Source organism: Tachysurus vachellii, chromosome 11, assembly GCF_030014155.1.
Source record: "Tachysurus vachellii isolate PV-2020 chromosome 11, HZAU_Pvac_v1, whole genome shotgun sequence".
Taxonomy (NCBI): domain Eukaryota; kingdom Metazoa; phylum Chordata; class Actinopteri; order Siluriformes; family Bagridae; genus Tachysurus; species Tachysurus vachellii.
The window spans coordinates 13,894,181-14,038,359 of NC_083470.1; the positions used below are offsets into that span (position 1 = coordinate 13,894,181).

The 144,179-nt window shown below is 36.5% G+C and overlaps 7 protein-coding genes across 15 annotated transcripts in view; 5 read left to right on the forward strand and 2 right to left on the reverse strand.

The window, feature by feature from the left end:
• The window catches only part of prr16 (proline rich 16), a 10,684-nt gene extending 9,529 nt beyond the window's left edge, over positions 1-1,155 (forward strand). For both annotated transcript variants that reach the window (XM_060881572.1, XM_060881573.1), the window contains exon 3: positions 552-1,155. The gene's annotated coding sequence lies outside the window, so the exon portion shown is untranslated. The remainder of the gene's footprint in view (positions 1-551) is intronic.
• An 11,749-nt stretch (positions 1,156-12,904) lies between these two features.
• LOC132853529 (protein-lysine 6-oxidase-like) lies at positions 12,905-20,044 on the forward strand. Its single transcript, XM_060881344.1, has 7 exons — positions 12,905-13,534; positions 13,636-13,744; positions 13,849-13,980; positions 14,589-14,745; positions 14,935-15,030; positions 15,115-15,230; positions 18,323-20,044. Exons 1-7 carry the CDS (start codon positions 13,063-13,065, stop codon positions 18,327-18,329), a joined length of 1,089 nt encoding a protein of 362 aa, XP_060737327.1. The 5' UTR covers positions 12,905-13,062; the 3' UTR covers positions 18,330-20,044.
• A 6,673-nt stretch (positions 20,045-26,717) lies between these two features.
• sncaip (synuclein, alpha interacting protein) lies at positions 26,718-34,887 on the forward strand. Its single transcript, XM_060881945.1, has 10 exons — positions 26,718-26,821; positions 28,517-28,602; positions 29,467-29,530; positions 30,827-31,650; positions 31,743-31,922; positions 32,104-32,217; positions 32,300-32,425; positions 32,816-32,985; positions 33,079-33,165; positions 33,262-34,887. Exons 2-10 carry the CDS (start codon positions 28,546-28,548, stop codon positions 34,202-34,204), a joined length of 2,565 nt encoding a protein of 854 aa, XP_060737928.1. The 5' UTR covers positions 26,718-26,821; positions 28,517-28,545; the 3' UTR covers positions 34,205-34,887.
• Positions 34,888-48,501: 13,614 nt separating this feature from the next.
• Positions 48,502-60,092, forward strand: snx2 (sorting nexin 2). The gene is made up of 15 exons (XM_060881452.1): positions 48,502-48,742; positions 50,861-50,975; positions 51,565-51,701; positions 52,188-52,257; positions 52,982-53,025; positions 53,963-54,104; positions 54,195-54,273; positions 54,919-54,994; positions 55,486-55,599; positions 56,457-56,550; positions 57,383-57,588; positions 57,952-58,095; positions 59,444-59,524; positions 59,709-59,780; positions 59,899-60,092. Exons 1-15 carry the CDS (start codon positions 48,632-48,634, stop codon positions 59,947-59,949), a joined length of 1,536 nt encoding a protein of 511 aa, XP_060737435.1. The 5' UTR covers positions 48,502-48,631; the 3' UTR covers positions 59,950-60,092.
• A 20,778-nt stretch (positions 60,093-80,870) lies between these two features.
• Positions 80,871-83,870, reverse strand: ppic (peptidylprolyl isomerase C). The gene is made up of 5 exons (XM_060881147.1): positions 83,692-83,870; positions 83,062-83,175; positions 81,841-81,934; positions 81,556-81,740; positions 80,871-81,353 (listed from the first exon to the last, which is right to left on the reverse strand). The coding sequence occupies exons 1-5, from the start codon at positions 83,791-83,793 to the stop codon at positions 81,225-81,227; spliced, it is 624 nt and encodes a 207-aa protein (XP_060737130.1). The 5' UTR covers positions 83,794-83,870; the 3' UTR covers positions 80,871-81,224.
• A 7,528-nt stretch (positions 83,871-91,398) lies between these two features.
• Positions 91,399-115,702, forward strand: prdm6 (PR domain containing 6). 7 transcript variants are annotated; one of them, XM_060882150.1, is made up of 10 exons: positions 91,399-91,555; positions 91,916-92,420; positions 94,323-94,630; positions 104,339-104,466; positions 106,195-106,319; positions 107,984-108,329; positions 112,401-112,577; positions 114,372-114,410; positions 114,739-114,819; positions 115,095-115,702. In XM_060882150.1, exons 2-10 carry the CDS (start codon positions 91,928-91,930, stop codon positions 115,207-115,209), a joined length of 1,812 nt encoding a protein of 603 aa, XP_060738133.1. In that variant the 5' UTR covers positions 91,399-91,555; positions 91,916-91,927; the 3' UTR covers positions 115,210-115,702. The 7 variants fall into 7 exon arrangements, with proteins under 7 accessions (XP_060738133.1, XP_060738134.1, XP_060738137.1 ...); XM_060882151.1 differs by lacking the exon at positions 114,739-114,819; XM_060882154.1 differs by lacking the exon at positions 114,739-114,819 and having other exon boundaries at positions 112,401-112,587; positions 115,095-115,192.
• A 5,904-nt stretch (positions 115,703-121,606) lies between these two features.
• On the reverse strand, positions 121,607-135,667 carry cep120 (centrosomal protein 120). Of its 2 annotated transcripts, none has more exons than XM_060881274.1 (20): positions 135,485-135,667; positions 134,628-134,784; positions 134,390-134,504; positions 134,110-134,245; positions 133,079-133,221; positions 131,436-131,633; positions 131,108-131,326; positions 130,253-130,478; positions 129,944-130,136; positions 129,698-129,847; positions 129,348-129,530; positions 128,311-128,407; positions 128,035-128,187; positions 127,735-127,824; positions 127,528-127,620; positions 127,244-127,405; positions 124,954-125,076; positions 124,532-124,630; positions 122,336-122,481; positions 121,607-122,229 (listed from the first exon to the last, which is right to left on the reverse strand). In XM_060881274.1, the coding sequence occupies exons 1-20, from the start codon at positions 135,531-135,533 to the stop codon at positions 122,028-122,030; spliced, it is 2,934 nt and encodes a 977-aa protein (XP_060737257.1). In that variant the 5' UTR covers positions 135,534-135,667; the 3' UTR covers positions 121,607-122,027. The 2 variants fall into 2 exon arrangements, with proteins under 2 accessions (XP_060737257.1, XP_060737258.1); XM_060881275.1 differs by having other exon boundaries at positions 122,119-122,257.
• Positions 135,668-144,179: the final 8,512 nt, after the last annotated feature.

Below are 144,179 nucleotides of genomic sequence, written 5' to 3' on the forward strand. Positions count from 1 at the left end.
AAATGAAACACACAATTTTTCAACCACTATTATGAGACTATTAATGTAGTTTTATCATGCTCAACATTCCCTTTCTCACACTCCATACCAGGGGCGTCACTAGGCCCTTTTTAGGGGGGCTTTAGCCCACCTAAACTTCTGCCCAGCCCCCCTAAAAAATTATTTGATTAATTATTTTTTGATCGCTTCAGTCCCCTTTAAAAACGCATTTGAAGCGGCGACAAGCTTACACATCATTATATTGTCTGAAAGCACTAAATGGCACAGAGAGAGAAACATCGTGTGGAGTTATTTTGTTTTGTATTATTAAACATAATTTTAATTATATATATGAATCATTAGTGTATCATGATACATATATTAGAGTAAGAGTAAAGGGATTGCAATAAACAATAGTGGATTGCAATAAGATTAGTAGTATACAACCCTACCCTGGGGGCTGAGCCCCCTAAAATGAAAATTCTAGAATCGCCCCTGCTCCATACATTCAGTTCAGAAATTTTGTTTCAGTTTTAATTCTTATGTTAATATATTTTATGTTTTCCTTACAGGTCCCTTTATGACTGAAGAAATGCCATACTGACCACCTGATCACCTCAATTTCGTGTGATGCTCAATGAAGGCTCATTTCAGAAAGCTCTTAGATCACTACCAAAGGCCCCACACAGACAAAGGAACTACTCAACTGTATCTTCAACAATCAGTTTAATCAGAATGGGCAAGGGATATAAAATGTTGTTTGGTGTAGAAACACATGTGATTCTATCAGACAGGGCTGCATAGTCTTAGAATTGCAAAAAAAAAATTTGAATTGAAGAGAAATTATATTATTATATAATATAATAATATTATATTTTTCATTCCATATATCATTGTTCTTTTTCTGTAGCAGAAATTCTACAGTGACCTGAAAGTTAATTGTAGCTTGAAATGACTGAAATGGAGAAAAGTTCCATATTGTTGCTGCTGAAAAATGTGAAAACATTTAATAGGATCCACTTTAACTTGATGGCTACAGTTCATTTCATCTTGTGCACTTTTTATCATATATAAATAAGGAGAGAAACGCCCGTACAAATATTGCCTTTGAATGAATGGAAATTTCTGGAAAATTTAGAGAAATGTAAGTTTAAGTGTATATTATATGTTTTATAAAAGAGGATTTTGAAATATATATATATATATATATATATATATATATATATATATATATATATATATATATATATATGAACATATTTTTGATATTTCTTAAATGATTTTAAAGATTGATTTCATTTTTTTCTGGACTGTAATCTCTGCAGGGCATTTATTTAAATAATTTATTTATGTATTATTCAAAGATATAGAAAATGCCCAAAACGTTTTTGTATATTTTGTGGGTGTGATTATTTGTGACTGTGTTTAAAAAAAAAAAAAACTTATTAATTTGTTTCATGTATACAATCTTACAAAAATATTGGATTTCTCTACAAAGTGTGTTGTATATTATGCTCCTCTAATGAGAACAATATTTTATAATACAGCCCATGTACACTCTAAGATACACATTTGCATCTGATGACTAATACCACTGTTCCATATCCAGAAATACTGCATTGTTTCTGATGTTGTGCAACAGCTGCAAGCCATTTACCCTAGAAATAAATATTTTTACACCTCTGAGGACGTTAACAATAGGAGACGTCCAGTTAGAATATTTTCTCTCCATTCTAGTTTCTTGGGTGTTTTCTGGAAACTGGAAATGAAAATTTTGGGAAAATTGGGAGTCATCTTCTTGGCCATTTGCATTTATTTTTACACAGTGTGACCATTTTTTGAACCAAATAACAGTAAGAAGGACATGAGGATAATGAAAAATGACACAATCATAAAAAAAGAAATGAAAAATTTCTGTGTGTTTTTAAGATGTCATTCTTAGCACTTTGCACTTAAATCAAAAACTTTATATAGTGTGGAGGATCTGCTTTAATATATGAAATACAGAGAGATTTGGAATATATTTTGCTTTCTCTTTGTCTGTGTTTATCTGTCTCCATGTGAGCATGTAAGCATTGTCTGATATTTAATCTTTTGCCACATTAAGCTCCTGCTGAAAGAAATGCAATCCAACAGACAGAGACTGTTCAATAAGTCACTCTGGAAAAGTGACAAATGCAAATGAAGAATGCATAGAATTCTCTTTATTAATTCAACACTGAGATAGTGCAGTACCACTGACTCTCATAAGACTGTATAGCTATTGTAAATAGAAAAACATGGTGAAGATAGCAATGATCATGTTATGCTGCTAGTGCTTCAAGCTTAGACACTGCACCATTACAGTGGGGCCTCAACACATTATAATAGAATTATTAGTCATATCCATCCCAAAGCAAAGTCATAAGACTTACTTACTAGTCAAGTTAATGCTAAACAAAACACTGGTAATCAGTTACATCAAAGACAGTGAAACACAAAGCATGATATATTTCCTATTACTGTTTTCTAATCTTTTCTAATATTTCGTCACATGGTACCTTGCCTGACTGAGCTATACTGAACAAAGGTGATGTTCGGTCACTGTGCCAGTTACTCTGCAAGAACACAAAATATATGAAGTTTAGTAAGATCATAGTGCTGTTAATGAGTCTTATATTGTGATCAAAGAAGAGTGCTTGCTATATTAACCACTGTAATGAGAGAACAAGGCACAAGATGGCAACCTACACATGCTCTTACTTCTTTAAGCAAAACTACATCAACTACATCAAGACTCATCTTTTAATCATTTGTTCCAATAAACAGCAGCTATCTATAGCTAATCTATCCGGACAGGTCAACATTCAAAATAAAAAAAATTCTAATTATGTACTTGTACAACATCATATTTATATTTTAGAATTAATACAAGCACTATATAGGTATAGACTTAACTCCCATTGGATGACATCAAGAACCTTGAGAAGAACTAGAAAAATGGTAAATGGTAAAAAATGTAACTTTCCTTTTCTTGGTGACACTGAGATTCTAATCAAAACAGCAGAAAGGGATTAGACCTTTTAGACACAGCCTTTTGAAAAGGTCCTTCTCTCTATACTAAATCAAAGCAAGGAAGCATATCTTTGGTTTTTAGTTACATATATTACTGACATAATAAAATGTCACAGTGGTCATAAAATAATGATCATAATCTTCATTTGTTATTTGAGGATTTGATCACATGTTCATTTAAAAAATATTTTTTATTGCCATTTTAAATTCAAATAAAATGAATGTATGCATATTAAATTAATTTGTATAGCACTTTTAACTGTAAATATTGTCACAGAGAAGCTTTATAGAAAGCTAAAAATACCTATAAAAGTTAGATGCCACAGATGTAAGGAGATGAGGGAGTTTCAAAAGGGACACTCTACCTGTGACACTGTATTGTGGAATTATATACCCCATTAGAATATAGAGCTGTAGAAAAGCAGCCATTCTTAGAAGGTACAAGTCTACAGTATCAAGGTGAGATCATCCACTGAAGCAAAAGTGAGTCTTTTGCTGTTTTTGGAAGATACAAATGTTTAAGGTACCCATTTGTTACCATCCATATCAGTACATGGTAAGTCACATTGACACTGAAACTGGCATCACATCAGGGACCATAAGTCAATAAGTCAATACACATAACTCAACAGAGTTATAGTATATATAAAAAGGAGACCCATAAGGTAACAGCCATGAGGACACTCTTGGATATCAGCATGGACATCAGCATCCTGCTGAGGAAAAAGCTCCTGCTCTGTGAAAGTTTTCAGTATTATTGGTGAATCTGTGGAAGATATTTGATATAAGGTAAATCATAGAAGACAAAACGTTATCATAGTAGACTATATGTAACTACAGATACTGTTGATTGAGACCATTCATTGCTTTATATCTCATTTAAAATATTTTATAATCAATGAGAAATTTTTACTGGGATTAATGTGGATAAAATAGAGATGTTTGTACTATTTGACTGTGTGGTGGATAGCTGTGGACAAATAACTAGGTTTAATTCTTGAATCTGATTAATTGAAAAAGTGTGGTTTAATTTTTCATACCACATCATGGTTCAATTCTGAAATCTAAAAAGAACATGGTTAGGTCAGTAGAATTGTCTGTGGCATAAATGACAGGATAAAAATAAGTTGACCATTCTAATACATTATTGATTTTATAGTAACATCTTATGCACATGGATATGGCAGACACGCCACATAATCTATTCCTAATTTGTAGCTTTTATGGTAGGAATCTTGGGCATCAGCACATTTTTAACAGTCATGGTGCTTTGTAAATTTACCCAGCCCAGTAAAAGTCTTTAGGACAGAGGAGTTTACGTGTTCCAGCTTCTCAGTAAAATGACAAGCTGCATTTTTTTTTTACCTCATTAACTTCAGGACAGAGAATATGGGATAGAGTGATGGGGGACCATTAGTTTATAATGTAAGTGATAACAAGAACTACATGTGGATGTTTCGAGACCATTAACTGTGAGGCAGTGAGCGCAATAAAGGCAAACAAATATAATTGGCTTATATTGGCCAAATAGTTACATTTTTAAAAAGCATTGGACAAACAAAACAGGTCAGTTGTATTTAAATGGAATTGAAAATGCATAGCATTGTGAATGATGATTTTATGAAGATTAACATTTAATGAATTGGCTGATATACATGTCTCTATGGACGATCTGCCACTTTTCATTACGAATCTAAATCTGTGTGTGTGGGTGTGTGTGTGTGTGGGTGTGTGCACGCTGCATACTGTAGTTATTTGCACTTTGTCTTTTTCATAGTTCTATTTCACCCCTTCTAACTACGGTGATAATCACCTGGATAGCTTATTGTGCACATGCACACACATGCCAAGACCAACAACAAATTAATTAAGTGAACATATGGCTTAGTATTTCATATAAAAATTGTTCCCTTTCCCTTTCTTGCCTAATATACATCTCACATCTGGGAGCTGCATCTGGAAGCTGCTTCCAGTCTGACAGTGAACCAACATTTAAATCCAGCCTCAAGTGCATCCATAAATGAATGATCCTTTACCCAACTGGATACACAGATGATCCAACAAGTTTCAATTGAAAAACGTGTTTGTTACATGCATATTCCTGAAGCACCTACTGCAGATAAACTGTAAATCATATGGTGCAAACAGCCAATTTATTTGTTGCTTGCACTGTAATGATTGCTGCATCTTAAAATATTAACCACTCTGTGATGGAAATGATCTTAACCTTGCTCCTGACAGTGGGACACCTGGTGTAGTATTATGGGTGGCTCTCTGCCAGTCTGGTTTATGGACAGCCACAAGTGTTCTTGGCATAATCCGCATTGCCTAAAAGCATAGGATTTTAAAACTAGACACCAGCACAGCCCAGTACCTGAGCCATATGGCACCCTCAGAATGCCACAGCCTGGTTTGTTGGCTATACACCCCAGCCAAGCACTGGACCATTAACAGTGCTGTTAAGCCCATTCGTAAAAAAGGACTGGTGCTGCTGGCAGGAAACTACAGCTGAAAATATTACTTGCTGGACAGCAGCTACATAATACAACTGGGTCCTGATGATACAATGGTACAAGCTTCATTTTTACTCAATGTACTTTCTAGTCCAGAAAGATGGTGAACTGGTTCATAAAAGCTATCAGATGCTATTATTGCTGTATATCCCTAAATTGGTTCTTGTCAGTGGATCTATGTGATGCATATTTTTATGTTCCCAGCTCTAGAGAGCATTGATAGAATATACTGTATAGCTGTAGTATGTATCAAACAACAAAACAATTGGCCTTGCTGTTTCAATAACCTTAAAGAAAGTACAACTTCCTTTAATCCTATGTTTTTATTTACCAGGACTAAATAATAATTGTATTGTTTTCATCCATTTCTATTTTAAAAATTTTATTAAAAAAATAGAACCATGTAGAACATTTAGAACCACCTTTAGCAAAAATACTTTACTTTAAGTAAAGATTTTCTATATAAATTTGTTAGACTTTCACCTCATTTAGGAGAATGCATCTTTAAGGGGTCAGGGGTCGGGACCATTCCAACACTTTGATTTTTTTTTCTTCTTTAGCCAATAATTTTTTTCATTTATGTTTTGTCAGTTCTGTAAAAGTATATTGTAAACTAGGATATCTATGACTTTTACATCTACACTTACTAATTTATTAGAAGTAAGGCACTATGAAGTCCAAGTTAAGGTTCAGTGTGTACAGGAGCTGAAAGTAATACAAATGTCACAAAACTTTTGAATCAGGTACATGAATAAACACAAGGCAAATGCAAATCAGTTATACTTAATTTATTTCATGTTAACAAGCTATGTCATACACCAGTCAGTGTATGTCGTATAGTGTATGTTGTATATGCTGAGTGCTTGTGATTTTCATGTACTCCACTCATTGTTTAGCTTTATTGTGACAACAGTAGTTCTATCTGAAGAGTTGGAAAGTAGGTCTGTACATGCTGAGTGCCACGTTGCGTTCCAATCTGTAAACAGAACCATCTGAAATGGGGCAAACTGTCAAAGAACATGAAATGTTTTCTACATATAAAAGGTTTCCATTAGACAAGTGAAAGTTCTCTCAAAAAGTTTATTTGCTGTTTCTGTAAATATGACATTCAAAAGAAGATTTAAATTCTGAGCAGTCCTCAGTAATATGGAACATATGGGAATGAACAATTCACAATTAATTGTGTATCCTAAAGTCTATTTCAGCAAAATTCAAATAACTAATAATACTATGATGTTGTGTCTACTTTAGAAACTACATTCAAAAATCTTGCATAAAAGCAGAAGGGTCAGGCACATTACCCTTGTGTTTTAAAGTTGATGCTATTAGGTAGAATGATCTTATGGAATCTTAGTTTCCATGTATTTTATATGTCCTACGGGGGTCCTAGAAGTCTGTATCCCTGCGGAGAGACATCTCATTATTACAAACATGAAAGTGCCAGGGTCAATCTTACACACCTGCAACTAATTGTAACACAATGTGAATGCCTGTATATTCAGTAGGAAATACATTCAGTGTGGTAAACTGCTTTAACTTTGATCTTTGAAGACCATATAAAATGTGCCTCATTCAGTAGAATTCCCTCCTTTTTTTTTACAGCATGGAAAGCTGTTAAGGCAGTTGAACATGCTGGGTCTACTGCACATGACCTAATAGCAAATCCCAAATGTTTCTTAAAGAGCAGTAGCACTACAGTAGCATAAAAAAGGAAATCATGATTTGTCACATGAATTTTCCACCCTAAATGTGAAATTTCAATATATGAATCCTAAGTGAAAAACAGATCTGAATCTAAAACGTTTTAGGGAAAAAGGTAAAATAAAAAAACAAACATACAATGAGATTCATAAGTAAATTAAAGTAATAATATGCACATTTTATTTTTCATTTGTTTGATTTTATTATAACACTATATATTTCTATATCGACTATATGTAAATGTACTTGTATATATACTTACATATCTACTATATATTTACATATATAACTATATATTATATTTAATATTTTGGAATCTATCAATGTGGCACATCTTGACTTTCCAATTCGTCCTTAGAGAAAACATTCTAGATCCATGCATACAGGTAGCACACCTCATGTCACCCTACAGATTTTTAGAGAGATTCAGGTATGGCTAGTTCATTCAAAAACAATGTTTATTTTAGATGCATGCTTTGGGTCATTGTCATTTTGAAAGGTAAAATACCTGAAGGTTTTGCACTGGTATGTGTATTTATTGGTGATTTCCTCTACATTTTCTTGACGATAAGTTGATTTATCAGATTATCATGAAATATGATTTTTTGATGATAGTCTTTACCATGTATCATGGTTTAGATTGTTTTATATAACCCTCTCCTGACTGACATCTTTCAACAAGTGAAATGCCAAGAGTAGTTTGTTAGCACTCTGTGGAACATGGCTTCAGCAAGTAGACGAATCCAAGATGATGGGAAGAAAATCTTATAGAAACAGTTGAATAATAACGTTCACTAAGTTGTCTGTGTACTACATGGCACAAATTGGAGAAAGTATACAAGTGTAAAAAGCAGAAAAGTGTTGCACTCTTTCTGAATATGGTACACTGAATAATTTCATGTACAGATGCTTAGGAAAAGTCTCATAAGGTATTTAATACTAACTAATTAAATAAACATGGTGAATTTATATGTGGTGACAGCTGTTAAAATTTCTGGCAGGTAATAAAACTAATTAGCATTTTCTTCTATTTCTTTCAGGTTTTCCCATTAGGGTCGCCACAGCGAATCATCTGTTTCCACCTAACTCGATTAACGAATTTCCTTCATGTCCTCATTTAGCACATCCATATATCTCCTCTTTGGCCTTCCTCTTGACCTCTTACCTGGCAGCTCCTTCTGCAACATCCTTCTACAAATATAACCACTCTCCTTAGCACACTCCTCCTCAGACTGGATTGTTGACCCAAAATACTTGAACTCCTGCACCTTCCTGACCTCAGCCCTCACTAACCTCACTGTTCTATTTCTTAGTCTTCGTAGTCTTACTACAAATGACTTTCATTCCTCTTCTTTCCAAAGCAGACCTCCACCTTTCCAGGTGTTCCTCCACCAGCTCCTTACTCTCACTACAAATAACAATGTCATCTGCAAACATCATTCTCCACAGCGATTCCTGTCTGACTTCATCTGTCAACCTGTCCATCACCATAGCAAACAAGAAGGGACTTCTTTCCTTCATGTAGCCCCACCTCCACCTTGAACTCTTCTGTCTGAACTACAGCAAATCTCACTGCTGTCATACCTCTCTCATAGATATCAATTCAATTCAATTCAATTCAATTCAAGTTTATTTGTATAGCGCTTTTTATAATAGACATTGTCTCAAAGCAGCATTACAGAACATAAACATAGAACAGAAGGTAAACATAAGGAATAATATAAAGCAATAATATAATAAAAAAATTCAAGATTATTATTAGATATATATATATAGTTCACAATGTGTATGTATTTATACCCGATGAGCAAGTCTCTGAAAAACTCCCTTAAATTGGTAAAGGAAGAAACCTTGAGAGGAACCAGACTCAAAGGGGAACCCATCCTCATATGGGTGACACTGGAGGGTGTGAATATAAATATACATTCAAACAAATGTTGTATTGGTGTAAGGATCACATGGAGTTCATAACTCCTCTTTAGTATCACAGAGTCAAACTGGAGCTGGTAGATCTGTAGATGTCTCAGGATTCTCACAGAGTCGGCCTCATCTCAGTGGAGGTCCAAAATCTTCATCGCACGGAAGACGATCGGAGCTGGTACAATGTCTGGATGCCTCGGGATGGGTAGAAAGAGAGAAGCAGTGTAGAGGGATTAACATATCTGCTGTTCATAAAAAATGTGCAAGTCTAATGTAATAGTTCACAATATTATGAGATGTATTATGTGTATGCCTGACTAAAGAGATGAGTTTTTAATCTGCATTTGAACTGGGAAAGTGTGTCTGAGCTCCGAACACTATCAGGAAGACTGTTCCAAAGTTTGGGAGCTAAATAAGAGAACGCTCTACCACCTTTAGTGGACTTAGATATTCTGGGAACTACCAGGAGTCCTGAGCTTTGTGATCTGAGATAGCGTGAAGGACTGTAACGTGTTAGAAGACTGGTTAGATACATGGGAGCTAAACCATTAAGATATCCTGAACTACTCTGACATACTTCTCTGACACTCCTCACATCCTCATACAGTACCATAGCTCCTCTCTAGGCTCCCTGTCATAAATCCACAAAGACACAGTGCAGCTCCATCTGACCATCTCTGTACTTCTCCATTTACATTTTCAATGCAAAAATCGCATAAGTAGAGCTCTTTCTGGGCATGAAGCCATACTGCTGCTCACAAATATCTCTTCCTTTCTTAGCCTAACTTCCACTACTCTTTCCCATAGCTTCATTGTGTGGCTCATCAAATGTATACCTCTGTTGTTGCTACAACTCTGTCACCCTTGTTTTTAAAGATCAGCACTAGAACACTTCTCCATTCCTCAGTCATCTTCTCACTCTAATAAAATCCTGTTGAACAATCTAGATAAAAACTCCGCTGCTGTCTCTCCTAGACACTTCCACACCTCTACAGGTACGTTATCTGGACGTCTTTCCTATCTTGATTCGCCTCATTTCCTTACCTCAGTCATTAGATTCCTTACCTCATCTTTTCTAATTTTTTCATATATCTTGCTCTACAATATTCATCTCCTCAGCTTTCTCTCCCTCTCATTTTCCTTATTCGTCACCTTCTCAAAATACCCCTTACAACTCATTGTCTGCTTTCTGTTTGGCCTTTGTCACATCCCTCTTCACACTGTGCTGTGATTCCTTTTAATCCTGTCTACTTTCTGGATGCTGTCCTGTACTTCCTTGCTTCACCACCATGTTTCCTTATCTTCTTTTCCTACCTGTCTCCCTATTCACTTCTGCTGTAATTTCCCAGTCACCTGGAAGCTCCTCCTGACCACCCAAAGCCTGTCTCAGCTTCTGTCTGAATTCCTCACGAAATTCATAGTTTTTAAACTTTCCCCACTTGGTCTTCTATTCTATCTTCCCTCTCCTCTTCTTCCTGACCCTCAGAGACCTCCTACACATCACAATCCAATGCTGTCTATATACACTCTCTCCTACAACCACTTTGCTGTCACTAATCTCACTCTGATTGCCTAGTCTATATAGAATGTAGTCTAGCTGCATACTGATAGCCCTCTACCTTTCCGTCATTTTAACAACATTGAGTAGCTATTCTCAAACCTACACTTCTGCCTTTCCTCTTCTCTTTCTGCCAACAAACAGTTCTCCCTCCTCTCCATCCTTGACCAGTAGCCCAATTTCTGTTCGGGACCCTGTAGGTCGACAGTGCCAGTGGCGGTCGTTGTTAACCTGGGCCTTGACCGATCTAGTATGGAATTCACACTGACGACTCGCATGTGTAAATTTAGCAGATTTTACGCTGGATGCCCTTCCTGATGCAACTTTCTCTATTTATCCGTGCTTGGGACTGGAACAGAAATCACTGGCTTACAACCCCTGTGGCTAGATTAAACCCAATTGGCATCATACATAATTAAAAATTTATGTGTAAGTAAATGTTATCTGTTGAAAACACTAATAATTTGTCAAATTTATGTATAATTACAGAACAGTAATTTTAACATTTAAATGGTTTCATGAGTTTACTTCCCTTCTTATGGCACAATGTCAATGGAAAAATGGCAATAGACCTTTACAGTATAGTCAGAAAGAAACATAAACCATTACTGACCACACCACAACAAACATATATGTAATTTTATAAAACACCTTCACAAATGATGTTGGACATTTTAATTACTGGCCACTTACTCCTCACCAAAGATTCCCCAATACCATCTGATCCTTATTTGATTCTTTATTTAACTTTAATAGGTGAGGGGCATACAGTGAGGGTCTACCTTTACATACGGTATACATAGTATGATACAACTTAAAACCTCTTCAAGTTTCTTAAATGTTATCTGTGTAACAAGACAGCTGAAGAGCAATGAGGGTTTAACAAAATATATGCTTGGTTTGCAGGGGCTGTTTCATGCAGTGTTTGCCACTGTTGGATAGGTAGCAAGTTAACGTTGCATAAAGTACCTAAGGTCCCAAAATAATTTGAAACCTGCTGAGTGCATAATGTTTTTTCTTTACAAAATGCAATTTCCTGCGGAGTGTTGATGAGGGGAAAATACCACAACAGGAAGAAAGGCTTATGAATTCATAATGTCCGCTCATAAATGCTTTCTTTAAAATCCTTATTGTGCTACAGTGTGTACAATGTGCAAAAGAAGTAGCTTGCAAAACAGATTAACTTGATCAAAAAGGATTATGATACATTCCTATACCAAGAAGTAATATTATTAAATTCAAATGACTGACTGTATTATATATGTTACATTCATATGTTACATGTTTTCACAATATACTCTGTAGAATTAAGTCAAATATTTCTCATATAATTTTTTCACTGTTTGTTAGTGACAGCTGGACCATATGAAGGAATTAGGTGTACACAAAATACCCACTTACTTGCATATTGTCATTGTTGTTAATCAGCCCAGACGGGATTGGTGTCCACATTTAGTCAAGGTTTGTCAAATATAAAGGGTTTCCTAGGAAAAAAACCAATACAATTTGCTCATGTGATGAAGTAAAGGTTTACTGATAAGTCAAAGCTCCAGTGGAGTCATTTTTAATATGGTTTATATACTGTTTAAAATTTTGATAAGGATTTATCGTGCTATTTAATAAATGTATTCATGAACAATGTTGTGTTATTTTCCATAGCCAAATATTTTCATGCAAAAGGATAAAAGTTTGTCGATCTAGGTGGTGGTCATATAGCTTCAGTCCAACGCAATCCTGCTCACCAAACTTTTACTGGCTACCAGACTGTTTTCACGTGTAAGTGGGAAATCTATGCATTTGCAATGAACAATTCCTTTAAAGCTATGCATATATTAAAGCATGGCAACTCAACATAGCATACACAGCAAAATACCCCCTGTTAAATACATATTTAGTGTTTGCTGCTTGTTTTAATGAACATTTCAGCGAAATTGCAAATAATGAAACAAACCTTTTACAGCATAAGATTCCTACATTCCTTCCTAGATTCATTCTGTAATTTGATGATAACGTAGGTAGATGGTAATGTAGGTGAAAGAAAAACAAGCAACTTGCGCCCTCACGTTGTCAGGTTGTTCCCATATTCTGCGCATGATCCATGTCACAAATGTGCTTTGGAACTTGTCCAGAAACTAAAACTCCAGCCCCTCCCTACAAACCTTAGCCCCCACAGGTTCTCCAAAAAAGGTACACTAGTTCTTATGAGAGGCTCCACGAGATGTAAGGTTTAAATCATCATTTCAATGTGCGGCCTAAAAAAATACGAGTTCTTTTTTCGCTTTGAGTTCATTTTTTTTATTTTAAGCACCCAGAAAGGGACACTTTTGAAAACACCCTATGATTAAAATGAGAAAGTTACTTTTTAGAGCGTTTGTACTTCTGTCATTTGGCTGCGTTTTTCAGGCTGTTCACGGTGAACCGCGCCCTAGGTCCAGGGAAATAGCACGCGCGCACCCGGCAAGTGCCTCGCGCCTGGCGATACGATGGACCGGTAACGGGCGCGTTTTTAACCTACTGAGTCACGGCTCTGAATATATACCGTCGCGCCGAAGAGGGAATGTGGACCTGAACAGACCGGCGCTGGTGATCCGGGAATCGAACGAGACCGTGCCGGGTGGCCTGGGAGTGGGCACAGAACCCACGCACACAGATAACGGAGACGTGATGATGGCAGATAACCCGTACGACCCTTACAAGTCCATTCGCAACGAGCTCTATAACCCCTATTACAACTATTACGACTCTTACTACCAGCCGCGCTACAGGCACAGAGTTAGGCATGGCTATGGGACGAGATTTTTCCAGAATGGTAAGAAAATATCCGAGTTCACGTTCACGTGCTCACGTGCTCACGTGCAATTGTTTGAAAACCGTAGCTTTATGATGCGCTTACGATGCAGCTATCAACAGGTCTTCCAGATCTGATTCCTGACGCGTATTATGTGCAAACCTCAACTTATATACAGAGGGTGCCAATGTACAACCTTAGATGCGCGGCTGAGGAACACTGTTTGACAAGGTTGGGAATATATTTATCCACTGTAATCTGTCTGTCTGTCTGTCTGTCTGTCTATCTGTCTATCTGTCTGTCTGTCTTTTAAAAACCTACTAATGTGTCGACAGCTCAGCTGCGAACGCGCGGGACTACGACACGCGCATCCTACTCAGGTTTCCCCAGCGCGTGAAGAACCAGGGTACTGCTGACTTTCTCCCCAACAAACCACGATACGCGTGGGAATGGCACAGCTGCCACCAGTGAGTAACAACCATGTTAAAGATTAGGTCAGAAACAAAACAAAAAAAAATACATCGTACTAAATATAGCACAATTATACATTAATTGGAATAATAATACCTTATTATTAAAGTATAAATTATTTGGCAATGCATTAAATTCTCATCACTAAATAGTTATGTGCAGTATATATATATATATATATATATATATATATATATATATATATATATATATATATATATATATATATATATAAGAGAGAGAGAGAGAGAGAGAGAAACAGTCTGTATACAGTACATAAAATAAGCAGTCTGTAATCTTTTCAGTTAGGTGGTGCTGGTTATATTTTTTCCAAAATTAAGCAGTTATGGTGCAGTGTCTTCTATCTAGTACTTCTAGGTCTCCTCTTCAGGTTGCACTATTCAATTAGTCATTTAAAGTCACTATTTCATATTATACATGATATTCATGTTTCTGTTTGAATAAAAATGGGTGAAAATGACTTTGATGGTGTTGGTAAAATAGACTATTATTTAAACATTCTTTGCATAGCAATACTTAAGGGAAACTTTGTTGTGCTTTTGCTTCCAACCCAAATTTTTCTTTTCTATCACTTCTACCCAAGACACTACCACAGCATGGATGAGTTTTGCCATTATGATCTACTTGATGCCTCTACCCAGAGTAAAGTAGCTGAAGGCCACAAAGCCAGTTTCTGTCTGGAGGATACCTCCTGTGACCCTGGCTACCATAGGCGTTATGCCTGCACTTCACATACTCAGGTGTATGATTTCCCCAATATTCCATTGCTAAACAATGCAGCGATTGCTTTGTGACAATACAGTGTGAAAATATAATGTGATAAATGCCTTTTTCCATAAACACACCTCTGTGATTGAGGTTTTCCCAACTCAAGAGAAACTATTATATGAAGTGTTGCTTTATTATACAATATATTTTTTGTTATATAGGGCTTGAGCCCAGGATGTTATGACACGTACAATGCAGACATTGACTGCCAGTGGATTGACATTACTGATGTCAAACCTGGAAAATACATTCTCAAGGTTAGATTTCACATGTATTAATTTTGGAGTAATGTGTATGCATTGTCTAAATATTCTGATGCATTTTATGTGGTTGTGTTGCAGATAACTGTGAATCCAAGCTACCAGGTTCCAGAGTCAGACTTTACTAATAACATAATGCGCTGTGACATTCAGTATACAGGCAATAATGTACATACATCTGGGTGCAGTATATCTCAGTAAGTCATCCATATATTCATAAAAACATGTTTCTTTTTAATCATCTTTGGTGTTTTATCAAACACTAATCATAAATGAGGCCAAACTTGCTTTAAGTTCCTGTTATTAATGTAAATTCTTATGTACTGAACAAATTACTAAAATGTTATTGATTATTGTTATTGCCAAATATGTGGCAGTCTGGAAGAATGGTGAAATTTGGTTCTACTAAACATACTATAGTATATACAGTAGAAATTATCCAGAAGCTAAGCTATAACATTTTAAAATCTGGCTACCCTAGCTAAGCGCAAATGGAAAATAATAAGATATTATAATAATTGTTATAATATCAGTATGGGTTGGCACTCCGTCCAGGGTGTATCCTGCCTTGATGCCCGATGACGCCTGAGATAGGCACAGGCTCCCTGTGACCCGAGGTAGTTCGGATAAGCGGTAGAAAATGAGTGAGTGAGTAATATCAGTAATGAGATACAAATTAATACGAATCAGCAAGGTTTGTTATCAAGTAAAGTAATTGCAAACTCAAATTTAACCCATTTTCTTTAGCCAAATCAACACTACCTTTGATACAGCTTTCATATACTACCTTATATATGTAGCATTCAGATATAATTAAGAAAATCCAAGAGAAAGTGGAAGGAATCACATCTCAACGCAGATCTCAAAATTTCTAAATCTCATATGAAGTGACTTTTGCTAAGACTGCCTATTACATGAAAAAGCTGGAAACATCTGCACAAGATCCTCGCAGGCTGCACAACATCTTTTTTTTCACTACTCTGACTGTTCAAGACTTTGCTAGCTTTTATGATGAGAAGATTTCTACACTAACTCTGATACTACACACACAGGGTCCAGATTGAAATAGAAGAGAAGCTTAGCTAGCTTAGTAGTTTTCACTACTGTCATCAATGGCTCCGTAACATCTGGCCATGTACCAACATTCAAGAGAGCAAGGTCTATTCCCATCATGCAGGTTGCACTCAACTTATCCTCTACTTCCCTTTGTAAGACACTTCTATTTCTGCTCAGATTGCATCATGTCTAGCATCATGGCTGGCAACTCGTGAGCTGAACTTAATCCCAGCAAAATCTAACTGCAGTTCATGCTAGGTGATTGAATTCCCATGCCAAGATCTTGTAATATCAATGATCTTACCTTTGCACTGCACACAACCTTGGCATAACCATGAACCTGACATGGTCATGTCGATTTCTCTTTTACAACATCAGAAAGCTTCATCGATTTCTATCCACACAGGCTACTTAGGTGCTTGTTCAATCCCTGCTCATACATTTCGTGCCCGACAGATCTGCCTCTCACACTAGTTCCATTGTTATGCTCCCTCTACTCCTGTAGCTGATTGCATGAAGACTCAGAAGTCATTGCAGATCTATAGACTGCCACTGGGTTTCTAATCTACAATAAACTACTGTTGCCTGCCTGCAAAGCCAAAAACTGTCCATTGCCTACTTACCTCAAAACACATCCCACCATGCTTTTTCTAATTCCCTTAGCACAGCTCCTGTCTTGTACCATCTCTCCTCCTCCTACCTTTCTCATGTGGAACTGTGAGAGGTGGTCTGTCTATGTGGCAGAGTGTACGTAATGTACATAAAGGCTCAGTGTGGTCATGGTATATTGTATACTGTACATTTAAAGTACCTGGCAGTAGCACTTTTTCAGAGCAACTCACATTTATACAAATAAGCTCTTAATGGCCTTACTTAAGGGCACAGCAGTGGCAGCTTGGAATTTGAACTTATAACCTTCAGACCCGTAGCTCAATGTCTTAAACATTTCTTGTGTTTATAGGCTGCTAAAAAGTTTGGCCACTATGTGAAGCCCAATGGGAGAACCTAGTATTGTCTGTGTCTTCTTGAGGTGGAAAATGACATTTTGAATTTGGCATTGCATGTCAGGTACAGTGTAGAGCATAAGTGAGCTATCATTCATCAACCCAAGGAAGGGGTTAGCTGTCAACGAGCTGATGGAGACTCAGAAGTCATTGCAGATCTATAGACTACCACTGGGTTTCTAAACTACAAGAATGGGAAAAGACCATGAGTAAAACCCTAAAGACCAAAGTAAACCCTAGCAAGCCTGTGTTATAGGCTTAATCCATTTGTTTGTAGATTGATATGGTATAATTGGGTGTCTTTTCACTTATCTGGTTGGCAGACAATGTGGCTCTGCAACTGTCACAAAAAATGGTGGAATGGAAATGTGAAGGTTTTTCTTCCCAAGCCTAAAGAGAAGTTATATGGGGAGAATACATTTTCTGAGTTTGTCCCACACATGCTGCTGGAAATTCTGAGGGATGCTGCAGTGATTGCTGCCATTGTTGAAATCTCACTGGAGATGTTTGAAATGTTCTACTGTACATTTGTTAGAACAAAGAACAATCTATTAAACAAGCGCACAATTGAAAGCCACATTGTAGATTTTTTTTTGGCTTTTTCTATTTTTCTGATTCTGGATAATTGTATACTGTTGTTAGTAAGAAATAGCCTACCTACTCACACCATTCATTTTTACCAACAAAAAACACTTAATACACACCCCGCCATAGACATGACCACCAAACTTGTATGCACAAACATCCGGGGAGTTCATGAAGGCATGTTAGTGAATTACTGTTAGTGATGGTAGAGGCTATATAGACCACTGTGACCAGGAGATTGTTTTTTTGTCAAAATTTCAATGTGTGTTTTATGTGAGATTATAGTATATTTTGTTTACTCCAGGATAAAATAATATACCAGACACACTTGCCATGGTATATTAGGTAAAGTGGCATCCTTGGCCTTATGTCCATTTCATTATGATTTCAGTATGATCAAAGCTTGAGGGAATCACACATAGAAACCTTTTTGACAGTTTTATACAAAGTAACCCAACAAAATCGTTGCAGAAAGTCTAGTCAAGTAAAGACGAACAATTATATGTTGTTGTGGTGAAATGTCAACTCACAATAAGATTTATTCAAATTCCGAAACAGTGATGTCTGACATGTTTTTCTATATGTCATATATTTTATGTAAAAAAATTTCACAACTTGCATATACTTTCTTATTTTAATTTTAGATACTGATACTGCAGAGCGTCGTCGTCAAACCCCAAAAGTCAGTTGTTAAGGAAGAAAAAAACATCACCTACTGCAAGAACAAGCGCAGATTACTGATACGGAAGTCCAAAGGTCATATGGCCATATGTTGCATATGAAGATTCATAGGATGATGCCATTTTTACAATCATATTATTTTTAAAACCTAGGGTCTTATAGGGGCAACCTATAAAGTTCTAAGTAAAACCTTACAACATTGTGTTTCCTATTAAAGAACAACTCATTTAAGTAGCAAAGATTAGACAAATAACCCTTGAGAAACCTTTTTTTAAGAGTGCAGTTTTATATTAATTTAGCAAATGTTTTAACACAATATAACATATACATAATATACATAAAATAACATAAAAGTGAATCAGAATTTGAGTGTGAGAATAGAAAATTATATTCTGGCCTTAGTTTATACATCTCATTGTTGTAGATAAGATGGAAAGATGGTGAAACATCTTATTTTTATTAGTAGTATTATGTTATTTATTACAGCAAATATCATGTTTAATTTGTTTTGTAATATAAAACTCATTTTTGCTAGATATCAATTAGTACTATACTGAATACTAAATGTCCTACATAAATACCTAAGTTGTAAATCTATTTTTTGTTTTTCTCTTTTAATATTTCACAACTATGCTATTTAATCAAGTATATTGCCAATATTCAAGAATATTGCCAGTAGTTAGGGCTAGTTTACCAGTAATATTCTGAGTAACTAAGATATTTATTTACATGTATTACATATATGCAGAGAAACTAAATAGGCTGAAAAACAGGGTGAATTTTTTTGAATTTGAATGAATTGAATTAAAATCTTAATATTAAATTTGAATTGTGTTATATTAATTTAAGCTAAAGCAGATCATAACATGTGTTGTTCTGGTTCTATGTTAAACTGTATTTAGAAATATACAATCACTATAGGTTTAAAATGCAAATGTCAACTTCATGAATGTTTATATTGTATAAATGATTCAAAAGTTGTTTTATACATAGTTCTCACATTTCAGAGAACCAAAAGTAATGAATTCAGGCAATAACTGCCTCAGAGGTGTGTAAAAATATATGCTTTATTAAGACATGTTTTAATATGGTTAAATATGTTTAGGTTGATATTGCTATATGCATCAGGACTGTTATTTTATTTTTGATTGAGTAATATAACCATAGAAACATATTTCCTTCACATACCTGTGAATTTCTGAGTCTATGGCACCTGTGGAATATAGCTATATTAATGCAATGCTTCTTACCTACTTAATACATTAAAAATGATCTGCCTTGAAGGAATCTATTAGGTAGTATCCTTTGAGGAATACACTTTTACTCTTTAGTTTTTATCTGCCAGAAAGCATTCAGTTGGACTATAATCTATCTTGTAGGAACTTAGAAGCATAAAACAGTAAGAGCATATCTTTCTTATAAACCTATTCTACTGCGTATCTGTCTTGCAGACACTGACAATAATCAGCCTCTGAGGTAAATTCTAATATTAACATAATCTTTTTTTTTTAATCTATTTGCATGCCTTCAGTGTCTGCTTTATATGCAGTGCTTGAAGTGGAAAAATATTTGACAAAAATTAGTTGACACAAGATTCTTTGGATGTGTAAAACATTATGTAAAATGTTGACATCTGTACTCAGTTTGAAACAGCATTTTTCTTTGGAGAGGTATGAAGTTTAAAACTTGACAAAAGTATTTTTAAATATGAACTTTGTATATTTGAATTATATATGCATCACATTAAACAAAATGCATTTCTTTCTTTGTGGTGTATTTTAATGTGCATTAAATATTATTTTTTTAAATCTATTTTCCCTCTGTATTGTGAATTAGATATTAATAAGATTTTAGATTTTAAACATTTTTTTTAAGAAAATTGCTTTCTACAGTGAGGGGAAATAAGTATTCAGATGTTTATATTCAGATACTTCGGTTTTTGTTATTTTTAACATTTTTTCACACTTTAAACTTTAAATATGTTCACTTTTTTATTCTTTGATTTCACAATTTGAAAAAATTAGCAAAAATCTATGACATAGAAAGTATGGAATAAGCATAAAAATGTATTTAACAAAACAATTGTTTTGGAAACAAGTTTTCAAAAGCTGAAAATGAGTATTTGAGCAACGAAAGATCAGTACACTGATCTCTGTTGCTAGGCTACGGTTAGCAGTTATAGCTTTGAGATTCCTATAGCAAGTAAATAGCAGTTGTACTATTGGGGTTAATTTTGGTCCATTCTTTTGCAAAATCACAAATAATATTCCCTAAGGTTTCAAGGGTACCTCAGACTGGTTTCCAATTTTAAAAAAATGGGATTCCTGTCAGAAGATCAGCTAGGCCATGCAAGGCGTTGCTGAGTTATTTTGGCTTTTGATTCTGTATTAAGATTATATTGTGATTCAATTCTTCTCGAATATGTCCCAGTATATTGCTCCATTCATGTTTCCATGTAATGTACTTTTTAGAGAGAAGCAGCTTTCAGCTTTCAGCTCCATACTCCATACTTCACTATGCTTAGTATAGTGAAGTATGGAGTATGGAGCTGAAAGCTGAAAGCTTTGTCTTTCTCCAAAAATGTTATGATTTGTGATTTTTTTTTCTAGCAGAAGACTATCATATGAAGTGTAGAAACACAGATGATTTTGCAATGCAGTTTATTAGTTATTGTTCTCTGTATCAATTTATATATTTTTATGCTTATTAATGCTTATGATTTATAACTGGATATAACCACTACCATTACATTACTCAACAAAAAGAGAAGTGTCAGAATTCTTCCATGTGCTGTTTATCTTACCAGTTTTAACAAATGTATCATAATATAATATTATATTAGTTTTAAGCATTTGACTAAGCATTTGTTTATTTTTAATTTTTGTCTTTTTTACTGCTGAGTTTCAAAATACATAATTTTGAGTTCCAAAATAATGTTACAATAGTAGAGCTGATTCCATCATGTTTTCTTATAGTTTAACAGTATATGTCTGTAAAAAAGCAAATGGTTGTAAAAGTGTAGATTTATTAGAATCCAAAAACAAATAAATTAAAATCAGCAAACACAATCAGAGTCCAATAGCAGTAGCACAGTTTAGGAAACCAAGTAAATCCAAAAAAAACGGCAAACATAGCAATGGCTCGATACACATTTGTAACGTGCGTTGAACGATGAGGCAGAGGATCCAAGTGCAGATAGAAAATATATTAAATAAAAAAACTCAAAAGTAATCCAGGGAAGGGCAATGTCATAAAACACAAGTCATAAAGGACAACAGCCATAAAGAACAACAACTGACAAAACACATGGGAAACACTCAAGGTTAAATACATACAGGGAACCAATGACAAATGAGAACAGGAACCAATGACTAACAATAACCAATCAGAACATGACACATACACTAGGCCAGAGAACATGAGGGCAAGGGAACCAAGACACAAACAATACAAGACAGGATAAAAATAAAAGATATGAAAACCATAATATGAATCAAAAGCCAAAACCAATGTGACAACAGTGAAACAGACAAACAATGCAGATTGACCTGCTCTCAGCCCTCCAGTGGACTATGAACACCCCCTGGTGTTCTTCTAGGGTGTCCTCTATGTCTGGGAGCAAGATGATCTGGGTGGTTTTGGTGAAATTCTGTACTGAGGGAAGGATCTACATGTAGGATGTCACGGGCAATGACCAAAGATCTTTCTTCTGCAGTGTACTCCTCCCAGTCCACTAGATATTGGAGTTGACCTTGCCTCTTTCTGGAGTCTAGGATTTCCCTGATAAAGCTCCTTTGACTTCAAGGGGAGAAGTTGGACCAGTAGTATCATTGTCTGAGGAGTGTATAACATGGCAGGTTTAAGAAGTGAGTCGTGGAATGTAGGGCACACATGATAATATGTAGGAAGCTGTAACTTGTAGGTGGCAGGGTTGATCTGTCTGATGATCTTGAATGATGATTCTGATGATTCTCCTACTGTATGTGTTGCAGATTTAGTTTTTTCAGATTTCACGTGGATAGTCATACCAGATCACCAGGGTGGAACTGAAGGTGCAGGAGTCTTTGAAGATCTGTGTGGAGGTGTTGTTTTCTGATTCCCCGTTGGAGGCAGATGTTGGCGCTTACTCATTCTTCTTGACTCCGACAGAAGCACTTGTCCACTGCTGGTACATCTGAAGGTTCCCCTGACCAGGGAAACAGGGGTGGCTGATATCACAGCATACACTGGAACGTGGAGAGACCGTTAGATGATGCCTACATGCCTGGATTTGGAGGATGCCTCCATGCTCATGAAGTGAGCTGCGCGCTGCGGTCAGACAGAATGTCGTCGAGGAGGGCATAATTAAAGACATGATCAAAGAGGGTTTGGGCTGTTTTCATGGCGGTAGGCAGGTTTTTCAGGGGTATTAGCCTGCAGGTTTTTTGGAACCCATCCACTGTGACTAGAATATTGCTGTGTCTCTGTGAACCGGGGAGGTTAATGATAAATCTACAGCCAGATGCGATCATGGGCACTAGGGAATGGGGCAGTTGATGGGGTGTTCTAGTCTGGGTCCATACTGTGCTGGCATTCACAAAACCTTTTTTGGCATTCAAAAAATCGTAAATCAGGGTGGGCCACCAGAAAGCATTTTTTATGAGTGTGATAGTGCGATGGATCCCTGGGTGTCCAGAGCTAGGACTGAGATTTACCCACTAAATAGTTCATTGGCACCGGGCTAGGAGAAACTATTGTTTTGTGGGAGGGCACTCTGGGGGTAGTGGTTCTGTCTGTTGAGCATGTGAGATTTCCTCCATGAGGTCCAGGGGCTATGATTACAGACGGGGTTGCAGTGCGGGTGGTTGGTGAGGAGGGTCATAGCAGCGAGAAAGGCTTCTGATAGAAGAATGTGTAGGGGAAGAGTTTACTAGGATTCCTTTGCGAAAGGACAGCCCCTATACCACAACTGTAAGCATCCACCTCTACAATGAATGGGAGATTGGGGTCAGGGTGTTTCAGAATGTGGAAGTTGTGAAGCTCCATTTTAAGGTGCTCGAGGGCAGTTTGTGTAAGCTTTAAGCATAGAGGTGTTGTAACAGACAAGTAAGTACATTGCATACATGGGTGCCAGAGTCAACTAGTGCTAAGACCGAATGGACGTGATCAGTGGAGTGAACATGCAGCAGCAATAACAGGCTATATCCCATACAGGCTGTATCAAAGGGAGAGGCGCTTGTGGGTTGGGCTTCTCATAGCAGGACAGATATCAGTGTCCAGCTTGACCACAGTAAAAACACAGTTGTCTGTAAAGCCAGAGTTGGCGCTCCTCTGGGGAGACTAGTTTTCAGCAGTTGCAGAGGCTCTGGTGCCCAAGAAGGCGTTTAAGGAACAGTTTCATTGTACATGTTAGTTACCTGCAATGTGGCAGTTTGCCCCAGTAGGCTGACAGAACTTCATATTGATGGGCGACCATCACCTGTAGATGGGATAAATCTGCTGGAATTGGGACAGGTGAAGTAATAAAGCAGACGGTTGTCCAATAGAATCAATGTGCAGATTTATTAGAAACAGTCCAAGGACAAACAAATCCTATTACTAGCACAGTTCAGAAATACAGGTAAGTACAAATAGCTAGGCAAACAAATCCAAAACACAAGATACAAGTGGGGTTTAAATGGCCATATTCTGGAAGAGGATTCCTTACAATGTCTTCGTTTGTCTTGCTCTCACCTTTCTCTCACACTACATCTTATTTTATGTTATCCATTCAGGAAAATTCATTGTCTGGTGTGTTTTTGCAAACTTTGTTCTCAGCTATATATATCTCAGCTTGTGCAGTTGAACAGTGCTTCAATCCACACCATTCCAGTTCTGCATCCTGCATCATAAAAGGGACCTTCAGTGTAGACCAGGGTTGTCCAATCTTATTTGCAATGTGTGGGTGCTGGTTTTCATTCCAATCAATTCACACCAGATTTCATTTGAATTTGGTTTAGTCTGTTATTTTACGAGGCATTTTGTCCTGATGTAGCTGACTGTTAAGTTCCACCAGGAAGTGTGTAATCTCACTAATCTCACCGAGATGAGGACTTTTCTTTGTCTGTGACCCACTTTAGAATCTCCCTGAATTCTAACAAAGTGACTACTGTTACAGCTGTGGTTAATATTCCTAGCATCCTCAGCAGAAGCTAGTAGTGCACACAGTTTGAGGAATAATATGTGCCACACATTGCAGTGACTGGCATTCAATGTGTGATGCTGGGAAGAGACCCATGAGTAGGACAGGAATATAAAAATAATAATAGACTGCCTGTGATGGTAAAAAATTGTACAGTGAAGGTCAGATGGGGTTATTTAAAAGACCAACAACGAAGATGGCTACAGTACGTAAGACTCTACGCCACTCTGATCCAAGTGGGGCTTAGCTAAGAAGACAAGATCTCTTTAGAAAGCAATGGGACAGTTTTTCCAAACCTGTGGAGGTATAAAACCAAAAACACTTTCCTAATGACATAAAATCAGATAATATATTAGGACATTCATAGGTTACTTGTTATGTACTTCATTATTGGTGTGATAATTGCATGTTTCATGGATGTAAAATCCTTGTCTTTCTTAAAGGCACAGGAAACCCAACAACTAGTAATGTTTGTTGTCATATTCAATATAAAATCATGTCTGGAAGTTAGGAGTAATTTCTGTGAATGCACATGACTACAGTTTCATGGTTTATTGTGAACTGGACATTAGAAAAGCATTCACCTGTATCTTTGATAATCAACTTCAGAGTCGTCTTTTGGAGTCCCTAATGGTGGAAGACTGAGGCATAAGAACTTTGGACGTTCAGGGCAATCTCCACTCCACTAAAGAATTTACCAGTGGCTGGACATTGATGAGTGATTCTTGCTCAAACCCTGATAGTGTGATAATACTTCATCTTTAATCCCTAGAGAAGAAGACTCTATGCCACAGACAGACATTCTGTAATCCACTAATGTATCAGCTTACTAGACTGAAGTCACTTCAGGGATCAGCACCAATCAAAGAGATACCTCTGGAACATATGCTATATATATTGCTACTCTTCATACCAACTTCATTGTTGGCATAGTAGTTAAGTACTCTTTTTCCCCACTTGTGATATGATCCAAACAGTTGCATACACTCACTATGTATACTGTATCTGCAATTAAACTTTATTCCACTATTATTTTGAAGCACAACATTATTCTTCTTATTATTTAACTTTGCATGTTCAATTGTGTTTCTATCTTTTCACAAAAATCCAAATTAAAAAGTGTATTCACCTAATTTGTTTTAAATCAAATATCCTTATTTACAATAGGCAAATTATTCCTATTTCTTACCTTGGTGATGCAACTATCATTAAATCATATCGTTCTGAGATTATTTTATCCACTGGGGCTGGTGTCCCATTTAAAATGAATTTAAAATCTTTTTTGTGTTTTTAATGTATGATCAATATAAAATAAAGTAAAAATAAATTGCCTGTATAATGTCTAGTTAATACTGAATTAAATTGTTATGGTAAATTAAGAATAAACCTCAATTATAAAAAATAATTTGAATACAAAATTACATTTCTTGCAGTTAATGTATTTCACTTTTTCTGGTGGTCGTTCTGTCTCGACAGATGAACCTTGAGGGTTACAAATACAATACAAAACAAGGTCACTACACAAGAAATCCACTAGAGGGCAGTATTGTAAAACAGTTTTTACAAACTGGAATTCACATTTAAAATTGATTACCAATTAACTTTGTAAATTTTACATTATACATTAACTTGTGAATTAGGTATTTACGCAAAAAATATATATAAGAATCTTTTATATATATAAAATCAATAAAATTAAACAGGCTGAGGCTGTGTATTTATTTTCATTGCTTCACTTTACATTTAGTAACACAGAGTAAGATGCAGAATAGAAGAAATGGCTGTTTTTGATGTAAATAAATAATATAAAATATAAATAATAGAATAATGGGCTTTATTACTATCTAATGACAATATAGATAATAAATATCAGTTTAGAAAGTCTTTCACAATGACATTTTTCATGTCGAAAGAAAATATACTTCCTTAAACAAATTTGTTTTTGTACGTAGAAAGTCTAACTTTGTCAGTAATTCTGCACACGGCTTAAAAAGCGGTGTGGTCCTGTGATGTGGCCCAGTAACGGTGCCCTTCGTGTAAATCCGGTTTCCTTGGAATAACCAGGAATAACGGTGCGCCGCCTGAATCCATGGCCGTATTCCAAATAACACCGCACATCCTGCCTCAGAACACTACTTAGTGCACTGAAAACTGGCCTATACACACTAGCTAATGCACTCAATATACAGAAGGCGATCATTTGGAACTCGACCCATGTCAAATTCTTGTGCGGCTTGAGAAGCGGTTCTGAAGGAACAGCTGTAAGACCACAGGAAAGCAAAGGGCAGCTTTGGTCTACAAGGTATTTCTGGACTTTGGGTTATTATTTATGGAGCAGAAGGCTAATGAAACGAGTGTCGGTGAACGGAATAAAAAGCTCAATCGCCTGTTTACGGTCGATTCCCGTGAAGCAGCCCTCCGCTAAGCTAACTAGCTAAAGCTAATCATTCCCACAAACAATAGGAAAAGCAGCTTCGCACGGGAAAGTCAGCTTGTTTTATTTACGTCGTGTTCACCTGATGAAACCTTTACTGGGACACGTTGCTCATAAACACGGCGCTTTTCTATGATCTATCGAATCCATGGAAGCGTTTGCGGCTCGTAACTTTCTTTGTATATGTTAAATAATGAAATCTACAGACCGAGACCGCTAGCTAGCGTGGCGTCGCTAGTTCACAAGGCAGCTGGTCACTGATACAACCGGGATCATCAGCATCCTGTCTCTGTATAACTCTGTTTATATGTAGCTTTGGTGTTCAGAGCATGTGTGCAGGTATGATCTGTATTTTGCCTTCATGGCCTATTAGTTGTATTGCACCAGATACGGTTCCAGCAATAAATAAGCACACGTGGTCAACTGAACAGTTCCTAGTTACTATATAAATATAAAACAAACGACCCAGATGTCAAGATAAATAACTTTCTTCTCTCCTTTCTTTCGATTTTGTGGTAGCCTAGTGTTTAAGGTGTTTTGCTACCAATCAGAAGGTTGTGAGTTCGAATCCCAGGTCTACCAAGCTGCCCCTGCTGGGCCCCTGAGCAAGGCCCTTAATGATCAACCAAAGATCAACTTGTACCAGGATGGCGAAAATAAAAAAGTGAAAGGAGCTGATCTGAAGCATATCACCTCATCTTCTGGCATGGGCATCTACCTGTGGAGCAGAATACTTCAGAATTCTGAAGTCAATATGGTTTTTATCATCTGCTCAGATTCACCCATTGGGCAGAACAGTGACCCCAAAGCATACTCTGAAAGCAGAAGATTTAAAACGAGGAATTTTCTTCAATGTCCAAGTCAATCTCATTGACCATGCAAGGCCAAACACTCCAAGAACAAGCAGGATCTGAAGTATTTAGCTACAGTAAAGTCCTGATTTTGCAACAGCAGGGAAGGGACACAGCCTCTGGTGATCTGTTTGGGTTTCAGAATTCAGACAGATTTGCAACCAAATATTAAAAAAATATCATTTAATTCATGGTTATGGTTGTTAATTTACTTTCGTTTTTTTAAGTACAGCAGAAAGTCTACATTTTAATATTAAATATATTGTGTTACACCGGTAAAGAAAACAACAACTTTGTAAATATCCCAAATATATACAAATACATGGATGTCATTGTATTTGAGCTATGTTTAGAAAACAGTACTAGAGGAGTCTGTGGAAGAGTTTAAGGGTTTATAGCTGCAAAAATGTTGAGGAACGCTGAACTAGAGGACTTTGACTCAGATCATCTCAGTTAATCATTCAGAAAGAAATATTTATGTGTATGTTACGCATTATGTGTAGCTTTAACATCTTACTTTTATATTAAAGTCCTTATTTTTGATCTATTAATATGCTGATTGTAAACCAAACATTTCCAATATAATATAAACCCTTATTATGAGTTCTGACAATTACATCTACATAATATCTGTCTGCTATTTTATGACCATCACTTACATTTTTAAAGAATCTTTTACACTATTTATGTTGTCTTTTACATCTTTTACCAGGGCTACCTGAGACATAATGCTGACAGAACATGGACGCTCCTGAGTATTTGGATCTAGATGAGATTGATTTCACTGATGATTTAGCTGTAAGTAAATAAATTAAGATTGTGTGATAAGTATATTTTGCTGACTATTATACTCATAGTAATTACTGTAATATCATTATAATAACTCATCTACAATATTTTAAAAGAGCTAGTTAAAAGCTGGCCCTTGTGGGTCTGGATTTCTCTCCAAGGGAATTTCATCAAATGTTTCTTAAGGGGATGTTGATCGTTAAAAAAAACGTGTTTTGCAGAAATAGTTGCATTACTTAGGATAATATAATGTTTGTGGAAAATTACATTGTTAAAATATAGCTATGCAGTGTGCCCATATACTTAAGCTCATATTGCATATGCTATGGTTTTTATTTCTACAAATTTTCAAGATGTATTATAATAATATAATTTTTATATTATATTATTAGGTTATTTACAGAAAATTATACGACAGTGTGTTTTGCTCCACTAATTTAATTGGTCTGTATCGTTCTTGTCTGTGTTTGCAAGTTCCACTTCTAGCTGTGGTTGTCACATTGAAGCTGTTACTACACTTACTATGGGCTGTCATTCAGTCTGTGCATTATATGACAACATGCAGAGTTCAATCTAGCTATGGCTTATTGGGAACTACATTCACAGACGGAGGAAAAAATAAACTTTATATTTGACAATATTGTGTCTGAATTGTCAGTACTCAATATTAATTTCTTGTTAATAGAACTGTTGTATAAAAGCAGTATTACATTTGCAGTTGTGAAGTACTGTGTTGTAGAACTGAATATCAACATAGTTGTGAGTATCTATGGGTGAATCTTCAGTTGAACAGTGCTCTTGCTTATTTGATATTACTTTAATGTATTTACAATTTTTTGCACAAGTTGCTAATTACTTTGATTTCTGTTACAGTACACATCGAAGACCATTCCAGAACTTTGCCGGAGAAATGATGGACCAGCAGAGGAGAGGCAAGGTACGCCTATAGCAGGTTTCTAAATACATTATGAAACCAAATCATATGTATATATACCATTCCCATTCTCAAGGGGATGTTGAGCATATATATATGTGTGTGTGTGTATATATATATATATATATATATATATATATATATATATATATATATATATATATATATATATATATGTGTATATACAATCACTGTGTAAAATCTTTTCCTATGCAATGGCATCGTCATTAATAATGACTACAGGCACAATCTGCCAGACAATATTTTTGGTACATTATTTATATATATATATATATATATATATATATATATATATATATATATATATATATATATATATATAAATAATGTACCAAAAATATTGTCTGGCAGATTGTATATATATATATATATATGTGTGTGTGTATATATATATATATATATATATATATATATATATATATATTTATATATATATATATATATATAAATAATGTACCAAAAATATTGTCTGGCAGATTGTGCCTGTAGTCATTATTAATGACGATGCCATTGCATAGGAAAAGATTTTACACAGTGATTGTGAAGGTGAAGTCAACTGGAAAGAGCCAATTATTGAGCCATAGCAAAGACCTTAAACATTCCATGAAATGGTGCTGTTTATCAGCAAACAGTACTGGGGTGTTTCATGTCCTCAAAGGACACATGAACTGAGCAATTCTGAGACTGTTAGGGAAGAATGTATTCCTGTCAGAAACTGAATCTGGGGAGATAATGAACATTTCAACAACACAACAGCCCCAAACAGCCAATATAACTCAAAAAGCTTTGCATGGCCTCCCTGGAATCCCACTGAAAATGTTTGGAAGAATTTGAAATTGTGAGCCCATCAGGAGGACCCTTGCAATCTTGAGTAATTTAAGACAGTTTGTCAAAAGGAATTTGCCTAAATTGCAAAAATCGAACTAAATTCTGTAGGCATCTGAAAGCTATAACTGCTAATAACAGCTTTGCAGCCAAGCACTAATATTGGTCATTTGTGGTGTCCAAATACCCCACATCAATTTTATATAATAAAAATATATTTTATTATGCTTGTGTATTTACAAGTACATAGCCAGTGTGTTATTTGTGTCAATTTTAAACTATATTCATAAGAAGTATAATTAATAAAAAAAGGAAGAGTCTGAATACTTATTTTTCTTCTGTGTAGATTTAGATATGACATCATAATAGTTCTACTAAAATGTAGTTTTTGCCTCTTGCATATGCAAACTCACACGAGTGACACTCACTAATACGTTTACTGTACTCTTTCAGCTCCCGGCATCAACTGGAGTCGAAGTGCCTCCTCACACAGTGGAAGTGGAAACAAACCTACTGGAATTGCTGATGTTTACAGCAAATTCAGACCAGTTAAAAGGGTCTCACCACTTAAGCATCAACCAGAGGTTTTGGACACTGAGGCTGACAGTAAAAGCCCTGGGCAAAATGAAGACGGAAACAATTTCCCTAAAGGGCCCCAAGCGAGTGTGAGTCCATGTAATGTTCAGGCACTCAAGTGCAAAAATATTGGTAATGGTGCACTTTTTGGGGAACTGGAGCATTATGACCTGGACATGGATGAAATACTAGATGTGCCTTACATTAAATCCAGCCAACAAATGTCCACCCTCCCCAGAGCAGCCTCAGAAAAGCGATCTTCAGGGAGTAGTGCCACTGATAGATGTGTAGGCCTCAAGGCACCATCTCTCACTCAAGCTGAGAACCTGAGCAGTGGTACGCAATTTTGTGTACTCCCACCCGTTAACTGGTCAGACATGAGAAAGTCAAAGTCTATGGATCCAGACTATCTCAGGGCACAGACAGTTGGATATGATCACTCACCAGGCTCGCTGCACCGATCTATATCTGAAGCAGACAAGCTGTTATCAGGCAGACCTTTTCCAGATACACCAACGCACAAGGTTGGCTCAGACACTTCTATCAGTCAGCCTTTGTTCCATGTTCAGGGAGGTTCAGTAGGAAGGGTAGACAACAGCAAGCCTTGGAGCAGTCCGAAAGCATTTGGAGAATGTGATGAAGAAACCAAAAAGTCTCACAGTATAATCAACGTTGTGCGGGAGGGTCAGATCTCTCTCTTGGTGAGTAATGAGTCCCCTGAAAGGTTGAAATGTTGATTTACTTATTTGTGATAAGAAATGATAAATCCGATGTAATCATTGTACGTTCTCAGCCTCATTTTGCAACTGAAAACCTCGAACTCGTTCGAGATGAAGATGGAAACAACCTTCTTCATATCTCTGCTGCACATGGACATGCAGACTGTCTTCAGCACCTGACATCCCTCATGGGAGAAGATTGTCTTAATGAACGCAACAACCAGCAGCTTACTCCAGCTGGTTTTGGAGTCAAGGTGAGCTCAGTAGTTTATGTTCTATTTCTGTATTCTTCATTGTAAAACCTTTACTTACTTATAGGCTAAATACATTTACTTATTTAGCCTATAAGTAAGTAAAGGTTTTACTAACTTATAGCGTTTTATTTGAATACAGATATGAGAATGTTTTTTATACTTTTTTCGTATTTCTGAATAGAACGGTCATCTTGAGTGTGTGCGCTGGATGGTGAGTGAGACGGAGGCCATCGCTGAGCTTAGCTGCACACGGGACCACCCAAGTCTTATCCACTATGCAGCGCAATATGGACAGGTAAAGATAAATATTCTAATAAGGCCGGTCAATTTTTCTTGTCTTCTAGATTGATCACTTTTCAGCTGACTCTTTTATTCAGGAAAGGATCTTGTTGTGGCTACTACAATTTATGCAAGAACAAGCTATTTCACTGGATGAAGTGGATCAGAGTGGGAATAGTGCAGTGCATGTTGCTGCTCAGTATGGCCATCTTGGCTGCCTTCAGGTAAATATTTATGTTTTTGTACAGTTATAACATTTTTAACAAAATCTTTGGAAAATTTTGTTTAGCACAGCATCTTTTCTTTGGGACAGTGAAATTGGAAACAGGACACAGACCTCCCTCGTGCTTTCCTGTTTGTGTGGACTGACCAAAAATTTCCTCTTCTTTTCACTAGTCAGCAGGGAGGGGAAGTGTGGAAAAACATAAGGCACAGTATCACAATGACCAGAAAACTTTTTTTAAGACTTGAGTTTCCAGTCAGTGACAGGGCAGTATTTAGATTCTGTAGTGTACAAAGGGGACTATACTTAACTTAGATGTGTATTTCTTAAAATTAACCGTGTTTGTTGTCACTTATTTGAATTTTGGCCTTTTTATACTGTGTTTCCAAAGACACTGGTGGAATATGGCTCAAATGTTACCGTTCAGAACCAGCAAGGTGAAAGGCCATCTCAGTGTGCTGAGCGACAAGGTCATACAACCTGTGCACGCTACCTGGTGGTTGTAGAGACCTGTATGTCATTGGCTTCACAGGTGGTCAAGCTTACCAAGCAACTCCATGAGTAAGCAGGCGGTAGAAGTATTTGTATAATGATATTCAAAGATTAATAGAAGGTCCTCAACACATTTACGGTTTACAACATATTCTTTTGCAGACAGACTACAGCAAGAATAGCACTCCAGAGTCAAATGCAGCTGTTATTGCAGTCCCAGGATTCCAATGGAAGACCACGATCACCCAGGTTCGCTCTCTTTTCCTCAAATTATCACAAGGTTTGTCTCATTGTAATGAACATGTGTATTTACATATAATTTCATCTTAATCACTTCTCTATTAGTTTGCTTATTCCTCCAGCTGAGACCTGGCCTGAGATGACACTTACTGCGGAGGTTACCCCTGGTGATGGACAGTGGGTTCTGCGGCAGAGGCAGGTGGATTCTGAGTCAGTCCTGCGCAAGATCTTGGGAAAAGACATCGCTGAAAGAATGAGCACCAGGGAGAAGCTGTTCCAAGAGGAGGCAGTAGAGGGCGCCAGTGGCACAGACTCTAGGATAGGCCAGGGCATAGGCCCACTACGGAGACCAGGTATGGTGGAAAGGAGGGAACTGAAATTAGCCCGCCTTAGGCAGATCATGCAGCGTTCCCTCAGTGAATCAGACACAGACTCATATCCCCCTGATGAGTCTAAGCAGCCCACAGGCACCCCCAGACAAGAAAGACCAAGCCAGCTTCCCTTAGCAGAGAGTGATAAGAAGCATACCTCAGCTGCTGAGCGCAAGTTTTCATTTGCACTCAGGACATCCAAGTCCATGGACGGATACAATCCCTCTCCAACTTCAGACAACAGTGATAATGATCATGAAACAAAAACTGACTTTTCAGGGGAAATAACTGAATTTAACAATGGGCAAAAAGTCACAAGTCCAAAGAGTGCTCTTAAATCACCATCCTCTCGTAGGAAAACCTCACAAAACCTTAAACTCAGAGTGACTTTTGAAGAGGCACCAGCTGTCCAAAAGCCTGGTCAAGCAGGGGATGTTAAAGTGGCTTCTGGTAAAGAAAAGACTTCAGAATCAGGGAAGCGACCCTTTGGAGCATTCCGCTCCATTATGGAAACATTAAGTGGAAATCAGAATGGCAACAACAATAATGCTCAAGGGACATCTGTTGGCAAGCAATCACCTTCAAGTTCAACACAGAGTCCTTCTGGGAAAAAATCAGATGCTAAGGCCAGTCCAGGGGGTCTGTCAAAATGCAAATCTAAGACCAGCGCTGTTTAAGTGCCTTTTTAAGGGTGCTGTGAGAGCATTGCAGAGCCCTGTTTATCTTGAATAATTTAGTAGCTTGAGTGTATTTAGATTAGTCACAAATGACTAACCAAAACACGTTAAAGCTTAAAATTAGAGGTCAGACACTTGTGAAAATGACAACTTTTTTGCAATATAACACAAACTGTTTTATCATCAGTCACTGTATATATGTATAACACATGACTTCACATGCATTCTGCATAGTAAATAGATAAGTGGAGTTGTTAAATGTATTATTTAACATCACTGTGATTTTGTACAATCGTTATCTCATTTTACAATCATATGTTACTCATAAAAAAAAAGCATTCCCTGCTCACAGCTGTGTTTTTAAACCCAAATGCAATGCAAACTGTAAAAATAATAGTTTAATGATTAGGCCTTAGTGTTAGAAAATGACAATGAATATTTATGACCGCTACATTTTGTCAAGAACAGCACTGCATCACATTACCGAAACGTTTTTTTAGAGTGGACAGTATTAGATACTGAACGTTACATACATGCTATGTTGTTGGAAAACGTTTTTTGATTTTGATCAATTACAGTTTAATTTTTTCGTAATTAACTATGTTTTTCTGTACTTTTTCCATTTTAAAACATATTTATGAATTATAATTTAAATACCATGTTTGAAAGAAAAAAAAAACATTATTGCATCTATTGTAATCCCAAGATGAAAAATAAAAGCATTTAACTGTTAACTGTGTGCCTTTGCAATTTTAAAATTTGATGTAAATTGTTGGCCTTTTTAAAAAAATCTTCTTTACACACATCTAGCATTTATATCATCTCATCTCTAATATTATGTAATAAATAGGAAGTCAAAGACTATGATGAAAATTCTATCATATAAAATTATTTTAGTATAAAATACTACAGGCATATCACGACTACCTTGTTTTCATTCACAAACAATACACTTCAAAACACCAGCTTTATGTTTCCCTCCAGTGAGAAAAGCATCTCATTTTTTATAAAAACCAATACCTGGGGAGGTTGTGTTTTTGTAAGTGAAGTTAAACTGATGAATTAGCCCTCATTCATTGGACAACAGTTTGAGGCAATATCCAAGGGAGTCATTCGACACCTTTGAGGAGGCAGGCAGTTTAATTGGTGATGGTGTGGGGCTGTGAGGGGAACGTTTAGGCACGGGGCCGACAGCCTGTTGTGTAGCATGAAAATGGAAGAGACAACTGCTTGATTTGACAGGAGGAGTCATATATAGATTTTTGTGTCCATTGTTTTGGCTTATTTGTGTGTGCTTTACTCAGTCAATCAAATATAATTGACACCACTGGGCTCTGTTGTTTCTGGGATGACAGCAGTTAATGCCAGTGGAAAAAAAGGCTGGGTGGAAAGTTCTCCTGGTGAAGGATGGGGAAAGGTTTCGGCCAGCCTTGTGACAAATTTTCACACTTCAACAGCATTAATTGATGTAATGACAGCAATGATGGATACTAATATATGCAACCTTTAAAATGAAACCTAATTATACCATGCCAAATTCATTTTTGCCTGCTGGTTTGAATAAGGATGTGAATTAAATAGCACCAGGGCTTTCTAACAGAATTTACAATCATTTGGAACCATTTTTTAATAGCTATTTATAAGTAATTGAATGACTAAATGCCTAAAGTTTGTCAAATATGATGATGACTGATGACTAAAGTAGAAAACTATTCTTAAAACACAGAACATCATACCAAACTTATCCTGATGCATGATGAATTGACACCTGTATTGAATATGTGTGTTTTTGTTTAATTGAGTTCTGTGTGTTGTGTCTAAGGGGCTCTTTACATTAACTATAATGCTGTTTTAGTCCAGAAGAGGGAAGCACTGCTGTGTAACATTGCTGCTATTAAACACACAGGAAGAATTTAATGAATATTCTAGACATAATTATGACTATAACCAATCAAAAAACTCTAAATACTCATTATGTGTTTGTACAATCAATGACAAATGAAGAAAAAAGGTGCCCTATAAGCAGAATTACAAAAATGTTGTAACAGTTTCAAAATCGATATTACATTTGTGTGTAGTCAGTAGATTTAATATAATATAGATTACTATGAAAAAAAAGGATTCCATTTAGCTAATAATTAGTATATATAAAATTGTATTTGTATTGAAACACGTAACCTCCACATACAGACTAAGAGTGAAAGATCTGAAGTAAAATTATAAGTGAATGATTTTATCATCAGGGTGGAAAATGAATCTAGCAGAGAAGAGATACTACAGAAACATGTCATTTCTGTAACATTCTGTCAGTCAGAGGACTGAGTGGACATGTTAAATGGAAAAGTGCCCTCTGACCTGCTCTTATACTTAAACTTGCACTGACAAATTACCTCAATCACTGTTGTTCTTACAGTCAGCTCCAGTTTTATTTTGGCACACCTCAGAAGAATGCTTAAAATTAGTGTATTAAACATAATTACTTAAATATTAGCATTTAATAAGTAATTAGTATTAAAATCTAAATTAAATCCAAATTCCCAGCATTTTTTGTTACAGTTTCCAGATGGAGTTGTACATAATGGATATGAAAAATACACAAAACTGTAAAATGAATGAGAAAAATGTAGCTTTTTCTTCAAAAGGCTTTTTTCAAAAGGCTTGAGCAGTATTTCTTTTCACATTTAATCCTTTCTTACAGTAAAACATTTCAGTATTTAACAAGTGGAGTGGAAATTGACTTATTGGACATTTTCAATGAGTATAAACAAATGTTGTTGCTGCAAGCCTGTTAGATTAATCAGGAAATTGTTGGGTTTGTGTGTAGAGTATCTGTGTGTAGATGCTGGTGAGCTGGTGATGAGAGTGGAAAGGGATGTGAGACATTGGTGCAGACATAAAACAGACAACACCGACAGTAAAACACTGTATAAGTAGTGCCACAATAAAGTTCTAACATTTTACAACATTTAAAAGAAATGCTTATGAAAAACATAGCAAAACTGTAAATTCTTAAAAAGTGTCTACTTTCATATGAGCTGTTATGAGGTGTGAAACATCACAAATTCAATGCTGGATGATTCAATGTGTAAATTACATTTTAAGGCCACAGGTAAAAAGCGTTAAGTAATTCTTGTTTTGTTTCAAAATATGGATTCCAACTCCATAACAAGCTGCCTGGAAATGTTGTTAAAATTAACAGGGATATTTTTTGTCTAAATCTAGTTGCCTCAGACAGGTAGTTAAAACCTAGTAAAAAATGGATCATTCAACTAGGTAATAACCCCAACCATAAAGTTAACACAATATAGAAACTGGTGCAAAAACTGGAAAATGTGTTGCATAGAAGTGTCATTTTATACGGTACAAGATAACAAAATATCAAGGATGGAAAGTATTATTCATATTTTATGCATATTTTGTAGAATCTATACATAATACATAATACACTCTCACTCACTCATTTTCTACCGCTTATCCGAACTACCTCGGGTCACGGGGAGCCTGTGCCTATCTCAGGCGTCATCGGGCATCAAGGCAGGATCAAGGCGGGAATCGAACCCCCAACCCTGGAGGTGTGAGGCGAACGTGCTAACCACTAAGCCACCGTGTCCCCCCTACATAATACATATTATTATTATTATTATTATTATTATTATTATTATTATTATTATTATTATTATTGTAAATATGAATATTTTTCTTTCATTACAAATATACTCTATGCTCCAGAGCCTATCATGTATCTGCATGCCTCTCTTTGTTTGAAGCTTTTGTCTGCTTAGACATAGGCACTGCTGTTGATGTCATTCATCCGTGGGAATGGCTCCTTTAACTTATTCCATTGATCTCTGTATTTCCCATTAAGCCAGACTGTTATGTTCAAATGAAAAGAAGTAAGGAGTCTCAGGCTGCCAGTGGAGGCCTCCTGCTTTGGCCTCTGGAGGATGGTAGGAACTGAAGCACATCATTTAGGCCAGTGTTCTTCCATCCACATTATTTGTTGTAAACAGCAGTTCATTACAGCAAGCCAGATATGCAGTCTGTTGTCATGGCTCAATGCTACGATTCAGCTTGTTTGCAATTGGTCGCAGAATGGCCGTTGCATAAGAAAAAATATGTCCCTCCGGATATGCCCTATGCGAACTCAAGTTGTTTTATCACTTGTAACTGTTTTTAATGTTTATGTTAGATTTTAACCAATACAGCTATAACATATTCTTTGTGAAGTATTCAGGTTTATATGTATTTAAACATTAATAGTATTTAGTGGGTTTTCATGAGGGGACTTTACATAATGTTAAGAATTCTAAGGAATTATTTGATTTAAGTAAAATGACATTGCAACTGCTTTTTCCTGGTTAGGATCACAGTGGATCCAGAGCTAATCACAGGGCACAAGACAGGAAAGAAACCAAGAATTGGACAACAGTCCATTGCAGGGCACGATGTACATACATTCGCACAATCATTCATGGCTAAAGGTACTTCCACAGAGACAGTAACCTGAGATCAGGATACAACCAGGTTCAGGCTGTGAATTGGCAACACTACCCAGTGCATCCCTGTGCTGCTGATAATTAGAAGTTTAATTGTTCTCAAAAATTCATGTTCGTGACATTGACATTCGCCGAAATGTCTAAGTATGGTCTGCAACAGGTAAACTTGAATTCTCACTGTAGTTTATATACCCACACAGGCTTCATCTGCTAGGTGTCGATATAAAGCATAAGGATTCATATCAAATTGACTAATATGCTGATAAAGACTTGTTAAGTCTCTGCTTTCTTAAAAGGACATGGAGGACCCTTAAGACTAGACTCAATGAGCTTTTGTGTAGCTCTGAACCAACATATGTAAATACCCTATGGGGTCTAAAATGCTAGGACAAAATAATTGAATATGATTCTTCTTTTAACAGATTGCCATTGAAGTGACCTGAGTATAAAGGTCACATTAGTGGACTTCAACATTGTGAATGCTCTGTAAAGAAGATAGAAAATACAAAAGGTAAAAACAATACTACAGCTTGAATGCAATTTTACTTCTGCATGGAATCTATATTCAGCAACGGTCTATTTTTTATGTTGTGAATAGGAAACTGTAGAAGCTTCTCATCTAGACTCACTTTAAGCTTCTTAGATTGTGTGGGGGTGTCAAGGCTCAGTTTTTTATCCAAGATGTCAGAAAGATGTCAGAAAGGCAAGATGAGAATCAAATAGGCGTTTTCTTTAGCACTGTGCAAAGACTCCATGGAGGACAGTTTCTATAAATGGCAAACCTGATATTCAGTCTTGGTAGCAAGATAACTTTCTGTGTTCCTGTGTTTTATATAAGAATTGAAGGTAAAAACAGGTGCATTTAACAACATTGGTTAGGTTATGAGGTTAGGATGATTTTAGCCTTGTACTGATATACTAGCTGGCATACTTTTAATTGTAAGTTCTAGCATGACACTTGGGATTATCCATATTGCGTGAAATCCAGTATGGAATGGAGTGGGTGTGTGCTATTGTCCATGATCCTCTCAAATTTCTCCACCATCTGCCTTTCTACCACCACCTTCAAGGTATCCAGTTTGCAGCCTATAACAGAGCTAGTGTTTCTGATTAGTTTAATTTGCTTCTTTGCATCTCCAGCTACAATGCTGCACCCCCAGCTGATTACAGAAAAGATTAATATTCTTACAACCACAGACTGGTATAAGGCTTCCAAAAATTTGGTACATATATTCAAGGTTCTGAGTTTCTTCAGGAGGTAGTCTGTTCATACCCTTCTCATAGACAATCTCATTGATTCTGCCATGTAGTCTGTTGCTGAGGTGGACACCAAGGTATTATAATCACTGATCACTATAATTTGATCTTCCAAGATAAAAATGGTTTGGTATAGTGTTTTCTATCATAGTCCACCACCAGCTCTTTTTTCTTGGTCAGCTTGAGTAGCAACACTCCTCAAATTTTCATAAATTTTCAGGAGATTGTGAACCTTAATAGTTATTTAAAATGTTTTCTATTGATGTAAATTGTCAAACAAGCCTAATCAGAGGAAGAGCCTAATTTATAGCTGTAACCCATGATTGCTTGATTCGCGTGATGGATTCGCACTAGACTATGAGGTCATATGTAGGTGTGGGGCAAAAGTCAAAAAACTGTTTTGAAAGAAATTTGGTTTATTGCATTTATGTGCTAATCTGTAAGTTTGATTCTTATGATGACCTACTTACTGAATAAGCTTGGTTACCACTTGCCAATCAGCTTTTAGCAGGCTTTTGACAAGGCTAATGCAGAGGTAGCATAACTAAACTTGAATGATGGGTTCAGGCAAGGAGCCAGTACTATCTGATGCACATCTCAAATTGGCCACTGAGTGGCACTGTTCGTGTTTGCCCATTGCACAAACAATCATGGAAAATAAGCTGTACACTGTACTCAGTACAGTGTGAATCTCAGTAATAATCAAAAACATTTGTATATTTGACATTTGTATACAATACAGCCCACCATATATCAATCAATTCTAAGGAGTCAGTTCTGGATAAATTAAAATGCCACAATTCAGTGACTGGTTATATGCATTTGAACCAAACTTGAAAGACATGTTCAAAGTTCTGAAGACGTCTGCAGAGACATCGGAAGGGGGTTGAGTAAGGTTCAAGTAACCGTTTCTCAGGAACAAAAAGTCTGCCTGAGTTGTTTGTTTTGCTAATCTGTAACTGGGTTTTTAATCATTACTTCCAAAAACATACTTTCACCCATCAGATTTCAGCAGGTATCTCACACAACTAGAACTGCATTGATCTATCATCACAAAACATGATAAGTATGTTCTCTATGTGTAATATCGTATCATTATTGGTCTTGTTGTTCTTTATTGATCTTGTTCATTATGTACAGTATCTTGGCAAGAATTTGCTATTGGGGCAGTTTATGAGATATCAGAACTTTTGAAAAACTCACTCAGCAAATAAGGAATGGAGTTCAGTGGACACTGTGGATACAGCTGGGTGACCTGGCACTGCTGTCTCACAACTGCCAACAGATGCAAGAAAAGACAGTGCTTCCAGACATCGCTTCACAAATAGGCGTAAACATCAATAAGGAGAAGAAAAAGATTATGACAGTGAGTGAAACCAGCGCTGAACCAGAAACACTCAAAATGCACTGGAAGAGGTGGAGTACTTTATCAGTTGTACAGATGCAAACATCAAAGCAAGGAACAGCAAGGCAAGAGCAGTCTTTCTATAGCACAAGAACATCTTGAGCTCAAGAGAAATATTACAGCACACAAAAATCCAACTCTTCAGCTCCATTGTGAACTTAGTAATGCTTTATGGTGCAGAGACATAGAGGATAAAAAAGTTAGCCAGCTAAAAGCTAGGCCACAGGATAGAGTATAGACTGCCCTAAACTCAGTAATTACTGCAGTAATTAGACTGCCCAGTGATTACTGCTAAATTAATATGGAACTCTTAGCTTTTGGTTAATATGGAACTAGTAGCTCTTTGTTGTCAACAGGAATGAGATACAGTTAAGAAAAGGTTAAAGATAGGCCTAAGATATTCAATCTCATTTGTCACAAGTTCATATATTTCATGTTATCATACCATTTCTTTTGGCAAGTTGATTGGGGCCTCTACTTTGTTAACATTCAGTTAGAGACAGATTTATATCAGCTGTAATTCATTTAAATTAATTTGAAAAAAAAAAGTTTGATAACTTTCTGGTTATTTTGATGACCATTTGCCATAATTAGCCTACCTTTAGAGACATACCTTTTTGGGAAAACTCAGGTAAGACTTCAGAAAAAAATTGTGGATCTCCAAACATTTGTTGTTTGGAACAATTTCCAAATGCCTGAAGGTACCATAAGCATATATACAAATAAAAATCTGGAAAACAATGATCCAAAGCATACCCAAGTTGTAATAAATTTGGCTTAATGACAACAAAGTGAAGAAACTGGGGTGGCCATCACACAGCCCTAACTTGAATATCATATAAATTTAATTTAAAAGTGTGTCTGATAGAGAAGCTTCATAAACCTGACTGGGATACACGAGTTCTATCAGACAAAAGAACAAAACATAAAAAAAGTATTGTAAAAATCTCGTGGAAGGCTATTCATTGACAGTGTCTTCAAAGTACTTTTGGAAATCACTCTGGATAAGTGTGTCTACCAAATGCCATAAATGTAAATGTAAGTTTAAATAAAAGGGAATACAACCAAATATTTACATAGTGTGTGTAAACAGAACCCACTGAAAATATGATGTAATAATTCTAAAGAGGATGAAAAAAAAAATCTAAAGAGGATGAAAAATCTGTCTCCCCAATATTATATTATTTTTAAAATGAACCTTTATGGAAAGATACCCCATTTAACTTTAACAAATCTAAGGTAAAAGGAACTGTGTGGAGATAGAATTCAAAAATTGAGTTTGAATGCCTTTTGACTTTCGACTTCAACTGTAAGTGTAATGAATAACTAATGTATTTGCTCATGAATAGTTCCTGCGTAGTTACCTATGAGTTGAACTGTAATGTAAAGTGTACTTATCTTTTCTGTTTGTTGATCCAGAAAACACACTGCGTTTCTTCAGTGCCACAGCTCTGTCTTTTAGATGAGTTTATACCCTGAGGGTAAGTTTAGCTGTTCTATGAAATACATGCTCAGATGATCCAGCTACCAATTACAATAAAAAAACAAACATTTGCATACATTCTATAGCAAGGTATCAAGGATTAAAGTTTTTAGTCCCAGAGGTCATTCAGGATGAGAAAGAGAGATAATTGTTTGTAAACAAGAAATAACACTAGTTGGTAGTTGCTACTGTCTGATGATATAAAGTCATTCAACATTTACTGTACCTGATGAAAGGCGGGAGTTCTTCAAAGATAGTCTGGAGCATTGTGAAAAGAAAAAGCTCCAGTGAGCAAGTGATAGCAATGCTAGACCAAAGAACTTAAATAGAGATATTACAAAAAAATTCTTAAAGTAATGGGAGGGAAAAGAGAATAACGGATTGCAGTAGTACAGGTATCGACGATTAGCACATGTTAATGTTTCCTTCAGCGAAGATCAGCATTTAGGGAGGTAGGAGGATGTTGAAAAGGAAAGAAAATATTATGGAGCTTGCATAGAATAGATGCAGGTTCTTCCAGCTTTTGCTTGTAGAAGGATGTCTCGGCAGCACATTTCCTCTACTGCTCATTTTGCTGACATTAGACAGAATTCAGCAATTAGACTCCTGCTGGTAGCCCTGAGGTGGTTCTCAAGGCTTTGGTTTGCACTGCTGCTCTCATTAGCAGACAATATGCCTTGTCAGCTTTCTCTTCAAGTAATTCTGATGTCACAATTGTAATGGGTACCTTTAGCCAGGTTACCTGCACCTGTGAATTTTGTGCCTTAAAGTGAATGTTGACTGTGACCTACCTAGAAGTCAAAGAGACACTGTTGAAGGCAAGAGCTTCTAATAAATAGTCCTTGTATTCTTTCAGCTGGTGAATAATGAGGACTCCAAAATCTAAATCCAGCACACTACCTGGTTCTAAAGCTCTCTGGACTAATAAACACTGGAGTTTTTATACACACAAGAGTTTCCTGTCTTTTGGCACTAGCACTAACCCAGCAACTGACCCAACTTGGGAGGAAGCTTCTAGGGAATACTGGCCATAGCCATAGGTTAAGCACATCTACACATATGTACAAGAAGGTATCCAGTTTGCTCTGAATTAAACTTCTGTTACTAACAGTCACAACAGATTAAAGAAATGTTGGTTATCTTTTGTTGCTTAAGTGTAAGAATATATATCTTTATATTGAGAACTTTGATACAAAATCTTGGTTCATGTGGCTCATCTTTGTATTTCTTTGATAATTCCAAGCTGGTCTTCCTTTTCTTAATTATATGAGTTGTTTACATATTGTGGTATGAACTGTATATGTTTTTGTTTTGTTTTTTTGAAATACATGATGGTGTGACTTGGACACATCACTGATGAACCCATGGTCATAGGGTGTTTTTGGATCTTAGATCATCAGACACCCTCAACCAAGTGACTAAAGCTGGACTCACACTGTGGCCACGATTTGGTCGTCTGAGACAAATTTTAAAAATCCTAAAAGATTTCTAGAATCCTAGGGTAAAATCCGTAGTCTTTGATTGCTCTTTTGACATGGTCACCGACAGCCAGTTCATGGTTGTTGTGTTCAGTTTTTTCCTCCGATGAAGTTCTGAAGTGGTAAAAGGTTTCAGACACTTATCTGCAGTGTGACATCTCCTACGACAAGCGTCAAACCAAGAAAAAACAGGAACGCCGGACCGGATGACACATTCACAGGCACATGCCTCCACACACGTTGTCGTTTTTTTTTTTTCTGTTTTTATCACCAAGGATTGTTTTTCTTTGCTGCCTCCTGCCATTTTAGCAAGAGAATATGGGTCTGAACATGTCACGGACTGTTGATGTAAAATCCCAGACAAGTCTTTTTGTGTGTCCGATTTTGATGCATCTTGATCTGACATGATAACCAAGATCCTACAGTGTGACATGGGGAACATGTTCGTACAGTCTGACAAGCAACAATCGCCAAGGATTATGAAAAATGTCCAAGTGGTGGACCACACCATGGATAATCCTTCTTGAACCACAGCCACCCCAACAGATTATGTTCTTGGTGGCTCTTCTTTCCTGCAAATGTCTAATTAATGCCAAGAAGACTGAATGTATGATGTAAAGACTGCCCTGCAAAGCCAAAGCAAAAGCAAATATTAGTGGGCTCATAGCAGGCCTTCCACCAGCATCTTCTACATTCCTCTACCAATTTGAGATATTTCAAGGCTACCACTTCCTTCCTGTTCTAATGGTGAGGCTTGCAGAGGAGTCTCTTGTGTTGGTTTGGTCACTATGGAATTGCACCTCTCTGGCTCTGGTGATATTATACTCAAGCTGGTAAAAGGAAAGGCAGCTTTTTGGTGTTCCCATAAAGGCCAATGCTGCTTAGGCTCCTTGGAAATAGCTGGCTTAAAAGTTATTCTTGCCCATGTAATGAGACTTTCCGGCCCTTGGAGGAGTCATCAACATCCTGGCACAGATGTCATCAACTGTGGTTGTTTTCCTTGAGCGTTCTGATCGAGTTCTGGTTGTTAGTACACCAGTGGTTTCTTTCTTTTTCTTTATTGTTGGCCATGCCCAATGTTTGTGCAATGGCTCTGATTTCCCCTCTGTTTTTAGCATTAAATTGGCTAGCTTTAAACCCACAGTCAAATTATTGGTATTCATGTACAACAAGTGCATTAAAATGCCTTGGGGTCAAACTAAATAGTCACATGGGTGGGTTTAAACAAGAAGTGCCATGTGCTAAGCAGTAAATATTTGATCTCCAACTAAAATGTCTCCAGTGTATAGCTGCAAAGAATTGGTCTTGCTGTTCCAGTACATTTCAGAGTTGACTGTATGTTAAATTTACTCCCAATCTTTCATCTGAACATAAAGCTATAGCTCTATTACAATCACTCTTGTTAATACGTGAAATTTTACATTGGAAATTTAATAACTCGCGATTGGAAAATAAAAGAACTTACTTTAATTGCGAACAATTAAATAGTCTCCACAATCTGTAATGCTAAATACATTTTGTCAGTCGTGCGTTCTTTCTTTCTTTGAGTTTATATATAGAAAATGAGTGAGTGAGAGTGAGTTTATATATTCTTATAGAAAAGTATATTTTCATCAAATGGAAATTTTACTGGCTGCTCTGTTCAGTAACAAATTCATCAACCACCCATAGGTTGTGCAGCTAAAAAAGAAAATTCTGAATTCAAAAGAAAATTTTTGCTGAAGAATATTTACTTTGAGTGAATTCGTAAATATTGGGAGATTTGAATATCATGATGAAATCTGGTGGAAAATTTAAAAAGAGAGAAAATAAAATAAGAAAAAAAAAGATAGTATGTCAACAATGATGTGCCCCTCTCCTTCATAGGGATAAGGATGGTGTAAGTATTTCAGAAACTGCTGATCTCCTGGAATTTGCATGGAAACCTAGAAATTATAGAGACTCTAGATTATACAAAAAGGCCTCAAAAAATAACAGCCAGTGACTGACAGGTCTTCAGGTGGAAACCAGAGAAGAGGTCAGAGGATAATGGCCAGACTGGTTTGAGCTGACAGGAAGGTTACAAGAACTCAAATAACCACTCTTTCCAACCATCGTGAACAGAAAACCTCTCAGAAGGCACCGCAGGATGATTGTTTTTTTTTTTTTAGTGAATAGGCTACAGCAGCAGGTTCTACTGCTGTCAGCCAATAATGAAACTAGGGTGTGAAACTGAAACTGGACAGCTGAAGATTTGAAAAAAAGAGGGATATTTTAAAGTTTAGGTTTAGGTGAACCAGAATCCATGATTTCCATGGATTTCTATTACATATAAATATAATTTAATACCTTATATCGTAGGTAAATACTAGAAGAAATCTACTTTTTCTATCTTTTTTAAACATTTGGAATGCACATACCGCTATCATACAGTTATTCATTTCACAATAGTCAATAAATAAAAATGACAAGTTTAATGTCATTGTAATGCAGTACTATCTGAATTATAATGTTTTCATTTGTTTTCATATTCTGTAGGACTTCTGGTTTGATGTAGTTTTACAGGATAGTGGCATCTAGTGTTTGAAGTAACTACTGCATAGAAAAAAAAAATGTAAATGATAAATTTTATTTCATTTCACTTATAAACTATTTGCTTAATACTGCCAGGTTGTTAGTTTGGACATTAAAGCCCATAAGCAATATTAATCCAATATTTTAATATAATATAATTGCAAAGTAAATTATATTTTGATGGCAATACTTGAACACTGCTTGATGCCTCATATTATGTTTTGGTTTATTTAAATGTATTGGCAAAAATATGTATAAATTAGTGTCCTCCAGTTACTTTTTGGTTTTGCAATTTATGCTTGTGATCCCAACCAGCATAGTATATGCAGTGCAACTAATGATTCCTATAGCAAACACTGCAAATAAAAAAAAAAGTCTGTAAATTTTAGATTTTGGACCATTTTTGTTCACAAAACTCTGTATAATTTCACAAGAAGTGAATGCTTAAATTTAAGTACAATTCCCTATTATTCAAATTCAAATTTATTTGTATAGCACTTTTAACAATTGACATTGTCTCAAGGCAGCTTTACAGAACATAAACATAAAACGCACAAAAGTTAATATAAAGAATAATATAATACAAAAATTCAAGATTAATATTAGATATATTTAAATGTAATATCCAGATATAGAAGCCAAAAAACAGACTAGTTAAAAACAAACACAACAAAAGGCTCAGGTGTTTGTGCACCATTACTGTTGATTATGAAGCAACAAAAAATTTCCAGTGTATTAAAACTTCCTTTCTGTCTTCTGTTTGAATGTTAAAGAATAACAGTTGGTTCAATTCATTATTTGTTAATCTGTGAATACATTATATTTATTGAGTGCAAACCAATTTCACTGTTATAGAATTTCAGATCTCGGCATGTTGCTGAAGTGGCTGAAGGCACAACAGAATAATATGAGCAATCTACCTAACACAGTCACCTATTAAGAGAAGCTTATCTGTTAAAAATACATTTAATTAACTATCATCTATTTAATTTGCACGTATTTCCCCCATATCCTTTTTTTTGTTGTCTGTAGTCCAAAAAGGTTCCTCTATGTCTATATTGTAATGTAATTGGAAATATTCAAAGCGATATAAACCACTGGAACTTAGTATTAGAACCAAAAACAATGGTTTCTACAAATATGCTGTTTAATTTAATTTCCTTTAAAAATACTGTTTCTATTAACTGTATGTATTGTATGGTTTCTATGTACTGCCTTATCCCTGGGCAAACACACTTCAGTCAGCTTCTTGGGGGTTAATTATTGTTCAATATCAGGTGAGTTAAAGCAATATAACACTAAAATATTACAGTGTACCCAAGAGAACTGTCTTGAAAATTACAAATAGCTGCAGGTATATAGGTGAGTTACTATTCTAGTATTATACTAGTAACTATTTATCAGTAGTTCTACAATTTTATAAAAACCGAATCCATATTTTGTGGCAGGTGAAGGATTCAGTTATAGGGCCACTATATTAGTTCCCTAATCATTGTCCTTTGGGTCCCCTAAATGCTTAGTATGATTGTACTGTTATAATACTGTTATTTTTTATCTTATGTTAGTGAAGTAAATTAGAGTCGCCGTTTAATAAAGATTTATTTTGGCTTATGTTGTTTAGGGCGGAGCGTGTTTTCAATGAAAGCGCCACAACTGTCATAAGACTGAATTGTTCCTGCGGATCACATGACAGCCTGGGAACCTCCTGTCTCTAATCACAGAGTTTGCTCTCACCGTTATTACTGTTAGGAGAAGATGGCGGAAGAGAGGGAACCCCCACCGTTGGCAGATGCAGGACAGACAGACTTTATAGAAGTGGAGGACGGAGAAGACCTTTTTGAAAGCGCCGTCACTACAATAGAACAGGTAGGAACATTAGCCAGGTGGCTAGGTGCTCAAACCAATAGCTAGCATAACGGTTTGCTCTAAGAAAGTCAACGGACACATTGTCAAACGTATGGAAACTATACTTGCTGCCATATACGGAAGTTTCGTATTTAATTTACTCGGCTGTTCTTGTTCAGCAAGTCATATTTCGTGCAATTATAACGAAGTCAACAACATTTCATTTATATGCATTAGCACAAGCATTACTAATGCGCATGCGCGGGCGTCAACCCTAAACGTCAACCCTGCGTGCTAGTAACGCAGGAGTATTACAATTACAAATGGTGTCACGTCGAACTAATACGTTTGACGTGAACAGTCTTAAAACATTAATAATACATCTGTTTAAAGGAACCACAATCGATTCTTGAATGTTCAGAGTGACTTAAAAATATGGTCAAGTAAAACTATTTAGTTTTGACCGTTAAATTTAACTATTTATGGGTGAAAGATATCTTTCAGAAGACATGACTGGAAAATGATGCCTCAGGACATTATTATGTAAACAATGTTCAGTTGGAATGACTGCAGGCCTTCATACATTTAAGTAAATACTCCGAACTATTTAATTACACCTATAATTTGACCTTCTTTAATGGTAGGACTAGACAGGTGACAGCAGCAGAGCATGTGACAGTCTTACAGTTTGCTTGGACAAGATATCATTTGGTGAAAGAATTCACCATCTCAGCAGTTTTGGAGCAGATGAATGAGGAAGGAAGGAAAAGGAGGAGGGGGAAAGTTCAGAGGTGTGAAGCCTGTCCTCTGATTGAGCTTATTGTCATTCATCCTGTAAAAAGTTTTACTTGTAAGCAGTGTGTTATAAAGACTGTTTACAGAAAGACTGCAGTACTGCTGGATGTTGGGTGTGAACATTAACTGTCCTCTCCCGTGTGTTATGTAATCAACTGCTAGAGTTTTTCAGACCAAGGACATAAAAGTCTGTAACCACATTTTTACTGGATATCATATCTTCATCGTAACTATAATATCTTCAAGATAAAATGATTAGTTAGTGTTTTTTTAGCTTAAATAGTAGATTTACCCCTAAGGGTACTATAAAAGGTTGAGCATGTCTTTTCAGATAAATAATACGGTAACATTTTAATATTTACATGTTTTAAAATGTACAGAAATGTATATAATATGATTAGAACCACTACTGGATTAAAATTCATTTTGTAAGTAAGTATATGAGAATTACAGAGCCTCAGAATCTGCATTGTAATTGATTGTAACAACAATCCTCTTGCAGTAATATAGTTTTTAATTACAAATTAGAAAATTAGTCGTGGCTTACTCAAGTAGATACTGTATAACGTAATGAGGCACTGTAGCTAAACGAGTTTGAGAACCACTTAATAATGGTTTGTATGTCTACCATAATAGCACAGATTGCATTTGAAAAAAGAAAATTACAAATAAAAAAATGGAAAAAACAAATCTACCTTTATTGAGTATTCAGCTTATGTTTTAATTTTTAACTTTTTAACACTAAATTTATGTTTGAAGAGTAAATTATTTCCATGTTCTTTGTTACTCTTTTGATTAGTTGGAATGAAATTCTTTGGCAATTAATCTTTACAAAGCTACATATATGAACTTGTAGTTCATTTCAGTCAAATTAGACTTTAGTCATAATACACCAGCATAGAAGTACTGAACTTCCAGTGAATTGTGCAACAATACTTCCAAATTTTAGAAAAAGACAGTGGCTGTGGCATAACTGGAACAAAGAATATACTGTATATGCTTTACAGAGCTGGCTCAGTCAGTATGTAAAGTCTGGTATACTCTGTACCAGGCAGTTCAATAACAGTATTTTAAAATCCATATCAGGCGCAACTGATATCTGAATAAAGTGTACTACTGTAGGTCGACTAATTAGTTCTGGTTCTCCTTGACATAACCTCAGACTAAATTCAGATATACTACTGAGATATTGAAAGCTGGTGAGCAGTCAGCCCATGGAAATCCCCTTATGAAAAGTACTTTCAATTATTACAGAGCTTCTTTGTTGTTTATAATGTGTAATGTTAGCCAGTTAACAGATGTGTTAATTATACAACTATACCCACATTTTTCTTTTGTTTTCAGTCCAGCTCCACATCTCCAGAGCCAGCTAGCTTGCCTGCAGAAGACATCAGCACAAACACCAATGGACCTAAACAAGAAATATTATTAGATGATGACCAAGAGGACCTCTTTCCTGGTATATAATTTGAGGTTGAATGATGTGGTGTCTGTAAAGTAATGAGAGATTGTTGAGGTCTGAGTAAAGTAGGTTCTTTATTAGGAATTGGCACACGCACACAGAACATAACCTAGAGTTGTTGATATATTTGCACACAGTTTGTAACATGTTATAATGCTTCTGTTGACTTGAGTTGCTGCCTAAGATATTTCGGCTATAGCTGATTGATTGTATTTATTAGTATGTTAAACAATATAATTTAGAGTTTATGTTTGATTTTCATTGCAGAATGTGATGAAAAATTCATAGTATGATGATCATACATAATGTTATAAAATTGTACTTACAGATATATCTATTTGTGGCCACTTAACCTTGTTTAAAAAGCTAATTGCAGTTTTTGAGGATTGTGCTGCGATTTATATTATTTTACTGTAGGTTATTATATTACGTTGTGCTGCACTGTAAGTGATTTGTCATAATTATGTATATTGATAAAGCATATGGTTGTTAATGTCTTGGTATATCTGTCTGGTCACATCTGTCTGCTCACATAACTGAATTGTGTGATGGATTTGATTAATTTTATCCTATTTTATCATTAAAGAAGTAACAGAGGAAGTGCCGTTGGACAGTCCAGAGAGGGAACCCATCCTATCTGATGGCCCATCTCCTGCCATCACACCAGTCACTCCCACAGGAATCATCACTCCTACAGTCGAAGACTTCGGGTCTCTAGATGAGGTAAAGCATCTTGTAATATAGTTCAATAGTAAATGTTTAAATTAAATGGTTATATAAACATAAGTAATGGTCCACGAACATACATATTGAATAGAATCAACAGCATGCCTTTCTGTATTAAGTTTTTGTAAAAAATACTGTACAAATGAATAACAAAATATTAAATGTTTTTATTTGAGTTTAAAGTGTGGCCTGTTCCACTGCAACTGTGGCTGTTTCAAAAAAACAAGGACTTGTCATAATTGACATTGTGTTGCATTGTTGCTTCTTATACAGTCTTTTTCTCTTTTTAGACTTGGTAGAAAATAAGCCTCACAGTGTCTTTGTGACTTTGTTCAGGTTTTCTTAACCTCTCAGCACAATTGTGTTGAGTTGGACGACCCATTTCCTATTTGTAATTCCTAGTAATCTGCAGACTCATTTCCTATCCCTGGTTCCCTTTGAGGAGGAGGCTGATTTCATAGTAACTTGCCTCTTATTTTACAGGATGAAGAAGCTGAGGAGAAGGGGGATACCTTTGATATGCAGATAAAAGTATCTGATCCAGAGAAAGTGGGTAAGTTTAGCAGAGTTATCTCTCTGTACACTGCTGTAGAATATATAAAGCCCTCTGGCATCTGTAGCAGCTTTCATCTCCTGAGGCCGTTCTGTAGGGCTAGCTAGTTTGCGGGGTGGTGGTGGTGGTGGGGTGCTATACATTGCAAAATCAATAGACCTTTTCAAATGCTATCAGGTATAGGATTTGGTCTCTAGCCCTCTCTGGAAATGCATCCGTTAGGGCACTGGCCCCAAATACATCTACCTTCATATTTTGTTGTTTTCTCCAGTCTAATACACATTTGATTCAACTAAACAGTTAATTAACAGACCCTCCTGAGTAGCTGTGGACTTGTTGGGGCAGGAATGTTTTGAAACAGGGCTGGGAACTACTCATTTAGGGATATGTACAATCGTTAAATAACCATATTTGACCCATTAACAAAGCCAGCCAGTAGCACAAAACACATTTTAATCATACATGCTGTCAGTTAAGATAATGTTGTTAGAAAACTGTCAGTTTTGTGTTTGTGTGCTAGCACAATGTACTAGAACACTATTAAAAAATACTTAGTCTGAAATCACTAGCAGGATGCCAGAGTAGTTTCTGATTATATCATAAAGTCGAACAATGCATGTTAATGAGATTTATTTTTATGTAATTTATGTTGTAAATCAGCTAAATCAACACCGTGAAATAATAATATCCTGAAGATTTCAATTTCACTGTTTTTCTCTCTAAGGTGATGGAATGAATGCTTATATGGCATATAAAGTGTCCACCAAGGTGAGCATTTTGTGTTTAATATTTATTGTGGAGTAGGGGTTTCTAGTCTAGTGGTTCCTTGATTTCCTTATGAAATAGGAGCAATAGGAACTCATTTCTTCCCTCATTTGTTTATTTATTTATTTTAAAAATTATATAGAAATTATTGGAAATTTGTATAGAACTATGAAAATAGATTTTGTATTTTGAAATGTTACTAGGAGTCGTATTCAGTCAAGACACATTTAAATGATTTAAATCTTTTCATCATCCTGCGATCCAAGGCTAACGTGAATATTCTGTGATTAAAATGAACTCTGCTATATAAACTAGCCCTGTGTCTCAAGCCACATACTCGGGTACTGTTCTAGTTTTTTAGTACTAACTGGTTTTAGTATTATGCTTAGTGTTTGTCTTTGCCTTTCATGTAGCCTTCAAACCTAGTGAAAGCCCTGGTTTGTTGACCAGTTTTCTGGATCTGCTAGATTATTAAATACTTTACTAACTGTAAATATTAGTAAATTATAATTATTCACTAAATGTAAATATTAGTAAATTATAATTATTTACTAACTGTAAATATTAGTAAATTAGTAAAAACTTTACTAATCTGTCTGTTTAATGTTGCCTTAAATGAAATGGAATCACTAAACATTGGCTTCCTCCAGATGTGCATAAGATACTAGGGCAATTATGTACACAAGACCACTCGTTCTGCTGCTTCTGCATGAAGCCCAAGCTACTTGCAAAAAGTTCAAGTATAAGTCAGGTGTATCACATTGTCCCAGCATGGATTATTTTCAACATGACCATTGCAATTTGTTGCCTATATGATACTGATATAATGAAAATGTAAATCTGGAAATTACAATTTAGAGGCTTTGAAACCCCTGTACATGAGAGATTTTGTGAAAATGAGCTTGTACATAGACATTCTGTTTTCTTTTTTTTTTTGTAGACATCCCTGAACCTTTTCAGCAGAAATGAGTTTTCTGTGAAAAGGAGATTCAGTGATTTCCTGGGTCTGCATAGCAAACTGGCTTCTAAGTACATGCACATTGGCTACATAGTCCCTCCGGCACCAGAGAAAAGCATCGTGGGTATGTTTAAAAAGAAGTGGAGATTATTTTGCTCTTGAAGGAGTCACGTGATCTTTCATGCACCTTTCATATGTGTTTAAACCTTTTCAGGAATGACAAAAGTCAAGGTCGGAAAAGAGGACTTGTCATCTGCAGAATTTGTAGAGAAAAGAAGAGCTGCTTTGGAAAGGTATTTTAAAATAAGAAAACACTCTTCTACTTCACACAGCAAGCTTTGGATGAATCTTTTTTTTATTTTTTTTAAAACATGAAAACAATTCAAACAGAAAGAGCATTCATGTTCTGGTCTTTTGTGGACGAAAGGTTAACCAACAAGTATTAGATAAATAATTATCACCAAGCTCAGGAGGGTTCTTGCTGTCAGTGTTCAATGCAGGCTTATGCTGGCAGTTTTCTCTTGAGTGAACACGTTCCCCGCTTTGTACTCCTGTACGATTTCCGCTGTGCTGCTGGTTTTGCGCTGTCTGATGAATCGAATAAAACTTAAAGCTAAGTGAGGCGCTGACATTTCTCTGCCCTTTTTATCAGCCCATTGATTGATGTGAAGGTCAGTAGCTTGGACAGGGCTCCTGGATGTCAGCTTATAGACTTCATTTGTTAAAGAACTGAATCTTGATTGCCGAGCCCCTTAATTTCTACGTAGTTCACAAGATTTTTCAAGACTCAAGAAATAGTTTTATATTTTGTACTGTCTAAAATCTGAGAAATTCAGTTGTAGGTTTATTCACCTGGTGATAACATATTGGACAAATTATTCTTTTAATATTGGGATTGAAATACAGATCTTAAATTATATTGTGTTACTCTTTTATAGATATCTGATGCGAACAGTAAATCATCCTGCTCTGCTAAAAGACCCTGATGTCATTCAGTTCTTGGAAAACACAGAGGTATGATCGTGATCACTGTAAATGTTTCATAAGGTGATAATTTTTGTTTCTTTCTAGTTTTTCCTCATTTTTTTCTCACATTTCATGTCTTGTAAATAAAATACTTATGCCTAACCTTTGCTTAGATCATTGAATGAGTCCTTTATACTTAAGGTCAACTCTTAGGTTATTTCTAGTGGATTACCACGTTTCTGAGGAAACTACATTAATGTAATTGTAAAAGAAAACCCTAGTGATTTTATGAGGCTAAATGGTCCGAGGGCAATTGAAAGCTATTTGTGCCCGTCGGCCCTCTGAGAATTTTCTAGGGACGAAATGCACTAAATTGAATTGAGCATTAAAATGTATGGGAGTAGAGAAAACCACAGGCTTTTCATGGTCTAAGCCTGCGGTGTAGGTGAGACAAGAGGGAGTGAAGCTCCCTGTGGGATTCAGTCCAGGCCCCGGCCTGTTAACTGGTTTGTTTGCCCTTATTTGTCATTTTATCTTAGCTGCCGCGAGCAGTTAGCACCCAGGCACTGAGTGGGGCCGGAATATTGAGGATGGTAAACAAAGCGGCCGATGCTGTCAACAAAATGACAATCAAGATGAATGAATCGGATGCGGTAAGGGGCTGATTTTTGGACTTGAATAATGAGACGAATTAATGAGCTGCTCTCTGGCTTGAATTCTAAGAGCGAGAGAGAGAGCGAGAGAGAGAGCGAGAGAGAGAGAGAGAGAGAGAGAGAGAGAGAGAGAGCGAGACGAGAGCGAGACGAGAGAGAGAGAGAGAGAGAGAGAGACGAGAGAGAGACGAGAGAGAGAGACGAGAGAGAGAGACGAGAGAGGGAGAGACACGAGAGAGGGAGAGACACGAGAGAGAGGGAGAGACACGAGAGAGAGGGAGAGAGACGAGGGAGAGACGAGAGAGAGACGAGGGAGAGACGAGGGAGAGATGAGAGACACGAGAGACACGAGAGAGACACGAGAGAGACACGAGAGAGACGAGAGAGACACGAGAGAGACGAGAGAGACACGAGAGAGACGAGAGAGACACGAGAGAGACGAGAGAGACACGAGAGAGACGAGAGACAGACATGCAGAGAGAGACTCAGACAGACAGGCATGCAGAGAGACACACACAGGCAGAGAGAGAGACACACACAGTCAGAGAGAGAGAGAGAGACACAGACAGAGAGAGCCATAATGTGAAGGCATTTGTTTCCTACCCTTAGATTTAACTGTAGACACGCAAACAATTACACCTACTACTTCTGAATATTCTGGACAATACTGCAACTTTTATAGTTTTTGACCTTTAAATCATTTTGACAATCACATTTCTAATTATCTGGTGCCTCACTGACCTTTTTGCAGTTTGTGGTATTTCTGTTTTAGCAGTGTATTGCTGGTAGATCAGTTTTTACCATAATTTATATAGTTCCTTTTTTCTGACTTTACTTCCTTTTTTCTTTATATAAAGTGGTTTGAAGAGAAACAACAGCAGTTTGAGAATCTCGACATCCAGCTCAGAAAACTACATGCCAGTGTGGAATCATTAGTTTGTCATAGGAAAGGTAAGATTATTATTATTATTGTATTATCAAATTTATTTTGTTATACTGAGACCTTTGGAAGTAAGTAAATTATTAAAAAGTGTAGATGAAATTTAAACAAATTTAGAATTGTTCATTTTAATATAATTCTGAAGATATGTAAATATTTTGTTTTATTTCTGTAGTCTATATTTCTCATAGAAATATAGACTACAGAGTCATTTAAAAAATCAGTAGAATAGCATATCATTTTAATATGCTTAAAGTTGATGTTGCAATGCAGAAAAAAGAAATAATTTACTGACTCACATAAAAACAGTCCATTAGAATGTTTGCAGAGTTTGAACACTGTAATGTTTGCGTATAAAACAGCACTTTTTACTGTCTTGAAGAATTAATACAAAAAAATATTTGCATGTAATACATTTTCTGATGGGAAACTTGTACTTATTTATAGTTATGAACTGAATTAACGTCAAGCGAATTTGGTGATCTTTGCACATTTAGTTATAGTTAGTCATGGCCATTTACCCCATTTTCAGATGGACTTCAGCAGTGCTGAAGCACTAATAAAATGACTAAAAAATTACTACTACTGGATATTCAAAATAGCAAGGCTGACTGAAAACCTTCTTAGGCATATAGATTTTCAGCAGATTTTCTTGCAATGTATTACACTGCATTTCTGTATAATCATTATTTTGATCAGTTAAATCCCAATGAGCTGTGGTTACTCTGATAGACAAATCGGAGAGTACTTGCCCTTGATTAACATGGCCATGGCCTTATTCTCATTACTTAACCATTTTGTCTGTAAACACAGTCTATGTCACTTTATTTGTCTCATCCCCAGAGCTATCGGTGAACACTGCATCGTTTGCAAAGAGTGCGGCCATGCTGGGAAATTCGGAGGACCACACAGCTTTGTCACGGGCCCTCTCGCAGCTTGCTGAGGTGGAGGAGAAGATTGATCAGCTGCACCAAGAACAGGCCTATGCCGACTTCTGCGTGTTCTCTGAGCTACTTGGCGACTACGTACGGCTTATCACAGCTGTGAAGGTGACAGGAAATAATATTTCTGGTCCTGCTGAATTAGGCAGAAACTGAAGCATACTGATAATTATGGTGATGTGTTTCACAGAACATTGCTGATTAGCAGGTCATAAACGTATTAACTAGTTTGATGAGACCTATTTAAAATCCACTAATCCTTCACTATTAATGAACATATACAAAAGTACAATTTTCTAATGCCAATGACATTCATGTCTAAGCAAGGCAATAAGTGCTCTCTAGGAAAAGGCAGGCTTTATGGATTTGTCCATGCAGTAAAGAGCGCTCTGATCCAAATATCACAACTTGTCCATTTAAAGCTACATGGCCCCTTTAAAGCTCACGCTTATAGCTATTTATTCTCCTTAGGGTGTGTTTGACCAGCGCATGAAAACGTGGTCCAAATGGCAGGATGCTCAGCTCATGCTGCAACGGAAGAGAGAAGCTGAGGCTAAGCTACAGTATGCCAACAAGCCCGACAAGCTCCAGCAGGCCAAGGATGAAATAAAGGAGGTATAACATGAGCACTATTTGCTAAATAAATAAATAAATAAATAAATAAAACAAAAAGTAAATGTAAGCATAAATAAAACAAATTTCTGAAAGTGATGGTTGAAATGATTGACATTTTACATCACTTGGTCATGCACAGTTTGTTTGTTTCTTTTATTTATTTATTTTTTCAATTTATAATTTTTTTTTAGAATTTCGATAATAGATTTTTTTTTCATCGCCAACATAGCAAAAAGTTTATCATAGCTTTGAAACATAATGTTAAAATTTCTGTGTCAGAAAGAAAAGCCCCATGTCTGTTTTCAGCATCAACACTTGGTGTTACTTGGTGTTACTTAGTGTTGATGATTACAAAGCTTTCTCTTGCTTTAATTCATTCATAGCTCCACTGAAACCACTGTTCCACTTATTGAGAGTTCATAAATTATTGATTACTTTAACCACACAGAACATTATCAGGCACTTTTAATTTTTGCATTTTCCCCGTCATGCCCCACAAAGGAGATTGAGGAGGTAGGACCCTTGGTTTTGATTTTTTTTGTTTTCTCCTTTTATCAGTAGATTTGGTCCTTTAATGTGTGTTGCATTGGCATAATGTATATGAGAAACAGTTCCATGCCAATAATGAGCCATGCTTTAACATGAAAGTGTAGATTTAATAATCAGTATAACTGTAAACTGTTTGTCAACTAACATCAACTGTGGGTTGATGATATTTATTATTTGAGTTTGTCCTTATTTTTGTTGGAAGCTTTAGATATAGGAGGGATAATTAAATGGGGAAAATGTGATAGTCATCATTTCCATTTTGTCTTCCTGTGGCTTATCACTGAACATATTCCTCCACTTTATTAATGCCATCTGTATGTCAGAGGTTTTATCTTGTTATGTATAGCATGGTCAAATGATCCATAATCTGCACACTTTCCAGTATACACTTTCTCTGTTTCTCACTCTTTCTCTCACATTCTTTTTATATAGTCAGTCTCTCCAGGATTTTGCAGAATTTTTTGTGGTTCTGACCAAAAATATTTGATTTTGCAGTTGCCACCCCCACCCCCCTTTTTCTCTTTTTTTGAAATTTGCACTGCAGAACGTTACTTAAATTGCCAAAATGTCTAGCACAGGTTTCTTCATTTAAAACAAACCATAGAGAATTACTTTTTCTAATAGCTGTACGTTCATTGCACTCAAATCGAAGAGGACTTTGGCTTTTGCGGCAGGGTCTGTGATTGCAGAATCATGAAATCCTTGAGAGACTGTAAAGTCATTTATATAACACTCATATCCACACAGTCTGGTATAATCGGTCAGCGGTGGTTTTCTTGTCTCTTATGACCCGTTTTAGTGGGAAGCTAAAGTACAGCAGGGAGAAAGAGATTTTGATCAGATATCGAAGAACATTCGCCGGGAAGTTGGGAGATTCGAGGTTAGTCGACATGTTGAGGATTTCTACTTTGACAGTATGATGTTTCTACTATGCATTTATTACGTATCAAACTGAGAATAACATTTTAGAATCATTCACACTCTTAATAAGAACCCTGTGACTTATTTTGATACTATTTTATGTCTTTATCATTGTTAATTACCTGACCTTCTGTTTAACATAGAAACAAAGAGTGAAGGACTTCAAAGTTGTCATCATTAAGTACCTAGAATCACTTGTACATACACAGCAGCAGGTAAGAATACCTAAGAGTACCTTGGGTAATGTGATGCATTCTGTATTAAAGTTTAGTGTGTATTTTAAAATCTTTTATTCTATGATGGTTTTAATTCTGTTTTCCTTTGTCACTTCAGCTGATAAAGTACTGGGAAGCCTTCTTACCTGAAGCCAAAGCTATAGCATGAGTGGGCAAACTCCTGTGCAACAGCACTGGGGCCAATTGCTATTCTTTTCTTAATTTTTATGTACAACATAATCATTCAGCGCGGATGCATGGACATAATGACCACTTAAAAAACACTATAATAAAACACTATAAATCTTTTAATTGCTAAGTACATACTTTTTTTTTCTGTCTTAAAATGATCACTTGTCTTTCTTCTGTTCTTGAAGGAGATATCTGGGCAGTGGTATTGCATTTACTGCTTATTGATACACTACTGCTCCATCTTTAAATGTCCAAGCACTATTTTAAAGTCCATCATAATTTTCTTTTCACACAGGGCAATGTGTTTTTAAGCACTACATTTATATCCCATGAACAAATTCAACATACATTAGTTTATTAAGATATTTCTGATTTGATCTTGTACACAAAGTAAGCGACATACTGTAGTACTTAGTACACAGTGTGCTGCTTCCTGCTACACACACACACACACACACACACGCATATATATATATATATATATATATGCGTGTGTGTGTGTATGTATTTGTGTGTATTTTGTATTTTATTTGGCTTCTTAGCCTAAAATATTTAAAAAATTACAAATGTTAGATGATTTTTTTTACAGCAGATTTTCTGATTTTTTTTTTCCTAATTGTATTTTTTTTTTACTTTACATTCCTGTGAAACAAGGCCGACATGATAATAAAGGAATGTACTTCAGTATTAAACAGGTGTATCTTCTCATATTTGTCTTTTATTTCAACTTCACATACCAAAAGGACAAGGTGGATCTCCAAGCCTCAATGTTATGACATTGTTGAGAGGCTCGTTAGCCCAGTGAAAATTGACTCTTCCTTCTGTTTATTTATTTATTTTTATCTTTTCAAGTATTACTCATTTTCTGGCTTTCTTTCTATAATTTGATCTGTAAATTATTTTTAAGCATGTTTTAATAAAATGTATCATCACAATTATTCATTTTGAATGAATTAAGTGTTTCTGAGTGAAAATTTAAAGCTTAGAATCACCTAATGCACTACTGGTCATACAAAAACGGTATTATGTCTGAGAATTTTATTTTTTAATACTATCTGTACACTAACCCACCTCTGTGGCTGATGGGACAACTAGGATTCTAAGGAGAATATCCATAAATATGTAAGGCTTTCTTTAGTTCATATTAGACTACTCAGAAGCAGTGAAACAAGGCTTAAATAATGTGCTTTAAATAATGAGGTTGAAATAATGTGTTTTAAATAATGAGGTTGAAATAATGTGTTTTAAATAATGGGGCTGAATGTGTTTTTAAAATGCTTTTTTTAGATTTCTCCAACAACTTGAAATCATCTAAAAGATATTCGATAAACCTGTAAATGTAACGACATTTTTCATCTGAATTCCACTGGGGGAAATGAAGCACTTATGAATCTAAAGACTCAGTGAAGCCTGCCACATCATGACTTTACATTTTTGTGAACTGATCAGTGAACGGAACTGTCAAACAAGTCCTTCCTCACTTTGCATATACATCTTTAAAGTGCTGTCAAAAACTCAGATGCATGCTCCTTTTCATGGTCTCTGTCATATTGACAAGCTGTCAGAATTGCACATTGCATGAGAGAATATCTGTGCAAGTACATCATAAGGAGTGCTGTTTCTCTCCCCTATTGGCCTGTTGTGGAAATGTCTCTCATGACATTATTGAGAATGTGCAATGACATGTGATTCTGTTTTTTTTTTTGTTTTTTTTTTTCTTTTTCTTTTTTTTTTTTTAAACAGGTGTTTTCAGTAGACCTGCATAATACAGTACTTTGAAATCATTGTGTGCAGTTTTTCGTGTTTGGCCACAAACAAGCAGCAGAATCTGTTTGCTTTGGTTGTGGAAACATCACGTATGTATTGCAGCACAAGAGAGTAAATAGCTATATCAATTAACCACCCAGGATTAAACTTCTCTTAAATTACTTCCCCCATTCTATCTTTTTACCCTTTATTGTCTGTTATATAATGCACTATCATCCTAGAGGTGTGATGTTTTGTTTCATTGTTTATCCCCTGCTATTGACTGGTGTTTCATCTAGGGTGAATTCCACTGTTCCCAGGGTAGGATTTGGATCTTCATGATACAGGATATACTGTCCAGCATACAGATGACTGACAAAAATTTGTATACTTGTTGAAGGGATGGCAAAAATATCCTTTTTTGGATGCTGTGAACTAACCCTCCAATGGTTAGATGCTTTTGGAAATAAGCCTTATAAAGTATTTTATACTAGAACAGTACAATATGATTTGTGTACCAAACATGCCTTTTGCAGGCTGAGTTGTTTAATTGTCTTCAGTTAAATTTAATTTATTTTGTATAGGGCTTTTTACAATAGACATTGACAGAAGTATAGAAGTATAGAACAGTGGGAGCTTAGTAGTGGAACATATTGCTCGACAGAGAGAAAGAGAAGTACATTGTCTCTGTACATTATTTGCAAAATGTACATTATTTGCAAAAGTGGAGGCAAGGACTCTGGCAAGACTAGCTATGACAGCATAACTAAAAGGGAGAGCCAGAATGTGACACGGGCATGAAGGTTCACTGGGACATAAAGCGTACAACCACCCCACAGTCAGCAAACCTGAGCGACTTGCAAGAACGGTACGTCGACAGCATTCAGACATCCCAGTTCACCAAACACTCTATGCCCATGAACCCTCTAGATCTACTCCTTTACCTAAGAAAAGCTATTCATAAAAAGCTAGACTAAACAAATGTGTTTCTAGCCTGGACTTAAACACTGAGACTGTGTCTGATTCCCGAACACTAACAGGAAGGCTGTTCCATAACTGTGGGGCTCTGTAAGAAAAAGCTCTGCCCCCTGCTGTAGCTACTTTACTACTTGATGTACTACCAAATAGCCTGCAACTCTACTGTGGCACGAGACCATTAAGTGCTTTATAGGTCAGTAATAGTATTTTATAATCAATGAGAACTTTTCCTTGGAGCCAATGTAACATGGATTATATATTAGCAATGTATTCATACCCTAAGGTTATAGTTAGGACTGTAACAAGTGCTCTCTCTGTGCCACGGTGAGGCCTAAATAATGACTGATACATTTCATGAATGTTATTCCTATGAAGGTATGAGCAAAGCTGCTGTGCTACAATTTTTTCTAAGATCTTAGGGACAATGGGGAGGTTTAAGATTGTCCTATAGTTGGACAGCTGACAGGGGTTGAGGATGGGTTTTTAATTAGAGGTTTAATAACTGCTAGTTTAAAAGATTTCAGCACATAGCCAGTGCTAAGCGAAGAAGTGATTATTTTTTAGAATGGGTTTGGTAGCTAATGGTATTACCAGTTTAAAGATACATGAAGATAATGCGTCTAGTATGAAGGTTGATAATTTAGAAGAAGAAATTAGCGAAAGGAAATCTGTCTCTCAAAGGGGAGTAAAACATTCTAATGCGCTAATCAGAAAAAGTAATATTATTGTTTGTTTTTTAAAATCAATAGTCTGATTTTTCTGCCTGGTATCATTTTTTTCACTGAAATAATTCATAAAGTCATTGATACTGCATAATAATGGTGTGCGCTTTTCTACAGTGGTTTTACTCTTAAGTAATTCACAGTATTAAATAGAATTTGTCAGAAGGCGATCCAATCATGGATGACAAAACTGGGAGACTATCGGTAAATCTCTCTGCAGTAGTAAGTGTACGTTTAACACGGTGACATGGCAAATTGCATATATCACTTCTAAAATGTATTTTAAATGAAATAAGATAATAGTCGGATAAGTGTGAGGAAGTGTGACTATATTTTCTATATTTAATCTGAAAGTTAGACTGAGGTCAATTTGTGTGACCTCCATTATGAGTGGGTCCTATTACTTTCTGATTAACACCTACTAAATCTAATCTAATATGCAACTGCTGTACTCAGATCGTCTTCTAACTCATAAAAATGAATATTAATGTCTCCCACAATTAATGCTTTGTCTAAAGAAACATCTAGGTTTGAAATTAAATGTGCAAATTCACAGAGGAATTCAGACTATGGCCCTGGAGGTTTGTAAATAACAATTAGTGGAATCAACTCAGTAGACTTATTTTTGTGACTACATATGTTATGTTAGTATAAAGAACTTGTGAGTGTTGAATTTATGTCTAGATTTTTGCATAGCTCCTAGATTATCATCTTGAATAACTGTGACACCTCCTCCCCTGACTGTTAGGCATGGCAGATGTATATAACTATAACCAGGTGGAAAAGATTCATATAATGCTTCATTTAATCTACATACTCATTTGGTTTAATCCATGTTTCTGTTAGGCATAGAACACAAATCTCCTGATGCAAGAGATTCAACGTATAATAGCCTTAGTGATTATGTGCATTTAAATACACTGACTCGCTGAAGCATGTCTGTGAGACGAAGAAGTTCCCTCCACCAAATATTACCAAAATTTGGTATATATTGTTTTGTAAGGTTATGTTTTGGATTTTCTGGAGTTGGCTGGAAAATAAAAAACCTGCTTTACTCACCCTACCAGCTTATATGAAATCTCCAAATAGCAGTGTTATGTTGTGGTCAAAATACTGTGACCTAACTTGATCAAGTGCAACTCAGGCCCCACAGATAAGAAGAGCAATATAATGGACTACAGCAAAGGGAGAGTGTGGTAATTATTTGTGCCCTGTCAAGAGAAGAGCCCCTGGACCTCTGGCGATTCAAATCTGGGAAGTTGAGCACAACTTGAAAATAATGCACACCAGCAAGAGACAAATATCGTCCCACTCTTGCGACATTGCTGAAATTGCATCAGTTTGTCATGTGCACCACTGCTGGTTCTCCCAAAAAATATAATTTGCTTGCAAATGATTCTAGCTGTGCTCATTTCTAGGAGTTTGTAGTTGGATCTCTCTTTTCTTAGCCACTATAAACATTAAATAATTACTCAGCTTTATTTTAGCTGAAATAAATGTATAATAGAATAGACATGTTCTCAAAGGAAACATTTAATTTTGGGCTTACTGTTGGTGGTCACAACAAATACAATACAATACTATATATGTATATATAGATTTACAGGAATATAAAAATGACGTTTAAACCTTATTTTAGTTATCCCTAATGAACACTACAGACACAACAGTATGAAGAAGAAACCTTGAAAGCAACCAGATTCAGAAGTTAAAAGTGCATGTCATGTTACTGCACTAGAGATAAGGAAGGCGCTCCCCAATGCTGTTAATTCATTATCCTTATCTGTTCATGGCAGAGCTGCCAGGCTCCCTGATGATCCCATGACTGCTCATTTTGTGCACTTTATGAGAAATGATTTTAGCAACTGATCTTGCTTTGGAGTTTTAATTTCAGTCTTCTTGCACAGATCATCTCATGATTGCCCTTTGATGGTAAGGCCACTGTGGAGACAATTGTCACTGTGTTTGTAAGGCTAAAATGTCCTGCTTCTGGTTTACACTGTGGTGTCATCCCGGCTAACAAGTAACGTGGTTACCCTTTTATGTTAGCAGTGTCCACTGTGAAGGTGTTAAGAACAGAGAAGATAAGTGCCAGTGGGTAAAATACGTGATTCCTGGTTAAATGCAGTCAGATATCAGGATGACTATCAAAACCTTTGCATTGTGGTTTCAAATAAGGTCATGTGCTTGCTACAACCTTGCTACAACTACTATACAGCCACTAAAATGGAAAGAGTATGAGAGGGGAAATATATGAGGGACTACATTCATCATTGTACAAAAAGAGAAAAAAAAGATCATTGTAACTATATGTATAAAGGTTTTCAGTACATGGAAGTGTTGCAAGAGAAAATAGGTTTGCCAGACATACAGAAGGCAGACTTCAAGAATAAAAAATATGATCATGAATGCGTAACTGTAATTGCAATTTAACTACTGTATGGTTAAGCAAAAAAAGCACTGAAGATTGAGTATGATTAAAATGTTTCCTGTCATGATAAACTGCTAAATTGGGAATTTAGTGGGAATAAAAAAGTCAATTTTATTGTAACATTATTATTTACTGTATGCATAATTCTCAAGTCAAGTCAAGTCAAAAAGCATTTATTGTCATTTTAACCACATATGGCTGACACAGAACATAGTGAAATTAAACAATGTTCCTCAAGGACCATGGTGCTACATAAAACACCACAGAGCTAAGGATTAGCCTAGCCAAATAAAGTGCATAATGTGCATCTTAGTTCAAACAGTGCAAAACAAATGACAGTGCAGTCAGACAACACAATACGCTATAGGACAGATACCTAAAAAAGCACCGAGCAGTATGGACTCTTGTGCAAGGAGACCTTGAACATATACCTATTATGAATCACATATTGATATTCTATACATCTTACATTTGAAGCCATCACATTACTATTATTATCTCAAGTTCAAGGTTTAGTGGCTCTGAGTTATATCTAGAAATACCGTGCCCTTGTTTCTGATCTCATATCACATGTATCTGTCAGCTCCCTTGACATCCAAATGAATAAACATTATGTCAATATGTATGACTGCCAGCCCACCATTAAACAAACATCCTCTCTCTATTTATCCTGCTGGTTTTTCCCTAAAATCTTGACCTTGTTTGACAGGACAGGTTCCTGTGCACAACAAATGCCACAGTAAATTAAAATGGCAGCAAAGGGATTGAATGGAGGCATTTGCATACATAAATCTATCAGCTATGTGACATTAATCAATGATTTCCCATCCTGAGAGCGAGGCTACTGACTTGTGACCGGTGCATTATGGGTTCTGATAGGCCTTTTTATGAACTTTGACAGGCCCCTGTCACCTGTTTACTGCATTAAACAACAGATTATTATTCAGTTTACTTTTGCAAGTTCAGGTCAGAAACATAAGGGCTTTTCACATTTGAAAGACTTAACCCTAGGTCATTTTATACCCAGAATAAACTTGTTTCACATTCCACACTGCTCATATTGTACCAATTTAACAATTAATCCTGGGTATTCATAAACTGACATTTCACACTGTACATTCCTAAACCCTGGGTTAATGTTCTTATCTGTATATTTGAGGTGCCAACAACCATGTTTGTATAAATACAGTGTGTGACCGGTTTATAATGGTTTGTCTCATGCTTTCACATCAGTTACATAAATCCTTCTTGGCTGTTTTAAGCCTCTTAAAAAAGACATAAGAAGTAGTTCTTACACAACATAAGACGTCTCCATGACTACACAAAGTACATGATAAAAGGCATAGACTATTTAATTTCTGATTGTGTGTCTCTTTCTGAGCATCAAGCTTTAAAGTTTAACACTGTACATACAGTATTTGGACATTGCAGGGTTCTATAACCCTGAGAAAAAACTGGTGCTGACCCTGCTGAAAGTGTGAAACGAACCTCTAAAAAAGTTAAAAGCTGGGATTAGAGCAACAATACCCCATGCTTAAGCACAGTGTTAAAAGCCCCATAGTGTTCTGTTTGGAGTAGAATATTACACATTCAAGTAATTTTTGTATTACTATGGAAAGTGTAATATTTTCAAGGTTTAAAAGAGATTCTTCAAAAATCTCAGCAATTTTAAGACTTTTTTTGTGTGTTCTCAAGTAGGAGTCACTATGGATGTGCAGTTGAGGTCCTAATCTAAAAGCTTTTTGTATAATTTCTTTGTTCTCTGAAGGAAAAGGTCAGAATTGCAATGGGAATTGATGTAATTGTAAGAAGGGGGCAGCTGACAGTGTCAAACAGCTTTGGCTGCAAGTTCCTCCCATTTCATTAGCTGGCCGTTTTCCAGCTCCTCACCCTGTAAATGCGCCATGACATCTCAGGCATTTAGTATGCAATAGATTATGAATAGCCACACCGAACACTTAATAGGTCTGATGAACACTAAGCCTGTTCCCATCACAATCTATACACACCAATCTGGAAGACCTTTACAGCGAAATAAATACAAGTGGCATGATATAATGAAGTTGTGTTCTTTAAGTCTATTGCTGCACACAGGCCTGTAATGTCTTTCATGAAAGCAAGCTCCTTTAGATATAGCCTTGTCTGCTCCTTTGAATAGTTTTACAGTGATCAATAAACAGTTTTCTGCGGCCTTTCAGTCGTGTCACTTGTCATTGAAGAATGCAAATGTGTGTCAGAAACTAGCTTGACAGTTTTCCCTTTGCAGCATTAGAACAGGGAAAAAGCCCATCAGCAATAAAGCAGATGATGACCCCAAGCACTTTTTCAGAATAATATTAAATATAGACTGTGGTAGTAAGAGTTGCAAATATATAATTAGAGTTCATGATTCATCAGTCATATAACAGCTAAAGTGTAATAAAATAACAAAAGCTTGCTGGCATAGTTAATGTCTCATAGATGTGATCTTGATGTACATTTGCAGGGCTGGTATAAGCAATGTCATATCTGCAAAGGCAAAAAGCTCTATGCAACATTACAATATCAGGGCACATGGGTTTAAATCTCCAAATTGATTATAATTTTACTACACTTTCATTACACATTAATACCTTATGAGTTTATTGTAATGTTTTCAAGCATAGAAATAATGACTTCTGGTAGCACAGATGGGGGAAAACCCTCCAGATTCTTCTGCTGAGCAACTAGAAAGACCTTTCGAATTATCTTGTGCTCTCTCCCAGGACGAGAGCTTGCTGCTTATTAAGATTTCAAAGATACAAACTCTAAGTTCAGTAATTGCTTTCTTGAATCTGCCTTTAATAATTACACGTGGCAAAAAGGTGGCAAAAATTAGAAAGGCAGAGACTAATGGAAAACTAGATTTTTCACTGAATTAGAGAGCACAACAATCTATATATTGACAATACATCAAGATGAAAGAGATCAGGAAAAGTGTTTCAGACTGTCTGGGAAAAGGAGGCAAACTGGGTGTGATGCAGTGTGGCATGCATTGCCAAGTCTGCTGGGTAGGAGAGAGAAAGGATCAGACAGCCTGTATGTCTCTCTTCTCTTCTCTCTCTCTCTCTCTCTCTCTCTCTCTCTCTCTCTCTCTCTCTCTCTCTCTCTCTCTCTGACCCTCTCACTTTCTAAGTATAATTGCAGGGATATATCATCAGCAATTTTTGGAAATTTCATTCAAATATTGTAGATAACCATTAGTTTTTGTTTCCTAGTTACATGAGAGAAATTGCTATGTTTTAGGCAGTTTGGGGTAAAACAGGTAGTCCTTTGTAGCTGCTAGGGCATAATAAACAGGAAAGAAAGTGAGTTTTCCATTTTTTTTTCTGTTTTTTTTCAAAAAACAGCATTTTTTTTTTTTGCATTTGTTGAATTGTATGGAGGATGGTCCAAGAACATGGTGTTTTAAGGTACTGTCAGACAGAAAGATTATATAAAAATATCAGAGAACCACAGCTAAATAAGTGCTAAAGCTAAGAATTGCTACAAACACACACACTCTCACACACAAAGACCAGCAATTTTAAAGAATTACAACTTGCAAAAATAATTGTTATTACAGCCAAAATTACAAGAACAACAATATGAACAACAAGATATACTATACTGGAGTGCAAAAAATATATATAATTAGTTGGTTATCTCAAATGGTAATAAGATGCATATTTAAATATACCATATAGTATTTTTAAAAAATTCTGAGTTTGTTTATTTTATTTATTTATTTATTTATGGACACTTTTAATAATACTTTTACAGGGCAACTTTTTCTGGATTTTTTTTGTTGACTCGAAGGTACAAATTACATGATTATGATGTATCATGTATTTGCGAAAGTCTCTTTGTTCAGAGGGAAAAATCAATAGCAAAGCTCCTGGAGCAGCTCTTACTCCCTTTTACATTTCCAGATAGGAAGGCTCTGGAATTGCTGATTCTACATTTAGAATGACAGTGATTCATACCATGGCGCTGTCCAGTTAGGCCGCTAACTTATACCTGAGGGTCCAGCACTGACATTTCATCTACAACTTTGGGAGAGGTTAAGGGCCGGGAGGCTACAAGCTGCAAGAAACCTTTACTATCAGCTTATTTTTAGATGTAGTGCAGGAGTGCACAGACAAAAAACCCTCTTTTCTTCTTCTGCTTTCTTTTCTTGCTCTGTAATGGAAAGGAAGACAAGTTGATTATCCAGAGCCTACAATATAAGCTCCTGAGGAGAATCTGTAAAGTGGATAACAGCAAAGTGGTCTAGTAAAGTTGATAATTTATTAGAAGATATAGAAGTCATATATATATATATATATATATATATATATATATATATATATATATATATATATATATATATATATATATATATATATATATATATATATCTGGAAGTTGAATTTTCTTCTATATAAATTAAATATGTTTGATAGGATAATACTGGTGAATCATTTCGCTCTTGCTGAGTGGACACACTTAACAACCTTTATGTGAAGAGAGAATTATCTTCACATATATGGATAGAATGTGCATCATATTTTCAGGATAAGAATAAATATGTTGATTAATTAACCCTTTGTCTGAATCTGAGTTGAAGGTTTTGTGCATACTTAGTTAAGGTATATTATATGTACAGTAGAACTGATGGTCACTCTATTCCCTTATGCTTTCTTTTTCAATGCATTTTTAAATTTTTTGTTTTTGTATATTTTGTGTTTGTAATTGTGCTTGTAGTGTAACACATTCAACCAATCAGCAGCAGATCCTCTGACCTTTGATTTATAAGGTTCTATAGGACAATTCAGTGATTTATATATCACACTTACAGCAGCTTCAATATGACTAAATTCCCCAAAGAGACAGATTTTGAAATCTGTGTAATTTGCCAGGTTATATTCAGTACAATGAATATATAGAACATATTGGCTCCCCTTTGACCACAATTGGATTTTTAAAAAAAAATATATTCATTGATTATATTGTGGATCAGCTCTAATCCACTCTCAGTAAGCCTGCAAAGATCTGTGGCTTTATTCCATGCTGTTTCCTCCTCCACATCTTTTCTTCACTTGACCTCAGGGCATTTGAGCTGCCTGTGTTTTGTAATTAGGATGGGCAATAGACCTTATGCTGACCTTGGTTCCACTATTGGGACAGCCTAGATACAGTGTCAAGGGTCTTTTGTTTGGAAAGCAATAAAAAAAAAACATAGTCTACATGCGATTGGTCATTAGTTGCTGTATGAATCCTCCAATTGGTCTTGCTTTATTTCACAGTCTTCTTGAGGGCCTGTTTGTTATGAGTCATTTTGTAAATGAATTAATTAAATACACAATGAATAAAAGGCTCTTTTAAATGAATAAATGTAAAAAAAATTTTTTTTACATTACACAATGTTCCTCTCTATTCATAGTTTCTCATCCATATCTTCAACTTGAAACCCTTTTGCTTTCTGTATTATGACCAGTGGTTTGGTTCATACTCCCCTCTCCCCCAACCCTGCCTGAGTTGTAGCCAAAGGCTGCTTGGAACATGAGAGGTTGTTCATCATGGGCCGAAGGGTCAGCCTCTGAGTATTTATCTTGTAAGCAGCTTAGCTCTACTGGAAACTAGGCTTGTCTCCAGTTTGTCTTCATTCAGGCCCAGCCATTGTTAATGACTGTCACTGGATCTGGCTCTCTGTCCAAATATCTCTTACCTCAGGATGGGCCTGAAGAGAAGTACAAAAAGTACCACTTTTGTGGTTTTAAAGGTTTTGTTGGGAATATTGAGTTTATGGCCTCCTGGGGCAGTTGTCTTCAGATAACTGGCTGCTGTTATATGAAGGAATTTACTGTATATACTGTCAAAAATAACTGTGAAAAATAAATAATTATTAGTGTTTATGAAAGTCATGAAGCCCAGATTTGAACCTGAAGAATTTTCCGTATCCAGCACCAGCTCCAGTTCCAGTTCATTCCTAATGTCATTTACTTGAGGGCATGATCTCACAAATGCACTTACAAATCTAGAATTATTAAACTTTTTATGTGTACCAGTATTATTAAAGTAAATGTGACAAAATACCCAAGGTATAATTAATATTTAAATTGTATAAACTGTACAGTTTAATGACCAGGCTAGAATAGAACAGAGTATTATTATGTAGCTTTAAACACATTTAGTGTTCTTTGGAATTGGTTCCTCTCATTAATACCACTGCATGTTTGAGCATGAATGGATTGTTGTCTCATATGTCCAGGGTTCCAATCTGACCCAAGAGCTCAGGTAATTTTAATATGTTCTCCATATGTACAGTATGTGTGGAATTCCTCCAGGTTTCCTCTTAAAAACAGCAAATTGTATAGTTCTGGTCGAAGGGTGGCTTAACAAGTTTGTAGCTATGGGTCCCAAATAATTTGTGCATTATTATCACCAACTATATAATCAGAGTCTCTTCATGCTATACATAACTTACAATTAAATGTCTGCAATACAAACCCACTGAATTTAAGCTGCGTTAGTTTTCATAATGAACCAGTGCAGGTTTGGGGTAGTTTTTCTTCTTCATTAAGTCTGACGAGGACTGTTAAATAATATTAATGACCAGGATAGTCATTACTTACCTCTGTTTGCGCTGGCTCAAGTGATTTTATCGATCTGGGGGATGAGTCCTGGCACAGCAGATTATTCTGGCCTCTGATATTATCAACAGCTTAAATAAGTTGATTAGCACAAAGACTATCTTTAAATAGATCTAGATGATGATGTTGATTGGGTGGAGCAGAGAGCCATCCATCTTTTTGATCTGCTAATAACTGGAATCCATCACTGTTTCTATCAGCCCTGCATAGCTCCGCTCCGCTCCTCTCCCCTCACCTCTCTCTCTCTCTCTCTCTCTCTCTCTCTCTCTCTCTATCCCTCATGAGTCCACAGGTTTTTAGGGAAGCTGGTACAGGAATGTAGGACAACATAGTCTGCACTGATTTTGTCAGTGGACTGTGACACTAGTTGCTATGGCTTTCTGTTTTTGCTTGAACAAATTGAGATGCTTACACTATTTGTTGTGTTTACACAATGTTTACCATGTCATTTTGACTTGGAAAAGAGCAAAAAGAAATGTTACAGATGACTCGTTTTTGAAATAAAAGATGTTTACTTGGATACACACATCTGCCATCAGAATTATCCTCAGAATACAGAATTAGTATGTCATTTTCCTCTAGAACATTTAGAACCCAAATAAATAAAAATGCATTATTATTATTATTATTATTATTATTATTATTATTATTATTATTATTATTATTATTATTATTTGCCTTTTTTAAATATACTAAATTGCAAAATAAACAGCAGCTCGTAATCCTATGTGATTCTCTAAGATCATACAAAAAAAAGCCATATTAGCTTATTACTTTCCAAAATGGATAAACTATTTTTAATTCCTTTTTGCAAGAACCTATGCCAACAGACATACTGCAGAGTTTCAATGTCCTGTAATTTGCTGTTAAACTGTTTAAAGTATACAAAAGAAACTCTAATGTAACAATTTGTCCATAGACAAGCTCCCAACACCTATTGATATAGGGAATGCTGGGATAGGCTTTTCTTGCTTATCCAACTGTGAACAGTGAAGCTTGACTTAATTTGATTAAACACTTTGTTAGGAATAGCAATTAATGTACTTTCTCTGCTTACTTTTTAATGGCTCCCTACAATTAGTACACTGAATCTTGTTAATTATACTCTTGTTTTTTTTCTTCTTTTTTTTGTTATAGGTGATGGTTGCATGGGTCGTATTATTAGAAAGAGGGGGTAGATGAACTGTCAGCTGGGTTCTCACAGGAGTCCATTTATTCCCCAGCACTGGCCTCATTATTCCAGTCTAGCTTGCTACAGGTAGAGACCACCTTCATTCCAGCCGGGGCCCCTTCCTCCACACAAATAGAAGGAAAAGATTAATTGTTTGCTTTGTTTTGTTTCCCCAGGGACACTGTTCACTTAATAAAGAAAAATAATCCTATCTTGGTCTTGATTCAGTTTATTGTCCCAAAATATGTGTGGATAAGCATGGGACAAGGCTTAGTTCTTGTTAGCAGATTTGCCCATTAGCTCTGAAATGGCCAAAGTACATGAGAAAACAAATTCAGTATATAAAACAGAATTGATGAGGGTGCAGGCCTTTGCTGGTCACAGGTTGTATCATGATTTGTGGTTACGTTTGACACTAAGTCCTCATTAAAAGGCAAAATTTAACAGCCTGGCCAATGTTCTTAATTGTAAAGCAAGCATATTAGATGTGGCTTGTTGAATAGAGGCACAATTAGAGAGCCTTTAATTGACAATTGCCGCATGTGCTGAGTGAACACATCACACCACGAAGTGCATTAATGGCAGGCAGTCAAGATCTTGAAAGTAAAGGTCAATAAAATGCACACTTAAATGCAAATGACACTTTAACATGTCAGATAAGTGACCTTTTGTGGACAAAGGCCAGCCTTGGGACAGGCCAGTATTACTAGCTTAAATCTAAAACCTTGAGAGTCAAAGTGGAAAACATGCAGTGTGGGATCCAATCGGAATTTAATAACGGATACATTTAAGTAAAATAATTCTATTGAATATGAATTCACTATTTTATTAAACTGAATGTGCTAACTGCACTTCCATTCAGTTGTTCTATCCTGGAAATCATTGTCATTTTACATACAAAATTATATACAATCACAATTACTGTTAGATTTAGTAGCAAAAGCACAATTTCTGCAACTTTGCTAGTATGATAATAACTTTTTATTTTTCTCAATTTTGTTGAGAATTTAATTTTGTAAATTTTGAAAATAAATTTTGTTTATCATTCTCAATAAATGGTACATAATAAATTCTTTATTTCAACAAGCAAGGAATCCTCTTTTCACTCCAAGATCAAACAAGATTGATATCAGATTCCAAAGTGTGTGACAACATAATGTGCTGCTGCATGCAGCTTTGCTCTATTAGCAGAAACTTGTTATTTTTCTTTAGCTGAAGCAGGTCTCTAAGTGTGGACAGGCGTTGATAAATGCTGCCGTGTACCGTTGATGCAATTCATTTGTCAACTGTGTGAAAAAAGGTTAATCGGTATTCTCCAGCCAGGTTACAGTGTTTTTCTCTTGCTCTTTGCCAGTAATTGTGCCTCTGTGCGCCCTCATCAACTAGCCCCTCACTCACTTGGGCAGAGTATATGGAGCCTTTGCTGCCAAGGAGCCACAATGAATTATCAGCAATTTTGTGAAGAACATTACATCCTGTTTAAAAAAAATAAATAAAATAAAATAAAAAAATCTAAAGACAAAAATAATGCCAATGCAAACAGTAACAAATGAACAGGAAAAAAATAAGTAATAATAAATGTCAGCAGTGTTTCATAATTTATGTTCGAGTATTTCATACATGCAGTTGAATGATCATGGGTAAGAGAGGAAAGGAAATCAATGAAAATTCATATTTCATAAGCCTATAATTGTGTTAAAACTGTACAGTAGTCATTTGTTTTAGCAGTCTCCATAGTGGATGCTTGATGACAGTGCCATACATTTGAGAGTTAGGTCTTATTTCTTTTCCCCTGCTTCATCACTCCTCCTATCTTTTGATCCCACTCCTTTCATCTTTTTACAGCTACACTATACAGCTGTTGAAAATAAGGGTTTTGTTGTCAAGAAGAGTACACTTAAAAAAACTTGACAACTTGACAACGTTCTATCATCTGTGAAGTTATCGATTTGCCAGCGTTTTAACCATCAAACTGGATCTATTTGAGTGACTCTGGTTTTTAAACAATTTCTTTGACAGGTCAGGCATCACAGCAATTGCCCTGCTTTTTAAGACAGTATTTCAAATTGTGGATTTTGCTCAAGCACGTGCTTGTCCCAGCACACCGCTCTTAAAGTAGAACCAGACTAACATAGGGCCCAATGGTGGACAGAGTTGTCATGAGAGAGAATGGGGTTGAAGGGAGAAGACAGAATGAAACGGTCTTGCTTTATAGATTGCTGTTAGGGCAACAAAACTTTGGCAGCATTGATTAACTTGACAGTGAATGCAGCAGTACATTTATCACTAATAGCTGTGCTGTAGAAAATCTAATAAGAGCCAAACAATTCCCCTGGAGCTGTAACAGGTTCTCCGTGGCCAGCAGAGCGTGCCGTGAAAATATCCGTCTCCCCGGACGCCACTGCTGAGAAGTCAGGCAAGCGATGATGCTCCGAAACACACGCATCATCTCATCAGAATGTCCTACTGTCCTCGTAATTCATACTCTGTTGCAATCTCCACAGGTACACTACATGGTCAAAAAAGTCATAAATATGCATAATTGGTAACAAATATAGAAATGATGTTGAAGTGCATGTGAGGGAATGAAGTAGGGCCTCATTAAATGAGCCTAATTCAAAAGTATACCCAATGGCTGATTGCCCCACCTTCTTATCAAGGTGCTTAAAAAGGTTTAGGGTATTAGGAGAATCTAAGCATTTTAATTTCTCTGGAAAGGGGAGCTGTGAGAAGATTTGCATGTGTGACTATGAAACACTTTGGCTGTGCGTCAGAGTTTAACAGGGAGGCTAATTGATTTGCTGTCACCTGGGCATCAGGTTCACTCTTAGGATTCAATTTTTTTTTCAGCCCGTTTTGCATATTGCATCGATCAAGCAAGCAGGGGATGAGGAGGGGTGTTGGGTAAATGAGCAAAAAGCGCAGAGGCTAGAGGATGAATTGTTTACTCACATAAAAATAACCTTTCAATAGGAGAAGATGCATGGTGCAGACTTCTGGTGGTGTTCTGCTGCCCCAAGCAGATGGCATTCAGCTGCTATTGATCCAGGCCCTACAGGCGAGCGGGGGGCAGTTCTGGTCAGGGCACAGAGAGCAAGTCTGTCCATCCTAACTGCCTCCCTAACCATCCTTCAAAACAAAGAAAGACACAATGTGAGACTGAATCCAATTGCATTTGTATGTCAAATAAATAGGTGTCAACTGCAAAATACTCCATTATATTTTGACAAGCAATTTAAGCCACTGTAAGTTTTTAAGCTTCACCTTGGTGTGGGACTCACAAAGCCACACAGACGTTTAAGAGCTTTATAGCCTGAATTCTGGAAGCTCAAACGCTATACACATTAGAACATGAACAGTGACCTCTTCTGACAGTCATCTAGACAGAGGTAAAAGCAGCTGAATGGAAATCATCATACAGTTATACACCAATAATGAGGCCTTGATGCCAGGATCAAGTAAGCTGCTGCCCAGAATCCATTTTTTCAAGGATGAATGCTCTTTGCTGCAATAATAGAAAGACCCCCCTGCACACACACACACACACACACACACACACACACACACACACACACACACACACACACACACACACACACACACTCAACGCTTCTATGTCTCACCCCAGCTTCAGCCTTCAGCACTAATTAGTTTCAGAGGGAATGGAAAGGGGGGCTGCAACCAAGCTCTTCCCGCATAGCATCAGAGTGTGGAGGAGATGCATTAGTGAGACAAAAACAGGGGTGGCTTTAACCTCACTGTAAAACCATGCTTGCAGAGATTTTTGAGAGCACCTGCAAATACAAGTCAAATGTGTTGTTTTGGAAAATATATTTAAATAATTATTTTAAGTTGCACCAGGTAAAAGTTGGTGCAGTGACCATTCCTCGTCCAAGCTGAAACAAGTCTCATTTGAACTTAATGCTGGACTTATGCAGCAATATAATGTGTCATGTGTATTTTTTCACTACTTACATAGCCAGGTTTAAAAATGATATACAGAATATGTGAATCGTAGTCAAAAAAACAGGTGCTGGTGATTGTTCTTTTCCCCAAACTTCTTTTATGGAATAAAAACCCTAAAATTTTCCTACATAGTGCCACCTGATTTATTAAGCAACACATCTGAGACTGTGCATCCTGCTCATGATAAATGTAGTGTAATGCATAAATTTAACACAATGGCTCTTGTGTAAATGCAACATCTCAATGATTAAATGTTAAAAACCTAACTGCTTTCATCCATCCTTTCTGACTAAACCCTGTCTTGCTATTTTAAAACTTTATGTAAGATTTTATAAAGTGGAGGCATTTTTCAAGCATGGCTTTTCTTGTTAAGTTCTTTGTTAAAAGAGGAGGTTGGGGCGTAAGTTAAGAAAGCCGTCCACAGAAAGAAATGACTATTACAACTAAGTTGATTTAGAGTTGGATAAAGAGAAGCTTAAGTTAATTCATAAATATCACCTTTTGGTATGAAAACCCCAAGGCCTGTCCAATTCAGGTTGTTCTGGCAATGTACACAGTCCCAATCTCAGAAGGTCTGTGGCATTCCAGCCCTTGCTTGGGGAAGTGCGCTCTCCAGTTACCACAGTAATTGGCTGATGAGGAGGCTCAGGCCCTAAAAGAATGTCAGTGTTCGATTTCCCTGCTATCCTAAGTGAGGATATGTCACCATTTATGCCGCTTTCGGGTGACACTGGCTCCTGGTAGAAACTCTGGGGAAATCATTACACTGTTTATACCTCTCCCTTGTCAGACACCATTTCCCTTTGATATTTTCACAATGTTTTCCGCTGAGTGATGGTACCTTGCCGGGGTCAGGGGAGAACAAGTACCTTTTGTAAATTTCTGACCATATTTTAATGGCTGAAAGAGAAAAAGCCAGACAATTGGTGACGTGGAGCGCAGAGCCAGTAAAAGAGCTTGAAGGAAAGATCAATGCTGTCCACCTGGTGTCTTCTTCTGAGTGTAAAGAGATAGAGCTTTAACGATTTCTGGAGCTGCTCAGCCACATTTTGAAAGAGAGTGGAAATGTTTCAGACTTAAGGGCCTGCAAATTTCAGAACTTCAGTTCAATTCAGTTCGGTTTCAAATAAAAAAAGCTTAACAAAAATAAACTCTCATATCTCTAATACATCTCTAGTACAATTAATGAAAGCCTATGTTACCTGTAACTTTTAGTTTTATTTTAGGAATTACAATCAGTGCTAATTACTTTATATTCGATATTAATTAATTTGACAATGTAGATTTTACTGTGCAGATGTGAAGCCCAGTGTAACATTATTTATTGCTACCATGCCAAACAAATCTTCATATTATTCATCTAGCATATGGTCTTTGACATAAATGCTTTTTTATAAATCAACAGTGCCCTACAAAGTATCATTTGAGCAGTAACTTTTCTTGCTACATGTGTCAGAATTCTGTCAAACATGGTGATATGGTAAAATAGGACCTAATTGTCAAGTCCTGGAGTATTTAGTGGTATTTGTTAAAGAATAATATAACAGGGTTAGTCACTATCATTACAGCATGGTCAATAATTGAAATAATGTGATTCTAACAGTCCATCCAACCTACCTATCACAGTAGCAATTCATTTTTGGCACAACAAAACGCTCCAGGCTTGGCTCTATCAGCAGCAGTTTAACATGGTTTGTACGAGGCTGATTTGTCTGATTTTGACCTTTCCAGCAAACTGTCCCATCATGCAGCAGCAGGGCTCCTGAGGGACTCCAACTGCAGTGCTGAGCTGAGCTGGTAATGAAGCCTGTCATCCAGCTCGCATCCTCCTCTAGGCCCATTCCAGACACAACTCCAGCTTTGAACATGCTCATTGTTGATTCAGTGATACACACCTAAACACCTCTATATCTCTGCAATAACCTCTTAGTTGCATTCAGAATTCTTTCTGTGGTTGATTTGTTAGACCCTTTGTGCTGAAGAGGTTCTTCAGAACAAAGTAAGTGCTATTTGATCTGTAGTCTCTAAAATGCCAAATTGTTGTTTGTAACCTTGGCTTAAAAAACTGATATCAGGTCTCATTAACACTAACCATGAATTTTCAGGACCATAAATGTGTTTGTTTTACTTAATGCATAAATATAGCTTTAGAGCTCATTATTGAGTATGTGGCTGTGTTCAGAGTAAATCATTCAAATTTATGAAATGACAAAAACTTACCAGGCTGCCAAGAGACCCATGGCAACATTAATGGAGCTGCTGGAATAGTTTTTACTGATTACAAATATAAATTCATATTCTTTACATGTCTGAGCTATGAAGTAAGGTAGCCCTTTCTCACATAAAAAAATACTCACCCGATAACGTGGCAAAATGTAATATGGTCTGATAAAACCAATTCCAAAAGATATAATAATTGCATAATTTTAAAAAGAAAATGAACCAAATCACTAAATTACCATATGACCATCATACCAACACTGCAACATGGTTTTAGCAGCATCAAGCTTTAGGGCTGCTTTTCTTCAGCCAGAACTAGAGCTTTTATCAAGGTGGAGAGAATCATGAACAGCTACACAAAATTTCAGGTAGTAAAAAGGAATTCCACCTTTGAGCAGGACAGTGAACTAAAACATACATCCACATCAATAAAGAATGGCTTCATTGTTCAGATTAGTGTTTCTGATTTGGATTCAAACTAAAATCTGTGGATGTGCAAAGGAAAGGGCCTTTGATAGCTCGAGAAAGAGTGGTAAAATATGAAGTATTAAGTCACGATATGCCATGCCAATAATCTGAGAAATGTAATAAAATGAAAAGGTGCTTCACAAACAAAGTGTTAGGGATGTAATAGGGATGTGGTAGCTCATGGTTAAGGCGTTGGACTACTGATCAGAAAGTCCTGAGTTTGAATCCCAGGTCCACCAATCTGCCACTGCAAGGCCCATAACTCTAATGTTCCCTTTCCATTACTGGTAAAATAAATAATCCATACATAAATGGGTTGTTTTCTTTATTATCATATGCATAGAGGTAGGGAAAGAAGTCAAATTTCTAAATTACAGGCATTTAAATAAATCACTCATTTTTAAAGTTAAAAAAGTTACTCATAGTTTGATTTATAATTTAATGTTTAAGGAGAAAATGTTAAACATGCTTTAATATAATGTATAAAAAAGTATATGAACAAAAAGAAGAGGAGGGAGATTATGTACATGAATAAAAAATAAAATACCGAACCAACTATTCAGGCTGTTTTGATAACCAAAGTCTTTATTCTGTGTACTTTACAATACGAACTTTTTACATTTTTCAAATTCTAAAAAATGTACTTAATTCTTTGACACAGTATGTTCAAGTGTAACTGTTTTTGGCACCAGGATCCCTCAATTATAACAAATAAATACTACATTTGAACCCTTAGTAAATACTTTTTGGGAATACACTAATTTGGCAATATTACATATTTTATACATGAGTGAATGCATGTTGCGTCTCCCTGAATAATTATAATTATATAACCAAATGATATGTTTTAGCCAATCAAATGACCATTAACAGGATGAAGAAAGGGAACTTAAGTCCAGAGCTGTGTTGTGTATGATACTACCAACCCTCCACTTCTACGACAAACGGTGCTTTGACTTCGATCTTCCCACTGTTCACTATAACACACTCCGTGTAAGGCATATTTCTGTCATTTGTGTCCTGGAGCTCAATGGTATGAACAACAGTCTGGAGAGATGGAAAGAGAGACAAATATTTTTTGTTCGTGACAACTAAAGGCTTATACAGATATCGTACATAATTTCTACGATTATTGCTTGTCGGCAATGATTGTTAATAGTTTTTTTCCCTTTGTTTAAACAAACAATTAATGGATCAAGACCTGTAAAGTTAAGCATTTTTGAGGTATAATAACAGCACACAGACTTACCATTCCATCCAAGACCTTGCCAAAGACAACATGCTTGCCATCTAGCCAGGGAGCCCGTGCTAATGTGATGAAGAACTGTGAGCCATTAGTGTCTGGGCCTGCATTAGCCATGCTGACCCAACCTGTGCCCTGGTGCTTTAGCTTAAAATTTTCGTCTGTAAATGTCTTTCCGTAGATGCTTTTACCTGTAATGTGGAGAACACTTATGAGAAATTTGAAGTACTGTGCACAAAAACAATAATAATTAATTAGGTTTGATATTAACTACTTAAGAACGCTGTTTACCTCCAGTTCCATCTCCAGATGTGAAGTCCCCTCCTTGAATCATAAAGTCTTTGATGACACGGTGAAACTTACTTCCTTTGTAGCCATATCCTTTCTATAAACAGCAAATGAATGATGGACATGTCATGGAAAGCCTGCACACTGCAAACTATTGTTATTTAGACTGAATGAATTTTCTAAAGTTACAATGTACGTCAATCAGCCATAACATTAAAACCACCTGCCTAACATTGTTTATGCCAACATTTTCAGCATTTTTAGCAGATGCCCTTATCCAGAGCGACTTAAATTTTTATCCCATTTTTTATACAACTAAGCAATTGAGGGTTAAGGAGATTGCCCAAGGGCCCAGCAGTGGCAGCCTGGTAGACATGGGTAATCGAACTCACAACCTTCCAATTAGTAATCCAACACCTTCACCACTAGGCTATCACATCCCCCACAAAGACATTAGCAGCAGATCCCTTAATTCCTCTAAGTTGTGTGTTGGGGCCTTGTTGCTCAGACTCATTTGACCAGCACATAATACAAATGACTCCGTCCAGGGTGTATCCTGCCTTGATGCCCAATGACGCCTGAGATAGGAACAGGCTTCCCGTGACCCAAGGTAGTTCGGATAAGCGGTAGAAAATGAATGAATGAATGAATGAATGAATAATACAAATGCTTAATAAGACTGACATCTGGGGAATCTGGAAAACAAGTCAACACCTGGATCTCTTTGTATATCCCTCAAAACATTCCTAAACAATTTTTGTGTACGGCAGGGTGCCGAAAGTGGCCACTGCCATTAAGGTATACTGTTACCATTAAGGCGTGTACTTGGTCTGCAACTATGTTTACGTAGGTGGTATGTGTCAAAGTAACATCCACACTAGACCAGAGGGACTAGCCTTCAGTCCTGATTTACTGGTTGTTCTTCCATGGAGCACTTTTGGTAGGTGCTAACCATTGTATACCAGAACACCCCACGAGATCTGCTGTTTTCGAGATGCTCTGCCCAGTTATCTAGCTGTCACAATTTGGCTCTTATCAAAGTCATTCAGATCCTTACACTTACTCATTTTTTTCCTGCTTTGAACACATCACGTTTGAGAACTGATTGTTCACTTGCTTCCTAATATATGCCACTTGTTTCTAACAGAATCAATGTTATTCACTGCACCTGTCAGTGTTTTAACGTGATGCCTGATTTTAATGAAAAGAAAATAAGAAAATTACCTCTCCAGAAGCAAGAGTAACAAAGTTCTTTACAGTTTGAGGAACAACCTCTCCGAATAGCCCAATCACAATCCTCCCAACCTCATGTCCTCCTACAGTGATGTCAAAAAATACCTGCAACAGGAAGCACAGTTAGAAAGAGGCGAGAAGTCAGTGAAATCCATCTTTTTTCAACCAAGCTTCTTTTTTTCCAGTAACAACGACATGAAGGTTATTTTATTTATACCTGCCTATTGCCAATTCATGTCATTAATAAGGCTGACGAGAAGGATTACTCTCAGCTGTATAAGAATGGGTGTATTTACACACTAAATATGATGGTGTTGAACACCACCTTAAATCACACACTGCATTTACTTAGAGGACGTGATTTTAGATGTCGACGTGTCACTGCTGCAAGTAGTGCAAGTAGCTTGTAAAAACACCCATAACAGCGTTTGTCTTCAAAAAGGACAAAATCTTATGCCAGAAACAAAAAAAATACACTATTTTCCCGTTTCTAATGTTATGTTTCTGATGTTAAATTTCTCCAACACACCATCAGATGGTATTTTCAGTGTTATTTTATCAGTGATGATGATGTAGTGTCGCCTTATCAACGGAAAACGTCAATCAGAGCACGTCACTCACCTTATCCGTTACTCTCGGGCCTGCGTTTGCTTTGGAATGAACCACAGTTCCTAAAAATGGCAAATAAAAAAGTAATTTCAGGCACAAATTTCCCCATTGCATGATTCTATATGGAGCTTTAGGCGATGCGCTTTTGCAGAGGTAAGCTGGGATTTGGGGTTTACTTCCGCTATCCAAACCCCGCCTCCTGGAGGATGACGTCATATCTGGAGTACTGAAATTAAGGTTGTATATTTTTTTTAACAGATTTTATTCATCCCACTGTCTGGGTTGGTGCTAAAGTCATCCATGTCCCTCGTAGTCAGTTTCATTGTAAAGTACTGTGGAAATAAGCTCTTAGAATGGAGAGTAAATATACATTATGGCCTATAAGGACAAATTGTCATTGATATATTTCATTCATTCATTCATTCATATTCATACATATTCTTACATATTCTTACATATTCATGGAACAGGAAATCAAAAACTACATAAATAAAAAATAACAAAAAATAAGACTTGCAAAATCTTATTCAAATTTATCTTATATTATTTATTTGTTTATTTGTTTATTTGTTTATTTATTTATTACCACATTTTCCCCTACGCTAATGTTAGCCTACACAGTTCACACAAGTATGAAAGCTTACTCTAACGGTTCTGCTGTGATTCTAAGCAGTTATTTTCTGTTAGCAAATGGCTCAAGTAGCACCTTGTAGACAAGTTAACTACGTTTTCACTCAATTTTAATCGATTAGGTCTACTGTAGGCAGTAATATCACTAGACTCAAGGCTATTCAAGTGCACATTAGAAATGCATAAATTGACAATACTAAACTGGTTGATTAATTTGGCCTGTAAATCAGTGTATGAAGGACAAAACCTATGACCTCAAAATTAAATCTGATTCTGCTAAAAAAATCAAGTTAATTATTACTGAGCATCTTAAAATATGAGCAGAAAGAATTTATTTGGAAGCAGATCTCAATACAAGGAGATTTACTCTTAGCAGTTATTTTTTAGTGATAAACACCTGCTAATCCTACTTTAAATTCATGTTGTTGTTGTTTTTTTTTGATAATGATAAGTTTTCACAGTGTTGTTATATATTTATTGTTTTTCTTTCTTAATTGGTTATGATAGCCTAGGTACTGATTGTCCTCATATTTCATTTCAAGCACTAGAACCCTGGTGTGTTGTTGAAAGTCATGGATTAATGGATTCATTTAATTTTTATGATGATGTCTGTCATGCGTGATAAAAACAATTATTTTTATATAGTGTTTTATTTTGCCTCTGGTTGGGTGTGGTCCAGAGTAGTTTTGGAACAATTAACAATAGTTTCAGGAATCACTGATAGATTCCATCAATCATGATAATTGAAATGTTTTCAGAAAACATTGTGTCTGCAGCTTTAAGACTGACAAAAACTGTCCTTAGTCCTATACAAACCTCAATAGATTTAATGATGCCTAACTTTCGAGCTAGGCAACAAAACCATGTGTTTTTATTCAGGCTTATGTCCCATTACAAGAATTTTGCTAAACTGATCAACACAAACCATTGTTTATATAATTTTGTTTACATTTGATAATGAACTTAGTTATAACTAATAACATAATAGGTTTATTTACTGTACTGACTTGATGAAAAAAATGAAAAATGCTAATGCCAGTGTGTAGTATTTATACCAGCTTCCAGTATTTTTTTGCTGTAATGTAGTAACATGCACACAATACGGATTATCTACTATGTATGTCGATGGTATGTCGATGGCCACCTCTTTTCCTTTTCCCCTCCAAAGTCAAAGGCATGATAGGATGAAGGCATATTTCACACAATCTGACAAAACTAGTTCAGAGTTGTTGAAATTGTTGTAATAGTTTGGTGTGGATTCAAAATTTGGTGCTTAGTTGGTACTGTTTCCCAAAATATAATCGAATAAGAAATTTATCCACAGCATCCCTGACCAGAAGAAAGAATTTACTAAAGAAGAATGAATGCAGTAAATTCATTTTGCAGTGCTGTGTGAGCAACCCATGGGGTTGTACTGTATGTGCTTCTATGTTAATTAACCTGCTTTTCTTTTTCCCACAAACTTTATATCTGATTATCCACTCCTGCTTGAAAGTAAAACTGCCCAATCCTGATGTCCTTACAAAGGAATCCTTTCACCTCTTTCCTGCTTTACATATTAGCAGTAGTTCTGAGGAACAAATGGCCTTGTTTAAATAGTACTCTAGGTTATATATACTGGTTGCGCATATACATGCTGTGCATATTTCCTCTCATGAAAAACCACAAGATCAATCTACTGATTTATAAATTTTGGTTATTTGACCTTGGCCAGAAATGACAGGTTCACTCACATGGTCACCAAAGAGTCATTTGGCAATCAAAGTTTGCAGGGCAACCTTTTAGAGCATCAAGTTCTCCCACTTTATTTTTAACAAATCCCATTTCAGTTTGCCAACTAACATGAGCTTGTAAGGAAGGGGAAAGCTTTTGGGTTATAATAATTTTATGAACTCACAGGGATATGCCACCCATAGTGTCGTGATTTGCTGTAGTGGCCACCATATACCCTTTTTATTTTTCAAGGGGGCTTTCCAGGGATGGTAAGTCAGTGTTATGGGAATTGAGCAGTGTACCAATTCAAGTCAGTGATGTGCAGATCATTAGAACAAATTACACCTAAAGACATAAAAGGACTGTGCATTTAGAAGTGTTTTGTGGACTGCTAGGTCACAGTTGGCAGTTCATACAGGAAGAAAGAGAAGACCAGGCTGGGGGTGCCAAATCCATTTTGGACAAAAAAAGCTGCTGGTGGAAGATGTTCCAACCATTAACGAAAGCATCAGTAGAATACCAAGGTCTTGCCAGCCATATCAAAGGAATAAGAAGGACTCTGCAGAATAGTTGCTGAACTTTGTGCAAAATGGTAAGAATCAGTGGTTTCTTCCCCTTAACAAGTGAGAACCACAGTTGAAACTGTGTTGATTTGGCATCAGGAAAGAGGTTCATCTGTGCTTTGCCAAACATTTCCTTGATCTGTCAAGAATATGTCTCTCTGTTTGTGGCAATCTCTGTTTTGATGTTAAGATCTTGTCAGAGTTGGGAAGAGTTAAGATCTTTTCAGAGTTGCCATGGGATTGTCCAGTCATTTCTGAATTTGGCACATCTTCTTGGGCACATATTCATGCAAAATGAATTTGAATGAATCAATTCTAACAGCCCTTTCAAATGTAAAATTAGGCAAAGCCCTTATCCTCCTTTTCAGCTAGTATAGTCAGTTTATTTTACATAGTATGGTTTACATGTCATGTTGACTGCCATGTTTGAATTATGTTTCCACAATGGCTAGGCATGGGATTAATATAGAGGATTGTATAGTATTAAGAAACAGTAAATAATCATGGGGATCACCTAAACATTATTGGCACACACAGCAAGTATTCCAGATACAAATTACAGTATATTTGGTTGAGTAAAATAATAATAATAATAATAATAATAATAATAATAATAATAATAATAATAATAATAATAATAATAATAATAAAAACAACCCACATAATGCCCTCAATTCTGACCCATCCTTACTGATGAAAAGCATTCCCACAACATGATGCTTCCACAACCATGCTTTACTTGGGGATGGTGTTGAACAATGTTTTGTTTTTGCCTAATGTGAGGTCTGTTTTGGTCTCTCCTGCACAGAGAACCTTTTTCGACAACAGAGCTCCAAATACTGGGATGTTCAGACATATCCAAGCCCTGAATGGTACTTCATACAGCCAGAATATAACCAAGAATGACTGAATGAATGGGGTTCCCACCACTGTGTCGACAATAGATGTGTGTCCATACCTGTGAACATGTTTATTATTTTTACATGTCTTTACACATCTTGACAAATTATGCCTGTGGAACCATTTTTCTTTTTACTCTAGAGTAAGTACTGTTATATCCTATGGGAATTCTAAGGGAGGCTGTATAGATTATCACTCACTGGTCAAACTCAATCTTCAAATGGTCCCCAACCCTTTTATGTTCCAAGTACTTCTACTTGTTTCACAGACATTTCTGTGAAAAAAAAATCTGTCACACAGTTGCATCACCCCTTTATTTTGTATAATGGTCATGTTTCCTGAAGTGTGGTAGTAATACAGAAATGGGAAAGAAAATGAGCAGTACTTGTTCAGGATGGTTCAGGAACCTTTTAATTACTCTAAAGGTTCCAAAACCTGGAAATGTAGCTTTTGGCCTGAACTGCTAATTAGCAGCCCCTTGTGGAGAACTTTCAGCCTACTAAACATGAGTGAGGTACAGAATGAGTGAGCTAAAAGCATAGTCCGTGCTTTAAATGACAAGTAGGAACTTTCCCTTTGTGGTTAGTTTTACCATACATAAAAGCAACAAAGCTGCAAACAGGGGTTAACAAAATTAAAGAATGATTCAGTGTCATGAATCTTGATTCTCAAACCTTTTGAAAGCTAAGTAACTATATCACTCACCACATGCTGTTAGGGAATTACATTTTCACACAGTGTTATGAGGCCAATGTTTAGACTTTTAAACTATTCAGTTAAAATTATTTGGTAGGTTTTACTTGCAAAGGTTCCTTAAAATGAACAAATCCCTTTCACAATTTGCCCTTTGCATTTGCTGATGTTCCTCTAGAATGTAACGTGATATTTTTGCTCTAACCAGGTCTCAACAGCGCACTTTTCCATTTAATACCTATTGATTTTTCAAATAGATCTCAGGCAAATTTAGGCTCCAAGCTTCATTAACCTCTCATTTCAGGTACAAGCTAAGACATAAGCAATACTCGAAAAGTGTGTCATCTTAAATTAAAATCAAAGTGACTGCTCTGCTGCCTGATCTTTCAGTATTCACTTATAAACATCTCTCACCTCTCTTACCAAGCAAATCGCTTGCCTTTGCTCACTGTTCCACCTACTGACATTTATGTAGTTCATTTAATGACCTTTTGTAAGATGTACTCCGTTCTGTTCAGTGTTCAATAATCAGGATCAGTTATGCACTCGGTGACTCAGTTTATTACATTAAATTGTCAAAAAGCAAAACACTGCTTTAGAACTTTTGTGGTGGAAAGCTAGGTGGTAGATCCGGGATATTAAACCTTATATTCTTCTGTACAAAACATACAAAAACTCCACAAAGCTTTCAGTAACACTTTCCTGCTGTAGGATCAACATTTATTGTCTGTATTAGGGGCTGGTGAAACTGTGGCCAACTGGGTAACTGTAAGTTTAACACTCAGTAGTTCATTTATTTCTGATGATTTTGCTACAAGGAATCCTTGTTCAGCTGAATTTAAACATCCTAAAATAAAGCCACATGCTCTTGTAAAATTCCAAAAAGGATAAATAAATGTTCATGTTAATTTTATTGTATATGTAATTAAAACATATTCTCCCATGTTTGTTAGTCATGCACTCATATAGACATAAAATGTTTTATCTGTGCCCTGCGATGAGTTGGCACTCCGTCCAGGGTGTATCCTGCCTTGATGCCCAATGACTCCTGAGATAGGCACAGGCTTCCCGTGACCTGAGGTAGTTCGGATAAGTGGTAGAAGATGAATGAATGAATGAATGAATGTTTTATCTGTTTCTAATAAATTACAAAATATTAAGTGTATTTCTATTATCTCTATTATTCTAAAGTAATTTAAATCTCACTCAATAATTCGTACATTCTATCTATCTATCTATCTATCTATCTATCTATCTATGTATCTATCTATCTATCTATCTATCTATCTATCTATCTATCTATCTATCTATCTATCTATCTATCTATCTATCACTCTGACCCTTTATGTTTCCAAACTGTTAAATTGCTCCTGGTTTTTATTACATTTAATCAGTTCTAATCTTATTACATTTCTAAGTAATAAAGTATTAAACTAAAATCAGTAATGCAATAGATAGCAAGAATTATGCGTTTATGTTACTCAGGACAATACCTATTATAAGTGATTTTTCCCCCTTGGTTAAAAAATAAATGTTCATGCATTAGTGAACTCTGTGTTTTTTAGTGCTCACCTACAAATCTAGTGAGGAACAACATTAAATTAATATTGTATTATGAATATGGTATGAATATTGTAATACAGATGTGTTTAAAGGTCAGTAACACGTAGCTAGATGACCAGTAGTTCCTATGTAAATATACATATATGTTAATTGTATTTATTCTCTAACATGCCATGACCTTAAACAGCATAAGATGAGACATTGGGGGCACAGGGAGAGGTGGCTGAATTCTTTATCGGCCTCCTGTCACAGAGGGCCGTTCATTTGTCTTTCAGCCATCAGGCGAATTAATTAACAAGAAATGCACACGTCCTAATTGAATGCCAAGTAGAGGAAGCCGCTAAGGAAATGAACAGTGCGCTTGTTTACACTCACTCGCAACAACACTTATGTTAATACACAAATTATCCAGAGTTCATATTCTCCGTTTAGCCTTAATAATTCGTTATTCGACCAAGAAAATGACACATTTCAGCAGTTAATGTATCGATCCCCTGTCCCCTTTCGAGTCCACTTTATTTCACCAGTCATTTATCAACACCAACACCCTGAAAAATTCGCAACAATACACAGGAACCAATGCGCTGTCATGTGCAGTGTAAAGCATGATTACTGTCAAATAATCTAACACCCGAAACTAGCACGTGCAGAGGCCATGCATATTATAGGGACATAAACAGCAATAATAATAATAATAATAATAATAATAATAATAATAATAATAATAATAATGAGGATTATAGTAATAATAATAATAATAATAATAACAACAGCAGCAACAACAACAATAATAATAATAATAACAGTAATAATGATGATGATTATGATGATGATGATAATAATAATAATAATAATAATAATAATAATAATAATAATAATAATAATAATAACAACAATAATACATGGGTGTAATATCAGTATAATCATTTTTAACAATTTCCAAATAAGATTCCATAATTCCTCATTTATTATGAGGTTAAATCAAAGGTTTAAAATAACTTACAAATTTCTGTGCTTTATTATTACAGCATTCCTTTGCGCTTGTAGACATGAATTCATTTTCAGACGATTATGTTTTTGTTTGGGTTTCTTTATCAATCTACAGAGACCTCAGCATGATGAATGACCGTGTCAAAATGACGCCAGTCCAAACATTTTACCACCCCTCTGGAGTGAAATCGTGTAAAATGCCCTGCGTGTAGACATGTAGAAACTATCCAAACAGTCCGAACTTTCTCAAAGGGTCTCCGACAGTCTGGGGGGAACGAATACAGTGCTTCGTTATCTTTACACACGCTAATCGGATCGAGCCCAAACAAGTGGGAATTTTGGGCTTTGCCTTGCGTATTAATTTGTGCATATCATATCGAGTCCTCATCAACCAAACTATCTTTGCTGAAAAATAAAATCTCTCTGTATTCATTCAGGCCTAAAATCTAAATCCCAAACTGTATATTTATGCCCATTTATTTTCTAATCGCAGCTTCTCCTTGAACAATAAACTAACACTGTTGCACGTGTGGGGCTTAATTTAGGGAATAATTATACTAAAGACGTGTGGCGTTACATTTCTTGTGTCCCTCTGCCCCGTTTTCACGTCCAACCCACGTGCTCCGTCCGCCAAAGTAGAAGGAGGGCAGAGAGAGAGAGGGAGAGTGAGAGAGAGAGAGAGGAAGAGGAAGAGATGAAGGCTCCTCTTTTCTCCATCCACAGACTTCACCAAGTGTTTCGGCGGTCAGGACAGTTATGGTGTAAACGTCCGGGAATCGCAGTTGACATTCGTCGGCTCTGACAAACTCGTTTGGGCTAAAAAGGTAAGTGTTGTGCTAATATATATATATTTATATATATATATATTTATTTCTTTATTTCTGCGCGGTTTTGAAGGAAAGTGCCATTTGATTTCTGCATCAGAAGATGTGTACAGTCCAGAATCAACCTAGAAGTGCAAAAAGCATTGCTTTATCAATCTCAGTAGCTTTTTTTTAATCCCCATAAGTTCTGTTTTAAAAGTCATTGTGAACTAGCATGTTTTACAAGCTGCTTTATATTGTTTGCATGTTTCATTCAAGAGGAAAGTTAGGAGATTTTGCTAACTAACTTACAGCGTGTAGGGAAATGTGTAGGACTCATTAAACAAGCTTAAATATCTCATCAGTATTTTTATTCTGTAGTTGCAGTTGGAAATGCTGAAGCCGGGGGATCAGAGCGGTTCTGCTTTTCTTAAAGTGGATCCGACTTATCTTCAGCACTGGCAGCAGCTTTTCCCGCAGAGTCAGCTGAAGAACTGCGCAATTCCGCAAATCCCTGCACCCGATCGTGCGCCTGTAGCAGCGGAAAGCCTCCGTCAGAGAACCGGTTTAATTTCCTCCACCACCGCTCCAGCCGCTTTAACGCCATCCTCGAGCTCGTCCTGCGCTCCTGCCGTGTCCGCGCTCGCGAGTTTAACGCAGCTCTCCGTGCCGCAGCTCGCGCTATTCGGACACACTCTCTGTACCGAGGAGGCACCGGCCGAAAACAGCGGCGCTTCTCAGTCTAAGGAACTTTCCCTGCAGAACAACTTTAACGACAAACCGTCCCGGTTGAAGCTGACTTCAGAGGAACTGGACTACTATCTGTACGGACAGCAGAGGATGGAGATTATACCATTAAACAATCACACCAGTGATCTCAATAACCGTACGTACATTTTAAGTATATAGAAGATAAAAAGATTGCTCGTGTCCCACATTGCACACACAAAACACAACCAGTGACTTTTCATAGCCTCACAAACAGCAAAAATATATTCAGTAGTAGTAAACAAAGCAAAATCTCCAGTCCTGACATCTCCAGATTAGGTGGAGACAAGCAGCCTAAACACTGTAAAAGTTATTTAAGATAATGCATCATTTAAATAGTCCATCTGTTCACATTTAGCCCTGAAACACATGTAGTTATGTAAACACAGCAATAATTTGAACATTTAAAAATAATTTTAACTTTGTAAAATTTGATGTCAAAATGCATAAAAGCGTTACGAAATGTAGCTGAATAATTATAATATAAATAATATGCTGTCACAATATAAAGCAATTTTAGAAGCCTGGTTCCATGCGAAATATGTTAAAGATTAGTTATTTCTTCTTGATTGAATTCAGTACCGGACGGTGCGCATCCACAGCGCCTACAGGCCACGGCAGATGATTTATTGGTGACTTTTATTTTGCAGGTCATCAAACAAAAAAGTTGTCAAAGTGGATATTGAAAACATGCACACCAAAGTCATCACTGCTGATTTAGCATCTACAATAGTATACAGTAGTCTATTCTGTTTATTCTGTCCATTTTTGTATTTTGCAATTATTGGGCTTTAATAAATAACAATAGATTGTATTTATCTATAAAATTTCCAAAAGCTGAATTTCATTATGTGCAACTATCTTAACATTAGTTTTTATTAAAAAAACAAAACAAAATAATATTAAACTGACTAATAATTTTTAGATGATTCACTGATTTGACTCATCAGTCCTTTAAGGTCATTACAGAATTTTTCCAAATGTGCGTCCTATTTATCAAGAAGCAGTCCGTTCATTGCTGTAGGTTGATTATAATTGTCTAATAGTATGCACTCAGGAAAACAGGGCTTAATAACTTAACATTCACTGAGGGGAAATAACCATATTAAAGTCTTGCTTGAAAAAGGTGGTGACTGTTTATTTAAGGTGATAAAACAGCCCATCAGCAGTAATCTCCATCGATACGTGCCACGAGGAGATGAGGCATGGAGGAGGGGGGACAAGCCACAATTAATTGCTGTATAGTTTTGTAGAAGAGAGTGGAGTGAGTGTGGATCAGGGATCGATCTGTCCCATCGGCCGCTATTCATCATCCCACCGCGCTATATGGGAGTCTCCCGGGGCCAACAGGACTGCTTTATCTACATTTGCTATTCTCTCGACCATATTTCACATCGCTTGGGCTCATTTATAAAGAGCACAGATTACAGGGGGAACATACATTTTAAAACCCGTGGCTTAATTTGTGTAATATGTGTGTTCAGAGCTGTTAATGTCGATCAAATTCTGACATGGCAAAGGATAAAGCATTACAACCCTATAGGTTGGTTTATCGCAACTATTTCCAAATATAGTAAGTATCGAATTAAACAGTCTTTTCACTTTGGCATATACATAAAATGTAGTATAGATTTAGAAATTTCCTTAATTTGGATTAAAGCATAAACATTAAATATAATAGTACATAATTTAGTATTGCGATACTGCCCAGGGGCGGTGAAACTTGAACTTAAACAAGAATAATAATTTAGCTTATATGGATTTCATTAAAACTATATAAATGCTCTAATAATTCTAGCAAAAGCAATGACATACAGAAAATGTTTGTTTTTTTTTATACAATTTTTATTCTCAATAATGCATGTCTCGGTGATGGAACACCATGTACATGTACAATTCTAAAATTGTTGGAAAGAGCAGTAATGGGTGTAGTAATTAGGAGTAGTAGTCAGTTCTTTTATAGGAGTCCTATCTGGGTTCTGGGATAAGTAACAGTCTCTCACACTGCACTGTCCTGCAGGCTGTGACATGTGTGCAGATAACCGGAACGGCGAGTGCCCCATGCACGGGCCCCTGCACTCGCTGAGGCGCCTGGTAGGTACAAGTAGTGCATCCACTGCTGTGCCCCCTCCCGAGGTTCCCGAGTGGCTGCGTGACCTACCCCGTGAAGTCTGCCTTTGCACCAGCACAGTGCCAGGCCTGGGCTACGGTATCTGTGCTGCCCAGCGCATACCACAGGGCACTTGGATTGGGCCTTTTCAGGGTATTCCTCTGCTTCTGGATAAAGTGCACTCTGGAGCGGCGCGCAACACAAGACACTTATGGGAGGTTAGTATTGTCTTTTTAAATTTTTCCCACTTTTGAAATTTTGCTGACTTTGAACTGACAAGAACCAAAGCTTTTTCAAAATTACACAAATTCACTAACCTTTAAAAAAAAGATTTTATATGATTATATTTTTATAAGATTTAAATTTATATGGCTGAAAGTTTTTATGTATAAGATTATTTGGAATGAATAATAATTACTGAATAAAATGAATTTGCAGGAACATTAAAGTGCATCCATACTTCAAAGCTTTTAATAAAATACTTTAAATGTTGGGATTCAAACAGCACAGTGTAAAGAGAGAAAACGAAGGGTGTAAATCCCCCTTCATACACACAGAAATAAAGGTCACAGCTTTTAAAGATGAGCAACTGACAAGAGATATGAGGCAGAGAAGAAGGGAGAAAGAGCGAGAGATACTGAGTGTGAATTGCCATTCAGCTCAGAATCCAGAACTGTGGTTTAGCTGAGACATAAACTATCATCACTCAGACACATTTACAAGCTATCCTTTCCTAGATTCTCTAATTATAGATCTGGACAAATACAATTTATCTTCTTGTATGTCAAGTAGTTGCAACATGAGAACAGATCTCTAGTATAGATCACCACCAACTGATAACTGCCTCAAGAAGGCTGCTTTTGAGATATTGGTGCAAAGTTTCTTATTGGTATGCTATCGTTCTCTTTATCCAAATACAGGCTTCTGTTGTTGAGGCCCACACAGACAGAATGGAACACTATTACTTGTTATATATGTTCTGTGTGACGCCATTTTAAACACTTGCTTGGCCAGGGAGGGCTGTAAAAATTCCAGCAGCTTAAACAGAACTGAGGTGGGTGAGGGAACAAAACTAACTGAATATTCCATGCTAAAGTAGTGAAGGAGCCCTCTCCCATTAGGGGCATGTAAAGTGTTGAACTATTTAATCAATGCTGATAAACTACAGAATCACTCTTTGTTGTGACTGCGGATCACTTAAAGCTCCAGACTGTGCTCTTTTGATGACGAGCTAAAAAGTGTCAGTGACAGTGTGTGGACTTTGAATGACCTTATTATGTGGAAAGTTAATCATAATTCAGCCTGGGAAATGGTGCTGGATGTTGTGCTTAACAATATTCTAGTAGTGCACAAGGCTAACATTTCTTAAGATCTGCACTGCAAAATGTGCCTAAATAGGTTGATTTTAGGTATTATGGAACTTTTTATCCTCTGTGACTTATCTTCTAAGGAATACAATTCAGTATTCTATCACATGGTCATATATTTCTAAAATGCTGTACAGTATCCTATCAAATACTTATGTGAGTATATATTAGTATATAAAACCCTACTGTGACACTATTATGGCAAAAATGATCATTTATTTAATGACCAGTACTTTGTGGAATACTTTTTCTAGAAATGTTCGTTATTTTTTTTCCAGTTTCGAATAGTTTATGCACTTAATAGTGAATAAAATAACCTTGCCGTGACCATATTCTGAATATTCTTAGTCTATTAATAATTTGCATGTGAATTTATTTATTTTTTTAAGGGGCTTAAGAAACACTTAATCTAGCTTTGAATGCTTTTGTACCTATATACTAACTAGTTTAAAAGTTTCTTGAGTTTGTTCATGTTGCCTGTGCTGAGCAGAACCTTAATATATCTCTTTAGATTAAAAACACTGGGTTCTTGTCCCTTTTCATTTTGTTCATACTGGGGGCGTTTTTATGTCTGTACTATCTGTAGTCTATAAGTCTATAATCTTTCCCAGCAGTCTATGCTTCAACCAGGATTTTTCATGAACTTGTCTGTGGAATGTCTATGCCAAGGCTTGAATATTTTTGATCCAGTAAATTTATACACGCTGCTTTCAGGACTCTCATAGGGCCTCGGTTTTGAACAATATTGAATACAGTCAGTAATGTTTATGATCTATAAATGGCATTACAACTAACTTGTTACATTCACAAAATACTGGGTAATGGCAATCATTCAGTATTTTAATTGCATTTTTTTGGATAAATCATTTAACAATTAATTCTCATTTAAAAGTAAATTCTCATTTAAATTTAAATGTTAAAAATTTATTTTTGTTGTTATTAAACTATTAAAAAATAGTACTACACCTCATAGGATGTTTAAACATTAAAGCGCTGACATTACTCTTTGTGCTTTGCTTTCTTTTCTGTTAAGTATGGTCATCAAATTTACCTTTCAATTTAGTAAACTATTTCAGCATGTGAGGAAAAACCCAAGATCGTATTTAAATTTTACAGATTTCAAAGTCAGAGAGCTGTGATAATGATATATAAAAAAAACTATTAATCCTAAATGAAACAATGGTGAATGACTTTTTAACTGCTAGTTAAAATACACAAAGTGTACTTTAACACAAATTCAGTATAAAATACACAAAGCTCTGTTATCTTTAAATGTAGAAATACTTAGATCATTTTCAGGAAATTGATGTAATACCATTGTAATGATAAAGGGTCAGATAAATGTATGAAAATAGTAAGTTGAAGTAGACACAAATATTGGAGATTAGGACTTGTTTAGATTGATCAGACCAGGTGCTGAGGGATTAACTGATAGGAATAATATTTTGCAGTAATGGTCAGGGGGTCACTGGCAATACCCCTGTATGAACTATCATTGTGTGAACATGACGGTACACAATGATATCATCATTGGCAGGCACCAGTGGGTGTTCTAGAGTAATAATAAAGTGCCTAGGCCACAGGCCAGGGTAATTATTTTTATTTTCTCCTTGCCAGAATGAGGAGTGACATGTTTAATGTTGGTTCACTGACATAGAAAGCTCCATAATTTGTCTTTTAAGTTATTTTATGCTCCATTTCCCCCTTGATCCAGGGCTCTGTTGTGTGAGAAAGCACATTGATGGTGGAACAATTTTATTTGAAATGTATCCGCATTTAAAAGGTAAACACCTTTAGAGCCATGTTTTTTCTTTCTCTTTGAAGTGAGATTTAATAGCAGCAAATAGGTGCCGAAAACATGTTTCCCGAAGTAAAACATGCTGGTCTGCATACTTAACAGTGTATTCCTGCACCCATTCTTTATCTCTCACATTCTTACATTTTATTTTAATCCACTATATCCAGGAATGAGATTAATTATTACCACAACTTTTTTACAGTGTTTAGATTAGAATGTTTTGTTTGCATTTTTTGAGGTTTGTGTAGTCTGTTCTTTTATTAGGTTCATTTATGACTCAAAAATTGCAATTATGTGATGAAGCACTGCCAATTTAAAATGTTATATATAAACTAATTATATATTGCACACCTAATGGAAAGAATGTCAGCACACCAATTTCTGGAATAGGAACCCAAAGTTAGATCATTCTTAGACATGAAAATATTTAATTAATAGCATAATTGTGCAGTTTAATTCCAACTTGATGTTCATCATGTTCTATTATCTAATTAAAAGTTTCCTGAATCATTGAATACAAGAAAAAAAGGAGACCACTTGATCTAATAGGACAAACGGAAAAGGTAAACATTTACAAGAAGGTGTTTTTGTGAACAGATACCAGAGCCACACTATCGCAATCACACTGCATCCCCTCTCAGCTGTACCACTTACATGCCCCTATTCTGTTCAGCCGATGGCTGCTAAGTGTTTCCTCAGATAAGGCATGCCAGTTCCATTACACAAAGTGTTCCATGCTCCAGACTCACACAGACTTTTTCAGTGTTCCCTGTACCACTGGGACCAAGGTTCTCTCAACTCAAAACTTGAGCTGGAGGGGCCTGATTTACTCACCATAATAAGGGCATGAGGTCAAGCGACTCTCAGCTAGGATTAGTTGGAGCTGAATGTCTCTCTACCTCTCTCGCTATCTTTCCCCCTGGCTCAGCTATCGATGAGCAGCTGTTCAAGGACGATTTACAGCATTTGGTCAGTGACAGGGTCCAATCAGTGTGCTGTAAATGTCGGTCCGAAAGACATTGAACAGTAAGTAAGGCAGTGACAGGACACCACCAGCCCAAATCAATGGCCAGATGAGTTACACACAGAGACCTAAAGTAATACGATGAGGAGTAAAAGTAACCTATAGAGCTTTTAGGATTTGTTCATTTTGGTGTTTTTTTAAGCATTGTTGTCTAGTCTATTTTCTTGCAAGTTTTTCTGTATACAATATTCCATTTTCTGCTACTTATTTTCTGCAACTTACCTATAGAATTCCACATGTGAGTGTTTTAGTGTTTTTGTTTTAAATCCACTGTAGCATTTTTGTGTCTATCAGTTAAAATGGTCAGGAACAGCACATACTGTTATATTTAAGACTACATTCAAGACGAGACTTTATCTTAGACAGATTATTAGCACTGCGTTTTCAGCCCCATTAAAATCCCATACGGGGATATTTATAAACTATGCAATTTCCCTGATTATTGCAATCATTTACAAAATTGATTTCACCCCGAGTTATAGACAATTGCAGCAAAGCTATTGACACAGTTCTCTTCTGCAATGAACCGACCCTCCTCAATGATGTCTTTACACCAGAGGCTGTTTAGCATGCAGAGACATTCAGAGATCAGATATGGTGAGAGTTTAATACATTCTTTAATGGGGACTATATAATGAAGCTGGAAAAAACAATCATCTCATGTCACTCTTTTTTCCCCCACAGTTATTTTAGATATTTTACTTGTGCTTATCTGTTGCATTTATCTGGATATCACTGATTTGTGCTTTCTTTTTTGGTACTTAGTAGCTTCTGATATGTAATTAGGGTTTGGCTCAGCTGGTGCAACGTTTGGACACAGAGACAGGAGTAAAGATGACATAAATTGCTTTTATAGGACATTTACTGTAATTCTTACTTAGTGCTGTAACAAGCCTACTTCACTTAGTGCATTAGGACACAATGACGCCTATCAATCAAAGTGTGTTTTCCATCCAGGTTTGCCATATATTACACATTGTTTGGGTCAACACGTGAAAAGCAATCAATTCCATTTGTATTTGAAATCCAAGAAGTAGAACTATGTGGTAGGCTTATATTAAAACATTGCAACCTCTCCTATTTATAACACCAAGTGCTTATAAGCAGTTTCTAAAAAAAAAAAAAAAAAAAAAAAAAAAAGATACACTATACAGAATATACACATAAATTTGTAATGAAAATGAAAGTGCACTACAAAAAAAAAAAAAAAAAAAAGCCAGGCACTGTGTTCACATTCTGATGAAACCCAGATGAACATATTACATTGAACTGTGAAATACAATGCCGCACACAAATAATCTTTTAATGCTATGAAGTAAGAGCACAACATAAACAATCCATTCTACAAACATTTTTTGCGAGTGAAACAATACATCTGGTCGAGTTATACGGCCCAACTGAAAGTTGAGTAAAAAGAACTGGGTCCAAAAAATCAAGAGTACTTTCTTTTGTGTGGACAGATGGGAAGAGAAATGAATACAAAGGATGTAAACTAGATAATAAATACTGATTTTTCCTTAAGAGCAACAACATCTCTGTACTTATTTTAGTTTCTATATTTTATTACCTGTGGCAGTATATTCCTGTGAGACAAAAAAAAATTCCAGCATTTTACCAGGACAAAGTTTTTTTATTTTTATTTATTTATTTATTTATTTTAACAATAACAGCTTTCAAATGAGTAGCCAGTTGTTAAGTGGCTAAGCAGCAGCTTACAGAAAAGTGAATAACCAAAAAAGTGAAATAAAACAAAACGAAAATCACCCATAAATCACTCTGATCTGCTCTTAATCATTTAGTATAATTGTGGAATTGTGTTATATAAAAGTTCTAGCTATTGGGAAAGGAAAGTATAGTCCAGTGCACTACATTTTCTCTTTTAAAAGGTGAAGCTACTTTCTCAGTGGGTCTTAAACCGACTGAATTTGCTGTGGTGCCAGATGGAGGTCCATATTCCTGATATACAGAGGATGACAACTCAAAGTAAACCCAGTATTCAGGGTGATGCTGTGATGCGCCTCGTGGTGCGGAACTGAAATAATGTTTCATTTACTGAGGTTTCAACTCATAAACTGCTCAAAGCTCTGTATGGAAAACGCGTCGGTGTGAAATTGTTAAACAGAGAGAAAAACAGAAATATATTTCTAGTAATGAACACAATGCATTAAGTTCTTGTAATGGACTTAAGTAATGACTGTCGTGCCAGAACTAGTAAACTATGTAGAACGTAATTATATTCAGTTGTTTTATTTGTTTAGAGTGTTAAATTAAAACGTGTTCCGTTTTTCTTTCACGACTTGTACAATTCGAAATAAGTCTTGTTTTTAATGCATTGAATATGAGAATAATCGATGAACGTCCACCGAGTTTATGTTATGACTAGGGTTGCCAGATCCGCGAGACAAAAATACTCCAATTTGACGAGCATTATTAAAATTAGTAGGGTTAAAAAAAAAATCAAAAAGGTCCTAAAATTATCTCATAATCTTATACATTTTTTCATAAATAAATGAAAACGCAGGGGGAAAAACAAAACATAAAAAACTCACATTTGCGGTAAAGCAATGACCTGGCAACAGGGTCTGTAACGCTTCAGCGCGCACTTGCTGCTAAATTACACCCGGATTTTTGGGAAACTGACACGCGCAAAACTCTTCCAGCTCTAGAGCTACTTTTCTTTCTTCATGTTGTCACTTACCTGTACGTCGGCTGTAGATTGCATATATTTGTCTCACTCATGTTTGTCTTTTTGCCGTGTGATAAAATGCTACTCTGCAACCTCAAATGCACAGTAAAGTCACCATAGGCCAGATAAATGCCTGGACTCTCTGCAGTCTATTTTTGGACTCATCACAATGTGTGTAGATATATGTGTGAAGGGTAGGATTTAGAATTCCTCTGTTCAGTTATGACATTTTTTTTTATCATACTGTGTGGTAAAGTAAAGGCTGAACTTTTTTGTTGTGGCCAGCATTGATTTTATAATGCACTTGTGTTGTTTAACCAATATGACCACATGCACCCAAACAGAGAGCTACCAAATATGACACAATGTTTCTTTTCTTTTCTTTTTTACAGTGCCTTGTTTATCCCTGAGGATACATGAATACTGAGTATGCAATTTTGAAACAGATCCTCTCTGTAACTGACATTTTAACAACACATTTGTGCTATATAAACTTGCTCTTTTGCATGACATTTACTTTATATTTTTATATTGGTTGTGATATTTATCTAGTCAGAGCTAAACAATCCATAAATAAAGTGCCTTTTTCGATAAAGCAGCTGGAAGGTTAGGCTCAGGGCTTGTGTAACAAACTGCTTTGCTGTAAGCAGTGTCCAAGCATTCTATCATGCTGTCAAAGGCAGTGGAGGTTCACTAAAAAGCCATGAGGATAAGAAAGGGGAATGAGTGCAGACAAACTGGATGTCAGGGGCTCTGTGGGGTCAGAGGGGTCTCTAAATCCCATTCATTCAGCCCTGCTCCAGTGACAAGGCAGAAGGTCTCTTACTTCTGTACTGGGAGATGGATAGTGGGATAGTGGTTTAGATAGAGATGCCAGGATATGGTTAAAAAAAACACACACACACACGTATGTATGTGTGTGTGTGTATATATATATATATATATATATATATATATATATATATATATATATATATATATATATATATATATATATATATATATTCTGATATTCTGATATATTCTGATATTCTGTTTATGATTGGTTGTTATATTAGAAATGATCTTTCTCTGATTGAAACAAATGTTCAAACGGTGCACACTTCCACTGATGTGCCATGTTTTGAAGATTGAACATTTTTACATCTGGTAATGTTGAACACTTCACAGTGATGAGCACTTCAGTGAAGTGGAAGGAAATAATCCAGACACTCCATTGGGTAACTTAAATTTAGCACAATTTGACACACTGTCTATTCTTTTCAATGTGAAACCATATCTATTCTTTTATTAACACTGAGGCTAACTGTGTTTTAGAAACTCAAAAATGTTACATCTGAATAGCATGTATTCTGAGGTATTATACTCACAGGTGAGAGACTGCAAAATGTTCTGATGCAGAATTGCAAAGGTATTACAGAATAATGCATAAAACTGGTGTTTAATGTGGTACTTGTTGTGTGCTGTTTTGTAGCCAAGCACTGCATCTCTCAGAATGTAATATGTTCATCACCACTGCACATTGTTTTTCTTATTAAAAATCTACATTTATTTGAACATTACACGTTCAGATGTATCCGGCATGGTAAAGACAACATGTGCAAGCTAATGGTGTTGTTTTATACTGTTCCCACAAAAAACACATTTCTAGCTAAATTATTTTCTTAGTAGTAAATATCTAAATTAGCTATAGTAAAAGAGAAGATATTCTCAAATGTGCAGCTTCTAACTTGCAATAGGAAAGTAACAATAAATAACAATGCAAATCTACTGCTGATCATATTTTCTTCTGCTGGAGTAATTAATATTCTTAAGATTAATTCAGTCTTTAATTTATAGCATTAGCAGACACTCTTATACAGAGAGACTTACATTTTTTTATTTCAGTTTATACACCTGAGCTATTATACGCCTTGCTCAGGGGCCCTGTAGTGGCAATCTGGTGGATCTGGGATTCAAACCAATGACCTTCCGATAAGTTGTCGAACACCTTAACTACTGAGCTACCACATCCCAATTTCTGTCAGATATGCAGATACATAACAATATATTTCTGTATCATTCATGTGTCGCCATGCATTTGTTAGCAAAAGCTAGTGAGGCAGCTTGTGAAAGAAAGTCAAACAGCCCACCCACACCACACTGCCCCAAAACAGTTATAGTGTTTTAGATTGTGCATCAAGGTGTGTCATGAAGTGGAGAGTTTCCCAGTTTACAATAATGTAAAAGATAAATGGGTACGAATACAAGAGTATTGATGGTTAGATTGTTACTTAGCCCTTAAAAATAGTATACGCTATAGAAGTACATTGCCAGAATAAATTACAAATAATTGGAGACATGTATTGCTACAGTTTGGCATAATGATATCTGACATACAGAGATAAAATAGGAACTGTACTCTAAAAGTTTATGCAGGTACATCTATATGAAAATACACACACACGAACACACACACACACACACACACACACACACACACACACACACACTCACACTCAACTGTGTGCTGTGTATGTAAGTATATATATGATGTGTATATTACTTGAACCCTCTATGTATGATTTTTTTGCACAATGTACTGTATAATACAGAGTATTGCACACTGGTCTGCACTATTTTGTGTATTGTTTTGTATAGATTTGTATTGTTTGTTTGCACTGTCTTTTGTCTCACACTGTTTGTGCTAGGTCGTACAGACGCACTTTATGTGGCTAGGACAACTTATTTTAAGTCCTTAGCTCTGTGTTGTTTATGTAGCCTTAAGTCATTCTATGTAGCACCACGGTCTTAGAGAAACGTTGTGCCATTTCACTATGTACTGCTTCAGCTATATATGGTTGAAATGACAATAAAAGCTTCTCGACTTGACTTGACTTAACTTGACTGTGATGTGTAAATGTTATTTATTTGTTTATTATTATTATCGTTCTATGTATATATTTATATTTTTGGAACAGCATATGAACACATGCTGCATAATTGTGTGTGATGTTTTTTGGTTTTTGATGATTTTAGCTATGTGTTTTGTGTTCTTTGCTTGTCTTTTAGATCTATGACCACGAGGGCACATTACAGCACTTTATTGATGGCAATGATCCAAACAAGTCAAGCTGGATGAGGTACATCCGCTGTGCCAGACACTGTGGGGAACAGAACATGACAGTGGTTCAGTACAGGTAACATACAGGCTTTTGATATATCCCGTATGATGTCCTTTTGATTACCATATTTACATGTATTAATTTGGCAGATAATTTTATTTATAGTGACTTACTAAATAAGGTCTAATAAGTAATATTGATATTTTTCTTATAGCATAGGAGATCTCCTGCTGAACAAGATTAAGAATCTCTGCATTACTTTCAGTTTGATATTGGATAGCCTAGTGTCTGTCTAGACTACAAGAACTGAGGGCTGGGTATAATTTTACTTTGATAACCATAAGCAGGCACAGTGATATTGCTCTGCTCTTAGTGCCTCTATTATTATGGCTTGAGGTTTTGGTGACTGTCTAGTATCAGTAGGAAATTTGGGGCCACGATGTGGAATAAGTCTCTGAGCTACAATCATCAGCAGGGTTTAGCTTTACACAGTGCCACTTTGTGTCTTCAAGTGTTTCAAGTGTGCACTTCAACAGTACTTTGCTCAGTGTCATTTTACTGTGACCCTTAACTGCTCGAAATAGGTGTGTACTCAAGATGACTGCTTTAGGGATCTTCAGAGGTAAGACATCCCTCTTTTATACACTGTTGTGTATACAAGTTATAGCTTTTAGGAGTTTTTCCAACCCTGTGCACGCTGCACATTGGAATGTCCTCTCCGTCAGCTGGATCGAGTTCCAGTGTTATGATTTGCAATATCTAGATGGAATTCTCTTCAAAGCGACTTGTGATTGATCAACCCTGAGCTGGCTGTTTTGTTTTGCCTTGACAATAATGTCCATTGGCATGTGCTTTACTTCACTTGCACTGGGGACGCCCCACCGTTGTCTTTATGACTCATCCAACCACAATACTAAATACATGTCAGCGCTGGAAATGTTATCCAAGACGAAGGGGGAAAAATGGCCTTTGATGTGCTTGGCCGGTGTGGAGTTCTGTGCACGTTTTGGAAGTGACGGCAGCGTTGTAAGAGATGGTGTTCGTTTACACTTGTTCAGCCTCCTCTGAAAACGCACAAGACCACCCATTGCTCCAAAAACAGCCCTCTTTCAGCAGCCAACTGAGTCATTTAGTGTGAGTACATTTATTTGTGTGCTCCGGTGTTTATGTTAAGTGAAGCCAAACTGAGAGATGAACTGTTACAAGGGTATAAAGTACATGGTATAGTGTATTTTTTTCTCTCATGGGTTGCAAGATGTTTTTGATTTATGGTCTCTCCCCTTGTTTTATTTCGGTGTCTCGGTGAAAGGAATTAATAAAATTCACAGGCCTCTGCAGCTCTACAGAGACCAAAAGGAGCTTATTATCAAATATTTTAAGTGTACCCTAAGTCCCAATGCACAGCTCCTCTGAACATGTGAGAACAAATTCTAATTCGTATTACAAATGTTTATACGTTGAAGTATGTGAAAACCAAATAGTACTTAACTATTAGTCTTTTAACATATTATTAATTTATATTAACATACAAATTAAGTATTAAAATATGACTAAAATTCTGACGTGTAAACTTTTAATAGGTGTAACCTAGTTTAATTTAGAAAGCTATGAACAAACCAAGAATGGAAATGTGAATTTTGACACAAATTTTATGGTCACAGGTCCCTGGTAGCCACATAGTTAAGATTCTACTCTCATGGTCAAATTGTTGTGAATTCATATATCAGGACACCCACATAACCAGTGATGGCGTTTACTCTGAATTGTTCAGCTGTATAAAAAATACCCAAATCATGTTTGCAGATCGTGTATTTTCTACCGGGCTTGTATGGATATTCCACGAGGAACCGAGCTTCTGGTCTGGTACAATGACAGTTACACCTCCTTCTTTGGCATCCCACTACAATGCATCGCACAGGACGAAAATTGTAAGCTCAACACTCATTTACTGAATAAGCCTTGCTATATGTATACATTTAGTGATGAGTACACAGTACTTTATATACTTTGTTCATTATGTTCAACAGATTATCCAAACAAATAGTGGCTTCTACTAAGTATTTTAAACAAATACAGACAATTTTAGTTGTAATAATCAATTCTTAGCATTTCTCACCTACTCTGTAGAAATCTAGTCAAAACAGTTTGTTTTCCTTTATAGATTTGTTGCAAGATGAGTCAGTTTTGAACCCAGTTCCATGACTTTATTTTTGGACTTGTACACATAAAGCCTAATATGTAATTCCTATGTGGATGCTAAAGATTAGCAAAGTTAGTGCATATAAGGTTAACTGCATTTTAGTCACCACAAAGTTCATGATACATTCCATAATTTATTTGAAAGAGCTTTTGATTTAAAATATTATTTTTTCAGCATAAATGAACGTTTACCCCATACAGTTAGGTCTTGTATTTGTTGAGCCCATTGGCGGGTGGAATGCCTGGATATCTGACAGAGTCTGACAGTTTCGTGTTTACATGAGAGACATTTTATGGCTTTAGTCTGGTTGCTGTTCTGTTTAAACAACTCTCTTTTCCCTTCAAACTGTTCTCTAAAGCGTACAGTATGATTTGATCACTGTAGTACTATAACCAAAAGAAAAAACACCAAAGGCCAAATTATCTTGCATCTGGTGAACTATGGTAATAGTAGTTTAATACAGTTGAATAAAATTGTAAATTTGAACAAAACTGTGCAAGAATTATAGAACCGTGAGATCTTTTCTAAATATCTAAATTGCATTATTTCTCAAAGCGGATGTGATGGATTTTGTTTTGTTGTATGTAATTTGATTTGTACTATTAAATGCATTTTCATTCAGAATGCAGAGTTATAGAGAAAACAACCTGATCTCATGCAAATGTCAGAACTATATGCTATGTGAAAATGTAATTTGGCTTTATATCATAAATGAATGTATACTAAACTCTGTACTCTGTAACTCTGGTACTCACTATAACCTTTCATATATCATTTTTCAGACAGTTTGGCTTGCATCAACTCTTATTGCATTGGTGAAGACCAAAATATACAAAAGAACAAATGGCTATAAAGGAGCTAAATAGAAATGTTTAGCTTATGGAATAGCTTGAAACATGGTTAAGGGATTAACGTTGACTTATGCATCTTAAATTAACCCCTGTGATACACTACTCCAGATGTTTTGTAGGAAAAACATAACTTTAACTCTAACTCTAATCTTATTTCTTATCCTGATCACCAGCCAACATTAAATTTTGACTGGATAGATTAGCTTAATTAAATAAGAAAGCCCAAGTCCTTCTCATCTTACAGTTTGGTAATGTTATTATTGTGTGTACAACATGTCGCACTGCAAAAGAATGTGGAAAATGGTCATGTCTGGGGATGAGATAACTACTTCTGCTTTCTTGAATATGGATATAAAGTTAAATGCTTAAGTTTCAACTAAAACTACTATCTGAAACAACGTGTTGCATTTGTTCTGTTTGATGTCATGTTGTCATGTTGGATCTTCTATTGATAATTGATGCAGTAAGAACTTAATAACTAACAATAATTAGTACAGAATACTGACTGATCTGCTCTGAATTTCTGTGTTTCTTTGAACAGTAAACGTGCCATCTACTGTAATTGAGGCCATGTCCCGACAGGAAAGCCTGCAACCTTTCAGCAAAACGTCCAAATCCTCTTCATCCACTATGCTGCAGCGCTCCATGGTTTTCCCTCACTCGCCTTGCTCACGGAGCTTCTCTCTTCTAGACAAGGTGGGCAACATGGAGTCAGGCTTTAATCAGCTGAACCCCAAGAACCAGCGTATCCTGGCCAGTCCCACATCTACCAGCCAACTTAACAGTGAGTTCAGTGACTGGCACCTCTGGAAGTGTGGCCAATGCTTCAAGACCTTCACACAGCGCATTCTTCTGCAAATGCATGTGTGCACACAGAACCCAGACAGGTAACTCACACCACTTAACATCCTCTACAGGGCAATGGTGGCTCTGCAATCTAATATAATATAGAGTGAATATACCAACACATCTGGCAAAGCAGGACAGAGAGCACAGTAATGCTCATGGACATATATGGCAATATGGTGTAGATGTCTAGCTAAGTCATTTGATTACAATGATAGATTTTGTGAGCCAGCATGTGCTGCATAGCCTTTTAACTGTGTTCAATCCTTCATTATAAACCTCACAACTAAAATAAAGAATGGAATCTATGCATTGTATAATTTATTAAAATTAAACTTATAAATTTAGAGCAACAACTAGACATGGATTATAGAATGTATGATCCATAAGTATTTGTACAGTGACATCATTTTATTTGCTGCTGTGGATTTGACACGAAGCCATCAAGATGTGACTGAAGTGCAAAGACTTTCAGCTTTAATTCAGTGGGTTTATCAAAATATTGCATTAATTTTTTAGGAGTTTTAGCCATTTTTTACATAGTTCCTGCATTTTCACAGGCATAAATGTTTCATGGCCAGGTAAAGCCTGTTTCCTCTTTAGTTCTCAACAAATTAAGGAGATGAAAGGAGCTGGAGCTGACTCAAAGTGTTAACTTTGCATTTTGCAGCTGTTTATGGGACTTTTCAATATGCAGTCCAAATAGGTGCTGATGCAGGTGGAGGAGGCTATCAGCAGGCTATCAAGAGGAGTGGCCAAATAAAAAATCTGGTACATTCTTAAAAAGATGGAATGAAATGGCTATGTCAGCATCACCAAAAGGCCTGGAAGACCACAGAAGACAACTTAAAGTAGATGACTAATTCTTTTTTTGGTGATAAAAAACCCCTCACAACATCTAACCAAGTCAAGAACACTCTTACTCTCAAGGCAAGTGTATCATTGTCAAAATCTACAATTAAGAGACGTCTTCATAAATGTAAATAAAGGGTATTTACTTCAAGATGCAACCCACTGGTAACAGAAAAGGCAGATTAGACATTGCTTAGAATATATATACAAAAAAGCCTGGCCAGTCCTGGAACAAAGTTCTCTTGACAGATGAAATCAAGGTTAACTTGAGTAACAGAAATGATAGGAAGAGAAGAATATGGAGAAAGAATGGAAGGACTCATGATCCAAAGCACAACACATCATCTGTCAAATATGGTGGAAGCAGCATTAGCATTAGCATGTTTGCCAGTAGAACTGGATCTCTTGTGTTTATTGATAGTGTGATTGCTAACAGAAGTAGCAGGATAAATTCTACAGTATATAAAGTTATACGTTCTGCTCAGATTCAGTCAAATGCTGCAAAACTGATAGGAAGGTACTGATAGACAGTACTACAGTACTGATAGACAATGACCCAAAACATAATGCAAGTGCAATCCAAGATCTTAACCCAAAGAGATGGAATGTTCATAAATGTTTGAGTCAGTCACCTGACCTCAACTCAGTTGAGCATTCAATTCACTTACTGAAGACAAAACTGAAGGCAAAAAACCTAGAAACAAGCAGCAACGGAAAGTGGCCCCAGTAAAGACAGATAAAGCATCTCAAGAGAGGAAAACACAGCATTTGGTGATGTCCATGGGGTCTACACTTCATGCAGCCATTGACTGCAAATGTATTTACATCCAAGTATTAAAAATAATTCTTATATTTATAATTGTCAGTTTGTTAAATTTAGCATTTAAATGAAGCATTTAATCACATCTTGATTCAAAACATTCAAATCCATTGTGGTGTTGTACAAAGGCAAAATTGTCCAAATTGTGTCACTACCCAAATACCTATGGACCCTGCTGTATGTTCTTCATATTATTACTCCTCAAACAAACTACCAATTATACCATATAACATTTTTACCAATTGCATTCTTGCAAAGCTTAACGATCATGACCATTAATATAATGATAAATATTTCTGAAACATTGAATATTTAGTCACTACATCAGTACATTTTGTCCATAGTCTGGTTTGGCTGAAGCAACACATATATAACAGAACATAATAATAAAATATGAAGACATTGAAATTGAACATTCTGTTCAATGTGTAAACATTTTTTTATTACATGCCACTGAATATATCTGAATAATTTTATCTTAAGCTATTGTTGTTTAAATCAATTGTTAAATTGTTGTAAGTTTAAATCAATATACACTTGAAATGTTTTATCTGATTTATCAAGCTTATTAAGATTATTATTATTATTTAGGGTAAAAGACTTATTGCTCAGTATATTAAAACCTCAACATGTTTTTACATTTTTGTACTTGAAAATTGGCTCGATTTTGATACATGACTTTTGACTAAATGGCTAATTCTCACCATTTTCAGTTAGAATAGAAGTGTAATTGAAAATTAATACTATTCCAAAACATCTTTCTATTTGGATCTGGTGTTTAATTCGCTTTTATTACACCGTGGAATTCTGTTGCTATTCTTGACCATGTATTTAACTAGTAAAAGTCATTAGGAAGAGTTTATAAAGCTATGTAAGCTTGTTCATGTACCATAATTATGGGCATTCATTAAAGGGCTCCTGACTAGCGCAATATTTGAGAGGATGGTAGGAAATAGAATAAATGTAACTTCTCTGCATCACTGTATAAGGGGCACAGAATCGACAATTTATACACAGTTTTGCATCGCTGACCACTCTGGAATTTACTGTGTGTAACATCTCTAAACCTAATTAAATATGGCCCAGGACGTATTGGAAATTTTTTGCTTAGCACTATATTTCTTGGGTGCATACAAACCTATAAATCAGTTGCTGCTGTCACAAAGAAATACCCACTCTAACGGTGATGCAGAGGAAAACAGATGCCACTTATTCAATAAACTAATATTCATAGACAAGAAAAATGTTGCTGGGATACCCTAGGAGTTGAAGTCGATGTGAAGGGTTGTCAATATTAAACTTTATGACCCTGGGGTGCAGATAAAATTTAGCTGAACAAGGGAATCTGGATCTGTTGGTATTTGGAGTTGAAGCAAGTGCCATAAATGACCCTGGGAATCTTTTTCAAATGCTCTCAGCTATGCTTTATGGGATGTGGCCCATACATTTTTATTGATCTTTGTTCTATATGAACATTTCAGGGTGGATAAATTATTTGGGTATACCATCATGCAAGATGGAGCTTTGCTTATATGTTGCTGACTAAACCACAAAAATGATTTTATTTATTTTTTGTTTAACTTAACCAGTCATGACTATGTCCTAATTTCTAGAGCCAATCCTGCAATAGGCAAAGCTTTCTGTAGAGCCATTAATTTCAATATTGATCTGCACCATAAACACTCAAATACCAATTCTAACAAATTCAAAGTCAAATTCTCTGCTGAGCTACCAAAGAGACACCGATCCTTGTACACATACAGGTAGACTATAGTCACAGTTTTTTATCAATGCAAGATTAAAGAAGTTTATATAAGGCTTGTGTATGTTTTTGGAACAGATTCTGTTCAGTGGGCCATTTATCTCTAATATTGTGCTGCGCCAGGGCACAGTGCGGCAATAAACAATATGTTGACATTAATCACAAGTGCCACTGTAGTAAATACTCACCAAACATTTATCATTTTAAAATATTCACGATCAATGCATCTCCCAACAGAAAAACTTCAGTCACAAATTTCCGTAAAACTGTATGAAATGCAAGATGTTTGAGCCAATGTCTCTTTTTCTCTTTCTCTCTCCCTCCAAATACATAATGTAATTGATGGCACAGTTGAAATGTCAATTCATCTAATTACGGCTGTAAATGCTTTCCTTTGATGTCCCTAATTGTCAATAAATTCGTGATTTGTTATCAGCTCTCCATGATTAACTGAAACTGGGCTAATAATTAACAGAGGTCATTATGGCTGCAGTTACGCACTTGTGAACCAAAAAGCAGAGGAAACCCTGACCATCAGAGCAAGTGAAAATATTGATAGATGGCCTAAACTGTGTTCCTTGCCCTGTTGTTGATGAGAGGTCATGCTGCCATGGTAACAGCAGTGGGTTGTCACTGATGTGCTCCTTGTTGTGCTTGTGTGTTTGTATGTGTTTCTAGACCGTATCAGTGCGGACACTGTTCACAGTCTTTTGCCCAACCCTCAGAGCTGCGCAACCATGTGGTAACGCATTCCAGTGACCGGCCTTTCAAGTGTGGCTATTGCGGCCGAGCTTTCGCTGGAGCCACGACACTTAACAACCACATCCGCACCCACACCGGGGAGAAGCCATTCAAGTAAGTAACAGTGAGTACCACTGCTTCCTAGACATGCATTCATGTATTAAAATATAATATATAGCAATATATGCAGTAATATATAAGCCATAATATATTTAGTAGAATATAGTGTAATAATATAGAATATTATAATAAGATCATATATTTTAATTTGTTTATTCGGCAGATGCTTTTACTGACTTATAAATAAAGTCAATTTATGCATTGAGCTAGTAATAGAGCTGACAGTAAAAGAAAACATGCACACACACGCACACGCACGCACGCACACACACACACACACACAAATACACTGAATGTTCGATGTTATATTTACACAGAAGCAAAGAGAACCACAAATAGCCACAAGGGCTGGAACGTGTGCTGGTGTTCTGGAGTGTTACAGCCAGTATAAAAACTTTGGCATTAAGCAGTGCCAAAAGCATCTGCAAAATATACTATGAATGATCTTTTGAACTACAGCTATTGAAATAGTGTGAATATATCATTAACCATGCAGTGCCAGTTCCCTCACTACAGGAGTGTAAACCACTATCATTTTTATAACAGTTGGGTTGAATTTGGCCCATACTGGTATTTCCAACACTGACATTCCTTTAGCCATGGCTTATGGCAGCAAAATATTATTGTCTAGGTCTGGAATTCCCATTTTGTCTAAAGTGCCCAGATTTGTGGAAGGCAAGATGCAAGCTACACAGATTTTCTTAAAAAAAAAAAGGCTGAACAAGTTGAGCATGAACTGCAGTTACTGGATTTTTTTTTTAAGTCAGTAAAATGTAAGTTACATGTGACCTTTAGACACTAACTCTTTCCCTTATCTCCACACCAAATCCAGGTCATTCTTTTATTCTAAGCTGCTAATTAGGATTATATAATATCACTACAATAAATGATTGAATTGAAAACACTCATAAACAAAGAAAAAAGGTTTGAATATAAATGCCATTGCCTCCTGATTTGATTAGCAATATTATATTTACAAATTAGCTTGAATAAGAAAATGTCATTTCAATATTAAAAAGGCATTTCACTGATTGCACTGGAATAAAAATAGCCAAACAAACCAAATGACCAATGATATATTTTAGGTGATGGTGTGTCTTTTGCTACTTAAACATTTTTTTCCTTCATAATTCCTTCATATAGTTGCTGTACATTAAGCATTTACAAATGGCCCAAAATATTGTCTTCTATATTCTCATGTTCTTTGTTTTACAACCCCCAAAACTTCTAAAGAACACAATTCTATAGCATGTTGTTTTAGATAATTTTTTCTTTTAGCTGTTGCTGATCACTTAAATAAATCTAACATAGTCAAACAAAATTAATGAGCAATTTTGCTGTCTGTCATATAAATAAAGTCATAGGAAACATTTTGATCATTACCTCACTCCCACATCTTGTCACATTTTCCCCAAATTTTCATTTATTTTACTTTTTTAAATTTGCAAGGTTAAATTGACTCTCCATCCCCAAAACTACCTTGTCTTATCATCTCACACAGTGATTTTAATGTGAGCAGATGGGCTGTTGAAAGCAGAGCAATCCAGTAACAAGTCTAATAAGCAATCAGTGATACACAAATGTGTCATCAGCACTTCAGGAGCTTTAGAGAGAAAGAAGCACACAAAGACATTAATGAAACTCCCCAGAAATCTTTAGTCAATCAATATGCCTGAGTTATTCTCATTGAGCTGATGTGCTTGATAGGATAAGGCTGGCATTTTTCCTTTGTTTGTGGAGAATGCTGAAGTGTTTTACATAAACCTCATCTGAAAATTTGTGTTTCAGCGGAACAGGTCTTAATCTACAGTTTGGAATATCAAGTGTGTAAGTGCCATTGTCGGTTAATTATTCTTAGATGAAGTCAATAATTGCTGGCTGGACATAGTATAATGTTGGGGCAAACTTTCCAGTGTGATGTTTGTGACTAAATATTTAATGTATTACAGTGTCATGTATTTTTTTTAATGTTTCTGTCTATTGACATCTAAATGAACAAATTTAACCGTAAAACGTCCATGTTGATTTTTAATCGGAGCCTCATATTATGTGAAACATTTCTGAGACTATTTCTATTCCAAACATCTTTATGTGCTAATCAGAGCCCAGCTGATTTGGTGCCCTATACCTTTTTGTCTGTGTTAACTGCTTTCAGCTCAGTTACAACCAAGCCATCAGGAGATGCTCGCCTTTTATGTCCAACCTCCCAAAACTCTCTTTTTGTTCTTTATCTATTGTAAGTGACAATGATGCGGGCCCTTATCTAGACAGGCCTCTCTGGGGGCACCCCTTCCTCTCAGATTATTGACAGGCCCCCATGTTGAGAGGCGTCTGAGCCTTCGCTCATCATCGGCATCAAGGCCCCTAGGTGTGGGCAGCAATTACACCTTTCTGGCCCAGTAAGCTTCCTAGCCACTTTCAAGTGTCACTTGTCATTAAGGCAACAACAGATGATTCACAACGTCTGATGGCCCTCGCTAAGTATGCTGTCTGTGTTTCGTGTTTGTCCAGGTGTGAGCGGTGCGAAAGGAGCTTCACGCAGGCCACACAGCTTAGCAGACACCAGCGGATGCCCAACGAGTGCAAACCCATCAGCGAGAGCAGCGAATCAATTGAGGTGGATTAGTTGATTGACCATGCCGGAATTAAACGGAGAAGGAAAGTCATGATTAAATGTCACGGACACTTAAGCAAAACCAAAGATTTCCTCGGAGAAACTCTCAATCAGCCCCAGAAAACCAAAAGCAGTAATAAAATAAGTAAGATGTTAAGAGATATTGATCCCGACACAGACTGGTTGTGGCTGGGGTGGGGGTTTGGGGTGGGGTTGCAGGGCAAGATTATTTATTTATGACTGGGAAAGTCACAGTTGTGTTAAAAAGCTGGAACATAAGTGTGAAATACCAAAAATATGGCTTATTGCTTTATTTCTTAGTCATGTACATAAAACCAAACGGAGAAGTCTAAAAGGGGTGCAGGGACCCCTCAAACTGATAATGCACAGTTTCTGTACAATTGCACCATTTAATAAGCAGGATTTTTTGAGAGAAACATTTGTATTCACCAAAAAATAGCCTCTGTATAATATGTACATTTTTAATTATATTTCTCTCATATCATGCTCTTCGGCACTTTTGACTGGTATTATTTAATATTTCATTTGAATAATGATTCTAAATGCAATGATGGAGAATATTTAAATATGAGTGGGATGGAAATGTTCTTCGTGAAATAAATTAAATAAAAAAAATTGTTACCAAATATGAAATGAAGAAGAGTTTTAAAGCAATATATAGAATTGTATCTATGGTGCCCTTCAATGCTTTTATGGATATACTCATTTTATATGGGGAATGGGGATACTGAATGTTGCATTTTGCAAAAAAAGAATATTTAAAAATTTCCCCATTACAAAGAAACAACATTACAGTTTTGGTCTGTCTATCTATCTATCTATCTATCTATCTATCTATCTATCTATCTATCTATCTATCTATCTCTATATATATATATATATATCTCTATATATATATATATCTATATATATCTATATATATATATATATATATATACTCACACACACATCCATAATATTAAAACCATCTACCTAATACCGTGTAGGTGCTGCTAAATCAGCTGGACCGTCAAGACACACACTCCATAAGACCACAGTAGGTGAGCTGTGGTATCTGGCACCAAGATGTTAGCAGCAGGTTGGGCTTTGTTTGTAAGCACATCCCCCAGATGCTTAATCAGCATGAGATCTGGACAATGTGGAATCCATGTCAGCACCTTGATTTCCTTGTCATGTTCTGCAAACCATTCCTGAACAATTTTGAAGAGTGGCAGTCAGCATTATCCTGTTGAAAGAAGCCACTGAAATTAGGGAATACTGTGGCCATGAAGGGGTGTATTTGGTCTGCAACAGTTTTTAAATAGGTGGTCGGTGTAAAATAAATATCAACATGAACACCAGGATATAAGGTTCCCCAGCTGAACACCAGTCCAGAGCATCACAAGGTCTTTACCAGCTTGCTAGGTTCCATCCCTTCCCCATGTAAGCAACACATGCACTCTGCTATCCACAGGTAACAGAAAACAGCTACCTTCTTTGATTGCTCCATGGTCTAGGTCTGATGCACACATGCCCAATGTATGTACTTTCAGGGGTGGACTGGGGTCACCATTGGCACTTTGACCATTCTGTAGCAATGCAGCTATGCAATTTATGATACACTGTGTGCTCTCGCATCTTTCTATCGTAGCATTAACCTTTTCCTCAATTTGTGCTACAGTAGCTCTTCCGTGGGATGAGAGCAGACAGCCTAGCCTTTGCTCCCATGTGCATCAGTGAGCCTTGGCTGCCCTTCCCAGGGCCACTTTTGGTACTAACCACTGCATTTTAGGAACAACCCACTGTGCTCTGAACTAATCACCACTCACAATCCCAATTTGGATCTTGCTAAGATGCTCAAATCCTTATACTTCCACATTTTTTCTTTCTTTCAACACATCAGCTTTGAAAACTGACTGTTCACTTGCTGCCTAATATATCCCACAAACACTGTACAGAGCTCAGTGTTATCCACTTTGGTGGTTTTAATGTTATGGATATCCTCATCACTCACTCACTCATTTTCTACCGCTTATCCGAACTACCTCGGGTCACGGGGAGCCTGTGCCTATCTCAGGCGTCATCAGGCATCAAGGCAGGATACACACTGGACAGAGTGCCAACCCATCGCAGGGCACACACACACTCTCATTCACTCACGCATTCACACACTACGGACAATTTTCCAGAGATGCCAATCAACCTACCATGCATGTCTTTGGACCGGGGGAGGAAACCGGAGTACCCGGAGGAAAGCCCCGAGGCACGGGGAGAACATGTAAACTCCACACACACAAGCCGGAGGCGGGAATCGAACCCCCAAAGCTGGAGGTGTGAGGCGAACGTGCTAACCATTAAGCCACCTTGCCCCCCTATGGATATCCTCATTTTGAGATTTTCTAACAAAAACAACATCAATATTAGTACAATATTGGTACAATGGTCAGAATATTTAACAAGATTTTAAAAGCATCACAGTGATTTACCTCGGAACAAAAGTAACTCAATCAGTATAGGTACTGTACCTTTTTGTAAATGTCTAAAGATTTTATGTTCAATCGTGTATGATAATCATCAGAATACATTAAGTTCTGGAAAGTGTGATGAGCTCAGTCTTGTCAACATCTGATTCTTGTTTGCATGATTTTGCCTTTTTTAAATAAACAATATGAAACAACTAAAACAGATTGTCTTGTGAATAAAGTGATAAAGTTGATAAAGCCAGAAGCCAATTTGTAAAAAAAAAATTCATTTTTATTAGGAACAAAGGCACTTTTGCTTTGTAAATGTGAGAGCATACCAGCAAAGGTAAAAAAAAAAAAAAAAAAAAAAAAAATCACAATTTAATAAAACTTAAATGAGTAAATCATATATGTAGGGTGCTACTCACCTGGTGTATACTGTTTCCAGTTTCTCTATTGTTTACTGTTGCTTTCGTGTTAGCTACATTGAGAAACAATACACATTCAGGCTTGTGTACATTTTCTTTCTTATACAAAGCATAAAATCCATCTTTGCTTGTTGGCGATGTATGAGTGTAGTGTCTGAGGTTAGCACTCTGGCTCTGGCCCCTGTGGTGCCTGTGTGAAAGGTCATGTCCCAGTGCGCCTCTGTTTCTGCGGTTCAGGCAACTGTCGCGGGGTTATGGATTTGGCCTTCTGACCATGAACTCAGCGCTGCTCACTGGCTTTAGCTCTGATTTATTACATCTTGCCAATGCACACCTTTCAAGTGAAGTTCTTCGAGCCCCCTCACCCAAACACTACCTAGTTTGTACAAAATAAATGAAAACAGCAGCCTTTTTGCAATGAAGGTTGTATTACTGGCATTAGAGAATTTATTGGTCTTATTCATAATACACTGAATGATTTCCAAACCATTTAATCTGTTAGGCTACATCAGTACTTGAAATACAAGAAAGTGTAAAACAATTGCTTGTCATTTATCACTGACAATCAGCTAAAACATGAAAATGACTGGAGACCGTTGAATAAACATTATTTCTTACTTTTTGGGGCACAGTCTTGTTTAGTTTGGCTTGCATGATATTAATCACTTACAAATGAGATGGCTATGTATCTTAATACGGTATCCCACCGTTTATTTCAATGTAGCCTTCAGACATCCGAGTATAAAATGTTTAGATATATGTTCTCCGCCAATTACAGATACGTTTTCATGGTATTTTCATAACACTTCTAAACAAGGCTCATGCTGTAGAGCAAGGCCGTAATAGTTTGTTTTTGAGAACTAAGAATGACATTTTGTATAGTTGACATATGCAATACTCCGTTATGTTCATGGGAACATTCCATTATACTGTATTATGCTAACATGCATATTGCTGCATATTTATCTTTAGCTGGACAAGCCAGATGTGAACAAACACACATCTGAGCTCTTGAGACCCTGATTTACTAATTCTTATTTTTGATTGCAGGAAAAATTCATCCAATTCTCTTCCTTAGTAATCACTACAGTTTTGAGACCCAGGAAAATTTTCCCAAAGGAGTATTAGCCATTTACAACACAAATAGTTAAAAATTTCAACCATCAATCATAGAACTTTGCTGTGGGAACTTGGACTTGTGAAAAGCAGTATTGCCCAAAGGCTCCACAAAAAAAAAAAAAAAGAAATCAGAAGAAAATAGGAATTTTGAAAACATACATGAAGCATTAGTCTTTCAACGTGAGTGGTCCACTTTCTGTGGAATTTCCTGCTGTTGACAATGCTAAACAGACAAAGGTCACATTTTCAGAAACAATTAGTGATAAAGCTCAATCTTTTTGTAAAAAAATGAAATTCTAATTGGAACCATGCACCGCTTTGTAAAAGTTTGAAAAATGCTTGTTCTCATTTTGACTGTGTTTGATCAGATTGTTCAGTACATTTCATATTTATCACTTCAGTGTGCCAATGAGGACCACCTTGTCTTCTGAAACTCACTTAGATTCTAAATATCCTGGAACCAATTGCGCAAGTGTTCAGTAGACCATGTACAGTAGTGAGCCTGAAGATTGAAACCAATAAAAAGTTAATAATCACCTTGAGATTTTCAATGTCATATGCTTTTGATCATGTGTTGTGCCTCGAACATTTCACATGTTCACCAACATCTGCTTGACTGCTATTAAATCAGTCCATGTCAACAATCTGTCCATATTGCAAAGTTGTAATTCTGAAAATATGTTCAAATGCATTTCTTTGTCTAGCTAAAGCAGCTGATAACACTTTCAGTGCTGGTGATCATATTTCATTTGCTATTAGCCAGTAAAAATGAACCCTGGAAAATACTCTGAATGTTGACAATATTTTATATAAATGATACAGGTCAATCACAGATAATGTTGTTATTAATTTCATTTAAGCTGGGAAAAGGAATGTGTGCAAGCTGAGGAACTGAGATCAACGCTCAGCACTATGGCTTTCTAAGGGGTATGAAGCTGGTTACTATGTTAGACATGCATTAATCCTACAGTTAAGGCTCTCTACATGTGTAGATAGGGCTGTGTCTCTATCAGCCGTGTAGGTTGTCGCTGATGGACTGTCCTTGTAAGTGCCCAAAACAAGTTAAAGGACACTATCTGCACAAACAGCTTCACGCTGCAGGATTGTCGAGTGATGCTCCTCACAGCCAGATAAAGTGTATTGAGTTCCACTTCTGCACATGGCTGCAAACAGACAAGTCTTAGAACTCAGGTCAGTTAGTTAGAAACCTACTGTGCAAATGCGAGCTGCTTGAGAATGAGATTATGTATGATACAAGTTTCCGCTTGTATTCTGTTACTTACCTTGTCAATTGACACTGTGCTGCTATTTCACTGCCTTTATCTAAAGCTGGAAGTTACAATTTGTCTTCAAGAGCAGGATCAGTCTTCAAACAATGAGGTAGCTTTGAAAGAATGCATCTAGTATTTTTTTAAGGGCTAAAAATAAAGGGCAAATATATCACCATATTTAGCTTGAAAAACATGCACTGGCCATAATTTGACACTATATGGGCAAAGGTTTGTGTCTAGCTAACAATCACCCCTGTATGTGATTTCTGAAGAGCCCACTGCAGATTTATGTAGGGAGACTAAGAAGACCCTTTGCTGTTATAATAACCTCCACTCTTCCAGAAAATCTTTCCAATAGATTTTGGGTTGAGACTGCGGGAAATCAGCTGTTCAGCCACAAGTGCCGTAGTCAGGTCAGACACTGATGTTAGTGGTCAGGGCACTGTACATCTCTTTATGCACAAGAAGCATTGTCTTTAAATCCAGTAAATAGAAATTGTAATGTTACAGCTTACAAAGACATTCTAGACAATTGTTTGCTTCCAATTTTGTGGTAACACAAACATAACTATTTATTTATGAAATGGCCTTTTGTACATTTTACTGATTTATAGTTAGACTTGATGATGCATAACACTTTAGTTCCTGCTATCAAGTTATAGAAGCTATATACAGTCATTTCCTCACCAGCCGCTTTTTTTTATTGTTTTAAAGTTATAATACATAAAATTGCAGCCTTGTTAGCCATGTTACAGAGAAACCACAAAAGCAGTTACCTGTCCTAGAGACTTTACCATGGCAAAAACTTTAAGCAATTATACAGCCTTCCCTCTTATTAAAACAGTGACCCTGGAAACAACTTCTGTAAATGTTAAAGAAAATAATCTAAGCTTCATCATATTAACAATTAGAAAATGCTAAATAATTAAATTAAATAGTTACATTTAACTTGTGTATCATTACACTTATATGTGGAATATACTCCAAACAAGTACCACTTAATTACAGGCAAATTAGCACAATAATTAAAAACCTGGGTATAAATTCAATTCAATTGGCCTTGACTATACATGCTGTAAAAGACTGGATTAATACTTATACTACTAGGCAAAAATCACAGTAGAAATAATTTATTAGGCAAAGACATATGTAATGTAATGTAAATAGAAAAGCAAAAGTAACAGCACGCATACCACTTTGGGCCAAACCCTACAATAATAAATAGACACACACAACCTCAAAGAAATTCAGGAATATTTAAAAGAACGTGTATTTCTTGAGAGATAGTGCCACCTGGTGAAATCCCTCATTCACCAAAGCCACAAGAATCATCAATTAAGGAATCCGATGACCAAAATCATATTGCCCATGACCAATGGCATAAGTTTGGGTTTCAGTCTCATTATCTCTCTCACACACACACACGTTTTGTAGATGTAGAAAAAATGACAATAAAAAAGAAAATATTCTTTAGATGCATCATCATTTGGAATGTGGCAATTTACTCTACACTTAGCAGTTTCTTACTTTATTGTGTTCCAGAATTTAATTCAGGTTGGAACTCTGTTGGCCATGGCCTCTTGTATCTGCCTATTGAGTTCAGCAATGATGCGGTCCTCGTGCGTGTACACACCCGTACGAAGCAGTGTGTCTCTCTCCTCCAAAAGGCGACTCAGGTGCTCATCAGCACTCTCATTCAGAGACATGCTGGTTGGCTCCTTCCACGTTCTCTTCTCATCCTGCTGCTTTAGCCTGGTCATGATCGACAGGAAATTAATTTCTAGAATAAATGGATAAAATATAGCTCTGGCAAACTATAGCTTTTTTTAGGGGGGGATTTTTTTTTGGTAGCATTTACCTGTTCAGCTCATTGCGGATGTCCTGAAGCTCGTGTTTCTCGTTCTTGACAGCTTCCTTCTCCTCAGCTGCCAGATACCGTATCCTCATGTGCTCCAGTTCTTGCTGCTGCTTTTTCAGCCGTATCATGGCATTCTCTTGTTCTCTCTGGAAAGAATAAAAACCCAGGACGAGTAAAAGAGTGAGATTCAACACATCTTACACAGGGATACATGTAGAGAAAAATAAATGAAAAATAGGAAAGAATCTATTGCTAAATACCCCTTGGGGACTCAAAGTCCATCTAGACAGCTCTACCTACAGTATCTTAGTGCCACATTACATTATTCTATAACTGAGAAAGGATTAAACTACCAATTATAATGGTCATTTAATTGAATTTGACCTTCAGAAGTGGCACATTAAGAGGTAACTGGTGATCTGGTTAAAAGTGATCATACCTTACCATTAAGAAACCACACATCAATATTTTGGACCATTTGTTGACAGAAGAAAGCCTGTGTGAAACTTTTACGAGCTAGTCCATAGCTGGCTTAATGACTTGGTTTAATTTTATCACTGAACGGATATGTTTATGTATAATCTAATTTAATTTTCTCTTTTCATGGAGCATTAGAAACCAATAATACTTTTGCAAGAGCCTAAATTGCAAGAAAAACAAACCCAACAAGACATAGCCATAGCATTTAAAGCCAAGTAAATGGAGAAGAAAAACACTGAAACAATTATCCTGCAGATTTTCTTAAGGTCCCAAGGGCTGAAGTGTTTCCTTTGCTACCTGTGGTTGATGGCTGTACTAAATATTTCCAGAGGAATAAACTGACAGTAAAAAGGTGTGTGGCAGCAGGATGGCCTAACTAACCATTATAGGACCATGACAAATTGTGTACACAAACATATTTTTAGTTGACCTGGAGGTGACAAAGGAGGGAAAAAAATCAACTGAGTGACCAATGAATGACCTGTGGCTTTCCTCCAGAGAGGGTCAGACAGAGGACTCTGAGTGGAGAAAGCTTCCAGTTTACAGCTCAATTGCAGTTTTCTGCTGAAGACTGAGCTGACAAGAACAGGACAAGCACCTGGGGGATTTCATAGCTTAAGTTTTCCCAGCTCTTCAAATTGGCAAACTAAATGCTAAAGTAATTGTTTCTTTAAAGTCAGGGCCTGTCATGTTAGCAGTTAAAGACAAATGTTATTCCCTGAGTATGTGATAAATGTGCATTTAGGATAACAAAGATAGGCATCGTTTCAATAAGAAATAAGTATCTAATGAAATGCCATTTGTTCGCTATATTAAAAGTCAGTGAGCTTCCAGACTTGGGCCAAAGTGTCCTGTCATATAATAATATAATAAGATATATATTATATGTGAATTCTGAGATCTTCGTATATTGATCTTTCAACAAGTGAACTCGATGTTGAAATGGTTACTATGCAGGCTAATGCTTTGCATAATACAGATGTGATTTATTGCTCTCTTTCATATTAGGTGATAGACCCCATTGTGCATTATAAATCAACCAATGTTTTCTTAACATATATCTGGCACTTAAAGAGAAAAAAGAAAAAGAGGCTGGGGGAAAAGACAACTCAGACTTTCCAGCTGGACTCTGTCTTTAACAGTTATTAGTAAGACCTGATAAGCTCTTTGTGTCTCCTCTGTTTACATTGGTATTAGTCTTTAGAGGGTTCACTTGAGAAGGAGTTCAATGTTTCAAAGCAAACACCACAAGCTACAGGCAGCCTTACTGTTCCTCAGTACACCATGTAGAAGTTTTCTTCAACCCTGGAAAATTATAATTTACTTCTGGCAGGAAATGCACCAAGAAAAAGCATGTTTGTCTTGAGCTGTATTTGCTTACCATGCTCAGTTACTCATGTGAGATACCACATACCTCACTTTCCTTTGCTTATGATGTATGGTTATACATGAAGGACAAACAGTAAATACAATACACTGTTTACAAATTGTGTATGTTTGTTACAATAATCAGTCTACTATTGGGACATTTTGCATATAAGCTGGAAAATATGTGGGTACAAGACCAATACTATAAACTATGCTCAAAAAAATAGCATTGCAACATACAACATAGTGTATTGTTCCCTCTTTACACGAGATTCTGGCTATTTCAGACCTAAATGTATTTTCAATTTTCAACTCCATGGAGTTTAAGAGCATTTTAAAACGGCTTACCTGCTTAAATCTCGCCAGTTCTTTTAGAGCGCGACCCCACTGTTGCTTGTAATGCAGTTTAGATTTTGTTGTCGATTCTAATTTCCGCTCCAGTTCAGCCTTTCGATTGACAAAACCACCAAAATTTTAAAAAGTTGCTCCCAGTAATTCAAAAATGCTATTACATTTTCATAATCAAACATTTTTACCACAGAAGTTTTATCTCTAATGCACCTAGAGAACCATAATATAAAATAACCAATAAATACCGGTTTATATAAATATTGTTTAAATAATATTAAGTTTATATATTGTTATATATTTGCATTGTTTTCAAATGAAGATGTGCAATGGTTTTGTACATTTGTACTACAGAATATTTAATTAGCTAAAGGTTTAAAAGCAAATTCTACTTAATATTTCTGTTTTCATCATTTACTAACCTTCTCTAATCGCAGCAAGTTAATCTCTGACTGTAAATGGATCTCAGGTCGAGTGTTCTGTTGGTCACGATAATGCTGAAATTCTTTTTCTAGGAGTTTGTACTTCTTTTCAGCATCTATTACCTTTTGATGGAAACAAAAACACACACTGAACATGAAAAAGCAAAACAAAAGAGGAATTGTTATTTTAAAGATCCATATAAAAGATGGTATGTATAGGTATGTGCCTTGCAAATACGTCATTTATTTATCCCAAATGTTTACACTCAATTTTATTCAAACACATTCCAAACATTGACTTACATTATCTGGAAAATAGTACAAATTTTACTAATGGAAATATAAGGTGAAAAAAAAAAAAAAAAAACAGCCTCAAGCACATTTTACTCAGGTGGAAAATAAGCTAATCAATGGATCATCACACTGGCACTAAGTATTGCTCAGCTATTGAACATTACTTTACAAACAATAAAGCCAGAGGTGAGAATTTTTTGCATGTGTAATTTAATCACTAATATTGTAAGGATGCTCATAAAAATTTTCACGTGTGCATAGTAGATCCACTGCTTATTTATAGCCGAACACCACTCTCGCCAAACAAAAGCCTACTAGTTAATGATGTACTGCCCCAAAACACACTCGAGAGGTGCAAGACATCAATGGTGTTAGACGGCATCCAGTGTAACTAAATCCCAATGAGCTTTTCCCATTGGAGTCTTCCCTTTCTGATATAAACCAGATCTCCCCCCCACACACACACACACACTCACACACACACTCACAATAGTCAGAGACGAGGCGAGGAGTGTCCAGCAGAAAAGGCAGTGGAGAATTCTGGCCTGATAAACTGGTTAGCATGTGCTGACACAGGACAAATGTATGTTTACACATTCCTGACACGGGAGGGAAGACAAGATATAGAGTCTTGTGGCAACCAAAGCTGAGGATCTCTCATCACAAAGGCCCGTCTCCCTTTCGCATGTCAGAAACCTACTTTGGTTGATTTGTTAGATCCAGGGCCAGTCCAGATGTTTTGGGGGAAAGAAATGAGACGGCAGACTGAACTATTTCAGTAGGTGGGCTGTCTGTGCAAAGCATGACGCAAGTCTGGTTGACATGAAGCATTTGTGTGTTAAAAAAAGCTCTGAGAAATACGGTCATAAGAGGAAAATGAAACAAAACAGAAACATTGTCTGGCACAAATTTGGAAGTTTTAAAACATACTTTGCACTTGGTCAGATGATTAATTAGATCAATGATGAAATGTGCTCAAGTAAATACTGCATGTAACATTCATGATTATTAAAATAGAAAGCCAAAGTCTGCCCAGTGCTGCCAGGAGTCTGTCTGCCAGTAAAGCACTAGATCTCCTCAAAAGTTCCTGTTGTTAATATTTTAAAGTAGCAGTACATAACTTTTGGGGATCTCCAGTAGAAACGCTATTTAAAGTATGTGGCTTGCTGGTTGATTGAGTTTACAGGCAAAATCTTTTTTTAAAATTTGTGTTACATAAAACACATCAAACAAATGTACTTATTTTAACTAATATATTTTATTCCAGATCAAGCACATGAAAACATGAAGGTGAAAACACATGAAAAAATGAATCTCTCAATGTTGAGAAAAAAAACAACGGTGTCATTAAAAAACAAAAACAAAAAAAAAAAAAAAACAGAATCACAATTAATACTTTGTTGCCTGAATTCTATGCATAAAGGCATAGACTTCAATATTGAAAAACAACATTCTATATTGTTTATATGTTAGTGTTGGATTTGTTTGGCTTTTCTATATACTAACCAAATTTCGTTGAGTTGACTCCCATTTCTACGGATTAATTTTTCATTTGCTTTTGCATTTTTTATTTACAGGGTGAAATGTTTTAGTTTCCCATTGAGATGAAAATAACAAAAAAGCAGCTAGTTGCACCTCCTCTAAGTTTTGCCGGGGATTTTAATTCTACTTATATGAATTTTTCTTAATTCTATAATATTTATACAAAACAACTAGTACATTAGACATCATTATATTCAGTATGCAGGTAATGACAAGCTAAATTAAAAACTAAGCTTTGATGTGAACAACAATACATATTAGGAACTAGCAGCCACATCATGTAGCTTTTTGGGGTCAAACCAGGCCTCAGTAATACTTTTCTTAAATCGGTCTGCAGGGAAAGGAGGAGGGGTGATCTTACACCCTACTGACCTTTAGGTCAGCACTTTCTCCTGCGCTGCTCCCTTTATTAGAGCAGAAATTGAACTTGCTGCACAAAGTCCGTCACGCCTACCTGCTGTTGATGCCTTGTAAGGTCCTCCTCAAGCTGCCTGACCTTTGATCTCTCCAGCTCCACCTGGTGAGCACAGTCTTCGCGTAAACGCCTGGTGCTGTCCTGCAGCTCTCGCATGCTGAACTCATGTTCCACACGCATTTCCCGCTGCAGCCTCTGTGTCTAATAACACACGTGTGCAAATACATACACAGGATCTTTAAATAAAATTCTTAGCAATGAACAATCACTAATCTACATCCATCATAAGATAGTAATATTTATACAAATGAAAATATACTAACCTCCATCTCTGCATGAGCAAGAGACTTCTCTCTTTTTTCAAGATCAGCTAGAGTCTTCTGGAGCTGTTCTTCCAACAGATTGTACTCCATCTCCTTAAAAATGAGAGAGAAATAAGCCTAATTTTGCCAACTTCCATCAAACTGTTCAAAACTTGGCAATGTCATGTTTTAAAAAAAAAAAACCTAAATCAAGTGCAGCCAAAGTACCTTCTTTTTAATGAGTGCTTCTCGTTCCCGATCTCTTTTCCTCCACTCCTCTGCCAGGGCCTGCATATGGCTCAGTTCTTTCTGCTTTAGCTATAGATATCAAAACTGCCAACTTAAGTAAAATGCTATAATGCACTCAAATGCGAGAAGTGTTATATTAGTGCACACATTTTTTTAAATAAAAAAAAAAATAAATAAATAAATAAAAATATATATATATATATATATAGATAGATAGATAGATAGATAGATAGTTTAAAATGAGCAAAGCCTTTTTTAATTAAAAAAAAGTGAGGTAACCTGGTTTTCAAATAGATCTTCTTGCATCTCCTTCCACATCTCAAGCTCCAGTGCTGCCCTGTACTCCCGAGTCTCCCGAGGCTTAGTCCCTACCTCACCCCCACTGTAAGGCCTAGCTGGAGCTGCTGGCTTATTGTACACCTGATTAATACTCTGTCAAATGAAAAAAGTGTCAATATTTGAAAACATAAGCCAATCGTGAAGTATTTACTACAAATCAGTAATGCCTGGGAAAAAAGTCATACATTTCGGTCATAAATCTTAATTAAGTTTTACCTGTGAAGATTCAGATAAGAGGACATCCTGGGCTTTCACTAAACCCATATCCTCCAGAACTGTCACATAGCTAAGTTCAGCCACCCTTTCATTTGATCTATATCAATAGAATAAAGACGATAGACGATTATTAAATATAAGGTCTGTGGGAAATATTAAGAAATGTGAATTTCTTGTTTGAGGAAGTAATTATTCCTAATTATTAAAAAGTAATACTACAAGAAATACCATATATAAAGATTTCTGACTGTATGATTTTGTAGAGCACTAATAGGTAAAGTAAAGATTGCAGGAGACTTGTCTAGAGGACCTTCCATAATGTTACATGTAAATATAAAGATCATAAGGTTCAAGATCATGGTAGCTTAAGCATACTAACTATGGGCTGTGCCGTCTTAGTTCATGTCATGCCACCGGGGTGTAAGCCTAAAACTACATGACATCATACATTATTCCTTACTTTTTTAAATAGATTTTTACAAAAGGTCATATTTCTCAAAAAAGAAAAGAAAAAGAAATACAAATAATTAAAAGAAGACCATATTATTTATATTATTATTAATATAATATTCTGAATGTGAGAAGAATAATGTGAACTGATTAGTGTCAACATCTTTCCTTTGGTGATATTTCATGCAGTTTTGGTTAACACAGCTTGATCCACAAAATAGAATTACATTTAGTAAAAATGGTAATTAAATAAGATATAAGGAACCCTTTAAATATTTGAAACTGCTATCTATAATGCTTTCAACTTTTATGTGGATGAACACCCTCACATTCAAAGCAGCACATTAAAACTGGCAATTATTTAACATATATGTATTGTGTGGCTCGGCGATGCTAACAAGCATGTAATTACAAGCAAAATAAACCGAGAGGACACTAACCACTTTTAATTTCACGTAACAGTTATTATTTTCAGTGCTGCATGGCTGCCATCTAGAGGTATATTTATGTTAATACAAAAAAATGCCTTGTTACATAAAAACATATATGAGGACCATTAATAGCAGAAACCTAAATACTATACAGACCCTGTTGTTTTGATAACAGGTAGCTTCTCGGAGTGAGTCTGTCTCCAGTGGTACTGGCCAGACTGGCCAAGGAAGCGGGTCTTCTCAGAAGAAAGGAGGTGGGAAAGCTGAATACTGGCCATGCCAAGTAGGACATCTCTAGCAGCAGGGTCTCGCTGCCACATTTCAACCACAAGGGGAACCCTGGAAGAACCAGTGTTTGCTTATTATAAGATCAAACTTCACTGTGTCAGTGCCAAGCATTGTATTTGGCATGACAGTGAATAAATGACTTCCATGTTAACAATCTGTTTTCCTCACATTCAGTATTACATGTATAATGAAAAATATAATGTGAATTTTAAAGTCACCTCTGAAAGGTATCCTGTAATTGACTGGGCAGTGCAGCAAAATCAAAGGCACAGTATGACTGAGGCAGGAAAACCTCTGTGTTCTTCTTAATCTCCACTGCAGGATTCGTCATTATTGGGGCTGCACTCCCAAAAAACTGGTAGGCATACCTAGGTTTAAATGTGACCTGAATTTTACTATCAATTTAATCACCCACTGCTGACAAAGCGAACACGTAACACAATGTGTTAATCAAGACACACTACCTCAGTGTGCAGTTCACAGGGAAGCTCACATTAAGATCTCTGATGCTACACAGGTCTATGGAGAAGCAGTAATGATGTGCTGAGGCTGGAATGGCTATCTTTGGAGCAGACACAGTAATGGAAGTGCCAGGATTTTCTAGTTCACTCTCTGGTAGCACATTTTCAGACACAGCTGATGGAGGCACAGGTAAATCTGACACAGCAAAAACAAAGCGTTGATGTTAAATTCTGTCCGTACTATAAAATGTCCTAATTTCTCTGAGTGCTCACACTATTTCAGTCAATTGTCCAGTTTGCCCACATTCTCACCTGGCTGTTTTAGCTGAGCTTCCCTTGCATCATCAGCCAGGCTCTCAGCCTCACTTTCTGAATGCTGATATTCAGGGGACGGTGATGGATATTTGTGGGACAGGACAGGAGATAGGCTACGTGGTCTTTGCTCAGATGGCGTTGGCTCTGGAAAGGAATGTACTGCTGGGCTTTTTTTCACTGGAGTCTTAAGCCTCTCTCCACCCTTAATAGGCAGCTCTAACAGCTTATCAAAAGATTTAAAAAAAAAAATGATCAAAAGATGCATAGAGAACATACAAAAGCCTGATAAATCCGTTATGTGAGGTAAACCAAGCTAAATAAGTTCAGATCTTTTTCTTTGATATACTGTACTAACCAACAAAATTCAAATGAAAAACACATTTTCAAAAGAAACATTTTAAAGGTTAAAAAACAAACAAACAATAAAAAAACATACAACCAGGAGATTGTATGTTTTTTTAACCTTAAAATGTTTCTTTTGAAAATTTGTTTTTCATTTGAATGTTTTTCACTTGAATACTCGTATGGCCATAAATGCAGTTAAATCACAGCCTAGCTGATATTCAGTATAACAGTTCTCATGCAATATTCCTTAAATGTGTTTGAATTTAATTACCTGAACTATTTTCTTGACAGTTTCATAATGATGTTGTATCACAGTCTAATGTTTATTTAATAAACACATGTCAATCAAATATCATTAGAGGAAATTTATTAAAGGCAACTAATGTTTGGAGAGTAAATCTCAGAAAAATATAAGGATTGATGTCTCATTATCGAAACCTCATTTTGATAATCTAATGAATCTGCTTTCAATTCCCACTGGAAAAACGACTTAGGCCCTTTATATACCTCAGCATCCTCTCTTCTCAAGGTTACGGCCACCCCAACTGTTGGCTGTAAATCCACTGGGACAGGCTGTCGGTTCTGTTTGATGCGATTTGGTGGTTTCAAGACAAATGCCCCCTCTATAGTGGCTACCTGCTTCACCAGGTCCACACTATTCTTCATGAGTGCAGCAAGAGAGACATCGGTGCTGCCTAAAGAGTGGTTTCCGCAGCAGAGATGGATCTATGCATAGAGATCTGTGTTTATAATCAAAAGTAAAACTGACATAAAATAGTTATAGCTACATTTATAAATACAGAAATCATTCTAAAAATAAGGTCAGCTGCATTACCTGAAAGTTCTGTTGTTGCCTGAAAAACACTCGCAAGACCTTGTCATTGCTGCGAATACGAACTGAGGCTCGTTCTGGCTCAAAGTTTGGATTGATGAGGTTTTGGAAGGGTTCGCTGGTGACATCATTGCCAAGCAGTGTGTAGAAGAAGAAAAAATCTGAGCCTTCATTGCCCAGCTTTGTTGAACTGGAGATTAGCTAAAACATAAAACAGGTTTTTATCCTTTTGTACAGAAACAGATACATGAACATCATGAGAACAAATACATATGCAGTATTGTAGAAGTATATCACTGCAGAGTTTAGCACTCTACCTCAAATAATTACTAAAGCCTTTGATATTGGTTCAATAAGCATTATTAAGCTTTATTAATTTCACCAGAGGAGGTTCATTAAAGTAAATTCATTTATATGGTATTTGTCTGGCCAGCTCCAAAACAATAACGCATCACTGTAATCTGCTAACTCACACCTCACACCACTGTCTACTTCCAGCTTTATTATTACACTGATGTTGGCAATGTGAATAACCTTATTTTTTTGGACAAAATCTAACGAGACAATAACTAAATAAAAACTTTATGAAATCTTATTTAGGGAAATCAGTTCATTGTTTATTATTGTTATTGCAAATGCTCTTTTATAATAAATAAAAGGGCCAGGTGAATACAGAATTCTGTATCTAAAACATGTGGAAAACTGTCTGTATTGTATTATACTGTACAGTATTACTCTGTAAAACCTCAATGCCATTTTACTACAGGTTAACAGATGTCTCAATTCATCTAGGTGAAAACTTCAGGACCCTGTATTTATAAAAATTCTAAGAATTATGTCTGAGAGCTCCATTTTAGTCAAAAGACAAGGACTAAAACAAAGTTTAATTTTGCTGTCAAAATTAACACTGGCTGATGGGTTGATTTCTATTTGGTTATTGAAAGACCCTTTACACCCTTTATTATTTTCCTGATTTGTTGAAACTACAATGATTCTATTCAATTATCAATTGATGTGTAATAGATACAAATCCCATTCATTATTCAATTCAATTTAATTTAATTTAATTATATAGTGCTTTTAACAATGGACATTGTCTCAGGCAATCACCCTGATCAACAACTCACCATAATTATATTCACTGCTTCTTATCATAAGTACTGCATTATCAGAACTCAGTCATCACATCATCTGTATATTACATACTATTGTACAAAAAGCATAATATTGCACAATATTATTATTTGCATTCCCACACTAAGTACATAACTGATTGTTCACATTCTATATTCATATTTTATTCATTCTATATTCATATTTTATACTCAAACTGTCTATATTGTATCTCATCGTCTGCATTGTTTTCTTGCATAGTTTGTATAGTATAGTGTTATTTATGTCTGTACTTTTGAGAGTCACAAACACACAAGGAATTTGGTTTCAGCAGTGTCAACACACTTGGCCAATAAATCTGATACTGAAAACAGCAACATATAGTAACAAAAGACAGTATTTACATTATTTACTGGTAATAATGTCCTGTGTTACTATTTTGTTTATAATAACTTTATTATAAGTCATCACTTATGGCACCTCCCTTTAGGGACTGAAGTATGGCACCCTCAATCTTGTACATTTATTTTTACCTGTTCCAGTCTGGTTGCGAAGGCTACAGTTACAGACAGAACAAACAGATCTTTGCAAAGATCTGCTGGTCCAATTTGATGATATCCTTCATCTTCATTTAGAATCGCCTCTAGTTTCATTGACTCAAGCTTTATTGGAGAACCTGCAGAACACAGAGTTAATTACTGGTTATGCAAGTAGCATTTGTAAAATGTTGCACATAAAGGTAAATCTTGTAATAGCTAAAGGATCATTAACAGCCTTTTTCAAAACCTGAGAAATTCTATGGGATATATATAGATTCAAGATATATATAGTTCACAGTATGTATGTATGTATGTATGTATGTATATGTATTTATCCCCAATGAGCAAGTCTGAGGTGACTCAGGCAGCAGTGGCAAGGAAAAACTCCCTTAAATTGGTAAGGAAGAAACCTTGAGAGGAACCAGACTCAAAGGGGGGCCCATCCTCATATGGGTGACACTAGAGGGTGTGATTACAAATATACAGTCAAACAAACGAATCAACACGTCTTCTGAGGTAACTGTCTTCAAAACACTACTGAAGCCTTGTCTCTTGTCAAAAGGCTCAAGGTGACCGCAGAATTTATTGAACACTGCTGGCAGCAGTGACGTCTGTGTCCGTAACATTCTTATCAATGACAGCATAAACTCGTATCGCCCTGCTTCCAAGGCATAAAGCTTGTATCTCCGATAAAACGTGACTTTGGGAAAATGTTGTGTTAATGTTGGTACACAACAGTATGATAGCAATACAAGGTATAATACTTTGGTGTAACAACTAAGTGTAACAACTTTAACGATACAATGTTTTATAACTCAAAAAAATACGCTCTTTTTTTTAATTTCCTGAAAAATAATGGTTTTGGAGGATTTCGCCCGACAGCGATGATGTACATATTGCAATTCCACTGTAAACAGAGGGCAGCATATTGCAACGTGATGCAATGTCTCACATAAAGCTGTGTTTCATACTCATTTTGATCTCTTAAGATAAGGAGTAATGTTTTAAAATATATATATTTATACCTGGTCTTGGTGGTGCTTTCTTTGCCTTAAATTGATCAGTTGCCTGTTTGTTGTCATTCTCCACGACCAGGCTCAACAACAGTGATGGCTTCAGTTTCGTGTACTTACTACTTAGCAAAGAATACCACTTAGGAGGCTGCAAAAACAATTTAATCAGATACAAAAAGCATGGGCAAGAATCAAAAGCTATTTTTGTGTTTGTGATTGCATAAAAAAAATCATTAAAAAAGATACATTATTTCATGAACAAATGTTTAAATTTACTACCAGTCAAACTCACCTGCTTAACCTCCTGAACGGATCTGAGGTCTATTACAATATATCCAACACATTCTCTTGAAGAGTTATTTGAGTCAATTGCATAGCACTGTAACTTGATGGGTGTCCTTTGGAGTCTGTAAAGCATGAAATTAAACAATACATTAAACAAATAAAATAAGCAAATGAAAAATAAAAAAAAAATGACAAGACAAAAAAATAAAAATAAATAAAGAAATAAAGAAACATAGAGAACCAACCTATGCTGGTGAAGTGTTCTGCGATCAAGCTCCCATGCAAGCTCTGTACAGAACTGTGGCTGTTCCTTATGCTCCACAGGATCCGTCTCTAACTGTTCTCCATCAAACTTTGCTTGTACAACTAAAGTTTGTTGCTGTCTTTTGGGAAACTGACGACCTGTTTCAGCAAAACGGGATGTATAACACTTCAATGCATTACACATCATACCCCTACTGTTTATATATCCCAAGTAACTATTAATGCTTCAATCTATAACTAAACTATTAAAACTTCAGTCTTTATTTTCTTAGCAGCAACGTGTCGATTTAAATGAATGTAAACTAATTAACTTTTGATATTGCCTTTGATTTACTACAATATCTCAACTATTTTTTACAAGCAGCCAAAGCATAACAGTTAAAGGTAGGACGTGCGTCTGTAAATTAACAACGCCTTTAACACCACAACAATAGAAAGCACAATAGATACGTCTGGTACCAATATATTTACAAATGTTATTTAACTGTAATAGCTATTAATTGTCATTAACAGGACATCAATATGCTGAAACAACTGTTTTGGGGCGCAGTGTTTGTTTGTTAACGGATCTGTTTTGCTTGGATACAACAGCCGTTAAATCTGTCATGTAACTGAATAGTAAATTAAGTGATTTACTTAGATACACAACCACATTAGATGAGCTTAGGTCACGATTTAAATATACTTCGTAACGAAATATATTATCCTTGTGAGACTGACGGCTTTTACAGAGCACATATTTACAAACTTGTAAGTGTTTTTGTCGTTAGCAACAACAGGCTAGTTCACAAGCTAACTAATCTACGACACAGAACTTATCTATGTAGGTTAGACATACCTTCAAGAATAGAAACAACAATAAGAAGTTGGTCTGATTTCGAGGCCATGACATTTCTATGTTCATGAGAAATTTTAGTATGTCAGAATTGGCAATTTCTTAAGGATGTTCATATCGTCTGTTCAACAGCATTGTTTACCCCCCGCTACTTGTTTTAAACTGAACGTCACTGAAACCTGTAGGTCGAGTTACAGCGCCCCCTGCTGTAAAGGATGTACGTGTAGTATATTACACCAGGGCTGGTCAGAGAAAATAAAATATATGATTAGCTAGTAGCTTGATTGTGAGGGGATACTCTAGTCACACAGTCAATTTAAGCAGACTAGTTATCCTCTAAACAGCTGTTAACTAAACACTTTAGCAGTGAAATTCACTACTGACCCTTCGCACCCTGGACATAACCTCTTTCAGCTCCTCCCTTCTGGCAGGCGCTACAGAACTCTGCTTACTAAAACTGCCAGACACAGGAACAGTTTCTTTCCCCAGGCAATCACCCTGATCAACAACTCACCATAATTATATTCACTGCTTCTTATCATAAGTACTGCATTATCAGGACTGTCAGTCATCACATCATCTGTATATTACACACTACTGCTGCTGTATATTGCACAAAACGCATAATATTGCACAATATTGTTATTTGCACTCCCACGCTTTATGTATATTACTGATCATTCATATTCTATATTCATATTTTATATATTTTATTCATTCTATATCCATATTTTATACTCATTCTGTCTATATTGTATCTCATCATCTGCATTTTTCTTGTATAGTATAGTGTTATTTATGTCTGTACCTTTGAAAGTCTCAAACTGCTGGAACCAAATTCCTTGTGTGTGTCAACACACTTGACCAATAAATCTGATTCTGATTCAGATTTTTTTTTTCCTATTAATTTTTACTGGCATCTTTTTTAACAATTATGTTACTACCTAAGTGAGCTATGCTGAGGTGATTGCCACAGTTAGCAGTTTATAACAACAATGTATTATTAATTAATATATTTTAATGATACATGAGGGGGGCACGGTGGCTTAGTGGTTAGCATGTTCGCCTCACACCTCCAGGGTCGGGGTTCAATTCCCGCCTCCACCTTGTGTGTGTGGAGTTTGCATGTTCTCCCCGTGCCTCGGGGGTTTCCTCCGGGTACTCCGGTTTCCTCCCCCGGTCCAAAGACATGCATGGTAGGTTGATTGGCATCTCTGGAAAATTGTCCGTAGTGTCTGATTGCGTGAGTGAATGAGAGTGTGTGTGCCCTGTGATGGGTTGGCACTCCGTCCAGGGTGTATCCTGCCTTGATGCTCGATGACGCCTGAGATAGGCACAGGCTTCCCGTGACCCGAGGTAGTTTGGATAAGCGGTAGAAGATGAATGAATGAATGAATGATACATGAAAAATGATTATAATATATTATATCTTATGATTAATGAGCTGTTGATGTGGCACATAAAAGTAAACATTGGGCATGGGATGCTTACCTGTATCCACTACCTCAGATATTGCTACCACAGATTAAATCTAGAATTTTGGATGAAAATATATATTCATATTGGGTCTCGAAATTTAATGCTTTAAAATTGCAGATTGAAATTTCACAACGTGAAATAGCATACAGTCTAATGGGGTCACATGCATGTTTTAAAACCAAATATATATATACATATATATATATATATATATATATATATATATATATATATATATATATATATATATATATATATAAATTATTATTATTTTTTTAAAATAAATTCAAGTAAGGTTTTTTTGTGAATGAATAATAGTGTGAACTATATAGAGATTATTAGACTTTCCATCCCTGTTGATAAGTGTATGCTTATCTACATGTATTTAATAGGTTTAGAGATTCCTGTGGATCCTGTGGCATTTGTGTGGCACTGAATAACATCCTTATTATATACCCCTGGATTGTCGTATTGTTTACAAGAATGATGGAAAGAGCTAACAAGACAAATGGAATAGGTCTCGAGCAGTCACTGTACTGCAATGTGATTGTGTAAGCAGTTGAATTTGCTTACCAGTCAGTGTACATCCCTAACCTCACATATGGTCACAGGATGTGGGTGACCAAAAGAACAAGGAAATCAGTCCTTCTTTAGGGTTACTGAGTTTACTGTCTGTGATTGTGCCTGTAAAATGAGAGGTCCAGCTGAGGTGGATTTTATAGATGCTCTCTGGTTGGCCCCAGATAGAACTGCATCAGGCTTGTTCCACTGTGTGTGAAAGATTATATCTCGCAATTGGCTTTGGAACATCTAGGGAACCAGTTGGAGCTGAAGATAGAGAAGATTGAGAAGGCTAGACTGACCTTCCTAGTCTGTTGTCACCATGAATTCACCAGAAAAAAACAAAATAAAACAAAAATAAGAATGTTTGGATTTATGCTGTGTGCTATAGTGCAGTCATTCTGTGTCTTTAACTAATGAGCTAGAAATAACATGCCTTAGAGATTTTTGTCATAATAATGGTTAATGCTTTTTGTAGGCTATCTTATGAAATAAGAACTGCAATAAGTAAACTATTGCAGCTGGCTAATTAACTGTCAATGCATTTTTTAGGATTTATGCCATATATGCCAGAGTTTTAACACCTGACATCTGACAGGGTTTTAATAAAAATTCTTACCGTTTAATTTTAGCTTTACTTTGTGTTCTTTTGTTTGTGTTCTTTGTATTCTGGTACATGTGCAATTGTACTGTGTATCCTGTTTAGAACCTTGCTAGGGGATGCATTATAAGGAAGCCAAGTCTTCAGTCCAGCTTGCATTTGTTTTCATATTAGGTTTTAGTGGACTGTTTTAAGTGAAAGAATCTATACAGATTTGGTGATCATTGGGGAGTACTGCTGTGATTTTATTGCTGTGTACAGTATAGGGGACTATTAGATTGTCACATAGACTGCTAAACATGTTATAATTTACTCAACTGAAATGTAGATTATGAGTATGATGCTTACATTTCTAGAAAAGCATAAGCTTATCATTGAAATACATATTGTGTAAATAATTTAAATTCCATGGACATATAATGTCATAAATTATGAAATCATATGTGATTGGTTTAAACACAAATTAAGACATTTTTAGACATAAGACATTATTTTTTATGCTGTGTAATTATCTGATTTTTCTGCATTGACTCACCATTTTATTCATTCTATAGCTCTGTATATACTATATATATATTCACTGTCTTGCCATTGGCAAGGAGACTGTGTAAGACTGGGACATTCCCTGCTCTGACTCTGCATTGAAGCTAAAGTCAACAGTGTGAGCTTGGCAGACATTTGAATTCTGGCACAAAGTTGAATCTGGCCCATGACCCTTAGCTAAAACAACTTTCTGGTGGCAAACATCAGGCCCAGCAACAACTGACAAGATAGACCATGTAACTCAGGGACCTATATTTCTTAGCACATCCCTTCTTATATCTCAGTGGCCAGTCATCCTTGAGATGAGATGAGATGAGATGAGATGACAATAGATGGGATGCAAAGAAATGTACCTTTATTAATCCCCCATAGGGGAAATTCAAGTTGACACAGAAGTCCAAGTAAGAGGACTAACATCAAAGAAAACCAATATTTCCAAACAGTGTAAAATATATACAGTGCCTTGCAAAAGTATTCATAACCACAACTTTTCCGCATTTTGACATGTTACAACCACAAAGAAAAATGTATTTTATTGGGATTTTATGAAATAGAGTGGAATGCAAATTATAAATGGTGTCCAAATTTTTTTTTTTACAAATAAATATTTAAAAAGTGTGGTGTGCATTTGTATTCAGCCCCTTTTACTCTGATACTCCTAACTAAAATCCAGTGAAACCAACTGCCTTCAGAAGTCACCTAATTAGTAAATAGAGTGCACCTGTGTGTCATTTAATCTCAGTATAAATACAGCTGTTCTGTGAAGCCCTCAGAAGTGTGTTAGAGAACATTAGTGAACAAACAGCATCATGAAGCCCAAAGAACACACCAGACAGGTCAGGGATAAAGTTGTGGAGAAGTTTAAAGCAGGGTTAAGTTAGAAATTGATATCCCAAGCCTTCAAAATCTCACGGAGCACTGTACAATCCATCACCTAGAAATGGAAAGACTGTGGCACAACTGCAAGCCTACCAAAACATGGCCGTCCACCTAAACTGACAGGCCGTGCAAGGAGAGCATTAATCAGAGAAGCAGCCAAGAGGCCCATGGTAACTCTGGAGGAGCTGCAGAGATCCACAGCTCAGGTGGGAGAATCTGTCCACAGGACAACTATTAGTTGTGCACTCCACATATCTTTATGGAAGAGTGGCAAGAAGAAAGCCGTTGTTGAAAGAAAGCCATAAGAAATCCTGTTTGCAGTTTGTGACAAGCCATGTGGGGGACACAGCAAGCATGTGGAAGAAAGTGCTCTGGTCAGATGAGACCAAAATTGAACATTTTGGCCAAAATTCAAAACGTTCTGCGTGGCGGAAAGCTAACTCTGCACATCACCCTGAACACACCATCCCCACCGTGAAACATGGTGGTGGCAGCATCATGTTGTGGGGATGCTTTTCTTCAGCAGGGACAGGGAAGCTGGTCAGAGTTGATGGGAAGATGGATGGAGCCAAATACAGGGCAATCTTAGATGAAAACCTGTTAGAGTCCGCAAAAGACGAGACTGGGGTGGAGGTTCACCTTCCAGCAAGACAATGACCCTAAACATACAGCCTGAGCTACAATGGAGTGGTTTAGATCAAAGCATATTCATGTGTTAGAATGGCTCAATCAAAGACCAGACCTAAATCCAATTGAGAATCTGTGACGAGACTTGAAAATCGGTGTTCACAGACGCTCGCCATCCAATCTGACTGAGCTTCAGCTATTTTGTAAAGACAAATGGGCAAAAATTTCCCTCTCTAGATGTGCAAAGCTGGTAGAGACATACTCCAAAAGACTTGTATCTGTAATTGCAACGAAAGGTATTTGACTCAATGGGGCTGAATACAAAAGCACACCACACTTTTCAGATATTTATTTGTAAAAAAAAAATCTGGACACCATCTATCATTTTCCTTCCACTTCACAATTATGTGCCACTTTGTGTTGATCTATCACATAAAATCCTAATAAAATACATTTTTGTTTGTGGTTGTAACATGTCAAAATGTGGAAAAGTTCAGTGGGTATGAATACTTTTGCAAGGCACTGTATTTGGAAGAAAAGTAAAAAGTGTCTAATGGTAAATTGTGTGCCTCTATCTGACACAATGTTCTCTGGAAGGCCATAGACTTCGAACACCTGATAGAAAAGTGCTAAAGCAGTCTCCATGGCTGTGGGAGGCACCTTTTAGAGGTATGAGACAACAGGCTTTCGAGAATCGGTCAGTGGCTATGAGAATCGTTGTATATCCATTGGAGTCAGGAAGATCTGTAATAAGAACAACAGAGAGGTGAGACCTGGGTTGCTGCGGAATAAGCAGTGGTTCTAGGAGTCCCGTGGGAAGCTGCTGGCTTGTTTTGGACTGGGCACGGTTTGGGCAGGCTTTGACATAAGCTTCAACATCCCTGGCAAGGAAGGGCCACCAGAAGGCATTTTGGAGAAGAGATGTTTTTTGAATACCTGGGTGGCCAGAGCTAGGAGCTGTGTGGACCAAGTGGAGCACTCAAGGGAACAAGGTGGTGGGGACATATTGTCTGGAGGTGGGGCATTCTGAATGTGGGGGTTTAAACTGTTGGGCCTGTTGTAAATCCTCCAAAATGTCCCAATGACACAGAGCATGTAATATGGATAGAACTATGATGGGCTCAAGGCATGTAGCTTGGTGTATCGGGTCATGATGGCGTGAAAGTGTGTCAGCTCTCTGTTCTTGGTACCTGGTTGCTAAGTGACAATTAATTGAACGCCTCACTTGACAGGGGTTAAGGCGCTTGCCATTCCTGTTTAAGTTCCTTTAAGTTCTAAGCCAGTCCTGATGTACTTTAAGTTTTATTACCAGAAAAGCATGCTTGGACCCTGCAAGCCTGTGTCACCATTCCTCCAGAGCTTTCTTAATTGACAGGATTTCCCAGTTGCCCACATTGTAGTTTGCATTGGGGGGGGTCAATTTTCTGGAAAAAAAGGCACATGGGCATTTTTTTTTCCGGGTTTGCCATGATGTTGATAGGCCACTGCTCTGATTTCACAACTGAATGCATCAACCTCTACTATAAAGGTAGAGGTTGGGGTGTTTCAAAATGGGGCCTGTAGTAAAACGGGCCTTGAGTTTTTCGAAGGTGGTCCGAGCGGTCTCAGTGTAGCCTGTAGGGCTGCTATCTGTTCCTGGAACACATTGGGCAAATGGAAATTCCTTGCTGTGTGATGATCGCCTGAAGCTGAGAGACATCCGCTGGACCCTCCATAGGCAAAGTATTCTGTAAAGAAGCTCTGGGGGCTGAATGTGTAGGATCCATAAGCAATGTATTAAGAGAAATCCACCAGCAAACAAATCCAAGAGATGTCAAGAGAACAAGCGAAACAGTAGAAAACCAGGAAAGCCCAAAAACACTAGCAAATAAATCCGAGGGGCAAAAAACAGGCAAAAAACGTGGTCAGAAACAAACATGGTCATACACACAGACAAACACAATGAAAACAAGGCTTGATATGCACAATAAGGAACAATACTTTGCACCGAGGCTGGCATTCATGATGCTTAAATGTTCATAGGCAGTGGAAGTAATTTGGACCTAGAAGTGTGTCAAAACTCGGGTGAAGGTTTCTTCTGGCTGTTTGGAAGGGAGGTCATGATGTTACAGCAGTTCACAGTAACCTAGAAGTGTGTGAAGGCCCCGTTCCTCTTCACCATCTACACTGCAGACTTCATGTTCAGCTCAGCAACCTGTCACCTACAGAAGTTCTCTGATGACTCTGCCATTGTCGGTCTGATCACGGATGATGATGACAGGGAGTACAGAGGACTGATCCAGAACTTTGTGGACTGGTGCCAACGGAGCTGCCTCCAGTTAAATGGGGGGAAAACCAAAGAACTGCTGGTGGATTTCCATAGGCACAAACAAAATTCATTATTACCACCAGTGAACATCCAGGGAAAGGACCTTGTGAGAGTCGACTCTTACAAATACCTGGGTGTTCATCTGAACAGCAAACTGGACTGGACAGACAATACTGAGGCAATCTACAAGAAAGGGCAGAGCAGACTCTTTCTGCTGAGGAGACTAAGGTCTTTTGGAGTGCAGGGAGAGCTACTGAAGACCTTTTTTGACTCTGTGGTGGCATCAGCCATATTCTATGGTGTGGTATGCTGGTGCAGCAGCATCTCTACTGCAGAGAGGAAGAGACTGGACAAGCTGATCAGGAAGGCCAGCTCAGTCCTGGGAATTCCTCTGGACACTGTACAGGAGGTGGGAGAAAGGAGGATGGTAGCAAAACTATCATCATTGCTGGAGAACGACTCTCACCCCCTGTATGAAACAGTTTCATCTCTGAGCAGCTCCTTAAGTGACAGACTGTTACATCCTAAGTTTCTGAAGGAGCGATACAGACGGTCTTTTATGCCTACTGCTATTAGACTGTACAATCAAAGCTGGAATAAATTTGACACTGACCAAAAAGTACTTTTCTACATTTTTTACATAAATATCTCTTTAAAAACCTGCTCACCCATCCGTTCAGTAAAGTTTAAACATATTGTTGATGAGAGGTATGAGGATATTGTGATGGGATGGGGTAGCTTAGTGGTTAAGGTTTCATCCTACTCTTTGGGTGGTTGCAAGGTTGAATCTTTTGCTGACAAGTTTAAGGTCCCATTTTAACACAGTATGTCCTTGTATGTTCATCAATAATTTTATCCCAGGAACCAGGATCTGAGTTATTGGTAGTGGGATACGGAGCCTTTTGGCCCTCTCTGCAGCACGAGGAATTCCAGGAGTCCTGGTGGTATTACCTACTATTGTGTTTGAAGTGTCAGTCTGTATCAGACTACAAAGAGCTAGCTGCAGCTACAGATAAGGAACCCACTGCAGTTGTTTCAACTACGCTGATGTTAGCTCTTAGCTGGCAGTCCCCCTGCTTTTCATCTTCCTTATGTAATTGTGTTGATGAAGATTTGACAGAATTGACATATTGAGCCAATTTAGAGATTTTCTTCAGTATATCCTGGTCCTGGTCCATTTTTGTGTCCTGCTATCATATTTTCTATCTGACATTTTGCCGCTATGATGTAAAAAAACAAATTAACATACTTGTTGATTGTAGATTATTTATTCCACTTCTTATGATTTCAAAAGGTTCACCACTGTCTTCAAGTTTAACCATGTGACAACCAGCCGTCCAGAGTGTTGTCAGAGTTCTGTTGTTGCTCCTCATCAAACAATCCCCTCCAAACAATTTGAAATTCACCAAGTGAAAAAGAAATTGGTGAGGCCCACACAATTGTTATTTATCCCTAACAATTAAAACATAGAAATTAAAATATATAGTGTACTTTCTTTTTTCCCTAAAGATTGTATGAAGAAACTGAAGATACCTTCTCTGGACCCATCAGTCATCAGAAAGTACAGACCGGTATCACTTCTCTCTTCTCTTTCAAAAATTCTTGAACGCATTGTGTATAATCAACTGTATTTCTATATTTCACAGAACAACCTCCAAGATCCCAACCAGTCTGGCTTTAAAGCAGCACATTCCACAGAA

Excerpts from the sequence above, each read along its gene's own strand:
- LOC132853529 (XM_060881344.1), top strand. The coding sequence starts at position 13,063 with ATGATTAAAATGAGAAAGTTACTTTTTAGAGCGTTTGTACTTCTGTCA. Across the intron at positions 13,745-13,848 it reads GAGGAACACTGTTTGACAAG|CTCAGCTGCGAACGCGCGGG; the intron begins GTTGGGAATATA and ends ATGTGTCGACAG. Across the intron at positions 14,746-14,934 it reads CCTGCACTTCACATACTCAG|GGCTTGAGCCCAGGATGTTA; the intron begins GTGTATGATTTC and ends TTTGTTATATAG.
- sncaip (XM_060881945.1), top strand. The coding sequence starts at position 28,546 with ATGGACGCTCCTGAGTATTTGGATCTAGATGAGATTGATTTCACTGAT. Across the intron at positions 31,651-31,742 it reads AGGGTCAGATCTCTCTCTTG|CCTCATTTTGCAACTGAAAA; the intron begins GTGAGTAATGAG and ends GTACGTTCTCAG. Across the intron at positions 31,923-32,103 it reads CAGCTGGTTTTGGAGTCAAG|AACGGTCATCTTGAGTGTGT; the intron begins GTGAGCTCAGTA and ends ATTTCTGAATAG.
- snx2 (XM_060881452.1), top strand. The coding sequence starts at position 48,632 with ATGGCGGAAGAGAGGGAACCCCCACCGTTGGCAGATGCAGGACAGACA. Across the intron at positions 51,702-52,187 it reads ACTTCGGGTCTCTAGATGAG|GATGAAGAAGCTGAGGAGAA; the intron begins GTAAAGCATCTT and ends CTTATTTTACAG. Across the intron at positions 55,600-56,456 it reads AGATGAATGAATCGGATGCG|TGGTTTGAAGAGAAACAACA; the intron begins GTAAGGGGCTGA and ends CTTTATATAAAG.
- ppic (XM_060881147.1), bottom strand. The coding sequence starts at position 83,793 with ATGCAATGGGGAAATTTGTGCCTGAAATTACTTTTTTATTTGCCATTT. Across the intron at positions 83,176-83,691 it reads GCCCGAGAGTAACGGATAAG|GTATTTTTTGACATCACTGT; the intron begins GTGAGTGACGTG and ends TTCCTGTTGCAG. Across the intron at positions 81,741-81,840 it reads ATCTGGAGATGGAACTGGAG|GTAAAAGCATCTACGGAAAG; the intron begins GTAAACAGCGTT and ends TCCACATTACAG.
- prdm6 (XM_060882150.1), top strand. The coding sequence starts at position 91,928 with ATGCTGAAGCCGGGGGATCAGAGCGGTTCTGCTTTTCTTAAAGTGGAT. Across the intron at positions 104,467-106,194 it reads ATGACAGTGGTTCAGTACAG|ATCGTGTATTTTCTACCGGG; the intron begins GTAACATACAGG and ends TCATGTTTGCAG. Across the intron at positions 108,330-112,400 it reads TGCACACAGAACCCAGACAG|ACCGTATCAGTGCGGACACT; the intron begins GTAACTCACACC and ends ATGTGTTTCTAG.
- cep120 (XM_060881274.1), bottom strand. The coding sequence starts at position 135,533 with ATGGCCTCGAAATCAGACCAACTTCTTATTGTTGTTTCTATTCTTGAA. Across the intron at positions 133,222-134,109 it reads GAAAGCACCACCAAGACCAG|GTTCTCCAATAAAGCTTGAG; the intron begins GTATAAATATAT and ends TGTGTTCTGCAG. Across the intron at positions 131,327-131,435 it reads GGCAACAACAGAACTTTCAG|ATCCATCTCTGCTGCGGAAA; the intron begins GTAATGCAGCTG and ends CTCTATGCATAG.